The 109,417-nt window shown below is 41.3% G+C and overlaps 2 protein-coding genes across 2 annotated transcripts; one reads left to right on the top strand and one right to left on the bottom strand.

Annotated features, from left to right (window-relative positions):
* Positions 1–1,015: 1,015 nt before the first annotated feature.
* Positions 1,016–40,749, bottom strand: hadhb (hydroxyacyl-CoA dehydrogenase trifunctional multienzyme complex subunit beta). Its single transcript, XM_078541443.1, has 16 exons — positions 40,608–40,749; positions 38,128–38,211; positions 31,649–31,690; positions 31,421–31,517; positions 30,160–30,204; positions 29,956–30,055; positions 23,917–24,004; positions 23,446–23,633; positions 19,199–19,379; positions 12,187–12,308; positions 11,212–11,291; positions 11,043–11,090; positions 10,840–10,927; positions 9,105–9,179; positions 2,322–2,486; positions 1,016–1,406 (listed from the first exon to the last, which is right to left on the bottom strand). The coding sequence occupies exons 2-16, from the start codon at positions 38,192–38,194 to the stop codon at positions 1,368–1,370; spliced, it is 1,425 nt and encodes a 474-aa protein (XP_078397569.1). The 5' UTR covers positions 38,195–38,211; positions 40,608–40,749; the 3' UTR covers positions 1,016–1,367.
* A 238-nt stretch (positions 40,750–40,987) lies between these two features.
* Positions 40,988–100,255, top strand: LOC144680468 (trifunctional enzyme subunit alpha, mitochondrial-like). Its single transcript, XM_078541442.1, has 20 exons — positions 40,988–41,098; positions 54,619–54,660; positions 56,342–56,412; positions 61,237–61,370; positions 69,360–69,498; positions 71,828–71,947; positions 73,850–73,952; positions 74,581–74,703; positions 79,414–79,532; positions 79,630–79,686; positions 80,391–80,500; positions 82,263–82,397; positions 82,718–82,889; positions 83,799–83,885; positions 85,911–86,051; positions 90,063–90,131; positions 91,672–91,867; positions 95,680–95,794; positions 97,886–98,031; positions 99,946–100,255. Exons 1-20 carry the CDS (start codon positions 41,029–41,031, stop codon positions 100,089–100,091), a joined length of 2,295 nt encoding a protein of 764 aa, XP_078397568.1. The 5' UTR covers positions 40,988–41,028; the 3' UTR covers positions 100,092–100,255.
* The last annotated feature ends 9,162 nt before the right edge of the window (positions 100,256–109,417 follow it).

Here is a 109,417-nt window from a genome sequence, read left to right on the forward strand (position 1 = left end):
TCCTTCCATTCCCTCAACCCTATCTTTCCAATCTCCTCCCACCTTACAACCCTCAGATATATCTATGCTCCACAATTCTGACCCTTTGAGCATCCTGGATTTTACCTAACATTGTGGGTGTGCCTCAACTGCCAAGGCCCTAAAGCTCTGGCATTCTCTCCTTAAACCCCTCTGCTTTTCTCATTAAGGTGCTCTTTACACCTACCTCTTTGTCCAAACTTTCGTGTATCTGTCCTAACATTTGATCTGGCTTGGTATCAAATTGTTTGATATTAGTCCTGCAAAGTGCCTTGGGATGTTTGACTATGCTAAAGGCACTATATTAATTATTTTACAACAAAAACAACTTGTATTAACTATCATTTCACAACTCATGGTGAAAGGGTAGTGTACTAATTTAGTGTACCATCCAACTCCTCTGACCTGGTGTTTCCAAAGAATGTTCCATCAAAGATTTAACTTTGTAACTCATATTCCAGGTTTTTAAAAAGGTAGATAATAATCCCAATGACTTTTTAAATAAAAAAAAAAGTCTTACTGAAGCATACAGATCCCTGCAGCTGAAACTGAAGTATTTCTGTGCATTTCTCAAGAGTTATTATAGATACAGGGTGGTGCAGTGGGTTAGATAGGTATTATCCCTTACAACTGTAGGGCTGAAGTTCAAACCAAGCCTAGGATCATATGATAAAGAGGCCTCTATGCGCTGGCTGTAAGGTCACATGCACAATGGGTTTGGGAGTCTTAATCCAATGCTTATTCAACCTGTTAACAAAGCACAAAATTGCCACTAATTTAACACTAACCTGTCAAACTCATGCAAGAGATTTTTCATGATGCTTAGGAGTAGAAAATCTTATGGTGTAGTAGGTGTTTTGTTTAAATGGAAGCAAAGACCCATTTGTGTGGCGGTCACAAGATATTTAAAAGTCAGGAATATAATTCTATTTCCTTCCTAGCATTTGGATACCAATTTAAGGTGTTCGTATTTTAAAAGAGAGGTAAGTCCACACACTTAATAAATTCACTGTTTATTAAAGAACAAGGCACACAAATACTGTTACTTTACCTCTATTCATCTGCATATCCAACTTATTCTTAGTTCTTATAAACTAAGAATAGGAACTCATTCTGGGCTTTCAGTCAGAATCAAACTTCTAAGATACAGAAACAAAATCATTTACTAAAAGACCTCCAGAATTCCTGATTTTAGTGACAGATCCAATGGTTTAAATTTTTATTGACAAACGTGGGTGGTATTTTCAAAACTTATCTGCTCAGGCCAGCAGAATATTTTGGCTTTTCTTCATTTAATTCTCCACTGCATTGGAATGGCATTGATTGAATTCTAAAATCCAAAACATCTTTCACTGCTGGGGGTAGGTTTCAACGATCATTCCGTGACCCTGAGAAGAGAAGATGCAAGTTATCAAGAGTCGAGCGACTAATCCTTGAAAAGAATTAAGCTCGTGAAAGAAAAATAATACGCTCAAAATTTACTTCCGAACAAATCATTCTGAACATAGTTAATCATAACCCTGATGTGCTGGGCATTTGGATCATCCAGCAGGACAAGGGAAACAAATTGGTTTGTATCTGAAGGATGAAGGAAAATGTTCTGTACTCAAATCCATTTTTTTTTCTGCTTAGCAAAAGCAACCAACAGTTTCAAGTAATGAAATAGTTCAAGTTATACGCTAAGTTGAACAGCTACCAAGAAAAAGCAATAATTACAACTTAGACGAGATACCTAAATGCTGTATTCTGCAGCATGCAGCAATGCCTAATGGTTTAAACTCATGTATGTAGACAAGACGACAGTAATTATTTGTGGGTTAAAATAAATCATTTCTGCAGGCACAGATATACTACCATTGTCAGGATATGGGTGGGGGTGGTATGAACTCAAAAACATCAGAAAAAAAACTGAGATTAATATTTAGGACCAATATCTTTCCTTGTACAAGTAAAATAATGGTATTTGTAAAAGATATCATATGTTAATAGAAAGCTACAAAATTCAATTGCAATTCACAGAAAATCAGATACAACTTAATATTTCAGCTGAACACAAAGACAATGTAGTTTTTTTTAAAAATTCATTTTCAGCCAGCTTTACGAGATAATGAATTTTGCAATAGTGAAGCGTTTTAAGGTGACGTTGTAGAAATGATTTTGTCAGCTTTTGCTGTGTTGGAATTTGGACCACTCAAAACAACATTAACAGGTTACTTCCAATTGTGAAATACTTACTAACTTTAAATATCTATTAACTGCAATATTAAAGTTGAAATATACATGAGCAAAAATAAAAGCCAAACCTGTCCTCCAGCAGCACAAGCTGCAACCAGTGCATACTGTCCACCTCCCTTGATCAGTCTATGAGCAGCTGTTGTCACAAGGCGGCAACCGGTGGCACCAAAAGGATGTCCCAAGGATAATGAGCCACCCCAGCAGTTAAACTTATCCATTTTAGGAACACCGACCTAGTAAAATTACAGAAATTACAGAATAAATTGGAAGCTGCAAAAAAGGGTAATTCATTGCTTGTGTTTAGATTAGGCTTCCCATATTGTACTTTTCAGTTGTGCTGAAGATTTCAAGACATCTTAAAAGGACTAAAGCTACTGATTTTGGCTGCATTTTTGTTTATAATTCACTTTCACCGCCTCCTGATCATCCAATCACAGTATTGATCACCTGTTTCGATGGTATGGACCAATATTTAAGTATCCAGAGATACTTAATTGCAATTGAAGTGAATGAAATGTGGGATGGTGACGGCATTCTAGGAGTAATCATATTGAATTCAACATCCAAAAGCAGTTTGGTTTATAAACTGAATGAAAATATCGATCAAACTAACATATTACGGTAAGTCCTCACTTAAGTTGTGGCTGGGTTTCTGAAATAGCGACTTTAGGTGAAACGGCTTTAAGTGAATCATAGCTCCCATAGGAATCAATGTTAAAGCCAGAGTTAGGGTCCTTCAGACATTTCTTGCCCAGAAAAAGCAATGTACAAGTTGAAATGCTGTACCATACATGTGCAGCACTGCAATCCTAGCTGGAATAACTTGCAAAATAAAACACTGCTGAATATTAAAGAAATACAACACAGTATACAATAAAAATATGCTCACCATACAGATACCTGTGTTGTACTTTTAGATTGACCAGGCAGAAGTTGTTTGGTGCAGTTATCAGCTGAAGTCCCAGTACCTGCACTGATCAATGTCTGCCACTAGATGGAGCCCAGGACCTCAGTGAGAGTTTAGTATGGGTGTAGGAGTGGAGCGATCAACCTGGAGAAGAACAGGTGCCCCCTGGGGCTAAGGCAAGGACAGAGGACCGGAGCTGAGACCCATGAGCAGGAGTGAGGGGGGAGTCCCAGGCCCGGGAGTCGGAGAGGAGGCCTGGGAACGGGGGCATGAAGGTCGGAGGCGAGGACGGGAGCACGAGCAACAGTGGGTGGGGGAAGGGGGCGGGGGAGAAAGGGGCACTGAGGGTAACAGCAGAAGCACTGGGAGAAAAGCTGAGAGAGCAGGCAGGCCACAGAGGAGGAAATCTGAGGCAAACGGCGTTAAAGTGGAGCTGGCAACGTTAAATGGATTTACTGATACTGCTTTATTTGCGACGTTAAAGCGAAACAATGTTAAATGACGCAACGTTAAGCAAGAACTTACTGTAGAGCCATAAACAAACATCTTATATTTAGACCACTACTTATTGAAGATCTCAGTTGAACAAAATGCTTTTAAGTATTTTGAACTAAATATCTCACCAAAGCGATATCTCAATGTGATCACTCGCCTTCGGGAAGAGCAGAGAGGCAGACCTGCACAGAGCGGGGAGAGAACAAATACAGCCCGGGGCGCGCAGCCTACATCACTCACCTTGGGGAAGAGCAGTCGGAGAGACGGACCTGCGGGAGATACACGGAGTGGGGAGAGAGTAAATACAGCCCAGGGAGCGCAGCCTACATCACTCAGCTTGGGGAAGAGCAGTCGGAGAGACAGACCTGTCAGCTGCTCAGAACCGGCCCGCGCTGAGTTCGAAAGGAGGGTGAAAAAAACAAATTGTGACATCACAGGAAAGAAGCAATTTGATTGGTTGGAGAAGAAGCTAGCTGTTTGGTGAGTATCTAGTAAGTGTTTACGGTTTATTCTATTCCTAAGGTCTAAAATAAAGTAGGAACTGTACTTTTGGCGAGGTTTACTAAATAGGGCCAAGTAAGATAAGGTTAATAGAAGTAAAGCAAAGTGAAATAAGTAAACATAAAATAAGTAAATTGAAGCCATGGCAAGACAGCTCGGTCGTGTGGAATGCGTGGCCTGTAATATGTGGGAAGTTGTGGACGCTCCCGATGTGTAGTGGGTGCAAAATTCCTCAACTGCATTCAAGAGAGCTTTTTTAGCTAGCAAGCCCAACAAGAGGGAATTCTAGATTTAGTCTTAGGAAATGAAGCTGGGCAAGTGGGCGAAGTAGCAGTGGGGAACCATTTTGGAGACAGTGACCATAATACAGTTAGATTTAGCATCATTATGGAAAAGGACAAAGATAGAACAGGAGTGAACATTCTAAACTGGGAGAAGACAAATTTTACGAAGCTCAGAGGTGAACTGGTAAAAATGCACTGGATACAGCTACTGGAAGGGAAAACAGTGTCAAATCAGTGGGGTACCTTCAAAAGCAAGATTCTCCAGAAGCATACAGGCCAAGATAAAGCAGAAAAAGAGAGCTTATGACAGTCACAAAAGACTTAATGCTGTACAAAGCCTAGAAGAGTACAGAAAGTACAGGGGTGAAGTAAAAGTGGAAATTCGGAAAGCAAAGAGAGGATACGAAAAAATATTGGCAGATAAAAATCAAAGAAAACTCAAAGATGTTTTACCAGTACATTAAGAGCAAGAGAATAACTAAGGAAAGGGTAGGGCCCATAAGGGATGCACATGGTAACTTGTGCGTTGATGCTGAAGATGTAGGCAGGGTTCTCAATGGGTACTTTGTCTCCATCTTCACTAAGGAGAGGGATGATGCAAGCATTCTAGTTAATGAGGAGTGTGAAAGATTAGATACAATAAGCATAGTGAGAGAGGTTGTACTGGAGCAACTGGCATCCTTGAAGGTGGTAAGTCACCAGGGCCAGATGGATTGTGACCCAGGTTGTTAAAGGAAGCCAGGAAGTAAATAGCAGATGCTCTGAGGATCATCTTCCAATCCTCACCAGATACAGGATAGGTACCAGAGGATTGGAGGTCTGCAAATGTTGTAACATTATTTAAAAAGGGTGCAAGGGATAGGCCAGGAAATTATAGACCAGTTAGTCTGACTATTATTGGAATCAATTCTGAGAGACAGGATAAACTGTCACTTAGGAAGGCACAGATTGATCAGGGATAGTCAGCATGGTTGTGTTAGGGGAAGATTGTGTCTTACTAACTTAATAGAATTTTTTGAGGAAGTAACAAGGAGGATTGATGAGGGTAGCGCAGTGGATGTTGTCTACATGGATTTTAGTAAGGCAGTTGACAAGGTCCCACATGGCAGACTCATTGGAAAAATGAGATCCCATAGGATACAGGGGAAGGTGGCAAGTTGGACCCAAAATTGGCTCAGGGACAGGAAAGGGGAATGGTCGATAGGTGTTTTTGCAAATGGAAAACGATTTCCAGTGGTGTTCCACAGGGCTGAGTGTTGGGGACCTTGCTGTGTGTTGTATATATTTGTTTAGACATAAATGTGGGAGGTATGATTGGGAAATTTGCAGATGACACAAAAATAGGCCGTGTAATTGTTAGTGAAGAGGATAGCTGTTATCACCAGAATGACATCAATGGTTTGGTTGAGTGGACAGAAAAGTGGCAAATGGGATTCAATCCGGAGAGATGTGAGGTAATGCGTTTGGGGAGGGCAAACAAAGCCAGGGAATACACAATAAACGGGACGATATTGAGAGAGCTTGAGGAAGTGAGAGACCTTGAAGTGCATGTCCACAGGTCCCTGAAGATGGCAGGACAGGTGGACAAGGTGGTAAAAGAAAGTATATGGAATGCCTTCCATCATTGGATAAGGTATTGAATACAAAAGCAGGGATGTAATGATGGCACTGTATAAAACGCTGGTTAGGCCAGAGCTGGAATTTTGAGTACAGTTCTGGTCACCACATTACAGGAAGGACATAATTAATTGCACTGGAGAGAGTACAGAGAAGATTTATAAGAATGCTACCAGGGCTTGAATGTTGCAGCTATGAGGAGAGATTGGATAGGCTAGGGCTGTTTTCCTTAGAACAGAGGAGGTTGAGGGGTGACCTAATTGAGGTGTACATAATTATGTGGGGCCTAGATAGGTAGACAGTAACGTTTTGTTTCCCCGAGCTAAAGGGTCAATTACCAGGGGGCAGTGATTTAAGGCGATTGGTAGAAGTATTAGAGGAGACATGAGGAAAAACTTTTTCACGTGTCTGGAATTCACAGCCTAAATTGGTGGTTGAGGCTGAAATGCTCAACTCATTTAAAAGGTACTTGGATCTGCATCTGAAGCGCTGTAACCTGCAAGGCTATGGACCAGATGCTGGAAAGTGGGATTAAAATGAGCAGCTAGTTTGTTTTTCTGGCTGGAACAGACATGATGGGCTGATTGGCCTCTTTCTGCGCCGTGGATATTCTATGGTGCCCAATATTATTCCGCTGATATCTCCTTAGCTCAATGGCAGTACTCTTACCTATTAGTCAGAAGCTTGTGCGTTCAAATCCCACTCCAGGGTCTTGAGCACAATTGACACTCCTGTGTAGTATGGAGGGAGTACTGCGCTGTCAGGTGATGTGACATTAAAATGAGACTCCATAGATGAACGTAAAAGATCCCACTGTACCATTCAAAGAATAGCAGTGGAATATTCCCAAACGACAAGGGCAAAAGTTATCCTTTAACCGACATCACTAAAGCAGACTGATCATTATCTCGCTGCTGTTTGTGGGACCTTGCTGTTTGCAATTTACCTGCAATTGTTTCCTACATTTCACAAAAGAATTTCATTGTAAAGTATTTTGGGATGTTCCGAAAGGTGCTATATAAATACAAAGTTCTATCTTTTAAGATTTCTGTTGTAGGAACATTGGCCAGGATTTTGCCCTAGTCAGGCGGGAGCAGTCAGGAAGCCGACCGCAATCAAGGCCGGACCGCCATTTCACGCCGATTAAGGTCCACCCAGTGTGAAACGCGTGCTGCAGCGCTCAGCGCTGTGTGTTTGTGGGGGGGGGGGGTGCGAGAGCGTGAACTTCCGCGCACGCGCGCGCAAGAAAAGCTCCCCGAGGCACTGAGATACCTCAGGGAGATGAAGATTTTAAGAAATAAGAGTAAAAAATTTCAAATTGTTAAAAAAAACATGTTCCTCATAAGCAGGAACATGTTATTAACGAAATGTTTAAATTTTAATTTAATTTTTAAATAGCTGTTGGAAACCACATCCCGCCCATGGATGAGGTTTCCTAAAAATAAATCCAAAGGCTGCTTGGCCTTTTTGCTTGCCCGCCGACTGTAAGTGAAAAATTTGTTTCGATTATGACTTTAGTGGCCTTAACAGGCCTTTTAATTGTCAGTGGGCACACTGCCGACTCCTGCACACTGACCGAAATATCGCGCGAGTCTGTGGTGACATCAGGACGCTCGACCTCATCGCACATCAGTTTACGCTGGTTTGGGTCAGACACCCATCTGCCCGATGAGTGTAATATTCTGGCCATTGTGATCGTTTGCTTAAGTTTATATATATGTTTCTATTAAAAGGTAAACTGTAAGAATTTTCTATGACTGTTGTAGAGTTGCAAAATTGTAGAGCTCAAATGATAGGGTTGTAGAGTTGAGTATTGTTAACTACACGATAGCCACTTTGTCACTATAGACGAATCACATCCTACTAATCAATTCCACAAGGATACACAAGTCAGAGATCTATTCAACATTAAAATTGCTGGGCGGGTTGTAATATTTCATTTCAAAACACATGTAATATGTCGGGAAATATGAAATGCATGTCAGGCTCCGTCTATAGGAAAATCCATTATAGAAGTGCCCACATGTAACTCCAGCACAATTATGTCAACAGGTGCTGTGGTGATGGGTTTTTAAAATGTTAAAAGTTAAAAGCTCACTGCTTGCAAAACCTATACTGGCAACGTTTTTTCAACCCCAGGAGTCAGCATGCAGGTCTATTACAAAGTCACTGGATAGCATCACAGGAACTTGTCTATCATTTTCACTGGCATCAATGGGAGGACAAATGGTAACAACTGTATGTTTGAATAAAACTTGAATTCTGATGTTTGCTTTTAAATTCACAGCCCCTACAAAAGCAGATTTTCCTGCATCCTAAGTCATTGATAATCACCCAAAAGTCACTCAAGGGAAAGAGTGAAGGGGCTATCAACCAAACCGATACTCGTCTGGCTGAAGAAAAAGAGTAGCTAACCAGAACATCCTCTTTCTCAAAGGTGGCTGCTTCCCCCAATACTATACAATGTAGTTCCTCTGTTTTTGCTCCCACACCTTCATCCCTTCCCATTCCTCTAACCCTACTTGATACGAATGCTGTATGTGGTCTTGCCAACCATGTGTGCAACAGGAGAATAGGTCAGTTCAAAAATATATAATTTCTCTGATTTCTCCACTTTTATTCCTAAATTTGATCACTTTATATTTTGAGCTCCTTTTATTAAAATGTTTGTAGCTTTCATTCTCTGCACACCCCATAGGACAGATCCCATCCCATGCGACCTGCTCTTTGCAACTTGAGTTTCCTTGACAATATTAGAGTTCACTCAGCCAGCTCTTCTGTCGATCTCGCTTGAGAATAGCAGTGGAGTTGAAGGGGAGAGATTAATTAAACAAGTGGATTTAAGAAGCAAGTTAGAAGAAATGGATTCGAGAAAAAAAAAAAGTGAATCAAAAGGACAAAAAGGCAAAATAAAAGCATGTTCCAAATTCATTCTTTGTCATTCTAGCAGTTCCTTCCCAAAATCTGGAATGCAAATTAAGATTTGAATTCCAGACTGGGCTAGTGTTTGTGTAAATAAATAAAAGGTAAGCTCAACTTAAACGTACCCTTGACTTTCTGCCCATATAAGTCTTTGCAAACCAGTCAGAGTCCATAGCTTTCATATTAGAGAGGATCTGTGCCTGTTTAAAACAAAGTAAAATTTAAATTAATTACATTACATATAAGGCTATAAATAATAACCAGTACAGACACCACCTTGGTACAGCACTGAATATTCATGAGTATAATGTGATGACTTACTCAACTTCATCTCAAAGGTAAAATGTAGGCCAAACCATGTTTCTATTTTACAAAGTCTTCTCCAACAGGTTTCTGCTCGTGTCAGCATCACACACTAATATAAGTATTCTGCCAACATTTATATGGGTAGCGCTAGTTAAACCAGGCGTGACCTGCTAAGATGGTAGTCCTGATAATGAAAACTTTTAAATGCAAATAATCTAAAGATGGGTCTTGAAGATTTCAAGTGATGGAGCTGTGACTATTTCCTTTGGCAGTTTGTTCCATTGTGGGATTGTCCTTGGGAAGAAAGATTTTTGATATTGGAAACAAATGGTCTTTGTAGTTTGTGTGGATGACTACCTCATGTTTTGTCATTGCCAGAAGGCACCAGGTACTTGTTTTTGTCAATTCCCATCAATCCATTCCATATTTTGTAGAACATGGTCAGTCTATTTTTTCCCCTCCTTTGCTGTAGCGATTCTCATTCCAAATCTTTGATTAAGAACGGGACACTGTATTTCCCATACTGATTCGTGCAGCATGTCTTTAGATCACTTCAATCTTATTTGTATCTCTTGCCATATAAGAATCCCACACATGACTTGCACACTCCAGGATTGGACGAACAAATGTTTGGTAAGTCACAACTGTGATATTTTTGTTGCAATACCAAAGATTCCTCCTCAAAAATCCAAGAACCCTGTTCGCTTTGGACGTTATCGGCTGAATGTGGAGCCCCCCTTGAAGATTGTTTTCAAGATGAACCCCCAGATATGATTGTGTATCTACGTGAGTATTCAGTTACAGAACTTAAAACTGTTGGTGAATCCTTTTGTTGGTGATACATATGACAAAGCATTTTTTGGCATTGAATGCCATCTCCCACTGGTTTTGCCATTCTTGCAATTCCAGAAGATCATCTTGCAGTGAATTGATACGCTCGAGTTTTTCCTGATGCTTAAAACACGCAGTCTTCTGCAAATAGTCACATCCTTTTTTTAAAAAAAAACTTGTTTATATATGTCAAGAAGAGTAAAGTTCCCACAGTCCTGCCCAACAATACCGTGGGAGTACCTACACCACACGGATTGCAGTGGTTCAAGAAGGTGGCTCACCACCACCTTCTCAAGGGCAACATATCCTGGCCTTGCAAGTGGTGCCCTTATCCTGTGAGCAAATAAAAAGAAATGCTGCTACCAGGCTGAGAGAGCTGTGAGAAAAAACCCTGTTTCATTTATGGATAGTCTATGCCTAATCATTCAATTTTTTTTTTCAAATGCAATTTTATGTGGGATATAAAGGTCAGTAGAGAAGTCAGCCTTTGAACTAAAGATGGATAGCAATTCATCTCACCCTATTAATCAAAGTCAATGCATTTTCATTCTACTTATTTGTTTGAAACACCCAAAATTGTTGATAAGCTGCCTGGTTACTGGGTTTTCAACAGAAAGCAAAATAGGTTTGGTCACAATTTTCTCCACTATCTATAGCTGTAATCAGTTCGCATTTCTTCACACAGTTCTCTTGTTTCTTTACATGTTTAATGAATGAACTTACTGCAAAAGCTTCATGGAATTCAAAGACATCAATGTCTTCAAGAGCTAATCCAGCTTTTTCCAAAACCTTGGGGGTGGCATATGTTGGCCTAGGATTAAAATAAATTTATTCATTTACTGTTGAGAAATTAAATCTTTCTTACAGGAAGAAAACAGCTGGAAAATTGAGTTTAATAGTCAGCGAGTATTAATAAAAGAACTTACCCTAGGAGCAACTGGTCTTTAGGGTCCTGGGAGACATATACAAAGTCCCTGAAATAAACCAAAATATTAATATTTTAATATATATTATAATATAAAAGACCTTACTGTGACAAATTTATACTTGTTTATTCTATTCCTCTCCTCTAGAAAAAAAAGATAGCTTTCTTACCTCAGATATGCAAGTGGTTTGTAGCCCATAGCCAGTGCTTTATCTTCAGACATTAGCAACACTGCTGATGCACCATCAGTCTGAAATTAAGACCAGGGAAATGTTATCCTCAAGGATGCATCTGAATTTTGGAATTTCAAAAAGTTCTATAAATTTTCAAATGCAATGGGCTGAATCTTTCGAGGAGCAACAAAGGCTGTCAGATTGCCACAGATTGGTGGGGAAAAGAGTGGGAGGGTAGCGTGGCAGGCAGGTAGGGTAGTGAGGTCAGGTCAAGGCGTTGGGTTGTGAGGTCGGATTAAGTTGGGTCGAGGAGAGGGTGCGAGGTGTTCCAAGTCGGGTCAGGGTGGGGGAGTGGAGTCATTACCATCGAGATGGAGACACCATGTCTGCAAAGACCCATCATGGGCAATGACCTCAGGAGAATTGTCCCCATTAGCAAGGCATCAACGCCATCACCTAGGATATTCAACACAGGGTTCCCAGGCTTATCAAGCTACAGTGGGAATATGCTTTAAACCCAATCACTTGAACAATCAAACCCTGGCTGAGAGAGGGGGGATTCCCAAACATGAACTGACTAAGTTACAAGAAGGAATACACTAACGACAATCATGTTTGAATCGCTGAGAGACAGTCATGTCTTAGGCCCACCCATTGTGTGCTTCTATTTTCTCTATAGTAAGAGGACAAGCAGCTGAGACACTGACAAGAGAAGACCCAAGTAAGGTATCTCCTTCCCCCCTCTCTCTCCAACCTAGCTTTTGAACCCTGCTTGCTGATCATGACCACCTAGGGATGCCCCTGCTGCAGCAAGACACTTTTTGCAAGATAAACAATAATAATCAACATGCGCCTGCGATGACAAGCAAGAAAGAATCCAATAAACTGCTTTAAAATCGCTTTCCTCTCTCTAGTCATTGTCATAATATTTCTTCAGTAATTCACGATTATTGTCTTGATGTAAGTCATTACCAGAAATGAAGCATTGGCAGCAGTAATGGTTCCATGTGGTTTGATGAATGCTGGCTTCAATTTACCCATCTGTTCAACTGATGATGGTCTAATTCCATTGTCTTTGGTGACTGTATGACGACCTGATTTAAAACAAAATGCATAAATAAATAATTCAAATCCATTTCAAATTACATAGCCATATAAGTCCACTCCCCCCCACCCCCAAGCAAGCAATAATTTGTTTGATGTGAATTACAATCCTTTTACTTGCTCCAATATAGTCTTAACACACGAAAGGATTTATAACAGCTGGCAAAGTTTTGTACAAACAGTTAGACCAGATTGCTGGGGTTAGACAACCCAATGGTAAGCAAGAAACTGACAAATTTAACAGTTCTTACTTATATCCCCTGAAAGCAACACTAATAAGAAAACCATTTTGATGCATTGGCTTACTTTGGCTGCTGACAACTCCACTATCTTGTTTCACAAATTCAGGAGTGCGAGACAGAAATGCATGGTAGCTTTAATGATATAATTAAGAAGTTTGACCTGTACATTTATCTTGATTGCTTGAAATATTGTCCTTTGAAGTCAGATTTTGTAGGCCCATCTCCAAAATGGACAGTGGATGGAGAACAGATAAGTACAATATACTTAAAAATAAACAAATAATCACTAGAGGAATGCTGCTTGAATTAAGTTTGATCGCTATCAACTGAGTTCCTAAAGAGCTAATTCCAGAGCACACATATTGCCCCAATGTGTAATTAATTGTAATTTGACTCAAAGGCAGCAAGGATGGAAAATGTGACACTAGTTCAGTAAGGCTCCTCTGCTGAGGTGGGCGCTAAGGTAAGTTGGGTGAGCATGGAGAAGCCTTTATCTTTACCCTCAATTGATTTGTATGAACAAATAATGTAGATGAAAAATTTAACCAAAATATCTAGTGCCCAGTGTTCATGGGTTATCTAGGTGCAAACTATTACCCAGGACACGAGCAAGCAAAGAATTCCTGTCCAACAATCTTGTGTGTCCTGGGCTGATGCATGACAGATTTGGCCAGATCAAGCAGCAAGCTACCACCGAGGGTCCTTCTTGTAAACCATTCAATGGTCTTGTTAAGAAGTCCGATTCGAGGGTCTACAACTGGAGATCAAACTAATGCCCCTGGATTTCCAGACAGCGTCCCATCTAAGGATATAACAGGCTTGTTGTTGCTTCGCTTTCACAATCAGATGTCAGGGGTTAAATTGGATAACTTCAGAAAATGGGCGCAGGGATCACGATGCACGATTAACCCAAACGCACTGTAGGCACGATGCCAAATTTATGCTGTCTGTTCATTTCCATGATTGCCATGTGCAGCCAACACTCCCCATGCTGCTCAGTGGCTGCACCATCAGCAAGGTGCCCAATATTGTTAGTGTCCCGCATGAATAAAAGTTAGCTTTTAAAGGGGAGGTGTATTGTGGTTGCTGGTGTTCCGTTTATTCAAAATGTTGTGCTGTGAAAAGATTAATAATGTCAACAACAGTAGAGAGCATGCCCCAAGGTTTTCTGACATTGTACTGGAGGTCTTGCTAGAAGAGAAGGAGATATGTCCCATATCCACAAGGGATCCACAGGTCCTCCACACACTTGTTCAGAAGGCAGGGGCAAGAAATAGCTGTGGAGGTCAATGCCAAGGAGCTGGATTCGGTGCAGCAAGTAGTTTAATGATCTCACACAAGTTACCGGAGTTACTTAGTGCATGCTCAGTTCATAGCACCCTCGCCTTTGAATCAGAGGGTTGTGGGTTCATGTCCCACTCCCGGAAACCAAGAACTGTGATTGTACTCGAAAGAGTTGCAATCTGTGACTGTTGATAACTCGAAAGAGTTTCAGCCAGATGCCATGTCCCACTAATTGCATCATTAGCCCATAACACTTCCCAATTCACTACATCCCCTTCACTCATCTACCAACAATCTCCATCAATCAGGACTTGTACTGAACATTCATATACTTTATCTCACATCACATGTAGCTCTGTTGCAAAGCTCGTACCAACCTGCTGTTGGGGGAGGGGAGGGGTCTTTAAACTAATTTGGCAGGGGGATGGGATACAGAGTGGTGGTAGAGTAAGGAGCGATGCACAGCCAAATATAAAGAGAAACTAAGTCAATCTGGAAGGCAGAGCAAATATAGACCTGTTAAGGCACAAGGGAATAATATGAGGCCGGATTGCATCTATTTTAACGCAAGGAGTCTTACAAGTGAGACAATGGATTGAGGGCCTTGATTAACACATGAGTATATGATATTGTTGCTATCACAGAGACATGGTTGAGGGAAGGGCAGCACTGGCAGCTCAATATTCCGGGGTATAGAATCTTCAGCATGACGGGGATGGGGGAGGGGACGCATAAAAGAGGAGGTGGAATTGCACTATTGATCAAGGAGTTAATTACTGCAGTAAGGAGGGATGGTATCTTAGAAGGTTCCTCAAATGAGGCTATATGGGTAGAACTTAAAAACAAAAAAGGGGACAGTCACTTTGCTGGGAACGTACTATAGGTCTCCAAACGGTCAGCGGGAGATAGAGGAGTAAATATGTAGGCAAATCTCAGAGAAGTGTAAAAATAATAGGGTAAGAATGGTAGGGGATTTCAAATTCCCCAATATTAACTGGGATAGTCTTAATGTGAAAGGCTTAGAGGGGGCGGAATTCTTGAAGTGCATCCAGGAGAGCTTTTTGAGGCAGCACGGCAGAAAGTCCTACAAGAAAAGGGGTGGTATACTAGACCTAATCTCAGGGAATGTAGCTGGATAAGTGGTAGAAGCGTCAGTAGGGAAGCATTTTGGGAATAGTGACCATAACTCTAAGATTTAAGGTTGTTATGGAAAAAGACAAAGATGGAGCAGAAATAAAGGTCCTAAATTGGGGGATGGCCGATTTCAATATGATAAAACAGGATCCGGCCAAAGTGGACTGGGAGCAGCTACTTGTAGGAAAATCTACATCAGACCAGTGGGAGTCATTCAAAAAGGAAATAGTGAGAATTCAGGGCCAACATGTTCCTGTAAAAATGAAGAGTAGGACCAACAAGTCCAGGGAACCCTGGGTGTCAAGGGATATAGAGGATTGGATAAGGAAAAAAAAAGGCTTATGGCAGATACAGAGGGCTGAAAACAGCAGAAGCCCTAGAGGAGTATGGAAAGTGTAGAGGGTAGTTAAAAAAGTAATCAGGAGAGCGAAGAGGGGGCATGAAAAAACACTGGTGGGCAAGGTAAAGGAAAATCCCGAGGCATTTTATAAATATATTAAGGGCAAGAGGATAACCAGGGAAAGAGTAGGGCCCATTAGGGACCAAAGTGGCAATCTGTGCCTGGAGCCGGAGGACATAGGTAAAGTTTTAAATTATTACTTTTCATCTGTGTTCACTATGGAGAAGGATGATGTAGGTGCAGAAATCAGGGAGAGGGACTGTGATATACTTGAACAAATTAGCATCGAAAGGGAGGAGGGATTAGCGGTTTTAGCGGACTTAAAAGTGGATAAAACCCCAGGCCCAGATGAGATGTATCCCAGGCTGCTATGTGAGACAAGGGAGGAGATTGCAGGGGCTCTGACATTAATTTTCAAATCCTCTGTGGCCACAGGAGAGGTGCCAGAGGACTGGAGGACAGCAAATGTGGTACGATTATTCAAGAAGGGTAGTAGGGATAAACCAGGTAATTACAGCCCAATGAATCTAACGTCAGTGGTAGGAAATTGTTGGAAAAAATTCAGAGGGACAGGATTAATCTCCACTTGGAGAGGCAGGGATTAATCAGGGATAGTCAGCATAGCTTTGTCAGGGGGAGATCATGTCTAACAAATTTGATTGAATTTTTTGAGGTGACTAGTTGTGTAGATGAGGAAAGTGCAGTTGGTGTTGGCTACATGGGCTTCAGTAAGGCTTTTGACAAAGTCCCGCATGGGAGAATGGTCAAAATGGGATCCAGGGCAATTTGGCAAATTGGATCCAAAATTGGCTTAGCGGCAGGTGCCAGGAGGTGATGGCTGAAGGTTGTTTTTGCGATTGGAAGACTGTGACGAGTGGTGTACCGCAGGGACCGGTGCTAGGACCCTTGCTGTTGTAGTGCACATTAATAATTTAGACGTGAATATAGGAGGTATGATCAGTAAGTTCACAGGTAACACAAAAATTGGTGGTGTCATAAATAGTGAGGAGGAAAGCCTGAGATTACAGGACGATATAGATGGACTGGTAAGATGGGCAGAGCAGTGGCAAATGGAATGTAATCCTGAAAAGTGTGAGATGATGCATTTTGGAAGGACTAACACAGCAAGGGGATACACAATGAACGGTAGGACCCTAGAGTTACAAAAGGACCTTGGTATACATGTACATAGATCCCTGAAGGCAGTAGCAGAGGTAGTTAAGGTGGTTAAGAAGGCATATGGGATACTTGCCTTTATTAGCCGAGGCATAGAATATAAGAGCAGGAAGATTATGTTGGAGCTGTATAAAACGCTAGTTAGGCCACAGCTGGAGAACTGTGTGCAGTTCTGGTTGCCACACTATAGGAAGGATGTGATTGCACCAGAGAGGGTGCAGAGGAGATTCATCAGGATGTTGCCTGGGCTGGAGCGTTTCAGCTATGAAGGGAGACTGGGTAGGCTAGGGTTGTTTTCCTTAGAGCAGAGAAGGCTGAGGGAGGACCTGATAGAGGTATACAAAATTATATGGAACATAGATAAGGGAGACAGGAAGAAACTTTTCCCCTGAGTGGAGGTGTCAATAACCAGGGGCATAGATTTAAGATAAGGGGCAGGAGGTTTAGAGAGGATTTGAGGAAAAGCTTTTTTCCCCCCAGAGGGTTGGTTGGAATCTGGAACACACTGCCTGAGGGGGTGGTAGGGGCAGGGACCTCACAATGTTTAAGTAATATACAGATGAGCACTTGAAACGCCATAGCATACAGGGCCACGGGCTAAGTGCTGGAAAATGGGATTAGAATGGATAGGTGCTTGATGGCCAGCACGGACACGATGGGCCAAAGGGCCTGTTTCTGTGCTGTATGATTCTAGATTCTATATCTCTCAGCTGGCACACACTTTTAGCTATTCAACCATGATAGCCATGTCACCCAAAGAAATTGCACAGCACTGAAACACTTACTTCTTTCTTGCAGGAGAAGATGTGCCTGATAGCAGGAATTAACAGGAGGGGTAGAGGCGAGCCTGCACATTTTAACCCCCATAGAGGAGATCGTGCTAGCCATTATGGGAACAGTAGCTCTGGCATCAAATCGGTGAAATATGACTTCGCAAGCTATGCATGTTATTGATAGTCATTAGATATGCACGCATAAACCCCTTCACAAATATGGTGTCTGCCGCTGTTACCGTTGGAAGTGTATATGTGTGTCACTGACACTTTACATATATTATGAGGCCTTGTAACACCCCTAAAAGGGTGCTATAGAGCCCAATTTCACCATCCAGGAGTTTTTCAGCATAATCTAGTCATTGACATACATTGAAAATGCCTGATAAGTAGGAAATCAGGAACGCCATTAAAAAATAATCTTATTTTAAGGAGGCTGAACTTGTGGGGAATAGATACAGCAAAATACCTTTTCTTAAAAGGGGCATGAGGGATCAAGGGCTGCTCTTTTGAAGCTTGTCGATCAGCAAAAGGTGAAATGGCGAAAGAATCTGTGGTGATTATTTACTTACTATTTTTTTTCTTAAATTAAAACTCTTACCAAGAAAGTGAATTAAGTGTAAGGATAACATTTGATAGCAGGTTATTCAAAACTGTTGTAAATCACTGGTAAAAATAAGTATATAATACAATGTGAAAAAGACACTAATTCATTAGACAGAGTTCAATCATGGATAATTTTATTGCTTAAGGCTTTTAAGTTACAAAAAAAGACTGAGTTTATTTTATTTTAATTTGAGGAAAAATAATGATAGATGGTGAAATGGAGAAATGTCAGTTGAAGAAAATAGTTGGCACGGGTTGAACATTCACGTTACAGGGAGTTATATGAGGAAAGGTCACTGACCTAAAGCGTTTTAACTGTTTCTATATCCACAGATGCTGCCTGGCCTGTTAAGCATCTCCAGCATTTTCTGCTTTAATTTTAGATACTCTAGGGTTTCACGATCAATTTTGGCATAAGGAAATTCATAGAACATTCATGCAAGTAAATAAGTGGTATAGAATTGAAATAGCAAAGGTTTTTGTCATTGGAATTTATATTGTCTCTTTCAAAATTGCATTATACGGCACTTAAGATATCTGCTTATATTCCTATGCACCAGAAAGCCAAAATAGTACAATACAACGAGTAATCTGAAAAATACACTTATCCAAAGCACTGTTTGAACATTGTACACATCGATCATTGTCAGCAGAATGCCTTTAAGAACAGGGGAATTTTCCTGGTATTGTGGTCAACATTAATCTGCAATCAAACCTGAAATATATTTTGCTTTTTATGGGACCCATTACAATTTGGCTGCTGCAATTTCCCACAGTACAACAGTGACTACACTTGAAAAGTACTTCACTGGTTGTAAAGATCTCTGGACTTGTGGAGGTCATGAACAGCACTATTTAATTCAAGTCTTCTTTCGTTCTGTGTGTTCCCCTATTTGCATTTTCAGCTATTTAAATTTAAGCATATATTGTTAGAGACACCTAATAAAACTGATTTCACGGATGGAGATAATTCAAGGGGATTCTCCCTTGGTTCTAATCCATCGTTTGCCACCCCTAGTTGGGCAGTGGTGACGGAAGTTCTTGAACCACAGCAATTCTTGTGGAGATAGCACTCCCAAAACAAAGAGGACTACTCTGAAGGCCAATCAAAATGTGAAAAGACATATTACACTCTTAAAAGTAAAGCTTTTTAAAACTATACACATAGAAGAAAACTAAAGGCAAATGCTTGCCGTTAACAGTATTTGACCAGAGTATGATTTCCAGTTCTATGGTTTGCAAAAGACTTCTGCAAATATAATTACCTGGCACCTTGAATGGGATGACATCTTTAAGTAGCTTCTCAGTCTCTGCTTTCTTAGCCAAAACATGGGAACGTAAAGCAAATTCATCTTGTTCTGCACGTGACACACCAAATGCTGCTGCGAGTCTATCCGCGGAGTGGCCCATAGTCTCACTGGTGGAAAACTCAGCTACAGCCGGGAGCTGGAGAAATGATTATATGACTAAGTTTAGTGTTATATTCTGACTGAAATACATTTACACTATTCTGTCAGTGCCTGCTGCACAAATTAGGATTTGACCTTTAAATAAATGTCAAATTTCCAAAGACAACTTGTAATCTTTACAGCAGCATTAAAAAAAATTCCATCCCTATCCCAAATGCAATAGTTTTTTTTATACCTCACCATCATAATTTTCACCTAATTTTAAAGGAAGGCAAATTGGAAGATGTAAACATTGAGGGTCAACATTCCACTTTTATAAAGAGGTTTAAAAACAGTGCAATGCTTCTGTAGTCAAGCAAATTTAAACAAATTCATATTTGTCTACATCACTGTTCATAATAGCTGCACATTTTACCATTGATGTAAAACACCTTTATACAGGTCTGAGAAACACCTTCTAGGCTTAGGGATTGTGCAATCTCACAACAGGATTATTTTGAGTTTTTCCAAAACAGGTATGGGATAACAGAAAAACAAAGTCAAGCTACACAAATACTTTGCATCCAGCACCTCCTTTGCATTACAACCCTTCTTAATGTAGAGGTGGTGCTGTTCAGATGCTGCAATGGAATCTGCTCTCTCTTTTGCACAACGGAATGGATTCTACGCTACTTAGAGCAATTAAGTAACGGTTGTACATGCACAGTGACATAAAAATTATGAATAGACTATACAGCCTCTTGGCCCTTTTCTGTCGTACCCTAAGTCCATGGTTGAATTTTTACACAAACTCCATTTTCCTGCCCTACTGCTGGGTTGCCTAAGTGCCTAATAATCCCATGATCTCAGTCATGAATACACTCAATGCCTAAGTATCTACAATTCTCTGGAGTAGAGAATTCTAAAGATCCACAACCCTCTTGAGTGAAAAAAAAAGTCTCCTCATCTAAGTCCTAAATAGCTGACTCCCTATCTTGAGATTACGCCCCCATGTTCTAGGTTCTCCAAGCCAGGGGAAACAGCATCTCAGCATTTAATTTAACCTGTTAAGCCTTCTCCGAATTTTATACGTTTCAATGAAATAAACTCACATTCTTCTAAACTTCAGAGAATAGAGGCCATTGAACAGCCTCTCATCCCAAAAATCAATCTAGTGAACCTTTATTGCAACCCCTCCCTAAAGCAAGTATATCTTTTCTTAGGTAAGGAGACAAAACTATACAAAGTATTCCAGATGTGGTCTCACCAAAATCCTACATGATTGCAGCAATATGTCCTTACTCTTGCATTGCATCTTAGTTGTGATAAAGGCTAACATCTTATTTGTTTTCCTAATGGCTTACTGTACCTGCATGCTAACTCTGTGTTTTGTGTACATGGACCCCAAATCGAAATATTTACCAGTCTTTCACCTTACAAAATAAAAAATTCTGCTTTTCCACTCTTTCTACCAAGTGGATAATTTCACACTTCCCCACATTATCTAACATCTGCCACCTTCTTACCAAAACACTTGAGCAGATTACATCCCTCTAAAGCCTCTCTGTCTTCCTCACAGCTTATTTTTGCACATAGCTGTGTATTGTCAACAAACTTTGATTGTAAATAGAGGGGCTGTAAATAGAGGAGCACTAAACCTTTCGGCATTTCACTAGCTACATCCTGTCACCCTGAAAATAGCATATTTATTCCATCCTTCTGTCTGCTAAACAATCCTCAATCCATGCAAATATATTCCTTCCAACTTCATGAGCTACAATTTTCTTTTCATAAAGCCATGTTGATTCTGCCTAATCATACTGTGACTTTCTAAATGCCCTGTTACTCCATCCTCAATAATAGATTCTACTTGAGATCAAGCTAACTGGTTTACAGTTCCTTGTTTTCTCTCTCCCTCCTTACTTGAACAGCACAATTACTTTTGCTACCTTTGTTACAATTGAGATTTAAGATTATGATGTTTTGGAACTGTATCTTTAACAATGCCTGTTCTGCATTCTGCCCAATAGCCCCTGTGTGGTTTGATTGTGAAAGATCAAAAGGCAGCTTAGATTGTTCTACTGAGTAGAAGGTGCAAGATATTTGCACTTGGAGACAATGGAAACAGTTTGCATTTACCATGATTAGATGCTGAGTCCCAGAAAAGTGTTATAAGTATCTGGTTGTAACAGTCATGCTGTAAACTGTCCATTTACTTTTAAGATGAAAGGGAGTTGGGGTCAAGAATAGCTAATTAGCATTTCCACCTGAATGCAAGGTCAATGTGTTTCACATTACCATGGGGAAGGCAGCCCAGGAAGCCATTTTTGAGATCAGGTTACAGGCTTCCCTACAAATCAAGGAATGTCACAGTGAGACAGCAGAGGTTCTGTATGGTCAGCAGAGAGAAAAGGCTGTTTGGCTTTGCAAGCTACCACAGCCAGGTGCGGGTGTGAGACAGTCTCTAGTTGAAGAGATGAACTCTGAAGCCTTCTACGGATTTCAGGAGATTTATTCTGGTATGTCCTGGGGAAGAATCATCGAGACAGGCATTATTATTATTATTATTAGCCTGGCATAGAATATAAGAGCAGGGAGGTTATGCTGGAACTATATAAAACGCTGGTTAGGCCACAGCTAGAGTATTACGTGCAGTTCTGGAATCCACATTATAGGAAGGATGTGATTGCACTAGAGAGAGTGCAGAGGAGATTTACCAGGATGTTGCCTGGGCTGGAGAATTTTAGTTATGAGGGGAGATTGGATCGACTGGGGTTATTTTCCCTGGAGCAGAGGAGATTGAGGGGGGACATGATTGAGGTGTATAAAATTATGAGGGACATAGATAGGGTAGACAGGAAGGAACTTTTCCCCTTGGTGGAGGGATCAATAACCAGTGGTCACAGATTTAAGGTAAGGGGCAGGTGGTTTAGAGGGGATGTGAGGCAGAATTTTTTCACCCAGAGGGTGGTGGGAGTCTGGAACTCACTGCCTGAAAGGGTGACAGAGGCAGAAACCTTCATAACATTTAAGAAGTATTTGAACGTGCACTTGCGATGCATGGCATACAAGGGTATGGGCCTAGTGCTGGAAAATGGGATTAGAATAGTTAGGTAATTGTTTGACCGCAGACTCGGTGGGCTGAAGGGCCTTTTTCTGTGCTGTAAAGCTCTATGACAGGCTTTAATGCTGGTGATGGATTTAAGAAACTCTCCGAAAACTAAGGAAAGCCCCTTGAAACGGTTACTCAAAGTTGCTACTCGGCAAAGTGGGGATACGGGAACCTGTTGGAAGATGGGAGCAACTGTGGACTTTTTGCTCCAAGGACTATAATTCTGTGGAGAATGCAATATATGATAAGTATAATGTTTCTCTCTGTAGTTTAAAGTATAATTTGCCTACAAAAAGAAAATAGTGTTCAGTCAATCATGCTTTTAGTCAATTGTTAGAGTGAAAGTTATAAAATGTGAAATCTTGTCATGTCATTCTTTCAGCCAGTAACTGGAAGTTAGGGTCTCTATTTACAAGTTAGTGGTCTCTACAGAGATCATAACACCGTACAATCTTACAATCCACTGATCTATTTTAGAGTCTAGAATTTTGGATGATCAAAACCAATGCTTCTGCTATCGCTGTAGCCACCTCCTTTAAAACCCTAGGATATGGGCCATCTGATCTAGAGTGTTTGTCAGCTTTTAGTCTCATTAAATGGTATTTTAAAAGCTACAAGCGACTTTCATTCTTGGTTAATTTCACTGTGAAAACTGCATCAATGGTCTGCATAGGCAACCACATAAAGTAACAAGTGTTACGATGAGTAGCAGCCATTTATATCTTCCAATAGCAGCACTAAAGTAGTGTTGGAAAACCACCTCCTGAAATCTGGTCTATCAACAGCTGCACTGTTTTTAATGCCACAGTTATCACAATCTCAGGTGCTGCTATTTATGGAAACTTGATTTCAGGTGTTTCTACATGAGAGAAATAACATTACCAGGTACAACTAGACATAAGCTTTGATATAAACTGAAACAAGCTCAAATGATTTATTTCAATATGGTAACATTTTGAAATCTACAACTGTTCTCTTTCCCACCTAATTTAAGAATGCGTTGTATTAATACCTCAGGAGCAAAATAGTCTGGGCGGATTTTTCCAAGGAGAGATAATCTCTGTCCCATTGTTTTAGCTCTAGTAAGTGATAGTAAAGTCTTCCTCATTTTTCTGCTGTGACGAATTGGAACGTCTGACATGAACTCCACACCACCAGCTATCACTGTTTCACACTGACCAGAGGCAATTAAGCCAACAGCTGCAATACAAATACAACATAAAGATTACTGGAGAAAGTTAAAACTGTTCACAGAAGTTCTATTTCCAAAAAATAAAATCTCAGAAAGCTGGCTCTGTTGTAATCCATACATACCTCAAACATTTTATTCAGGACAGTTGAGAAAACCAAATGATTTATACAAATAGGGTCCCTTCCAAAGAAGCATACAAACAACTTCCAAACTTGTTGAACTTATGACCGCCAGTTAACATTGGTCACCCTTCTAACACTACACTTGATATGCCAAATTCTTTGCACTTGCCTGTGGTCATCGCCTGATTTGAGGAAATGCAAGCCATGGTAACTGTGTGGGATGGAGTTTTATCAGAAAACCCTGCTCCAAGCGCAGCCTGTTAAAACAATAGCAGCAATGAGTAAATGATGGAACAGAAATAAAGCGGCATTTTGCGTCATGATATGAAATGTATCTATTTCAGAAGTCAAATGGATTTAGCTCAGTCCCTGTGACGTTCTTTTTGTGGAGTATTTTGTACTAACAGAGCTACAAAAATGATACATCATAAAGTCTGGGACAGTTAAAGATGTTCTTCAAAAATCTAGAGTTAAGCCACATTATTGGAATAATGCAGAGAAAACTTTGCACTTCCTCAGCAACGCTATATCTGACTTCTTAAATACCACTTAACTTGCAGTTGTGGTTATGTGCGGCCAGTTTTTTCAATGATAGTTAAATTTATTTTTTTTTGCAAGGCCCTGCATGCACAATATTTAAGCCAGAAGGGATATTGACTGTTGTCTTCTTTCTTCAAGTGAATAAAGTCCCAATTTTTCAAAAAGCAGTATTTTGCGGATGCTGGAAATCTGAAAATAAAACATGATGTTGGAAATACTCAGCAGGTTATGGCAGCATCTGTGAAGAGAAACGGAGTTAATGTTTCAGGTCAGTGACAGATGAGAGGTCAATTCTATTCCTCTCTACTGATGCTGCCTTAACTGCTGAGTATTTCCAGCATCTTCTGTTTTTATCCAAATTTTCCAAGCTTTTTTCATAACTATAATCTCTCATTTCTGGTGTAATTCTAGTGAATCTTAGCTGTAGCTTTGCCAAGAGTCTAATATCCTCCATTCCTGTAATAAACTGCCCTGAGCCAATTTCAACCTAACCAGTGCCTCAAAAATTCAATACTAATTCTTTATTTTTATATGCAATTAGCCTGTGCATAAATATTCAAAATTCCTTTCTTCGGCCTTTATAATATCTGAACATCCATATTTAAAGATTTAGGTATTTGCACCACTCAACCTTTCAGTTCTTCCATTTTGGTAGCAGTGATGGATTCTCCAGTCGCTTCGCCAGACGAACGTTCATCAAAAAGAGAGACTAGTTTACCGTCTAGGTTGATGTCATCCTATGTGTGACGTTAGGTCAAGTCTCAATTTGCATAACCGATTGCAAGTACTGCATATGAAGTCAAAGTTGGGACGGATGGACGGCGGCGTTGACTTTGTGCTGCACTCACTTGTCCTAATTGGCCTCCTCAAATGTCAAAATTGCTTGATGACAGAGACTTTTCCATTTGGGTCAGCCAAGGTTGTTTTGTTCCCCCCCACATGTTGGGATCCAGCTTGCAAGCTCTAAGATTGGCTTTCAGATTGTTTGTATTTCTAAGTTTGGCTGTCCTGTGGTGCGGGTTCCTGTGCTCAGCTGGCTGGTAGAGTACTACCTTTGGTATATGGCAATCTTCCATGTGAACCACATGAGCGACCCACGAAGCTGAGCTCTGATGAGCATGCTCTCAATGCCAGGTATGCAGCATTTTGCAAGGACCTCAGTTTTAGGGATTTTGTCCTGCCACCCGATGTTGCAAATAGATCTTAGAATACGAAGCTGGGGTGCATCTAGTTGCTTTGTGTGATGCCTGCAGGTTATCGAGGGTCTCGCAACCATAAAGAAGTGAGTGCCCGGTAGACTTTGATCTTTGTTCTGAGACAAACTCCGTGCTCTTTCCAAAGTCTGTGCGTGAGCCTACCAATCGCTGAGCTTGCTTTTGCCAGGTGATGGCTGATTTTGTTATCCAGCATAGTGTTATTAGAGAGGATACTCCAAAGATAGCAAAACGTCTGTACTGAACAGTGCATGTGTTGTTTATTGAGACTTTGGGGTCTTGGAGTATGTGGCCAGGGGTGGGTTAATACAAGATCTCTGTCTTCTTCAGACTTATTGTCAGGCCAAAATGTTCTGAGGCTAGGGCAATGCAATCAACAAGCAACTGAGTGTTCTCCAGGATATGTGCTAGGAGAGCGCAGTTGTCAGTGAACAAGACTATTAGCAGTATGGTTCTTTTTCCCACCCCCAAATTGTACCAATTCAGATGTTACTGCATTGAACTGCACCTGCTACGTATCTGTCCAAACTACTAACCAGTGTCTTCCTGCAGTCTATTGCATTCTCCCTTAGCTTTTTGCTCCCTCATTTGCTATCAGGACACTTTGCTCGCAATCGTCTTGCGCTTATATTCAAATTATTTGTACAACTAGAAATCAAACTAAGCAGCCAGGCAGACCATTAGCCACATCTCACCAGTCAAAAAGCATCAATTTATCATGATCCTTTTGTTTCTATCTCCCAGCCAATGATGCAACTACATTCTCTTTATGTTTTTATTTCCATAACAACTCTCTCAAGCAACCATATATCAAGTTCATTCTGAAAATCCATATATACATCAATTACATCTCCTTTTTACGATACATTTCTCAAAATATTAAATCAGTTGAGTACAACCTGTCCTTCACAAATTTGCTACCGTTCCTCCTTAGGCCTTTTTAAGTGTTCAAAACATCCATTTTATAGACTGGAGAGTAGCAATTATCCAAATCTGTACTGCTGGTGATTAAGCCTCAGAACACTTCAAAAATTTCAACACATGCTACGCACAACTTTCTGGCCATTATGTTAAACAATTGAAAAATATTGAAATTTTTGAAATGTGCTCTTCACAATGAGGCTACTGGCAGCACAAAAAGTGTTTCCTTCCAAGTCCACCATGGCAGCAGCTCACCACTACTTTCTCAAGGGCAATTAGGGATGGTCAATAAATGCTGGCCTTGTCAGTGGTGCCCACATCCATGAATGAGTTTAACAAAACTAAACAGGAAGGACTAATTAACCAATAGTTTCCTGGTCATCACAATGCACAAAAATGAAAAAAAAAATACTCCATTCGCTAACACTTCCTCATCTTCAGCAGTGATTTCAGCGAAGTTTTCTGAAGAAAGTCAGCGATTGAAAGCTACAAAGACAACCTGTTGAGGATGGCCAAGTGCTCAACTCACCCATAAATTGGGAGGAGAAGGTGGGCACTGATGCAATTTATATTTGTTGGCTACAACATTGCAATATTGCGACCTAAAGGTCATCAAACCATAGCTTCTTTCTGTGCTGTACTATTCTGTTTGGCAGAATCTGTGCCTGTGCCTGAAGGACATTCCAGTCAATCCCACTCCCCTCAGCTCATTCCCCAGATCCCTGCATATTTTTCTCCTTCAAGCATTTATCAAAATCCTTTTCGATAGCTACTACTGAATCTTCAGCCATCACGCTATCAGGCAGTGCGTTCTGAATCCTAAATAGTTGGTGTATTAAAATGCCTTTCCTCATGTTGTCTCTGGTACTTTTGCCAATCATCTTAAATCTATGCCCTCTTGCTACCGACTTTTCAAATGTTGGAAACCATTTCTGCTTATTTGTTCTATTTAAGCCCTTCATGATTTTAAACCCCTCTATCAAATCTCCTGTTAGCTTTCTCTCTTCTAAAGAGAATAACCCTAGCTTTGCTACAACTAAGTCCCATAACTCTGCAAGCAAAAAGAATATGTTCCAGCCTTGCGTTTTTTTAAATTACTTATTAGGGAGCCTCTTGGTCTCCATTGTTTTCGCCATGGCAATGCCTCAGCTAGAGTTGACTTGCCAACCAATCAGCACCTTTTTCTCCTGTAGTATAAATTGTTGTGATTGAATTTTGGCATTCTTGTGTCTGCTCTGACGAGTGCAAGACAAAAAGTTTCAGCAACGTATCTCTATTTCTGGCAATATTCAAATCTCTGCAACTATTCTAATGAATCTCACCTGTACCCTCTCCAAAGCCTTCAAATTCTTCCAAAAATGTATTGTCCAGAATTAGACACAATACTGCAGCTAGGGCCAAACTAGACTTTTATGCAAGCATTACTTCCTGACCTTTGTACTCTACGCATCCAATTATAAAATCTAGGATCCCATATATTAACTGCTTTGTTAATCTATCCTGTCACCTTGAAAGATTTGTTCACAAAGATCCTACCCCACCCCCCACACAAGTGTCTCTCTCTCCTTGCATCTCTTTAAAAATCATACCATTTAACTTGTATTGCCTCACCTCAATCTTCCTACCAAAATGTATCACCTCACATTTTTGTTGAATTTCATCTGGCAAGTGTCTGCCCATTCCATTAGCCCAGATCTTACTGCGTAAGGACACTGGCTGCTTCAGTACCTGAGGAGTTGTGAATGGTACTAAATATTGTGCAACCATCAGCAAACATTCCCATTTCTGACCTTATGATGGAGGAAGGATTCAAATTAGTCCTCCTTCAGATAAATATTTATATTCTAGGTTGCTCCTCATCCTTCATAATTAATCTAAACATAACAATGCTATGACCAGTATTTCTGATATGCTCCCAGACTATGACATTCTCCCCTTGATCCACTTCATTCCCCAGGACTAGATCCAGCAATAACTTCTTCATTGGCAGGAAGCATATGGAGATCAAGAAAATTCTCCTGAAATTCCTCCCTTTCTCTGCCTTTAACACAATCATTGCTTCATTCATTATTGGGGTAGTTAAAGTCTCCCATTACGACTAATCTATGGTTCTTGTATCTCTCGGTAACTTCTTCACAAATCTTCTCTCCCTCCCACTATATGGCAGCCTATAAAATACACTTAGCAGTTCCTTTGTTGGTTTTGAACTTCAATCAAATAGCATCTTAGATTCTTTGATCTCTGAAGGACACTCTCTTTCCAGCACTATAATATTTTCCTTAATGAAAACCGCTACTCCTCCTTCCCTATCTTACCCAAATGCCTTGCACCCAGGAATAATATGCATCCAATCCTCCTCTTTTTTTGAGCTAGCACTCAGTTTTTGCCACGTCATATTCCTATGTGGCTCAATGATCTTATTAACCATACATTGTGCATTTACAGATATGCCTAACATAGAAGTCTTTGTATTTTCTATGATCCCATCTAATTCTGTATTATTTATAATTCTTGTCTTTCCCAGTCCTTGCTTCTACTTTATAAATATTGCATTTTGGTGGCCTAAACCACCACTGAATTAGTTTAAATCCTTGTCTGCAAAGATATGGGTCCCAATTCTGTTCAGGTATAACCTGTCCATCTTAAACAGGTCTCTCCTGCCACTGTTTCCAATGTCCCAGGAATCTGAAGTCCTCCCTCCTGCACTATTACTGTAGCCATATATTAACTTGCCATTTTTCCAGTTTCTACTCTCATTAGTCTGTGGCACTGTGGACTAATCCAGAGATACCTACTTTTGAGGTTCTACATTTAAACTTATTTCTTAGCTCCTTAAACTCTGACTGCAAGACCTTAATTCTTTTCATCCCCATGTTAGTCCACGATTCCTGTCTCTTCCCTTTCCCCTGCAAAATGTTCTGCACACTCTCAGTAAAGTGAAACAGGCCTCCATTGTTAAAAAAGTATTTTTACCCATGTTAAATTCTGTAACTTGTATTCTTGTAATACTTAGACCAAAAAGAAAAGCATCCAGTTAGAGATATAACCATAGCCCACATCCCACAAATTTGAAAAACAAATTTATCACTACTCTTTGCTTTCTGTCTCAAAGTTTTCATTAAAAATCTAGGGGGTTAACTCCCAAAACTACAGAGTATTCTTTTCAATGAAAGCCATCAGCTTGCACTAAGGTCTGGTTTGTTTTGGCATACTTATTCATGACTTACGTACAACTTAAGTAGCAGTAATTGTTGGTATATGAAGTCAGGGTTCTCTGTTACGATCTGTGAACCATGCTGTCATTTAACTAGGTATTGGGCAGAAAGAGGCACATTTTGGATTTGTAGGATACATGGCGTCCACTTACAAGTGTGAATGCTGATATTAAACCAGAGAAAATTTCTAGTATAAAAGTTGTGACAGCAATCTTTTTACATTACTGAGCTGTTAACTGTCGCAAGACATGCAGAATCTTGAGAAAAGAAATAAAAACGAAAATAACAACCACCTTAAACTGTAGAATTCTCACATACCTCTCGAGCAACATTGCTTGTTTTGACCTCCTGAATAACAGTACCAAACACTATATGGTCAACATCTGCTTTTGGAATGCTGGTCCTTGTAAGTAGTCCCCTAAATAAATAAAAATGTTGTCAGTTTCCATAATAAGATTTCAGTATTCCAAAATGGAACACAATGTATATGGAAGAAGTCCAAACATTGATCATCCCACTTACTGTAGTGCTGCTCTGGCCAAATCATGCGGCATCAAATCTGCATATCTACAAGAGCACAGATTCAATATATTATCAACATGTAATTAGGCTTTTAAAAAGAGTTAGATAAAAATCCCATTCTGGTAATAAACAGAATCATACTTAGCACTGAACTATCTATGACTTGAAGATTCAACTTGCCTACTAGCCTGAAGCATTTTTTTTTAGCTCCAGTGAATTGAAAAGTATTATTTTCCTTCTATCAACACTTTCCATTCTTCCAGCACTCCCATTCTTCAATATTATTCTGCAAATCCAGTGTAAATATATTACTGGACTCAACTGTACAAGTACATGCAAACAACGGGCAATCAAGCCACAGCTGCAAATGGAATATACACCCGCATAAATGACTATTCTCAGGAGAAAAAAGGTAAGGAGCGCAAGGCAGAGAAGAAAATCTAAAGATAAATTCCAATACATTCAAAGTCATGACCTGATGGCCCCACAAACAAGCCTTTAGACACTCAGGGCCAGATTTCTGTCTTCGAGACAGGAATCAGGAGGAGTCGGGAATTTTCCCCAACTGCACAATCCCAACTCCATTTTGGCATTGCCCACCTGCTGCATTTTCATCCAGAGGTGGCAGTGCACAGGCTGGAGCCTGCTGCCTCCTGGGGCAGGCCTGAAGCAACAAGGGAGGCGGGCACATGCCAAGACAGATAGGTTCAAAGGTAACTGTAGTAACAGAAGCAGGACAGAGCCCTATGCTCAATCACTGTATTGAAAACATTAAAGCCATTCTAAAGCCTTAAATACATACTTAAAAACATATCATACTGATGGGCTGAATGGCCTCCTTCTGAGCCATAAATGACTCTATGCTACCTAAAAACCTTTTAAACTTACCAGTCACAAAGTTTCTGATTTCAGACTAGGGTTTCTCCATGGTTCACGGCTCCTCTGAGTTGCTGTGAGTCATGTATCTTGCAAAAGCCAGCCCAACTCCAAAAGGTTGTGGTGGTGGGGGGGTTCTGAAATGCTCACTCCAACAACGGAGCCGGCAAGATCGGGAGTACTTTGTGCGGGCTCGCTACCCGCACACTTATCCGACATTGGCAAAAATTGCTGGAGATGGGAATCGGGGCAGGGATCCTGAAACCGGGCCCTGCCCGCCGTTTTTAAGGCCCCCTTTGGTCTCCGTTTCGACACAGGCAGAGGCATGAAAATCCATCCCTAAGTGTGATGTGCAGATTCAAACCACACAACCCTTAATACATACGTGGTACCAGACATCAAGAATGGAATTCGGACACCTTCAACAAGGACAATATTTCTCAACCCTGGTTTTGCTAGAGTTTTCTTACTGGTTGATTGTGCTGTTGGACAGAATTTTAAGACAATGTAAACTTACATCACCAAAACATTTAACAGTCAAAGCCAAGCATCAAATTAACGAGTAAGTAAATGCATGCCAGCGATTAGAAAAATTGGTAAGAAAGCACTGTACCTTGAGGCTGAGTGTGAGATACTGAGCTCAACAAACGTGCATCTAGTTTCAAAAGAATGATATAGTCAGTAAAACTTGCAGCTTATTTGTCTCATTACTGATGTCAGAAGCAACTCATTTACACAGTGCCTTTAACATAATAAAACATCCCAAGACATTTCACAGGAGTATTATAATAAAGCAAAATTAGGCACCATGTCAGATAAGGTGACATTAGAGCAGATGGCAAAAGTTTGGTCAGAGGTAGGGGCCATGAAGCTATTCATGTATATATTATTGGAACATATTTTTCTTTTAGAATGGAGGTTCAGTCTGTAGGTGTGTCTTAATTGGATTAAAGCTTTGATGTGTCCTAGTTTTGATAAGTAAAGGGAGATAGCACATATTTGCATATTTTTGAATAGAGCATTCAAAAAGTGGGGTGAAAACCGACACCTATTTAGCAGACACCAAACCTATGTTTATATTACTAAAAAAATTGGTACTATGAAAGGGGTTTTATTGTTAGAAGAGGCTGGTGATACAATGAGAATTTACATTCAATAGGCGGTGGTAGGTATAACTTCAGCGGTTGTGTGTGTGAAGAGCAGAGTCAATGTAAGCCTACCACTGTGCCTGCAAGGAACCAAAGTGAAGGAACCTCATTTTGAAATTGTAAGGTGAAAAAGCTTTGCCTGGTGTCTGGTTAAGTCTATGGGGCTTCTGTTGCCTTAATGGAGATTAGTTTGGGAGTTTGCTAAAAGTTATGATGGTAGCAATTTGTAGCCATGTGTATATATATTTTAACCTGTTAAATTAAACATTTTATTAATGTAAAACTTTGAGAACTGGTGGTCTGATTCCTGAATTTAGAGTTGCATCTCAAACATAACACTTAAAAGCTATAGGCTATGACAGTTGTTTAAAGTTTCCCTCTGCGATTTTTAAATAACTCAGCTTTGCCAACTGCATCGGCCATAACAATAGGTTTTAAGGCAAGCTTCTTAAAGGGGAAAAGAAAGGTATGAAAGCTGGAAAGGATTGAGGAGGAAATTCTAGAGTTTAGGGATTAGGCAGCTGAATGTAAAAACATAAGAAATAGAAGCAGGAGTGGACCATACAGGAGTGTTCTCTATCATTTTTTCCATCCATGTGCAGAATGAATTTTTATTATGTGCGCTAATGTCAAGGTAATGGTGGATGTGCACCACCAGTAGAAACAAAAAAAAAACCCTATATATAATATATACTTTAAAAAAATTACCACAGGCATGGAAGAAGAAAGAATACCGCCCCCAGCCATTGACACAGTAACATGCTAGTCCACAAATTACCAGATTTGCTGAATTCAATTTTAAATTTACCATAGTGGCATTTGAACTCTCAGCCTCTAGGTTTTAAGTTCAGTACCATAAACACTACACTACCATGCATGAGATGGTCATTTGTTAGTTTTCATATTGTAGCTTGTATTTTAGTCATTTGACAGAAGAAAAGTTGAATTGGTAGTCATGGCTCAAGACATGACAAGGATCTTTTGTTTTAATTTGACAAGCTCAAAATAGAACAAGCTAAGGTGGCTTGCCTTTTGAAATAATAGAAATTCTCTGTGAATTTGGAGAGGGCTTGGCTCTAGTGAACTAGAAGGTGAAGGACAGGGAAAACACACTGTGTCCTTGTAAATTAAGTGAATATTGAAGGGGAAAACTACATCAGGAACTGGAGAAGAGAGCATTGTGCTGAAGAGAGAGTTGTGAAGAGAGAATGGAATTCCAAGAGTGAGAATGACCATTGAGGTAGTTTTGAGGGAAGTAGTGACATTTATTTCACCTACAAGTTTTTTTTAAGATTAAAAATCTATGAATTGCGAAGTGATAAACCAGTTCACTATTTTTAAAGTAAGCTGCCTTTCAGAGTACATAAGAATTGGGGAGAGGTAGTATTTGGAAGTAGGCACCATTTAAAATGTCTCGAGATAACCTAAAAAGAACCTTTGCATTATTATTTGGAGATCTGAGCGAGAAATCCAAAACTTTTCACAAACTCCTTAGAAAATCCTGTGTATTTTTAATGTGTCGAAGGCCTTTGGGATTAATCTTCCTTTTATAATTATACAAAACCAGCTGCAGTACAATGGTTAGATCAGTGGTATTAGCTGGCCCAAAAATCCTCTTACTAACTTTTAATAACTTACTAACTCCTTTGACTTATCTCCTTGCTCACCACTTTCCACCTCGCTGCATCTCTTGATCGCTGCTTTCCTCTCCAACCCTTCCACTTCCCGCCTCTCTCCCCGACCATGTCTGCCACTTTCCTCCCACTTGCCGGATCCCTCCCTGATCCTTCCACTTACCACCTTGCCCTCACAAACCATCGCTGTGATCGAGGCCTCAGCATTCGGCGTTGAGAGGGAGTGAAAGGGGCTGTGATTTGGAGGGTTGGGGAGGGAAGCAGTGAGCAAAAGAGTGGGCCACAGGAAAAGACAAGTGCTGACATAGCTTCAGGCTCCAGGAACTGACGAGAGTGAATCTTTGCTGTTAATTCCACCTGATTAATCATGCCAGGCTCATCTTTTGCCCATTACTTTCCTGTCGTGGAGCTCGTCTTTGCTCATGGACTAGCGTGGCAGTAAAACATCAGGATGTGCACAATTGCAATAATTAAGTTCATGGCATTTGATTGGCTGTTGCGTAGTCACCCAGGCGCACACCTTAGAGGGAACACCGCCATATTGTAAGTCAAGCCTGCTCAGCCATTCAATACGATCATGGCTGACCTTAGGCTCAATTCAATTTTCCCACTTACTCCAGATCCCTCGATTCCCTGAGACACCAAAAATTCTGAAAATCTCAGCCTTAAATATAATCAACATACAGCATCAAAAACCCTCTGCAGTTGAGAATTCCAAAGACACAACTCTTCGAACAAAGAAATTTCTCCTCATCTCAGTCCTAAATGATCATCCTGTTATCCTGAGATTGTGCAATGTTCTAGATTCCTCAGCCAGCAGAAAACAAACTTTCAGCATCTACCCTGTCAAACCCTTTCAGAACCTTGTATGTTTCAATGAGATTACCTCTCATTCTTCTAAGCTCCCGAGAGTGTAGATCCAATTTACTCAGCCTCGCATTTCGGAAACCCCTCTCATCCAGGGACCAATCTAGCGGAACTTCGTTGTCTCCAATGAAATAGCCTCCCTTAAATACGGAGACCAAAACTCCACACAGTTTTCCAGGTGTGGTCTCACCAAACCCCTGGACAATTGTACCAAGACTTCTTTATTCTTCATACTCCAATCCCCTTGCAACAAAGACCAACATGCCATTTGCCTTCCTAATTGCTTGCTGTACCTCCATGCTAACTCTTGTACAAGTACACTCTAGTGTCTCTGAATATCAATATTTACAACTTTCACGCCTTTTAAAAAATATTCTGGTTTACCTTTCTTACGACCAAAGTGAATAAGTTCATTCTTACCACATTATACTCCATCTGCTATCTTGCTGCCCTCCCATTTAACCTGTCTAACTAGCAGCACTCCAACTTGAAAAAAGCCCCATTTATCCCTACTCCTTGCTTCCTGTTAATCCATCCTCTGTCCATGCTAATATATTACAACTCCAAGAGCCCTTATCTTGCCGATTAACCTTCTCAAATGCCTTTTGGAAATCTAAGTATATCACATCCATTTTCCCTTTCGTAGATCCACATCGCCTTTATCTGATCATACGATCCTTTTCAGAGTGCATTGTTGGGGTTTCCGGCACTTTCCCAATGACTGATGTCAGGTTAACTGGCCTGTAGTTCCCTGTTTCTCACTCCCTCCTTTCTTGAAAGCAGTGTCACATTTGCCAACTTCCAATTTGCTGTTTCCAATTCCAATTCCAGAATCTAGGAAATTTTTGGAAAATCATAGCCAGCACATCCACTGTCCCTGCAACTATCTTTTTTGGAACCCTAGGACGTAGGCCATCAGTTCTTGAGAGTTTGTCAGATTTTAGTCCCTTAAGTTTCTCCGGTACTTTTACTCTACTGATATTTATTATCTTCATTTCCTCACTTTTTAGCTCCTAGGTTAACCTCTACTTCTGGCACATAACATGTCTCCTACTGTGAAGACAGGCAAAATATTTGTTCAAAATCTCTATTTCCTCATTCCCTATGATAATATCTCTGCTTCTCAGGGATCAACATTTACTTTAGCTACTCACTTCCTTTTTCTATATTTGTATTATAATCTACTTATAAATAAATTACTGGCTAGTTTACTCTCATATTCGATTCTTTCCCTTATCATCTTTTTGATGGCCCTTTGCTGGTTTCTAAAACATTCCCAATGCTCAGACTTACTAATATTCTTTGCAACATTATAAATCTCTTCTTGTTGTTAATACTTTCCTCAACTTTCTTAGCAAGCTACAGATGGATCTTTCTTGCCGAGTTCTTTTCCAATGGAATATATTTTATTGAACATTTTGAATTGTTTCTTTAAATGCTTCCCACTGTTTATTTACCGCCATACCTTTTAGTCTATGTACCCAAGCAACCTTAACCAGCTCTCCTCTCATACCTATGTTATTGGCTTTAAGTTTAAGATTATTGCTTGTGATTGAAGTATACTGTTTTCAAATTTAACATGGAATGATCACTATTTCCCAACTGATCGTTTATGATGAGATTACTAATTGACCCTGCCTCAATATACAATACTGGATCTAAAGTAGCTTTAACCTTAATTGGTTCCACAACGTATTGCTCGAAGAAAAAGCATTCTTCAAGCTGAAGGCAGGACCATCAATGGCAGAGCGATTAAAAGCAGCAATGCAGGAGCCAGAACTAGATGAGTGCAGGTAGCTCGTACAGTTGTGGGGAGGGAGTAGATTACAGTGAAAAGGAGGGGCGAGGTATATGGAGTTATTTGTAAACAAAGGTGAGAATTTAAAAATTGAGGCGTTGTTTAGCCAAGAGGCAGTGTAGGTCAGCGAGCACAGGGGTAATGGGTAAACAGAACTTGTTGCAAGTTAGGACATGTGCAGCGGGGAATGGGATAACCTCAAGTTTATGGAGGGTAGAATATGGGAGGCCACCAACATGTACATTGAAATAGTCAAAACCAGAGTTAATAAAGGTATGGATGAGGGTTTCAGCAGCAGAAGAGATGAGGCAGAGACAAAATCAGACAATGTTAAAGAGAGGGAAATAGGTGGTCTTAGTGTTGACATGGATATGTGGTTGAAAGCTCATCTTGGGATCAAAAATGACACCAGGCTGTGAACAGTTTGGTTTGGTCTCAGACTGTTACCAGGGAGAGGGATGAAATTGGTGGCTAGGGAATGGAGTTTGGAGCAGGGGCCAAAGATAATGGCTTCAGCCTTCCCAAATATCTAATTGCAGGATATCTCCAAATGTAAAAATAAAAAACCCATGGCATGAAACATTGTTGTAGTTTTAAATGAGTAAAGAAATTGGTAATTTCAAGAGGTACTTCAAGATACACACTTAATGCCCTTATAAATCTTTGTATTCTGATGATTTTCAACTCTCAGACTAAAAGAAGTAAATCTTAATTTCAGGGAAGTAGTAATAAGATTATCAAGTATTGTCACACAGCTTTGCAATGATTTCCCTAAACTTTACATAGTAGATGCGACAAGAAACAAACGTACATGAAAGATTTGTATGAAAATGTGAAAATACACAATATGTAATGGTAGTACATTACCCCATTTTATCCCAGACAGCACGATTACAATCAGCATGATCTGGGGGCAGGGGGAGAAACAACTGTTCCCACATCTTAATCATGTCACTCAGCCATTTACTTAGAGATCTACTAGATAAAAAAGGAATAATTTTCGTTCTTTATGCTCTTCCTCAAATAGCAAGGCACCTAACGCCTCCCCAAACAGCACAGCTAAGAATGGAAACTCGGCAGTGCGAGAGAAGGTGAACATGCATTCTCCCATTCGATGGTTTCTTACATTTGTGCTCCAGCAGGTGCCACCACTGACAATACCAGATATTAAAACAATAGAGGTTACTGAATGACGTGAAGTACTGGTACTGAAGATACAAAATCATCCCATGTAGGAAGGGTTTCTACAAACTGTGAAAATACTTGTAGAGATCCAATTGCAATATGTTGCATTGGTTTTAAATATAAGTGTATTCCCCCAAAATATATGAATTTTTGACTCTTCCCCCACCCCCCCATCCCATTTTTATCAAACTACCCTCAATTTGATCTGGGTAAGATGAGATTGTGGTTTATCGGCATTCTCACCAAATATGGGAGAGCAAATGCCTTTCAAAACCACTCATATCTTCCTCGCTCCACAGTATGTAATTTTGGAAGGAATTATGTCCACCTGGATGGGTCACAATGGTGGAACCTCAGTACCCCAAAAAAGCCAGCAGGGGATGGCATTTAAATCTCATAGTTCAAAAACTATTTTGTGGAAATAAAGAACATTCCAAAATAGTACTGTACACATACTTACTTAACTTTGCAGCCCACGACACACTGGTTGGGACATTTCTGAACGCGTGAACCAGCATGGAAGCCATGATTTAAAGGTTAATTTCTATTAAAAGAAAGCAAGTTTTAATCATGACAGATGCTCAACAACAATCTAAAGATGTCTATTTATTTTTTCCCACTAGGAGTAATTTGCACAAGCAAATTTCAGGACACATGATGTCTGGCTATGGAGACAGTGACTGGCATGATGACCAAGCAACACAGAAAGGGCAATGCCACAGTTTTAAAAACTCATGGTTTCATCTTCACTAGGAATGCTATAACCCAAAGATGCAATTAATATCTCAGTCCTGAGACTGACCCAAATGTTTTTAAATTACACTGCTATGATGTGTTCCCAACATACAACACAAAAGTCTAAAGAAAAGCTCCATGTGGACTTTATAGAGTTACTTAACCACCAACATGATCAGAATTGTTTTAGTGAAAGTGAACCAGTTTCTTGCAATCAAATTCTTACCTGGGTAGAAAACAAAAAAAAAATGATAAAACTGTCTCAGTAAAAACAAACATAGCAATGACAACGTCACAGCCTTGTAATGGACACCTCATGAGTGAAAACATTTATCACCATTCGTCATGACACAATCCTCTTATATAGGCAAAAATAAGCAACATCACACTCGCGTCACATGAAAACCAGGTAGAGAGAGACCAGACAGAGATGGGCTTTGAAGTTCTCACCTGCTCCTTAATGTGTACTGTGGCAACCAGGCAGAAACTTTACCATTTGCAAACAACGATAAAGCAGAAAACTTCCACCCGCAAAAAAATAAACTAATGACTAATAAATATAATAGACTACGCTGCCTGGGCTTAGAGGGCCAATGTACCAAGGGTCAAGGCTGCAAGGTACAGTTTGGACACCCTTGGGTGACATCACGATAAATTAACTTATGGAACAATGTAACTTACATGAACAGGTTTACCGCTATCCCAATTATTAGCGGGTTATTTGCAATAGGGGGAATGTTGCAATACGTAATCGATTAAAAAGCCTTGCTGAAAAGGTTTCCAAGCTGAGCGCAGCACTGTAATTTAACAGAGCACAGTGACTTCCTCTGTAAGTTCTGTCAAAAACAAGACTTCAACAGGGACAGGGCACGTAAACCTAACTCGGATTGACAGTGAGTCCATAACGTTGAGTCACTGCTGAAAGCAGCGGTGTAAACACTGCCGATCACAGGCACCAAGTGCGGCACAGCCAGAGACAGCAACCGGCGCAACAAACACTTCAAAACCTGCAGCGTCCACAGACCTGCCCTCCCTCCACTGACACACACACACCCCATCCAGGGACACAGGAGCGGGGGGAGCGGGGAAGCAGGGGGAGCAGGGGGGAGCGGGGCAGTAGGGGGGGGGCAGTAGGGGGGGAGCAGGGGGGGGAGCGGGGGGGAGCAGGGGGGGGGGGAGCGGGGGGGAGCAGGGGGGGGGGAGCGGGGGGGAGCAGGGGGGGGGGAGCGGGGGGGAGCAGGGGGGGGGAGCGGGGGGGAGCAGGGGGGGGGAGCGGGGGGGAGCAGGGGGGGGAGCAGGGGGGGGAGCGGGGGAGGGAGCGGGGGAGCAGGGTGGGGGAGCGGGGCAGCAGGGGGAGTGGGGGGAGTAGGGGGGAGTAGGGGGAGTAGGGGGGAGTGGGGGGGAGTGGGGGGAGTAGGGGGGAGTGGGGGGAGTAGGGGGGAGTGGGGGGAGTAGGGGGGAGTGGGGGGAGTAGGGGGGAGCGGGGCAGCAGGGGGAGTGGGGGGAGTAGGGGGGAGCGGGGCAGCAGGGGGAGTGGGGGGAGTAGGGGGGAGCGGGGCAGCAGGGGGAGTGGGGGGAGTAGGGGGAGTGGGGGGAGCGGGGGGGAGTAGGGGGGAGCGGGGGAGTGGGGGGAGTAGGGGGGAGCGGGGCAGCAGGGGGAGTGGGGGGAGTAGGGGGGAGCGGGGCAGCAGGGGGAGTGGGGGGAGTAGGGGGGAGCGGGGCAGCAGGGGGAGTGGGGGGAGTAGGGGGAGTGGGGGGAGCGGGGGGGAGTGGGGGGAGTGGGGGGAGTAGGGGGGAGTGGGGGGAGCGGGGGGGAGTAGGGGGAGTGGGGGGAGTAGGGGGGAGTGGGGGGAGTGGGGGGAGTAGGGGGGAGCGGGGCAGCAGGGGGAGTGGGGGGAGTAGGGGGGAGCGGGGCAGCAGGGGGAGCCGGCTCCCTCCCCCTCTCACTCACCGAGCGCCGTCGATCCCCAAGCTCCACTTCCCAACCGACAGCTTCGGCACTGTCGTCAGCCCGGGATGGCCCAGCTCTCTCTGCTCGCTCCGGAAGCTGGCCTCTCCCCGCCTCTCCCTCTCCCGGCCTCTCCCTCTCCCCGGCTCCGAGAAGCTTCCAGCCCCAGCGGAACCCGGAGGACCCCTCCCAGTCGAACCCAAATTGCGCCTTGACCGCAACCGCGCCACGTTTCACCCGCGCCGCACGACCACTACCTTCCACCCCCGCACCGGATGAATGTGTCGTGATATTCAGGAGCTATGCTGACGAGAAGCAGCTGTCCTGTGTTGCGGGCGGCAGGTATTTTTTTTTGTGCAGGCAGTGTCGAGGTTGCCCTCCCCAAGCCGCTGCTGAGCAAGACCCCGGCTGAGGGGGCGGGGCGAGTGGGGAGGAGGGGGCTGAGGGGGCGGGGCGGGAAGTGCGAGGGGCTGCGGGGGCGGGGCGAGGGGGTTGAGGGGACGGGGCGAGGGGTCTGAGGGGGCGGGGCGAGGGGGCTGAAACGGCTGAGAGGGCGGGGCGAGGGGTGTGAGGGGGTGAGGGGGCGGGGCTATGGGGTGAGGGGCGGGGCGACGGGGTGAGGGGGCGGGGAGACGGGGTGAGGGGGCGGGGCGGCTGTCCGTCCGGCCGGAGCTGCAGATGGAAATGGCGGCGCGGGTGACCGGGATCATGAAGCGGCTCTCGTTGCTCAGGCAGCTTCGCTACTCAGGTACATCCTAATAGAGAATGTCCCTTAGTGCAAGTGCAGAGTTCTCAATGGTGGGAGGTAAATGATTTATTCTGTCCTGATGGATCTCCAGCCCCCCCCCCCCCCCCCCCCCCCCACCTAACTACTCTCTTAATAACTGAGCCACTAAAATTTAGAGGCTTCTGGAAAACAAGGCCCTTTTACCGCTGGCAGTTAATATAATTTAACCTATAACGGTTGCACTATTTCCATGAATTCTTGGAATAAAAAAAATAAATAAATAGACATTTTACGGCACCTTTCTCCGTGGGTTGAGTCTCTAAAAGTGGAGACGTGCTCGGTGTGGATCAGACCGTCCTCCCGAAAGGAGAGGCTGAACGTTTCGTTTTATTTTATTTTATTTTCTTACAGGCCACGTCTGTGTGGAGCTAGCTTTACACCTTTGGAGGATACGTGCAATTTTCAGCACTACCTAAGTAACCAGCTTAGTTGTTAAGCTTGCCTCAGTTAGTAAACATTTAACATTTGAGTCACAGAGAGTTGTGGGTTCAAACACTGCCCTAAGAATGGAACAAATAATGCATGTCAAACAATGAATGAGATGTGAAAGAAAAGACTGGTCTGTCTTTTCTATAGTTCAGGTGGATGTTAAAAAATCCCATAGCCATATTTGAAAAAGAGCAGTGTTTTTTGCCTGTGGCCTCCCTCAACCAAGGTGACGGCAAACCAATTTAACCAGTCATTCATCTCTTTGAATTCTTACAACTTTGTATTTAATAGAATGCACAACAGTCAATAAAGAGAAAAACTCTCAGACTGCTTGTTGGAAGTAGTATTGACAAAGTTACTAAAATAAAGGTCAATCTTAATTCCTACTGTAAAGGCGGTGGCATTTTGCAGGAAGAAGGGCATTTGCTAGTAACCTCTTCCCTAAATGTTGATTATCTTCTGTAAATTTTGGATATATAAAGAAGCCTGAGCATTTTGGCAGCGAAATTTAAATTCAGCCCAAGAAAATTTAGTGATAGTTGGAGGGAAAGTTTGCAAATCATGCTTTTGAGAAATAAAAAGTGTGCTACTAAAATCTATCACGCTAAGCCTGCCCTTTTGGATTAACTGTAAACGCCTAGATTTTGCCATCAAGTATTTAGCATGATACCTCAGTAGACCTGTAGTACTTCTCATGGTAATTTAAAAAAAGAAGACGAATGGAGTTGGGAAATGCTAAGCATTGTTTTGATTTTAATTTTAAAAGCCCTAGGTCATAATCAAGCATGCAGCTCTTGTAATCAGATTTAATGCTGAGTGTAGAGAAAAACCTATTGATATATATTTGGTTACTTTTATTGTAGACTGTTGATTCAGAAAAGTTATGATAAAGTGTGCTTCAAAGTGGTTCGGGAAGGGGATAAAGACCTAAAATGTGTAAATAATTTACTCATAGTGAAGTCTTTGGAAATTTTCCTCGGTGATCAGCAGACTGAGTAAAATGTTGCAAAGACTTACAATAAAATTGTAAGACACAGACCGTAATATTTAGTGGAACTTGAATACTTGGTATATCAATGTTAAATGTCTTCAGAAACAAATGCAATTTGAAAAATGGCAGGAGTAGCCAACTGGCATCTGGTGAGCTCTATGCTATTCTTTTGCCGTTGGAGTGGAGTTCTTTGCACTTGCTGATGGATTATCATGATGTGTGGAGTGCACCATGATACTGAGTGCAGTGTTCCCTTTCAAATGTAATTGTTGTGCGTGGCCAGTTTTTTCATGTGATCCCTTTGAATATTACAGTAGCCATGCATGCACTGTGTTTATCACAGAACAAGGCCTGCATGGTACCTTCTAGGCTGCTGCGCAGCTGCATTCCTGCAAATCTTAGAGAAAACATTGATTAAGTGTTTCTGTTCTAGCCCAATTAAACAATGTGATTGAGACTTTTAAGGCCCATTCCAAGATCTCAGCACCTAATCTAGGCTGATACTTCAAGGCAGAATTGAGGAAATGGTGCATTGTTGGAGGAAATAAGAGTTATTAAATCGAGGAGGAATGTGAACAATCCTATGACTCTAATTGAAGGGGAGCAGGGAGTTCTCCTGGTTTTCTTACCAACATTAGTCTGCCCACCAATACAACCAAAGGTTGTTTATACATCTGCTATTTAGTATGTGTAAATTGACTATATGCCTAAACAACAGCAGTGATTATATTTTTAAAAACTTATATAGTGCCTTTAACATAATTAAGCATCTTTAGGCACTTCACAGAAGAATCATAAATATGACATCAAGCCACACAGGGTCATTGAATGGCAAAGCAGGTTTGATGGGCCAAATAACCTACTACTCCTACATCTTATGGACCTAAAGCTTGGTCAAGGATGTAGACTTTGTGTTTTAAAGAAGGAAATTGAGGTAGAGAGGGCATTCCGGAGCTTAGGGACTAGAAACTAAAGGCTTGACCACCAGTGGTGGAGCCAGAATTAGAGGAGCACAGATATCTCAGATGGATGTGGGGTTGGAGGAGATTACAGAGTTAGGAAGGGGTGAGGCCATAGAATGATTTGAAAACAAGTTGTGAATTTTAAAATTAAAATGATGCTTGACTGGGAGCCAGTGTAGGTTTTTTATTCATTCATGGGATGTGGACATCGCTAGCTAAGCCAGCATTTATTGCCCATCCCTAATTGCCCTTGAGAAGGTGGTGGTGAGCTGCCTTCATGAACTGCTGCAGGTCATGTGTTGTAGGAACACCCACAGTGCTGTTAGGAAGTGTTCCAGGATTTTAACCTAGCGACAGTGAAGGAACAGCAATATATTTCCAAGTCAGGATGATGAGTGACTTGGAGGGGACCTTCCAGGTGGTGGCGTTCCCACCTATCTGCTGTCCTTGTCCTTCTAGATGGTAGCGGTCGCAGGTTTGAAAGGTGCTGTTGAAGAAGCCTTGGTGAGTTCCTGCAGTGCATCTTGTAGATGGTGCACACTGCTGCCACTGTGTGTCGGTGATGGTGGGAGTGTATATTTGTGGATGCAGTGCCAATCAAATGGGCTGCTTTGTCCTGGATAGTGTGGAGCTTCTTGAGTGTTATGGGAGCTGCACTCATCCAGGCAAGTAGGGAGTATTCCATGACACTCCTGACTTGTGCTTTGTAGATGGTGGGCAGGCTTTGGGGAGTCAGTAGGTGGGTTACTCTCCACAGAATCCCCAGCCTCTGATCTGCTCTTGTAGCAACAATATTTGTAGCTATTCCAGTTCAATTCCTGATCAGTGGTAACCCCCCAGGATGTTGACTGTGGGAGATTTAGTGGTGGTAATGCCATTGAATATCAAGGGGCGAAGGTTAGATTCTCTCTTGCTGAAGATGGTCATTGTCTGGCACTTAGGTGGCAAATGCCATCTCACCATACATCACCCCAAGTGTGAATATTGTCCTGGTCTTACTGCATATGAACACAGACTGTTTCAGCATCTGAGGAGTCACGAATGGTGCTGAACATCCCCACTTCTGACCTTATGTTGGAGGGAAGGTCATTGATGAAACAGCTAAAGATGACTGGGCCAAGCACACTACCCTGAGGAACTCCTGTAGTGATGTTTTGGGACCGAGATGATTGACTGCCAACAACCACAACCGTCTTCCTTTGTGCTAGATATGACTCCAACCAGTGAAGAGGTTTCCCCCTAATTCCTATTGATATCAATTTTGATAGGGCTCCTTGATGCTACACTCGGTCAAATGGCGCTTTAATATCAAGGGCACTCACTCTCAGCTCACTTCTTGAGTTCAGCTCTTTTTTCCCATGTTTGGCCAAGGCTGTAATGAGGTCAGGAGCTCATGATCCTGGCGGAACCCAAACTGAGCATCAGTGAGCAGTGTATTGCTGAGTAAATGCTGTTGATAGAACTGTCAACACTATAACTTTGCTGATGATCGAGAGTAGACTGGGGTGGTAATTGGCTGGGTTGGATTTGTTCTGCTTTTTGTGGTCAGGATATACTTGGGCAATTTTCCACATTGCTGGGTAGATGCCAGTGTTGTAGCTGTACTGGAACTGGGATTCAGCTAGTTCTAGAGCACAAGTCTTCAATACTATTGCTGGAATGTTGTTAGGGCCCATAGCCTTTGCAGTGTCCAGCGCCTTCAGCCATTTCTTGATATCACATGGAGTGGATTGGATTGGCTGAAGACTGGCATCTGTGATGCTGGGGACAACAGGAGGAGGTTGACATGGATCATCCACTCGGCACTTCTGGCTGAAGAAAACTGCAAATGCTTCAGCCTTGTCTTTTGCACTGATGTGTTGGGTTTCCCCATCATTGAGGATGGGGATATTTGTGGACCCTACTCCAATAGTTAGTTGTTTAATTGTCCAACATCATTCATGATTGGATGTGGCAGAAATGCAGAGCTTAGAACTGATCTGTTGTGGGATTGCTTAGCTCTGTCTATGACATGCTGCTTCTGCTGTTTGGCATGCAAGTAGTTCTGTGTTGTAGCTTGACACCTCATTTTTAGGTATGCCTGGTGCTGCTCCTGGCATACCCTCCTGCACTCTTCATTGGCTGTGAAGTGCTTTGGGAATCCTGAGAACATGAAAGGCACTGTTCCTTTTTGCTATCTCCATTTCTTCCTTAACCATGTCTTTCACAATTGGAGCCAATGAAATTCTGTTGTCCTAATATGACTTGTTAGGTTCTTTTAGATGTGACCCAAAATCCATGCACATATGCAGCACTTATAACACTGAAATTCATCAAGATCTTCAAACAGTGAAATGGCATTTAGAGCACATCACCTAAAGTAGTCAAATGCAGCAGATATTGTGCAAAGTAACTTCTCACAAAATTTTGATCCAGATGTGTTTCTGTGGTTGGCAATGGAGAATGGTCTGTCTCCCCAGTTTGAACACTGGGTCAGTGTGGAGACAGCAGATATGTGGCCTGGAAGTGTATGAGAGGAACATTTTCTCACTTATTCTCTGGTGACAGGGGAAGAAAAGATTATATAGAATATGCAGCACTGACACAGGCCGTTCAGCCCAACTAGTTTGTACTGGCGTTTATACTCCAAGCGAGTCTCCTCCCTTTCTATCTACTACATCTCAGCCTTTCAGTATATCTTTCTGTATCTATTCCTTTTTCTCTTGTGTATTTATCCAGTTTCCTTTTGAAAGCATCTAGGCTAATAGCCTCATCTATTTTCTGTGGTGGCAAGTTTCACACCCAACCAACCTCTGAGTAAAAGAAATGTCTCCTTATCTCTCTCTCTAGATTTATCACCTGCCTGAAGATGCGTCATGATTCCCTAGGAATATGAAATTCCACACTCCCTTTTCTGGATTTGCAATCAATTAATCACTCATGGCTAGACTAAAGTTCCTTAATACTGTAATGCTTACTGATTTCTCTATTGGAAAATCTTGTCGGCCCTCTTGGCTGATTACACTATTAAAGCATTATCCTTTGAAAAGAAGGCTGTCGTCAGCAGAAAATTGTGCAGCAAATGATGACCCCTTTGACAGGTGCTCCTAATTGCTCGGGTAGCAGATGAATGAGAGCAGAGCCCAGTGCAGAAACGAGAAGAAACTGAGAACAAATAAAATGAGTGAAAAAGAGGAAAGAAGTATTTTAACAGTTCATAAACAAGTAAAGAACCAAGTTGGGGTGGCTTCTATTTGCCCTGATGTGTCAAAATTGTAAACACGTTTTTATAAAGAATAAAAGAATGTTTGTGCGGTTTGCGCAAGCTAGTTGCACATAAAAAAATTTTTGTCCAAAATCTCATCAAATCTTAAAAGATGCAAGATGTCAGAAAACAGAAAATTGCCATAAAAATGAAAGAAATTTTAGTCATATATGTACAAAAATACTAAAAATAAAACAACCAAAATATCTGTATTTGAAGTAAGTGCACAAAAGAGGATAAAAAAGAATTATTTTAATAAACTGCTAGAAAAACAAAGGGATGGAAGAGCAGATAATGCAAAAAAAAATTAGGAAAATGGACATGGTTGGGAAAGGTACAGTAACATATTGGTCGGCTTGAGCCCTATATCAAGATTTATGTTAATATACTAGATCTGGCCTCCAGTGTATTGGTAAAGGTACCTCCTCCTAGATAAGATATTTCATTGAGATCCTATCTGTTTTGACAGATCAGCCAGTTAAAGACCGCATGTAACTATTCATGGAGGAACAGAGTAGTGCTAGAACAGGAACTGCTCCACATTTCTCTCTCAACTGACATCTTCTAAAAACAGATCCACTGGAACATTCGCTCTGAACTTTTGTGAGAAGTTACTTTGCACAATATCTGCTGCATTTGACTACTTTAGGTACTGTGCTCCCAGTGCCATTTTACTGTTTGAGATCTTGATGAATTTCAGTCTTATAAGTGCTGCATAAGTACATGGATTTTGGGTCACATCTAAAAGAATTAAACAAGCTACATTAGGAAACAGAATTTTATAGCCTCCAATTGCGAAAGACAGCATCTCAAATGAATTTTTAATTCAATTGCTCCATATATGTATCTTGCATTGTCTAATACGTACCCTATAACTTTTTTCAAGTTTAATGTTTCAAAAGTTAAATGAGACACATTTTCTTTTGAATCTCGCAGCTAAAAAAATAATGCAAGGATACTCCAGTGAGTGTAGAACTGAGCCTTTTCCTGTGGGGGGGGAAAAAACAAGGCTAATATGAAGATATTAGCTAGATAACAATGAATGGTTATCCTCAATCACTTATTAATTAGTTTTAATAGACCACATTGCCTTGGTTCTGCATTTTGCCTCTGTGTCCTTTGGGAAGATGTATTTTTACTACAAATTTGGAATCAATGTGAAGCAGTTTTGGCTTTGTATCGATAGACTTTAATACTGAAGTGTAGTGAACTGACAGTATGTGATTTCCTCCTCTAAGGATTCTCATTCCTCTTGCTTTGAGATGAGTTTGGAGCCTGACTGCTTAACACTCATGCTATGGTTGCATGCTAAATGCAGCCATAAAAAGCACTTCTCACTTTGCAAGTTTTGTACTTTCTGTTGTTCTTGCTCAGTTCATCCTCCTGGCCATGAAAATATTTTGAACTTAAGTAAATGCTAACCAGCAGCAAATTTTAATCAAGCTGAGCAGCACCAGTATTTGTGGGAGTGGTAACTAAAAAAAGGACAGATGATCTAATCTGCAAATAAGCATTCATGTTGGAGGTAGGACAAAGGTCATCGCAGCTCCATTTTGCAGCATGAATATGAAACGTGTAAAGAATCTGTGCCAAAGTTCAATGCTTAAGTAATAGGCAGGATCTAGCAGACTTGGATGATTCAGGGGGTCAACAAGTTTAGCATTCCCATTGTGTATGAAGGCTATTTCATATAATTGGACCATCACCAAAGCTTAGAATGAAATAAATAATTGCAAGGTTAAATTCTATAATTGAACAGAATAAATGTGGTCCATTTCAAAAAATGCAATAGCTGAATCATATTTGTGTGGTTAAAAAAATAAGTAAAGCTTTCTCCTATAGATAGGACTGCAACATAGATCCTTGCTATTCACTTCTGAGTGAAAATTACTATCATTAAACGAGAAAGGCAAGATTGCCACAGGATATCTGATGTTTGTGTTGTGTGCTGTTTTCACGTTTCCTATCTTCCAAGTCACTCTCTTTTCCCTCAGTATACATGGCCTTCAGGCAAAGAGATCAAAAGTTAGTTTAACCTTTATCTTGCTTAGTGTTGGTCCAAGATACTGTTCTTGCACAATTAATGTGATTGATGCAATTTGTTTTGGTAACTGAACATAACATGGTTATTTAGTAAGATCATTAAATGGGAGAAAGGTCATTCAACAGAAAAAAATTGAATCACGGCCATATCTTTTACTTCTCAAATAATATGACATGCCACACATTTACGAAAGTAACTTTTTGTTTCAATGACTGATATGACAAGCTTCCTTTTAAAAATTAGCACCGTTGGAACAGTTCTGTGTAGGAGCAAAGGAACTAAATTCAGAAATACAATACACCAGATACTGGAAATCTGAAATAAAAACAGGTAATGCTGGAAATACTCAGGTCAGACAGCACCCATGGAGGTAGAAACAGTTTTTGAAACGTTATGGAAAAGGACAAGGAGCAATCTGCAATTAAAATAATTACTTGTGAGAGGGGCAGTTTCAGTGGAGTGAGAACGGATCTGGCCTAGGTAAATTGAAATCAACGATTGGCAATCGTCGGGTCACCTTTTAAAAAGGAGCTAGATCGGGCACAGTCAAAGTACATGCCCATGCTGGGGAAAGGTAGGACAAATAAAGCTAGAGCTCCCTGGGTGATGAAAGAGGTAAGAAAATAAAGTGAAGCAGAAAAAGGGTACATATGACACAGGTCAAATTGATAATACCAGTGAGAGTTAGGCTGAATATAGTAAGGTCAGTGAGGAAGTGAATACATTATTAAGAGCACCTAAGAGTGTAAAATAAAAGCAAAATACTGTAGTTGCTGGAAATCTGAAGTAAAAACAGAAGATGCTGGAAATACTCAGGTCAGGCAGTATTCGTGGAGAGAAAGAGCTAACGTATCAGGTTGATGACCTTTTTATCAGAACTAAACTGTAATGTTAAAATTGATTATAAGAAGAGTATGGCAGCCAGCGTAAATAGGAATCCAAAAGTCATAAAAAGATGGTAAAAGGAGGAGTAGGACTGATTCAGGATCAAAATGGGGATTTACACATGGAGGCAGAGGGCATGGCTCAGGTACTAAATGAGTACTTTACATCTGTCTTTACCAAGGAAGAAGATGCTGTTCTTGCACGACTGATGTGATTGATTCAGTTTGTTTTGGTAACTGAACATAATATGGTTATTTGGTAAGATTATTAAATGGGAGAAAGGTCATTCAACGGAAAAAAATTGAATTATGGCCATATCCTTTTACTTTCTTCTCAAATAATGTGACATGCCTCAGATTTAGGAAAGTAACTTTTTGTTTCAATAACTGATATAACAAGCTTAGTGAAGAAACCATAGTGAAGGAGGAGGTGGTTGAGACACTGGATGGATTAAAAATTGAGAAGAGGAAGTATTACAGCTAGCCTGTGTACTTTGAAGTTAAGTCACGAGGACTGGATCAAATGTATCTGAGGATACTGAGGGAAGTAAGGGTGAAAGTTGCAGAGGTAATGGCCATAGTTTTCCAATCCTCCTTAGATACAGGGATAGTGCCAGAGTACTGGAGAATCGCACATGTTACACCCCTGTTCAAAAAAAGGTAAGGATAAGCCCAGCAACTACAGGCCAGTCAGTTTATCTCAATGGTGAGAAAGCTTTTAGAAATGATAATCTGGGACAAAATGAACAGTCACTTGGACAAACATGTTCAATTAAAGAGAGCCAGCATGGATTTGTGTAAGGGCAAATCACGTTTGACTAAGATAAAAGCAAAATACTGCAGATGCTGGATATCTGAAACAAAAGCAGAAAATGCCGGAAAAACTCAGCAGGTCTGACAGCATCTGTGGAGAGAGAAACAGAGTTAATGTTTTGAGTCCATATGACCCTTCTTCAGAGCTAAAGAGAAGTAGAAATGTGATGAAATTTATGCTGTTTTAGGGGGGGTGGAGCTGGTGAAAAGCTGGGTGGCAGGCAGCGATCGGTGGAGGCAAAGGAGAGATTGAGAAAGATGTCACGAACGAAAGGACAAAGAGAATGTTAATGGTAGTGTTAAGGGCTAAAAATGGTGCTGACAGTGGCATAAAGGTAAGAAAGCAGAATGTAATAATAGAACAAGGGTAAGCAGTCTGTGAAAGAACAGCATGGAACAAGTAACAGATGGCCCTTTTGGGGGTGGGATGGGGGGAGGGGGCAGTGATGGGGAAAAAAGTATAGAAAGTGGGATAAAAAAGGGGGATAACCAAGGGGGTGAAACAATGAATAAATGAATAAAAATGAAAATAAGTAGGTAAAAAATAAGAGATGTGAATCAGAATAACTGAAACATCACAAACTGCTTCCATCCAAACAAAAAACGAGGCAGAGTTTATGGCCTGAAATTGTTGAAATCAGTATAGGAAGACCCCCTTTTAATTTGTCCCGTTTTAAGTTGTTCAGCTTTAACGTTGGTCAGTTGATAGGGCTGGTTTACGCATTTGGCATCGGGAGTTCTGTCTTAACAGCAATTTGCACTGGGTCTGACATGATCATGTGACCTGATTGCCATTTTGGAGCAGTTTCTCCCACTCCCTGACCATGCTAGTCGCTGCTGCCTGTCCTGCTCGCCTGGTCACCTCTGCCAATTTAAGACCGCATTCAAAAATAGTTATCTTGCAATCAAGTCTGATGACGGGAAGTCATTTATCAATTAGCAAAAATCTTAATTTCTTGAATCAATTTTTTAGACAGTATACAAATATAGTTTCTGGTTACTAATAGATGGAGGTGTGAAATGGGGTGGGAGTTTAAGAGAATCATATGGGGTTTCCTTGTCCTTGCATTCTGTCCCACTAGTCTCAACATTCAATGGTTCATCCTCTGCCATTTCCTCCACCACCAACATGATGCTTTCAAACACATCTTCCCTTCCAGCATTGTATATAGACATCCTGGCCCACACCTCTATCAAGCCCAACACTCCTCTTCCCTTCCCATGATTCTTTCCCACGCAAATACAAGAGATGCAACACCTGCCCTTTAAACACCACCATCTCACTGTCTAGGGCCCCAACCACTCCTTGCAGTGAAACAGCAATTTGCTTGTACTTTTTCAGTTTAGTATACTGATTCGCTGTTCATGATGTGATTCCCACTTCTATAAGCTGTTTTACTGGGGAGACCAAATGCAAATAGGGTGACCATTTTTCAGAATGCCTCCATTCATTCCACAACCGAGAACCTGACTTCCCTACCACCTGTCATTTTCATTCTCTATCCCACATGGACCTCGGGTTCCTAAATTGTTCTGATGAAACTCAACATAATCTCGAGACAGCACCACATCTTTGGATTAGGCACTTCACTGCCTTCCAAACTCAATACATTAAGTCCTCGATTAACGTTGTAGTTGAGTTCCTGAAAAGTGCAACTTCAGGCAAATCAGATATTCCCATTCCAACCAATATAAAAGCTGTAGTTACGTTCTGTAGGATCTTTCTCGTTAGAAAAAACAATTAAAACATTATATCCTGTAACTTGAAAAACTTTGCATTGCTAACACTGCAGGGTTCAATCCCCACTTCAACTGAGGTAGACTTGGGGCCTGCCTCCTCGCCCTGCCCTATGGTAAAATCAAGGCATAAGCTGTGATTTGGTGACCCTCGAATAATTGAGGATGCTTCTTAGAGGAGAAGAAGAAGCAATTCTCTTGCAGTGCTCATGATGAGTTCAAGTTATTGCAGGGAGACAGTTAACATGTTCACAAAAGATTTGTGAAGACCTTTTTAAATCAATTCAATTCAATAGTGTATTCGACTTTGCACATCTAAGACCCCAATGCCTTTATTCCAATTATCAATGAAGATTGTAAAAAGCAGCCTAATATACACTCCCTTCAGAACTCCACAAGTAACTGGTCCCCATGCAGAACCACCGCTATAAATATCAAACTGTCCTTATGAGAATGCGCCAGTAAATCTAATAACTTGCTCAATAACTTTACCTGGTTGGTAACATATTATCTTTTCCAGAAACCACGTTGAGATTTGCTTAAAACACTTTCTCTATCCATGTAATCATGTCTAATGATGCTTGCCTATAACCGAAGCTAATGAATCTAAAATGTCCCAATTCTGACTTGATGCCCTTTTTAAATATCGGCATCATGTGGGCCTCCTGTCAGTCCCTGGAAACAATCCAAAAGATCCCAGTGAACTCATGTTAAGTACATGAGCATGAAGCTCCAATTTCTATGAGCACCTTTTGAATACTGTTAGGAGCAAAAGTCTGATCTTTTTTTAGAAAGTTGTGAAGTTAATAATTTTATTTCTAAGTGATGATTAACCTTTCTTCACACACACACACTTCAATTTCATTTTGTAAATTTGGAGTTAATACATACTGAAATTTGTAGTGTAAACTGCTATTTTGCTTGACCTCAGCAGGGGTTGGAGAAGGTGGGGTAATGCCTATTAAAGGACTTGGAGGATTTGAGTCAGAGTGGGGAAGATTTCTCTTTTAATTGCCACTGTACAGGTACAGTGTCTCAAAACTGGCAACTTCGGGCCTAAAACCACGCCAGATTTTGAATCTTGGCAGATTTTGGGTTGGGTGGTTTGGGCCAAACCGGGTCTGGAGGGGTCAAGGGTCACTTGGAGTGCAGGAATATACCAGCGCGCAAGCAGTGAAGTGGATAACTAGTCTGGTGCCATACAGTGCCAATGCAGTGCTTAGCTGAATTGTCCAGGTGTTTTTATTTTAGTCAATTGAAGTTGATGTATGTCACATTCTAAAAATATCCAGTTTTTGGATGGCAGTGTTTGAGACATTGTACCTGTCTGATATTTTAAATTAGCCAGCAATGGGTTATCTCTGATTAGCATAAATCTGAAGAGTGAGCAGAAATGCATTTGATGGGTGAAATAGATGTTTTTGCATAGACTTCAGTCAAATCTTTCACAGTATCTTGTGTTGATCACTTCATAGGGTACTATGTTAATAAAACAGCACCATTATTAGCTGGGTTTACGAAAAGTGAATTGTTCAGAATCAGAAGACAAGATTGAAACCCTGCGAGGTGTGCTGTTGTTGAAGCTGCCCAAGTTGGAGTGACTTTTGGAGAGAATTCAAAGGTGAAGCTTGGAAACCTTCATTAGAGAGATGGTGTTTCAGTGAGATTTATTGACGTAGTATTACTGATGTCTAGGTGGGTTGTTGAGAAATCTATAGAATCTATTTTGGTTGTATTTGGAATTTGTTATGCAGTGTGCACTGTGTTCCGCCACAGTTCACCTGTTAATTCAAACATACCTCATGTTAACCCTAAATGTTAGAGTGTAAGATAGATATTGTAAATCTTTCTAATTTTGTATAGTAAAGTTTAATTTATCCGTGGAAAACCCCATGGAATCTTGTGGCTTTATTCACTTAGTAAGTGTCTTAAATCTCCAACTTTGTCTACTTTAAATAAAACATTATTGGCCCTTAACTGGATCGTACCAACAATTTGGGAGCTTGGCCAAGGATCATAACAACATGTAAAGAAAATAAGATTGTGAGGTAATAAGAAATAGGAGCAGGAGTTGGCCGTTCGGCCCCTCGACCCTGCTCCACAGTTCAATAAGATCATGGCTGCTCAGATTGTGGTCGTCTGCACTTTCCTGCCAACCCCCCCATAACCCTGGACTCACTTATAAACCTGGACTCCTAAAACATTGAATCAAGGTAGTGCCTGTTTAAAAAATTTCTTCTGGCTTGTTTAGAGTTAACTTTTTTGTTTTTTTTTTAAATACTCTGTTTGGTTTAAAAGAAACTTGATTTTTGCCTTCCTCAGAAGTTGACTAATCTTTAATATATCATGTCTAACTGCTGTGTCCTTTGTATTACAGGTTATACCTGTCGCCATTTCACAGTTTCTTCAATTATGATGGGTAAGTATTCTCAACAAGAGGATCAGAAGCAAGCAGTTTTCCAATGTTCATAGTGGGCAGACTTGGGCCTAATTTTACATGTTAAAATATTGTATGCTACAAACAAAGTCACTCCACATCAGTTTTTCAAATGATATGCAGCAGACTTTCAGGTCTGTGTTTCAATGTAAAATGGTAATGTGAGAGTGGGTGAAAAATATGCTGTGCTAAAATCTGCAAAACCGGGATTGTACTGTTCTGATAATTCCGAATAACATGTTGAGTAAGTCTGATTATATTGGGCTGAGCAGAACTTATTAGTTGTGATAAGTAAGTGTATTGATATAATGCAGTACACAGAATTAACATTAGATAATTAGTATTTTACTATGGACCTTTTAGACTTTTTTTCTTCCTTACACTTGCTCTAAGCTTCTTCTCACAAATGAGCTTAGCTTCTCATTACATGGTGTACATTTTGCATTACATAGCCCAGAGTCAGAAATTACCAGTTTTAACACTAACATGCTACAATGAAATTTTGGCAGTAGTTTCATCACACTTCCTGTCCACTCACAGACTGTTAGACTAATGATTTGCAGAAGCAGAATGATTATACTATGTAACAGAATAATTTTTAAAAAATGACATGCTTTTATATAATGCCTTTCACAACCACGGGACTTTCCAGTGTCCTTTACTGCCAATGAAATACTGACTGAGAAACGGTCAACAAGCAGTCAACCGTTTTGTCCTTCCCAAGCTTCAGGCTTTCTCAAAGTAAAAATTAAGTCCAGCAAAACTTTCCCCCAGATTTATTCTTTCAATAGAATGAAACAGTTTGTTAGTGTGAAACAGGAATCTTGTCCTTATATAAATATAACACAATCTTATTATAGATGCTCCACTTAAAAGGTGATACATAACAATGTAGCTTGTGGTGTATGCATCCTCCACCACATTTTATATACCCAACAAGTGTTTTATAATGATAATGGATATTATATTTTAATTTGTGACACCTGAATTAATTTGCATAAATTCAGAGGCAATTTCTTGGAATGCTAATGAGAATTTTAACTTGCACAGCCAGAATGCTTGGATTCCAGACGTATTACACCTGTAGCTCTCAATATATAGAGCAATCTAATACTCAATCCCAACAAAATTGAAGGACAACATGATTGTAATAAATTTTTAATCCAAAGAATAGCGTAGACCTACATTGAGACTATGGGCACCTTTCTGTTTGGAAACTCAGGAAGGCATCCATTTTGAACATATACTAAAATAGAAATAACAGGAACAAATCTGGTTGAAAATTTTGGTCCATAATTTGTATGAGCCCCCACCTGGTAAAAAATCCCTTTTCATCTTACTGCAATTGACATGGTTCCAATTTTCATGCAATTTGTTAAAAAATATCTGCCTCTGCAATTCTTTATTTATTGAGTACTACCACAGTCTATGGTAAATTCCCTGCACGTTATGCAGCAGCATCCTTTCTTCAGGAAAATGTTTGCATTCCACCATATCTGGGCACCCTCACTACACTGTGCCCCCCACCACCCCTGCCACCCAACCACCACCCCCAAACGTGGCACTGTTCTTCAATATCCTAAGAGTACTACAAAGTACAAAATTCATTCTTTTTTTTAAAAAAAGTTCCTGCATTTTGTAAACTTTATCCTCTTTCTTGCAGAGAGGACCTTTGTCAACTGTGAAACTAAAGGTGATGTTGCCGTTGTGCGATTTAATGCACCAGATTCTAAGGTAATAACTAATTTGGGTCTTTAATTCCTTTTATTTGCTGCTAATATAGAATGAGTATAATCGTTAATTTACCTGCTACTACAAAGAATCAAGAAAAGCTGGATTTCATTTAACCAATAACTTATTGCTGAAGTACAGAAGATATTTTTCGTGTTCTTCGGTAGTCATTCTGCTGCTTATTTATTCTGATTGAAAAGGCAATTCCCCAAATTTCATGGAAATTTCAGTTGATGTGAGAGTTGCTGCCCTTGATACCAATGCAGCATTTGATCGAATGATCCATTAAGGAGCCCTGACAAAATTGAAATCAATGGGAATTGGAGGCTGAGGGGATGGGCTCTCCACTGGTACCATACAATAACAAAAAGATTTTTGTGTTTGTTGGAGGCGAGTCATCTCAGTCCCAGGAGTTTCTTAGGATAGTGTCCTAGGCTCGGCCATCTTCAGTTACTTCATTAGGGATCTTCCCTCCAATGTGAGGTCAGAAATGGGGATATTCATTGATTATTGCATAGTGTTCAGTACCATTTGTAACTCCACAGATAGTGAAGCAGTCCATGCTTGCATGTAGCAGGACCGGGACAGCATTCAGGCTAGGGCTGATAACTGGCAAGTAACATTCACACCACACAAGTGCCAGGCAATGACCATCTCCAACAAAAGAGAACCTAATCATCTTTCCTAGGCATGCAACAACATTACCATGCTAAATCCCCCCACCATCAACATCCTGGGAGTACCATTGACCCGAAACTGAATTAGGCCAACCATATGAATAACGTGGCTACAGGAGCAAGTCAGAGGCTGAGAATCCTGCGGCAAGTAGCTTACCTCCTGACTCCCCAAAGCCTGTCCACCATCTACAAGGCACAAGTCAGGAGTTTGATGGAATTCTCTCCACTTGCCTGGATGAGTGTAGCTTCAACAATGCTCAGGAAACTCGACACCATCCAGGACAAAGCGGCCTGCTTGATTGGTACCCCTTCCACTACCTTCAATATCCACTCCCTCCACTAGCGGCACACTGGCAGCAATTTGTACCGTCTACAAGATGTACTGCATCAAGTCATCAAGGCTCCTTTGACAGCAGGTTCCAAACGTGTCATTTCTACTACCTAGAAGGATAAGGGAAACAGAAATATGGGAACATCACCACCTGAAAGTTTCTCTCCAAGTAACGTACCATTCTGACTTGGAAATATATCAGCGTTCAGGCTGAGTGAGTGGGCAAATACATGGCAGGTGAGTGTAATGTGGATAAGTATGAAGCTATCCACTTCGGTTGGAAAAACAGAATGGCAGAGTATTATTTAAATGGTGATAGATTGAAAAACATTGATGTACAAAGGGACCTGGGTATCCTTGTACACCAGTCACTGAAAGCAAGCATGCAGCAAGCAGTTAAGAAGGCAAATGGTATGTTGGCCTTCATTGCAAGAGGACTTGAGTACAGGAGCAAGGATGTCTTACTCCAGCTGTACAGCATCTTGTTGAGACCACACCTGGAGTATTGTGTGCAGTTTTGGTCTCTTTTTCTAAGGAAAGATATACTTGCCATAGAGGGAGTGCAGCGAAGGTTCACCATACAAATTCCTGGGACGGCAGGATTATCATATGAGGAGAGATTGGGCTGACTAGACCTCTACTCACTGGAGGGCATCTCACTGAAAGATATAAAGTTTTGACAGGGCTGGCCAGACTGGATGCAGGGATGATGTTTCCTCTGGCTAGGGTGTTCTAGAACAAGGGGTCACAGTCTCAGGATATGGGATAGACCATTTAGGACTGAGATGAGAAATTTCTTCACTCAAAGAGTGGTGACCCAATGGAATTCTCTACCACAGAAGGCTTTTGAGGCCAAGTCACTGAAGATATTTAAGAAGGAAATAGATTTCTGGACTCTGAAAGTCATCAAGGGGTATGGGGAGAGAGCAGGAGTACGGTGTTGAGATAGAGGATCAGCCATGATCATATTGAATGGTGGGGCAGGCTCGAAGGGCGGAATGACCTCCTACTCCTATTTTCCATGTACCGTCTTGGTCGCTGGCTCAAAATCCTGGTACTCCCTCCATAGTTGTGGGTATACCTACTGCACAAGGACTGCAGTGGTTCAAGAAGACAGCTCACCACCACCTTCTCAAGGACAATTAGGCTGGATAATAGATACTGGCCTTGTCAGTGTTGCCCACGTCCTATAAAATAATTTTTAAAAATCAGCTAGGGTTTTATAAAGGCAAGTTTTCTTTCTCGTATGCTCCTACTTCAAGCCTTCCTCCAGTAGAGGCTTGAGTGCCTTTACTGTTAAATACGCACATGGATCTATCACGGAAGTCAATTAAATGTACTAATTTTGAAGGAGAACAATCAGTTTGGCTTTTCATTTCCAGGCCAAGTTTTAAATCCAGCGTAGACTGAAGTGATGAAAGTTCTTCCATATGGATGTATGGAATCCTAAGTGAAATACATTTTTCTATTCTCTGTACAATTCCCAATTTGCGCGGCTTAATTTCAGTACTAACTGGCAATATTAATCATAAAGTCAATAGGCATGCTGGTAGGAAATACTGGAGCAATAATGTATAGTCTACTGATGTGAAGCTGAGTAGAGGTAGCTTTGTTCTCTCTCTAATTGTGTTCGCAGTTATTGTTAATGCAAGATCTGGGCCACTATATTTTTGCAGTCTAGGATTCTGCCGTAGAGATTAAAATGAAACCGAAAAAGCAGGCTTCCACTGAATGGTGTCTTCATAATACAGTGGAGAACCAAGCTGAAAACGAAAGTACAGGAAAACTGAAAAAGGAAATAACAGAGGCAAGGAGAGTGTATGATATTAGATTAGTGGGTAACCTAAAATGGAATCCAAAAGTCCTTTAACATATAAATAATATATTGGGACCAGAAAGAAGATCTTTTTATGGAGGCAGGGAGAAGAACTGAGGTACTAAATGAGCACTTTGCATCTGTCTTTACTTAAAAAAAAAAAGGAGGCTACTAGCATCAGAGTAAAGGAGATAGAGAATTTAGGTAGGATTAAAATAGATAAAGAGGAGATACTTAAAAGGTCAGCAGTTCTCAAAATAGAAAAGTCACCCAGTCCGAACGGGGTGCATCTTAAGTTGCTAAGGGATGTAAGGGTGAAAACTGCAGTAGTTCTGATCACAATCTTCCAATTATCCTTGGACTTTGGATTGGTCCAGGGGACTGAAGCATTGTAAATGTTACACCTCTGTTTAAGAAAGGGGCGAGGGATAAGCCTAACATTGGTGAGTTGGAAAATTTTATGGGACCATGAGAGAATCAACATTCGTGCTGGCTTTCATTTGTTAAAGGCAAATCCTGTCAAAGGTAGATGAGGGTAGTGCGGTTGACATACTTTCAAAAGTCATTTGATAAAGTTTGACATAATAGACTTGCAAAATTGAAGCCCATGGAATTAAAGGGCCAGTGGCTGCGTGGGTGCAAAATTGGCTAAGAGGCCGAAAGTACTGGTGAACAGTTATTTCTCGAACTCGGAGGAAGTAGTGTTGGGACCGCTGCTGGTTTTGATCTATATTAATGAGCTGGACTTGGGTATACAAACCTTGATTTCAATTGCCGATGACGCAAGACACAAATATAGTAAACAGTGAGGAGGGTAGTAACAGATGTCAGAAGGAACAGACTGCTAAAATGGGCAGACTCTGGGTAAATTAAAGATAAGTGATTCATTTCTGTAAAAAGAATAAGGAGAGGCAATATAAACTAAAGGTGGTGCAGGGTCTTTGGGGTAATTGTACGCACATCCCAGATGACAGGACAAGTTGAGGAGACTTTAAAAAGCTGTATGGAATTCTTGCCTTTATAAGTAGACGTATAGCGTACAAAAGCAAGGAAGTTATGCTAAATGTTTGTAAAACATTGATTATGACCCAACTGGAATATTGTATCCAATTCTGGGCAGCACAATTTAGAAAGGATGTCAAGGCCTTAGAGAGGGTGTTGAGGAGATTTGGGAGAATGGTACCAGGAATGAGGGACTTCTGTTACCTGGGGAAATAGAGATTTTTTTGTTTTAGAGCAGAAGGAGGTTACGGGCAAATTTGCAGAGGTGCTCAAATCACCCCTATACTCAACTCGCCTACATTGGTTTTGAGTCCCTAATAATCAAATCCCTTCACGAACACACTCCTCCCCATCTCTAAGTTTCTGCTGCCCTGAAACTTTGCAATCCTTCAAGTTTGGCCTCTTATTCACCTGCTGCCGCTCACTTCATTGGTCACCATTCCTCGGCCTTTTCAGGCTCAAGCTCTGGAATTGCTTCTCGAGAGCTCGCCACCTCCCTCTGCTTTAAGACCCTAAGTAAAACTCAGCACTTATAACAAAGCTTTTGGCTATCTCTTCAAATAAGTCCTTGGGCTTGGTGTTAATTTTTGTGATTTATTCCCCTCTGAACCACCTTGGGAAGTTTTGCTACATTAAAGACACTGTATAAATGCAAGTTGTTAATGTATATCTCTTTCTAACAAGTTTTATCAAGACAAATTTTCACATTCTTAAAATTATTTTCAAAAATGCTGGTTAAAAACCTGGTGTAACAGTTCCACATTGTGTGACTCCTATATTTAAGCCTAAGGGACAAATCTGCTGATTACATACACCTTGACTCTTGGGAATGTGTTAGCGGCAAAGGAACAACTGATGTTGTTTACCTGTGATAGATGTTTATGGAGATATCTCTGATTCCTTCACTGCCTTGAATGAGGACTGGTGAAGTGCATATTGGAAACTAAGGATTGAGATCTTCAGAAAAATAATGTAACTCAGTTTCCTTTTGATCCTGATAGGTGAACACTCTATCTAAAAATCTGCAGTCAGAGTTTATTGAAGTGATGAATGAAGTTTGGGCAAATGATGCTGTTCAAAGTGCTGTCCTTATCTCATCGAAACCAGGCTGCTTCATTGCTGGTGCTGACATCAAGTAGGTTACATTTTTAAATATAGTTGCAGAGATCAGTTTCTGTATAAGATGTGCTTTATGATAATTTGTATATGCTTCTCTCATTTTAAAGAGGGTGCAGGAGCAGAGAGGGGTTCATCATCACAAAACTTTGAAGATTACAGGACAATTTAATAAACTTGTTTCTTGTTATGGTGTTATAAGTAGGGGGCATAGAGTGCAAAAGCAGATGTTTGTTATGCTAAACTTTTTATTAATCATTCGTTACAAAATTAATAGTGACATGAACAATTGCGGGTTGATTAAAGAAACCCAGCATGGATTTCTTAAGGAAAAATTGTTTTTAACTAATTTGCTGGAATCTTTTGAAGAGGTAACAGAGAGGGTTGTTGAAGGTAATGCAGTTGATATGGTGTACATGGACTTCCAAAAGGAGTTTGACACAGTGCCACACAACAGACTTGTGAGCAAAATTACAGCTCATGGAATAAAACTATATCAGTAACAGTAGCAACATCGATATGGAAGGAAAAAACAGAAATGCTGGAAAAACTCAGCGGGTCTGACAGCATCAGTGGAGAGAAAAACAGAATTAATGTTTTGGGTCCGTATGACTCTTCTTCAGAGCTAAAGAGAAGTAAAAATGTGATGACATTTATACTGTTTAAGTGGGGTGGAGCAGGTGAAGCTGGATAGAAGACCAGTGATATGTGGGGGCAAAACAGATTGACAAAGATGTCATGAACAAAAGGACAAAGGGGGTGTTAATGGTTCTGGGAGGGAGAGGTAAGGGCTAAAGGAGGTGCTGATAGTGGCAGTAAGGTAAGACAGCAGAATAGATAATAGCAGGACAAGGGTAAGCACTCTGAAAAGAACAACATGAACAAGTGACAGAAGGCCTTGGTGGGGTGGGGGGGTACGGTGGTGGGGAAAAGAGATCAAAAATAGGATAAAGGATGGGGATAAAACAATGAATAAATGAATAAAAATGAAAATAAGTGGATAAAAAAAAAATAAAAATGAATATTGAAAAAAGGGGGTGAGGATAGAGGAGAGAGTTCATGGTCTGAAGTTGTTGAATTCAATGTTAAGTCCGGAAGGCTGTAAAGTGCCTAATCGGAAGGTGAGGTGCTGTTCCTCCATTTTGCGTTGGGCTTCACTGGAACATTGCAACAGGGCAAAGATGGGCATGAGAGCAGGATGGTGTGTTGAAATGGCAAGTGACAGGAAGGTCTGGGTCATGCTTGTGGACAGACTGAAGGTGTTCCGCAAAGCGGTCACCCTGTCTGCGTTTGGTCTCTCCAATGTAGAGGAGACCGCATTGGAAGCAGCGAATGCAGTAGACCAAATTGAAGGAGGTGCAAGTGAAACGCTGCTTCACCTGAAAGGAGTGTGTGGGCCCTTGGATGGTGAGGAGGGAGGAGGTAAAGGGGCAGATGTTGCACCTTCTCCGATTGCATGGGAAGGTGCTGTTGGAGGGGCATGAGGTGTTGGGGGTGATGGAGAAGTGGACCATGGTGTCCCAGAGGGAACGGTTCCTACGGACTGCCAATGGGGGGGGTGGGGGGTGAGGGGAAGGTGTGTTTGGTGGTGGCATCATGCTGGAGTTGGCAGAAATGGTGGAGGATGATCCTTTGAATGCAGAGGCAGGTTGGGTGAAAGGAGAAGACAAGGGGGACCCCATCATGGTTCTGGGAGGGTGAGGAAGATGTGAGGGCAGAGGCGCAGGAGATGGGTCGGACACCGTTGAGGGCACTGTTAGCCATAGTGGGTGGGAAACCTCAGTTAAGGAAGAAGGAAGACATGTCAAAAACGCCGTTTTGGAAAGTGGCATCATCAGAACAGATGTGACGGAGGCAAAGGCACTGAGAGAATGGGATGGAGTCCTTACTGGAAACAGGGTGTGAGGAGCTGTAGCCGAGGTAACTGTGGGAGTTGGTGGGCTTGTAATGGACTGTGGACAGTCTATCACCAGAAATTGTGACAGAGGTCAAGGAAGGGAAGTGTCGGAGATGGACCATGTGAAGGTGATGGAGGGGTGGAAATTGGAAGCAAAATTGATACATTCTTCCAAGTCCAGAATAGATTTTTAAAAATTGGTAAAAGAAGCAAAAGATACATAAGGAAAAAAAAAATTCATGAGGCAAGTGATTAAGGTGTGGAATGCACTGCCTGAGTATGTGGTGGAGACTGCTTCAATTGAAGCATTCAAAAAGGAATTAAACTCTGAAAAGGAAGACTGCAGTATTACGGGGAGAAGGTGAGAGATTGGCACTGTTTTTTTATTCTGAGTATCGCTGGCCAGGCAGCATTTATTGCCCATCCCTAATTGCTCTTTTGAAGATGGTGCTGAGTTGCCGCCTTGAACCACTGCAGTCCATGTGGTGTAGATACACCCACAGTGCTGTTAGAAAGGGAGTTCCAGGATTTTGACTCATCGACGGTGAAGGAATGGTGATAACAGTTCCAAGTCAGGATGGTGTGTGGCTTGGAGGGGAACTTGCAGGTGGTGGTGTTCCAAAGCATCTGCTGGCCTTATCCTTCTAGGTGGTCCAGATCGTGGGTTTGGAAGATGCTGTTGAAGGAGCTTTGGCGAGTTGCTGCAGTGCATCTTGTAGATGGCACACACTGCTGCCACTATGCATCCATGGAGGAAGGTTTGAATGTTGAAGGTGGTGAATAGGGTGCCAAGCAAACAGGCTGTTTTGTCTTGGATGGTGTCATGCTTCTTGAGTGTTGTTGGAGTTGCACTCATCCAGTTAAGTGGAGAGTTTTCTATCACACTCCTGACTTGTGCCTTGTAGATGATGGACAGGCTTTGGGGGGTTAGGAGTTGAGCTACTTGTCACAGAATTCCCAGCCTCTGAACTGCTCTTGTAGCCACAGTTTTTATATGGTCAGTCCAGTTCAGTTCAGGTCAATGGTAACTCAGGATGTTGATAATGGGGAATTCAGCTATGGTAATGCCATTGAATGTCAAGGGGAGATGGTTAGCTTCTATCTTGTTGGAGATGGCCATTGTCCGGCACTTGTGTGGCGTGAATGTTACTTGACACTTATCAGCCCAAGCCTGAATGTTGTCCAGATTTCGCTGCATATGGGCACAGACTGCTTCACTATCTGAGGAGTCACAATTGGTGCTGAACATCATGCAACCATCAGCGAACATCCACATTTCTGACCTTATGATTAAGTGACGGTCATTTGGGCATGAGACACTACCATGAGGAACCCCTGCAAGAATGCCTTGGGACTGAGATGATTGACTTCCAACAGCCACAGCCATCTTCCTTTGTGCTAGATATGACTCCAATCAGTGGAGAGTTTTCCCCTTGATTCCCATTGACTCCAATTTTACTAGGGCTCCTTGATGTGATACTCGGTGAAATGCTGCCTTGATGTCAAGGGCAGTCACTCTCGCCTCACCTCTGGCAGTTGCAGACACGATGGGCCGAATGGCCGCCTCCTGTGATGTAATGATTCTGTGATTCTTTTAGACCTCAGCCGGAATATTCTGTCCAATTCTGGGCACCCTACATCAAGAAGGATATATAAGTTTTAGTGCAGGTGCAGAGGAACTTTACTTAAACAGTACCAGTGATGACGTACTTCAATTATGTGCAGAGACTAGAAAAGTTGGTATTGTTCTCTTCAGGGCATAGCAGGTTATGAGAAGATTTAATAAAACTGTTCAAAATTATGGAAGGTTTTGATGGGGAGAAATTGTTTCCACTAGCAGAGAGATCGATAACTACAGGACACAAAATTTTCGATAATTAGGAAAAGAACCAAGTTGAGCAGTTTAATTATGCAGCAAGTTATAACCTGGAATGCACTGCTTGAAGTGGCTGTAGAAGCAGATTCACTTGCAACTTGAAAAGGAATTCGATATATACTTAAAATATTTGTAGAGGTGTGGGTGAGCAGACATGAGAATAAGTGGATAGCTCTTTCGAAGAGGTGGTACAGGCAAAACGGGCCAAATGGCCACCTTGTGCTGTAGAATTCTACCTTCTCCATGTCATTTTAAGCACCGTGGTATACAATTTTTTAACCTTTTCTCCTGTTGATAGTGTTTTGCTGTTTTTAATCTATTGACAGTTTCCACCTTTCCTGGCATGCTTAACCAGTAACAATCTTCAAGGGGAACCGTAGCTTTACTTATTGCACAATTTTCAGAATTAAATTTTGGAGAAAAATCCAGAAGATTTGGATAGATTATCAGGGTGGTGACATGAATCTGGATTAAATAGCTGTTTACATATTTGGAGACTACCTAGTTTCTTCTTTGATCAAAGTAAGAAAATTGTAATTTTGTAAATGCCTATTATGCTATCGTCCCCCTTTTCCAATGAGAACCAGCCCAACTTATTTAACATCATTTCCTTATATATCCATATGTAAGGAATTTTTCTGTGTATATACCTTGAAGTATTTTTCTGTGTATGAATGTAGGTTATTGCTGATGACTCATTCTTGAGATCTGGCATCACCTTGGTTGCCCAGATAAGCCAGTATATTACAATATTGCACTTGCTTCAAGGATAATAGAATTTTTATGGCATAGTGACCAGTTTTAGATGCAATCCTCAAAATAGAGTACAACATTAATGTGCTTTCTTAGTTACATTTTATCTCTTGGTTCCTTGTATGCCTCTTTCATTGCAGTTATTGAGAAGGTTGATTTGTTTCAGCTGTTGTTAGTTTGTCTCCGTTGAACATGCTTTTTTTGTTTTTGAAGTTGGAGGGTGTACCCACTGTGACCACAGTCACCTTTAGCTATTTCATTGTAGCAGTATATCCAGCAGCTTGTGATCTGTTCTGGACCTTGCGCTGTTGTGTAAATTCATCTAAAAGGAGAAGTCAGATGTTACTACTACAATTCAAAAAGCAATATGTCTGGATGGTGTATAGACGGATATCAAAGATGCCTATTTTCATCTTTTTTTCCTAAGAAATTGAGAGTTTGAAACATGAGTAGACCATTCAGTGCTGTTAGGGAGGGAGTTTCCAGGATTTTGACCTAGCGACAGTGAAGGAATGGATGAATATAGTTCCAAGTCAGGACGGTGTGTGACATGGAGGGGAATTTGCAGGTGTGGTGGTGTTCTCATGCACTTGCTGCCCATGTTCTTCTAGGTGGTAGAAGTCAAGGGTTTGCAAGGCGCTGTTGAAGGAACCTTGGCAAATTGCTGCGGTGCATCTAGAAGATACTGTGCACTGCTGCCATACAGTGCTTGTGGTGAAGGGAGTGAATGTTTAAGGTGGTGGATGGGGTGCCAATCAAGTGGGCTGCTCAGTCTTAGATGGTGTCGAGCTTCTTGAGTGATGTTGGAGCTGCACTCATTCAGGCAAGTGGAGGGTATTCCACCACACTCCAGACTTGTGCCTTGTAGAAAGTGGGCAACCTTTGGGGAGTCAAGAGGTGAATTCCCAGCCTTCTACCTTAAGTGGCTGGTCCACTTAAGTTTCTAGTTAATGTTGACCCCAGGGTTGATCATAGGGAAATCAGCAATGGCAATGCCATTGAATATCATGGGGAGATGGTTAGGTTCTCTTGTTGGAGATTGTCATTGCCTAGCACCTGTGTAGTGCAAATGTTACTTGCCCCTTATCAGCCCAAGTCTCAATGTTGCCCAATTCAGTGAGGTAAACAAAGCTACTATTACCGTGTCTAAATGGTAAAATGAAGCACACGATTCTTGTTTGGCTGGTCAATACAAGACCATCCTTGAAAATCAATGCAAGATCATCCTTGGGAATGTATAGGTACAATAATTACACATCCAGCTAACCATCAATGGTTTTTGTAATAATTTATCAAACCAGCTTAAATTTGGAGCAGTTTCTATATTATTGAAATTCTTGGAGCTCTTGAGCCAGTATGTACTCAGAGACTGAGAGTATAATTGGTGGAGTATGTTGTGTTGTATTCTTAAAACATACTCCATTTTGTTTCGTATAAGATGTATAACTGGAATGTATAGAGGTACTTTTTTGTGCAAAGGGCAGTAAGCTGGACAGCAATAGGTTACAAAATTACTGTGATTGAAATAGAAGTGTTGCACTACATGATTTAAACCCAGTGATGTTGGATTTAATTTTGCTATTCCACTGAGGTAAATTAGTTATCTTGGAAAATACATGTAGTATCTATATGCCTCGATCCAGATGTGAACAAAATAATTTAAATGGACAAAAAGTGGTGAGAAAATTGCTCTTGATGTGATTTCAATATGCCACCAAGGAGCCCTAGCAAAATTGGAGTCACTGCAAAAACCTCCAGGAAAATGGTTGTGGCTGTTTAAAGGACAATCATTGTACCCTTAGGATGTCACTGCCACAGTTTATCAGGGCAGTATCAGCGACCAAATCTTTTTCAGCTAACTCATCAATAATTTTCCTTCTGTCATAAGGTCAAGAATTGGTAGCAATTCTAGTGTATACAAGCATAACTGCTCTAATAATCAAGCAGGCTGTGCCAGTTAGTGGCAATATCTAGATGAATAGGTAACATTGATGCCACATAAAGACCAGTCTATTGCCACTTTCAACAATAAAAAAGGTAACTATTTCTCCCAACCTGAACAGCACCATCTCCACTGTCAGCATCCTGGGGGTGACCATTGCCCAGAACCTTAACTGAACTAATCATATCTACACTGCAGCTGCAAAAGCAGAGCAGAGATTCCATATTCTTTTATGGAATGGCTCACCTCTGGACCCCTCAATGCCTCTCACCATCAACAAGTCAAGAATGTACCGCATTAACAACATTCAAACTCAACACCATACAGGAATAATTGGCAATCTAGTTGTGCGAGGCCCCTTGGGGATGAGCGACTATAATATGATAGAATTCTTCATCAAGATGGAGAGTGACGTAGTTGACTCTGAGACTAGGGTCCTGAATCTTAATAAAGGAAACTACGATGGTATGAGGCGCGAGTTGGCTATGATGGATTGGGAAACGTTACTTAAAGGGATGATGGTGGATAGACAATGGCAAACGTTTAAAGAGCGCATGGGTGAACTGCAACAATTGTTTATTCCTGTCTGGCGCAAAAGTCAAACAGGAAAGGTGGTCAAACCATGGCTTACAAGGGAAATTAGAGATAGTATTAGACCCAAGGAAGAGGCATACAAATTGGTCAGAAAAATACAACAGACCTGAGGATTGGGAGCAGTTTAGAATTCAACAAAGGAGGACCAAGAGATTGATTAAGAAGGGGAAAATAGAGTACGAGAGTAAGCTTGCGGGAAACATAAAAACTGACTGTAAAAGTTTCTGTAGGTATGTGAAGAGAAAAAGATTGGTGAAGACAAATGTAAGTCCCTTACAGTCAGAAACAGGGGTAGACCATTTAGGACTGAGATGAGGAGAAATTCCTTCACCCAGAGAGTGGTGAGCCTGTGGAATTCGCTACCACAGAAAGTAGTTGAGGCCAAAACATTGCATATTTTCAAGAAGGAGTTAGATATAGCTCTTGGGACGAAAGGGATCAAAGGGTATGGGGAGGAAGCGGGAGCAGGCTATTGAGTTGGATGATCAGCCATGATCGAAGGCTCGAAGGGCCGAATGGCCTACTCCTGCTCCTAATTTCTATGTTTTTAGGACAGAGTAGTGTCCTTCATCAGCATCTTTGCCACTGTAGTTTTTAATTTATCTCTTCACTACTATTTATCCCTCCATTACCAATATAAAGTGGCTACAATGTGTACTGCAACAATTCAAGTTTACTTTGACAGTATCTCCCACACCCAAGATCAGTATTACTGAGAGGGACAAATGGCAAAGTCATTACGTCCCATTTTTCTTCTAAGTCATACATTATTCTCACTGCACCTGAGTCAAAGTTCTGGAATTCCCTAACATCACTGGACATCATCAGCCCAAGGACTACAATGGCTGCAGCATTGCCACATGCTGAGAACACCAAAAGAATTTTTGGAAGAGGTGCTATGCCAGCTTTAAAAATAGCCATGTATGAACTCTATTTTTATTTTCAGTATGATAGAGGAATGTAAATCTGTTGAAGAAGTGACACGACTATCTCAGGAGGGGCAGAAATTGTTTGAGAAGATTGAAAAATCCACCAAACCTATTGTAGCTGCTATCAATGGTTCCTGCCTTGGAGGTGGCCTTGAGGTATGGGATGTGTTTCAACTTGCATGTGTAACCTATCCAATTGAAGAGAAATGTTTGTCTTACCTGATATTTTAGGCTGTGTGCACTACATACCTGCCCTTGCCCCATATTCTTTAATAAATTTGGCTAACAAAAATTTATCAATCTCTGATTTAAACTTAATGGATGCAGTTTTTTGATGAGGTAACAGAAGCTAATGCACTGTATGTTGGCTTCCAAAAGACATTTGATGAAGTGCTACATAATAATCTTCTCAGCAAAATTGAGGTCCATGGACAAAAGGAACAGTGGCAGCACGGATGCGAAGTTGGCTGAGTGACAGGAGACAGAGTACTAGCAGTAACTGTTTTTTGGACTGGAGGAAGGTGTGAAGTGAGGTTCCCATGGGCCAGAATATGTGCACAAATTATTGGAAGAGGCAGTAGGCTGAGAAAGTGATTTAAAAAAGCATACGTGATCCTGGGCTTTATAAGTCAAAACAAAAGCAAGTTATGATGAACCTTTTATGACGCACTAGTTCAGCCTTAACTGGAGTATTGTGTCCAATTCTGGACACTGCATTTTAGGAAGGATGTAAAGGCTTTAGAGAGGGTACAAAAAAGATTGTCGTGAATGGTTCTAGACACAAGTGACTTCAGTTGTTAGGATAAATTGGCGAAGCTGGACTCTTCTTAGACAAGAAAAGCTTGAGAGGAGATTTCATAGAGGTGTCCAAAATCATGAGGGATCTAGTCAGAATAGATAAAGAAAAGTAGTTCTCTTTGGCCGAGGGGTCAAGAACCAGAAGACATTGATTTAAGATGAATGGCAAAAGAACCAAGGGTGACATGAGAAAACATTTTTTTACACAGGGATTAGTTAAGACCTGGAATGCACTGCTTGTGAGGGTGGTGGAAACAGATACAAGTGTAACTTTTCAAAAGGGAATTTGATGAGCACCTGAAAAAAAAAATGCAGGTTTACAGGGAATAAGCAGGGGAGTGGGAGTAGCTGAATTGCTCTTGAAGAGAGCTAGCAGAGACTTAACAGGTTGAATGGCCTCTTGTGCTGTAACCATTCTATGATTCTATGGCAATTTATCTAGCATTAGTTGCCATTTATGGAAAAGAGTTCTGAACTTCTACCCTTTTCTTTGTAGAAGTATTTCCTAGCTTTAGTTCTGAAAGATCTGGCAATAAATTTTAAACTATGCCCCTAATCCGTGCTGAAAAAGGAAGAAACTATCTACTCTACCTGTCCCCTTTGATATCTTGAAAAGTTCGATGAAATCACCCCATAACCATCTAAATTGCTTGTACAATCCCTCCTCGTAATTTAGCCCTTAGAATCCATAATTTGGTAAATATTCAAAACTGTCAGTCTCACTGTAAGCCACATGAATAGATTGTATATTAGAAATATGGGAGAGAATTTTCACATCAGTGTGCAGGGGCAGGCCCCGACGTCACCGTGCGTCATTCCGATCATTCACTTGGTGGGTGGCGCCAGAGGTGGCTACGTGCCCGCCAAACTGTCAAAGGCCTGTTAAGGCCATTAAACAGACCAATTAAACTAATTCTCAACGCTGCCCGTCCAACCTTAAGGTTGGCGGGGGGGCAGACGAAGAGCCCAAGCGGCCTTTGCGTTTTGCATGAAACCTCATTCACGGGCGGGGTGAGGTTTCGTGAAGGTTTTATTAAATTAATATTTTTCACACAGTTCATAAACATGTCCCAGCTCATGTGACACTGTCACATGAGGGGACATGTCTAAACAATTTTATTTTTTCTTTATTTGAAACTTTCATTTTGATCTTAATTTCCCTGAGGCAGCTCCATGCCATGCACGCAAAGGAGCGCAAGCCCCAACTCTCCCTCCTCCCCCCACCCGCACAGGTTGCGTTGAGCGCTACCAGACGCGCATCATGCTGGGCGGGCCTTAATTGCCCGTTCCCAACCGCCCGCCCGACAAGGAGAAAATTCTCCCCATGAATATCAAACTTTGCATTGGTGGAACGCAACTTATGGCAGAATACAAGAAGCTTTAATCTGTATTCAACATGGAAAGCTTGACGTTAGCAATCATTCTGGAAGTGTGGGAAAAAACAAATTAGTTTTGGATTTTCATCCCATTACTCTCTAAGCTAACCTGTTGAAGATGAGCGCTCAGATTCTCTATTATATCATTGACAGAATTGTGATTCCTTCAGCTGTATAATTGAATCGGTGGACAACTTTCACTGCAGGATAAAGTTCGTAATTTAATCAAATTACATTGTGTAATTTAATTAAAATAGTGTAATTGTTTTTGTACTCTGTTACAGAAGCTAACATATTGCCTGTGTTTGTAGGTCGCCCTTGCCTGCCATTACAGGATAGCAACAAAGGACAAAAAGACAGTACTGGGCACTCCAGAAGTCATGCTTGGTTTACTGCCAGGAGCTGGCGGCACTCAGAGGCTGCCAACGATGGTGATTAATTTTTAATATGTAAATTCAATTGCAATAGAAACTGCATTGAGAAATGCTGTTTTTAATTGTCAAACTTGCATCAAAATTCATGCCAGAACACCCAAGTATAACAAATATGACTTTGAGAAAAATACTAATGCAGGTAATATTTTCCAAAATGTTTTTTTATATATATATGTAACGCACGGGCACACACACACACACACAACATATATATAAAAAACAAAAGTTGATTTTGGCGACTGTCTAATTATAAACTCTTAAAACATTGGCCACAGCACATACGTGCATATCAAAAGTTAGGAAAGAGATAGCTGAGGCATATGTTTTACACAGCTCATGTTCCTCCTAAATAAAAATACTTGGAAAAACTCAGCAGGTCTGACAGCATCTGCGGAGAGGAACACAGTTAACGTTTCGAGTCCGTATGACTCTTCAACAGAAGAGTCATACGGACTCGAAAAGTTAACTGTATTCCTCTCCGCAGATGCTGTCAGACCTGCTGAGTTTTTCCAGGTATTTTTACTTTTGTTTTTGTTTTTGATTTCCAGCATCCGCAGTTTTTTGCTTTTATCATGTTCCTCCTATATTTAAATTGAGAGTTCACCGTGCTCATTCTATAGATCGGTTAACCTGTCAGCAGTGGGAAAGTTAATGGAATCTTTTCTCAAAGTCGTAATTGAAAAAATTCTAGAAAACAAAAAGAAACAGATGGCACTGATTTCAAAAGGAATTCTCATGCTTGGCCAAACTTGTTGAATTCTTTGACGAAGTTACAAAGGATAGATAAGAGTAACGCAGCAAACGTAATATATTTGGATTTTTGAAAGGTCTTCGATAATGCACTGCATTGTAATTGAGATCAAGCATGTGGGGTTGGGGGAGAAAGTAGCGGAATGGATAGCAAACTTGATTGGGTACAAAATGTGGGAAGTGGTTTTCCCACAGGGATTGATGCTGGAAACACTGTTCACAATTTACATGATTGATTTAGCCTTAAGAATCAGAAGCACAACTTCAGCAGCAAATTGGGAGGTGTACTTAATACAAAGGAAGAATATGACAAAATACAGGAAGATGTTAAGTTTGCAGAATGGGTGCCCAATTAACAGGTAAATTTCAGTATAGATAGGTGTGAGATGGGGCATTTTGTTAGCAAGAATAAGGAGGCCACATATTGCAGGACAGTGGCGTAGAGAAGCAAAAGGATCTAGGTGTACAAATACACAAATCACTTAAGTAATGATGCAGATTAATAAGGCCATGGGGGAAAAAAGAACAAACCAAGCACTAGGGTTTGTTTCTAGAAGTATCGAATTGAAAACAGAAACATTTATGTTAAACTTGTTTCAAACCTTGGTTAGACCACATTTTGAGTGCATAGTTCTGATTATAAAAAGAATAGATGTCGGAGAAGGTGCAAAAAATATTTGCATGGATGATACCAGAACTGCAAGGATAGACTTATCAGGAAAGGTTGAACGGGCTGGAGTTATTTTCTCTAGAAAAGTGAAGGTTGAGGGTTACCTGAGAGCTCTTTATGTTACTGAAAGGGTGGAGAAAATGTTTCAACTTCTGTGAAGTTAAAACTGAGATCATAATGTAAAACAGTCTCTAATAAATCCAGTAGGTGGTTTTTTTAGCCTACGAGTGTGGAACTCACTACACGAGGAACAGTTGTAACACATAGCATGGATGCACTTGAGGAAAAGCTAGAAAAAACACATGAAAGTGAAAGGAATAGGAAGGGTATCTGATAGGGTTAGATGACATAGGGTGGGAGAAGGCTTGTGCGGAACATAAACACTGGCATAGACCGTTTAGGCTGAATGACCCATCCCTGTGCTATACGCTTGGTGTAACTCAATGTCCTAATTTTTTCTTGAACTGGTTTATTATCAGGTTGGTCTTCCTAATGCTTTTGATATGATGTTGACTGGGAAAAACATTCGTGCAGATAAAGCCAAGAAGATGGGTTTGGTTGACCATCTAGTTTCTCCCCTTGGTAAGCTTCTATTCAAAAATATCCAAGCATCGGGTATTCCGATTTAGCAAGAGCAAATATATTAACTTGCTCATTAATTATTTTGCTTGCCAGAACCAAGTTTGACTATATACAAAAGTAAACAAAACACTTGAATATTGTAAGTATTATCACTATAAACATGATGCAAACGTTTATTGACCTTATCTTCTCAATTTTGTACAATAATTTCACATTGCTTTATTCATTGTGATTACATATTACATAATAGTGTTTGAAAAGATCGTTGAAATGCTTTTGTCTAAAAATAACTTTTTTAAAAATCAAATGTGGTCGCACTGTTGTTAATGAGAAAACCAAACCAACTTAAAATTGACTGAGTTAACAATTGAGTTTGAAAAAGCTTGGTGATTTTTTAAAAACAAATATCATTGAATCCAAAATATTGCCCTTGTGAGCATTTCATGTTTTCAGGACCTCTTCTATGAAATTAGAGGGATCTTTAATCAAGTCCCAAAAAGTTGAAGGAGCACTATTAAAATGTTTTGGCAATAAGAATGCCTATGTTCTAGAGTTAATTTAATTTGTGAATATAGTGAATAATTTCCTGAAATAGATTGATATGCATTATTTTGTAAATTTTGCATAGGACCTGGCCTCAAGACTCCGGAAGAGAGAACAATTGAATACTTGGAAGAAGTGGCAATTGATTGTGCCAGAGGAATAACAAATAAACAGATTTCCCTTAAAAGGAATAAAAATCTTATTGACAGTAAGTACTTGCAACTGAAAAGCAATAATGCTTGTTGTGTGCCTAATAGCTTTTCATTTATGCGGACTTCTAACTATTCTCCAATGCTATGTTTAACAAGCTCCTATAGACTTTTTCTGGCTTGTAAGATGGGGTGCTTCACTTTAATTTGCAATGTTTGTGGTCAAGCATCCAAGATTACAGTGTCAAGACACTGTAGGCCAGATTTTAACCAATTCAAAACCCCCACCCACTACTTGCACAACATTAAAATCGGGTCCTGCCTGCTCATTGAACTTGCTCATGAAAGCTAGTTCTTCTCCAAAACTAATACATAACACACAGCAAACTCTATTGGAATAAAATAAATTCTTTGAGGCTTTATTCCTGTTTGTTTACCAGCTTCCCTGAAGGCTGACCTAGTGGTTCTTTCCAATAAGTAGCTGAGCTATAAAGAGTAGAAAGGTTTAAGGTTTAATTATTCTAGTGAGTTTACAAAATTGCAGTTAGTTTGATGGTAGGGGACTACAAATTGTCTCAGAGTCACAGTTAGAAATGATATGGAATTAGACAGAGTCCTTGTTCATGAATAATAGTGACTCTTGTTAGAATTGGTTGCATGTGAATATAGACTCATAAACGTTTACAGCACAGAAGGAGGCCATTCAGCCCATGGTGTCTGCACCGTCAACAAAGATCTGACTACACTAATTCCATTTTCCAGCACTTGGCCCATAGCCCTGGAGGCTATGGCAACACAAGTGAATATCTAAATACTTCTTAAGTGTTAGAAGAGTTTCTGACTCAACCACCCTTTCAGGCAGTGAGCTCCAGACTCCCACCATCCTCTGGGTGAAAAAAATTCTCCTCATTTCCACTTTTGGTCTTATACCTGCTTAACTTAAATCAATGCCCCCTGGCTTTGGACCCCTCTACTAATGGAATCCACCCTATCTATGTCCCTCATAATCTTATACACTTCTATCGGGTCCCCTCTCAACTTTCGCTGGTCGAAAGAAAAACAATTCCCAATCATGTACAATCTTTCCTCATAGATCAGACCCTCCGGCCCTTGCAACATCCTGGTAAATCTCCTATGCACCCTCTCCAGTGCAATCACATCCTTCCTATAATGTGGTGACCAGAAACACGCAGTACTCCAGTTGTGGTCTAACCAGTGTTTTATACAGTTCCAATATAATCCCCCTGCCCTTGGGCAGAATTTTTCCGTCAGCGAGCTGGGGGCGGGGCCCGCTCGCCGATGGGAAAATGACGCGGGATGACGTTGGGAGGAACCGCAGTCGTCATCCCGCCCCATGTAAATACTCAGGAAGGCAGGCGGACAGCACGATCAGCTGTCTGCCTGCCAACCTGTCAATGGCCAATTGAGGTCATTGACAGGATCATTAAGCCAATTAAAGGCCCTGCCCGTCCAACCTTAAGGCTGGTGTGCAGGCCAGGCGCCCCAGAGAGCTTCTGAGAAAACATGAAACCTCATCCACTGGCGGCATGAGGTTTCATGTCTGTTTTTAAAAAGTTTAATTAAGTTTTTGTGATATTTATTAATATGTCCCATCTCGCGTGACATTGTCACATGAGGGGGACATGTTAATAATTTTTTTTTAATTCTATTTTTGAAGTTTGAAACGCTGTCAGTGATCTCCCTGATGCAGCGCTTAGTCTCAGGGAGATGTGCGCTCTTTTGTGCGCATGCGTGAAAGAGCGCACTCTGACAGTTGGGGAATCCCCACCACCCCCCCGCACAGGAAGTGCATAGCGTTTCCCGTCAGGTGGCCTGCCAATTAAGGCCCGCCCACTTAAAATGGCGGTGGGGCCCGTTTTGGCGGCGGCGATCGGCTGCCCGCCCGCTGTCGAGCCGATGGGGCCCGCGCACCCATCAAGGGCAAAATTCTGCCCCTTGTATTCTATGCCTCGACTGATAAAGGCTAGTATCCCATATGCCTCCTTAACCACCTTATCTACCTGCCCTGCTACCCTCAGGGATCTGTGGATATGAACACCAAGGTCCCTCTGATCTTGAGTACTTTCCAAGCCCTGCCATTCATAGTGTAACCCCTTGCCTTATTAGCCCTCCCCAAGCGCAATACCTCACACTTTACCAGGTTGAATTCCATTTGCCACTGCTCTGCCCACCTGACAAGTCCATCGATACCCTCCTTCAGTTTACAGCTATCCTCCTCGCTATTTACCACCCTATCAATTCTTGTGTCACCAATTTCATTCCATGATAAAGCCTTTATTTAGGTTTCAAGTTTCCTAGCACCATTTTAACTGCTCCTAAGTTAAGCAGTGGCATGCTCATTGGTGTTAGCATGTGTAGAAACTCCGGAGAAATTCATCGATAGAACTCGGGTGATATATTTTAAATTGCCTGACAGCTTTTCTAAAACTTTTTTCATTCAAATTAGTGAATCTTCATTTTTAGCAGAAAGAATAGCTTTTAAATAGTTTGTATTCAATAGTTGTCATTTTGCCACACTTAACCAATTCCATTATATCCATCCCCATCCAATTCTTGCTATCCCATCCCTCTTGGAAACAATCACTTCAGCAAGGGTAACTTTGTTGTGGGGCTCCCCTGACCTCTCTGTTTTTATTCTCCGTGAACACCAATCACCACCTCCACCACCAACCGTTGGCAGTCGTACATTCATCGTGCACTCCAGTGCTCCGTGTACCTCTGCATGCGCCAGGCACCATCCATCAACATGAGTCCCCTTAAACTTACCAATCAAAAAACCAAGTATTATTATTGTCGATTCAAATCCTAGTTTCATACCTAAAGGTCTCTCCAAAACTTTGCACCACATGACCTTTTACAGTCTCCTTCAGACCTATGCCCTAGTCCAGTGCTTCCCAATGTTTTCCCATTGAGATCCCCACTTTGCTGCCAGAGGCGGTCACACCCCACAGATTAGGTAATTCAAATTTGGTCTGTGATTAGGGACAGGAGGGTGTGACTGCAGGTGAAGCAGGTATGGGGACTCGGGGTGTAGCGTTCAAGGTGCCTTGGCCCCTGCAATTGTCCAACAATTATGAGGTTTTTGCAAGCTGTGTGAACGAGAGCAGGGACTGCGGGAGGGTGAGCGAACTGACCATGACACCATGGTACAGGGAGCCATTCAGGTGGGGGGAGGAAATAGGAACATAGTAGTGGTAGGGAACAGTATAATTATGGGGATAGATATTGTTCTCTGCAGCAGTGAGCGTGAGTCCCGAAGGCTGCCCGGTGCCAGGGTTAAGGACATCTCAGAGCTGGAGAGGAGCTTGGAGTGGAAGGGGAGGGATCCACTTGTTGCCATCCACGTTGGTACCAGTGACATTGATAGGACTAGAAAAGAGGTTCTGCTGAAAGAATTTGAACAGTTAGGAGCTAAATTAAAAAGCGGAACCTCCAAGGTAATAATCTCGGGATTGCTAACTGAGCCACGGGCAAACTGGCATAGAGTAAATAAAGTCAAGGAGTTAAATGCACTAGTTAGACCACACTTAGAATACTGTGAACAGTTTTGGTCACCTTGTTTAAGGAAAGATATACTGGCATTGGAGGCAGTCCAGAGAAAGTTCACTAGGTTGAACCAGGATATGGAGGGATTTTCTTATGCAGCGAGGTTGATTAGGTTGTGCCTGTACTCATTGGAGTTTAGAAGAACGAGAGGCGAACTTATTGAAACATATAAGATTCTTAGGGGGCTTGACAGGGTAGATGCTGAGAGGTTGTTTCCCCTTGTGGGAGAGTCTAGGACCAGAGGGCATAATCTCATGAGTAAGGGGACACCCATTTAAGACAGAGATGAGGAGAAATTTCTTCTCACAGAGGGTAGTGAATCTGTGGAATTCTATACCACAGAGGTCTGTGGAGGCTGGGTCGTTAAGTATGTTCAAGGCTGAGATAGATTTTTAATCAGTAAGGAAATCAAGGGTTATGGGGAAAAGGCAGGAAAGTGGGGTTGAGGATTATCAGATCAACCAAGATCTCATTGAATGGCAGAGCAGACTCGATGGGCCGAATGGCCTGCTTCTGCTCCAATGTCTTATGGAGGTTTCAAAATTGCCGTGACCCCTCAGGCCTGAGAGAGCAGAGTAGGGGAGCGGATGGCAAAGTTTTTAATCTTTACATATTTTTAAAGATTTGCCTTTTTAGTGGGTTTCTTGCAGCAGGAATCAGGCCTCAAGCATCGGCCAGTTAGGACACGCCCATCATTTATTTTTAAAAAGCAAGTACTTAAATGGACCCCGCAACTGTTAACATTCAGTTGGAGCTCCACAGCAGTCATTGGTGCTGCAGAGCTCCTGACCCCACAATCTCGTCTCATGACCCCCAGTTTGAGAAGCCCTGTCTTGGCCTGTATCCTACAGTGTTTAAAGCTGGGCTCTTCTGCAATAATCTCACCCCACACCCCTTTGTAGACATTGTTTATGTGATGGCAGAGTTTTCAGCATCTAAGTCCAACCTCTTCAAACTCTCTCCCTAAATTTCGCCTTTACTTCTTTGCTTCCCCCTTTTAACATCCTCCTCAACCCATCTTTTCAGACATGCTTTTGGTTTATTCTTTAAATCCTACAATTGCTTGGTTTATTCTTTCTAAAGCACTTTGTGCTATATGTTTAAAGCACTGCACAAATGCAAATTACAGAATGTCATGAAACTTTGTATACCGAATAGCAAAAGGGATTTTTTTATTTTCTAAACTTTAATTATTATTGCAGGGGTGCAGTCATGGGCTTTGAAATTCCCTATAATCAGGGAACAAGTGTACAAAATGGTAGGCAAAAAGGTGATGGCACAGACCAAGGGACTCTATCCTGCCCCACTGAAGATCATTGAGGTAAGTTTAGAACCATATTTCTTGAGGTTAATTAAGCTTAGATAAGTAAAATGGTGTGAAATTCAAATTAGTGATTTAACATGTTACTTCATTTAAGGTTGTGAAAACTGGATTAGAGCAGGGATCAGATGCTGGTTACCTAATTGAATCACAGGTAAGGTAAATGTATTAAACATATAAAATCATGAGATTCTGGGAAAAGCTAATGAGATTAGAATCAAATTATGCCAAGAAAGTAGCTGTAAGATGCATTGAAAAGTGCTGTAAAAGTGTTATAAAAATTAAAGATTAGTTTAAAAAAGAATGCCAGGTCACTCAATGCCAAATATCTCTTTATCCTGACCAAAACTTGGGCCTTCAACTTCAGTCTCTAAGGTTTGACAAAAATTCTCCCTCTTATTGCATCTCTTCCCATTGCTCCATTGTCATTGCCACTCACATTTTACCTTGTAGCAATGTGTTAGATATTGCATCAATTCAGTAGTAGGTTTTTCAAGTGAATACAAGTTAAAGTTTTATTCCTCAATTGAAGTTTATGACTTAATTTAAGTGGTTTCATAGCATAACCATAATATTTAGTTTTAACTCAGTGACTGTAGCAGTTGTGCTACAAGGGAACTAAACATTATCAGGGGTGACATGCAGCTTACTTGTAACAAACCATTTTGGCTCATTTTGACCGTCTTAGTTGCAATATTACAGAAACTTGATACCTAACTTCAGAATCATATTTTATTCCCTCAACTAATTATGCCTTTTTCATATGTACTGTTGAAGTTGTTAACAATTTGCAACAGACCTTCTTGATAATACCATTAAGTTCTGGACCCTGGGAAATTTCTTTCATTTCTTGACTAGAAATTTGGAGAACTGGCGATGACAAATGAATCAAAAGCACTGATTGGACTTTATCATGGTCAAGTAGCATGCAAGAAGAACAAGTTTGGAAAACCACAGAAGGAAATTGAGTATGTACATTTCTTTAACAAAATGGATTTCTGGTGTTTTCTTTCTAAATCTGGCCATGAATGTTCAAAGGTTTCCTGTTCCTGTGTGATTTTTGTCATGCAATATCATTGTTAAAACACTAATATTGCTTTAACCTGAGACCTTGGTTTTTAATTTTAAAGATAATTGACTTCAGTTGATAGCTCAATTATGGTCTGAAAAATGCAGCTATTTGAAAAACCATTATCGGAGTGTTTTATTTGAAAATAAGATTGTTGGCTTGATCAGAGTAGTGCCAAATTACACTGCTCTGTATAGAAATGTTAGATCATGTCAGCTACCTGGTGTTCTGGTCAATTTCTATTTGTTTAACCAGGGGTAAACCTTGTAGTGAATAGTTTCTTTAATTACCTTTTATAACGTGTCTCTTCTGTAGGCAGCTCTTGAATTAGATTTTATGCAATGATACAATAATATACCCTCCATCTCTCCACCACCCGTGCACTCCCCGCTCCAGCTGTGACTTTGGTTTCAGTCTTGCCAGTATGGCTTATTTTCAGTCCTCTAGGGATTAAGGCCTGATTGCAGTTGTCCTGATTTATCTGAGAAATATATTTCTGTTTTCAAAATTTTCACAAAGAACCAAACAAAAACCTCATTGGCTGATATTGGTTTTAAATGGAGGATACCACTCTTTCTGTCTTCCATTTACGCAACTATCAGTGGCCAATGCTTGCAAACATCGTAATTCGTGTGTTTGGTCATAGTTGGTACGTTGCCTGCAAAGATAAGGGAAAGTGGAGGGTGAACAGTTTAAGTGATGGGGATTAATTTTTTAATTCACTGTGTGGTGTGTGCCTCTTGAGGCTAGGTGCTATTTCCATAGTTGCTCTATATTCGTGTCACATACTGAATTGTCCAAATTTTTGATAACTCACCATTCTCAGAGCTCCTTATTTGGCATGTAATGCACCTTCTTGGAAGCTTCTTAAAATTCAGTCTGTTTTTTACTTCCTATATATACTTAGTTCCTCTGCATCATTAACAATTAGTGACCATGATTAATCATGGATTGTTAATTTTGAATTCAGAGCAGTAGTGATAGGGTTTTGTTTATCCTATATGATCCAACGGCATTGAGCTACACCTTTGATCTCTGAAGTGCCATCCAAATTTAAACAAAGGCCCAGATTTTGCAACAGGCGAGCTTAAACAGCTGTTCAGCACTCTTTATACTTAGCCATAGGCTTTTAAACTGGAAAGCCAATTCAAGACAAAATCTTCTATAGGGAACCTTGAACCTATGTGAAGATGGTAAGCAACGGTATCTGCTTAACCAGTCAGATTGGAAAATCATTACTGAGCCATGCAGCATTTGAATTAAGAAGTGTCAGTTCGGGATATTTAATTCAATGTAAAATCATGTGCAGAAAGCAAAATAGAGAGGGAAAGAAAGATGGGACCCAGAGAGAGAAAAAAAGAGACAAAGAAAAAGTAAAAATAAATTATTCCAACAATAATTAAAACCTGAAGAAATGATACTGCACATTTTTGCCCTGTCAGAGATGTTGTCTCACAGTAATTAAAACTTAAAATGGCGTTAAAATTTACCTACACTGGAATCCTAACTTTTTCTGACAAGTTTAGTGTGTACCTACCATAGAAGTACTACAACCACCATGTGTTTTCCAAGCCGCTAAGATAGATAAATAACAGATTCTTTTTATTTATAATTTCAATATCATGTGTTATTTATGTATTACAATTTACTATTTTCTTCAGGAAAATTGCCATTTTGGGTGCTGGTCTAATGGGAGCTGGTGTTGCACAGGTCACAATAGACAAAGGTATTCTAGCTGTCTTAAAAGACACTACATTGGAAGGCCTTGAAAGAGGTCAACAACAAGTCTATAAAGGGTAGGTAACCTATTGAGTGAGACATTTATTTGGTGATTTTACTGAATGTCTTTTGAATTCCGATATTGGAATGTTAGATGATTATTGTTCAATCTTGGTGCTTATGTAATCTAGAAAAACTGTTTTCTGTTATTCTATAATGTTGTAACATTGATTTGTTAAATTATATGGAATGACAATATTTTTTAGATTATTTTGAATAATGCAAGCGTTCATTCATTTATTGGTGCAGAAATGCTTAATGTAGCATGTTTTCTATCATTGTGAGCGTTGATAGGTTAAAACTGTACTATAATAATGTCTCTTTGGAATCCTAACAGACTGAATGATAAGGTAAAGAGAAAGAATTTAACATCATTTGAGCGTGATAGAATCCAGTCAAACCTGATTGGTCAGTTAGACTACAAAGGATTTGAAAAGGCAGACATGGTAATTGAAGCAGTTTTTGAAGATATGAAAATCAAACACGCTGTTCTGAAGGAAGTCGAAGCTGTAAGTTTTTTTTTTAATCAAAGTATATTAAATCAAATCTTGTGTATTGCTCAATAATTATGTATTGTAGTTGAGGAAGAGTTTTCTCGATTTGGAGTCTGACATTTGAAGTTTTGACCTATTAGGCTAACGTTTAAATCTCCCTGCTTAACGAAAACCTGGCAGAATGGGAGTTAAAACTTGTTTTGCTGCTTGGAGACACCTCTGAAGCTGCTTTAACACTGGACAGTTGAACTGTCCCTCTGACCTGGGTCGATGCTACATAAGTTAATGAAACTTGGGGATCTATGTGCAGAAAACACCCTGAGGGAATTTTAACTCCATTGTGTCTGTTGTGTATGCTCCAACCAATAAAACCTGCCATAGCAGAAGCAGGATTCCCCCCCTCCCCCCACCCCCACAATGGAATAAGTAGAAAATTTATTGCCATGGCACCAGAAGGAATAGGAATGCTTCTCCATGCTACTGAAGGCAAATATAGTCCTCTGTTGACCCCACCCCCCCCCTTTCCTTCACACCTGCAAAACACACTGTAACCCCATCTTGTGATTTACTTGAGTGCCTCAATGCCATTTGATCTTTGCTGGACAGCAGCCAGCCAGTTGCTTCGTTATACCTTTTAAGATCGGCTGAGTTTCCCATGCCAACTTAGTTTAGGATCTCTCCCCTGCTTTCTACCTGGTAGTTGGCAAGTAGAAATTTACAAAGAGTAGCAGAACCTGTTTTCCACTGCCCTCTATGATGTATCTTCCTCATCTGTAGAACACTGACCTGCTCTGTAAAGGTGCCTAATACTTTCAATATGCTTGCCTATAAACTTATACTTTTCTTTTTGGATACAAGTATTGTAGATTATTGATGGCTAAGTTTTTTTTAAAATTCAGTACTGTAATTTTTATTCCCTCACAGGTTGTAGCTCCTCATTGTATATTTGCTAGCAACACATCAGCTCTTCCAATTTCTAAAATTGCTGCTGTCAGTAAGAGACCAGAGAAGGTAAGTTGTGAATACTTGGCTGGTACTTTCTCCAAATATTCGTGAACAGACTTAAAGTTAAATGGATCTGAGCCAGATAGTGAAGTACGAAGCAAGACACAGATCTTTTCCTTGTTAGTGAGTTTATTCACAGGTTGCAGCATTACAGATCTCTGCCTCAAAACCGCCACCCCATTGTCCAAGCTGACACTCTTTAGTCCAAAAATAGACAAATTAACAAAGTGACAACACCTTAAGGGGGCACTGTAACAAAAGGCAAATCTTTAAATAGATGTTTCCTTTAAAGTGTTGTTTCTGGGGCTGATGATGCACTCCAGCACAAGTCACTTTATATGTGCCCTCAGTCCTTAATCAAAAAATGCCCATCACCTGTATATCTTTAACAACATAACCAGCCAACCATCAACCAAGGCATCAAAAGTTCAAGACAACAACAAAATGCAAAGTATAACCCCAAATTTGGAAATTATGAATTCCTTCTTCACAGGAATTGGAATTTAGAAACCTTTAAATTAGCAATGTAATAAATTATCCCATTAAACATTTGAAATCCAGTGGAGTAGTTTTTGAGCAACTATATTTGTCAAATTTTTTAAACTGAGTGCTGTATATTTTAGAAAGTTAAAATTGCAAAAATAATGTTGTAAATTGAAGGCATTTGAAAATGAAAACATGCTAAATTGCAATGCAGCTATATCCATTTTGAGGTAGCGACTTAAAGTACACACCTTACTCCAGAACTGGCCTCACTATAGATCTGTTCCATCAGAGTAAGTTGTTCTCTTTTGTAGTCCAGTGCCCTCTGATGCATTTAAGTACCTAACATAATTATCTCTCACTGACCTTCAGAGGTTTCCAAGAGTATGATCCATGATAACTCCCAAATCTTTCCATTTTTAGCCTCTGTCAGTGAAGTTTTTCATGTTAAGATTTACTGTTGCCTGTTGTAAAAGTTGGGGATTAATTGGCTAGACAGCTAGCATGTGGATCAAATTAGCACCAGTGGCGCAGGGTTCGATCCCCATCCCAGCTGAGGTAGACTTTGGGGGCCTGCCTCCTCACCCTACCTGTAGTAAAAATCACTGCACTTTGCTGTGGTTCGCCTTCAGACCGAGAACTCAAGAAGATGAAAGTTACAACACAGCACATTCTACCAGCGAGTCCATATAGGCATTTATTATCCATGCAAGCAAATAGTTTATTTGTCCATCCAGTTCCCATATTCCTTCAATCTCTTTTCCTTAGCCCAACTATCCAATCTAATTTAGAATGTTGACATAGTTTCAGTCTCCACCAATAACACTAGAAACGAATTCTACAGCTTCAACCCTGTGAAGAAATTTCTCCCATTCTCTAATTTAAATCTCTAGCATTTAATCTAGTATCTATGGCTTCTTCTTGTTGTTTCAACTAATAGAAACAGTTGCTTAATTGGCTGGATAGTAAAAATGAGCATTTAGAATAGCACTGGTAAGGAGGAGTCAGCATTGTTTTATTAATAAATGATGACAAAGCTATTCATGTTAGGCAACTTGGAATTTCAATGTCCATGGAATAATTGTTATATTTCCTCAATGGTTTACGAACTGACTTTGAACTTTGTTGAACACCTTTTCAAAATCCAAGCAAACTACCAATACTAGAATAGGCCACCTATGGCATTAACTACCTCACCAAAGAATTCTGGTAGCAATTTGAAACATTATTCAGTGTTAAAACCATGCTGATTACTCTCAATGATACCAGTGCTGTTCAAAATGTTCATTTTTGCTATCCAACAGAATGTTCTCAAACATTTCTACTTAATGGATACTAAGCTAACTGATCTGTAATGATCAGACTTGTGTTGTCATATTTTTGAATGTTGGAATTACATTTGCCAAATAACTGATACTTCTCCAATATTTATAGATCTCTGGAAAAATATCAATTGATGGAATATTTACTATATTTTGAGGTTAATGTGTCCTTCAGGATTACTGCTTAAAGCCCATTATGATTTTCCCTTTATACTCTGATGTCTAGGTAATTGGAATGCACTATTTCTCACCTGTGGACAAGATGCAGTTGTTGGAAATCATCACCACAGATAAAACCTCCAAAGAGACAACTGCGGCTGCTGTAGCAGTTGGCCTTAAGCAAGGAAAAGTCATCATTGTAGTAAAGGTAATTTACTTGTAACCTTTTTGTATTTCATTTGACCTGCACTTAACTTCTATGGCCTTAAACTATAGCTTATTCTCAAACGTGTATAAAATTATTCTATATGTGAATAAATCTGTCAAGCTGGACTTTTTCTTTAAAGCACAAATTAGCCCCATGAGGCTCTTTTTTTAAAGTTATGATACTGATTTTGAAAATAAGACAACCTCTCACTGTCTTGTTTCCTCCCCGACCTGTTATAATGGGTGGAGAGCACATTTTATAAATTTGCTTTTCACCCATGGATATAATTTTTCTTATTATAGTCCTTTTCTGCTCAGCCACCACACTATTGCATTTTGTACCCGTATTCATGGGCCTCCTGTCATCACTCCTCAGTTTAATGGGTGGGTAGTGTTTAAATCTTTAGTAAGTTCAGTTTATAATAGTTGAGCAATGACTATGCTAGCATTATGTATTCTGCACATAGCTAACAGACAGTTGTTACATGGGGATGGGAGGGGGAGAAGCAGGATTTATAACATTAGGCACAAAATTATATATTCTACCTTGCTTACTCCCATGGCGAGAGTTTCACCTTTTTTCCGTAATTGGTCTTTTGCTTATGCCATGCAAGTGTCTTGTGAATTAGCTAACTGCTGGTAACAAAGATCTAAAACCTTTCAACTTCAGTTTCCATTGACATGATCCTTGCTGCAGGGTTAAAGTAATTTAGTTTTAGATCTAATGTGAATCTGGCAAGATAACGACTGAAACTTGGATTAAAGGGTTTCCACTCAATATATTTTATGTAGAATATGTTGCAGGATTGTATTATTAGTCATTGTTTAAGTGCACATTTGTAGATTTGCAAAGCAATATGGCATTTTTACATCTTGTGCCTTGCAATATTGAACTGTTTTCTGTCGCATACATTTATAGTGATATTGAGCATAACTTTTGAGAAGTGCTATAATGGAGCTGATTGCTTTTATTTTTTTACTAGTGCTTTGGATTGGAATGACAAAATATTTTGTAACTAGAAGTGTAGTACTGAATAATTTTTACTGCAAAGTAATCCAAAATCCTAATGGAGAGGAGAAGATCCCATTAATTATTAATCTGTAGTGAAGTTTGATGTATCAATCTACTTTAATTGAACTTTATCAATTCAGACATATCTAAAATCACAATCACAGCTGTGGCTCTGTTCAACATATGGTTGACAAGCAAATGAGTATAATATTGTCACAAGAATTTGGAAGTTAGCACATTTGGAGAATTGTTTCAAAATAATCTGGGCGTCAATTTGTAGCTTTGGTTACTTAAAGGTGAAAAATATGATCCCTTCAACTTTGTAAAAGCCGTGTAATACTTTAGACCAAAAGAACAATATTGATCCATAATGCGTACACGTGAATCGAATGGCATTTGTGATTAGTTAGATTTGCCCTTGTAGGGTTTTATAATTTTTGGGGAGCAAGTTGCTGAAACTGTAAGCTAATAATGATGCAGTGAAGGAAATAGGACATCTGGAGCTTGATTGAAGGACTGTGAAATGAACAATACAAGGACTGGGAAGGAAGTGTAAATCAGAATGGATGAATTGAATGCCAAGTCAGGTATAGAAATAGAGAATGAAAGAAAGATTGAATTAAGAGAAAGAGGGGGGAAAAGAAACAAAGGAACATTTTTTTTAAATTACATTTTTTTTAAAATATCCAACAGGTAAAAGTTGAAGGAATGAGACTAAATACTTGTAGCAGTTAACTTTCAGTGCCAGAGTGGTTTGTTGGCAATAATTAGCACATCATTGAAAGAATTTCTTATAGCTAAACCAGACTCAATTAAATATGTGCAAAAAACCTTAAATGGCTCCAAAACAGCATCACTTGAGACCAACTCTAACTTTCTAGAGCAAACCTAGTTCATATGTACTGCGCAAATACAGCAACTTGACGCCATTCATTCCATTAAAGTTGAACCAGACAGCGCGATACCATTTTTGTGAAACAAATGATGGAGCAGTCCATCATGGACAGAAACTTTTGAATTTGTGTTTTAATGGCACATCTGCCTTTGCCAGAAGTTGCTGTTGCATTTTCACATAAATGAAGGAGAGCGCTGTTACATTTGCTGATATATTAACAACAAATTATGGGCCATTATATTCATTAAGTAAACTGAAAGCATTTTGTGAACTTAAAGCAGTACGTGGATAATAGTTGCGCTTTACTATATGTAAGTGGACAAAAAGTTAGGTTCCTTGTGTGTTTCTGTTGTAATGTTAAAGGCCTTGTATGATATCTGTTTACACCACACAATGAACTGCATTTGCAGTCAGCAGTGTGTCAACATGAACACCAGACCTTTGATCTGCCACTAGATGTAGTGGGTGTGTAGCCACCTTTGGCACAGTTATAGTTTGCAGTCTGGGATGGAGGACACTGTTGTCTTTGCATTCCTATTCAGTTCAGTAGTGCTTCATTCCTTTGTCTATCTTCAGCTTGCATTTTTGTCCCCTAGATGACATGCCCATTCTCTATCAAAAATGGTAGCTTGTGTCTGACTGTGCTCAGGCTTCATTGATCATCCATGTGTTGAAGGTGCAAATGTTGATTAGATTGGGTTATCAAACTTTTTTTAAAAAAGATTGCAATTCACCTAACCATGAATGCTATTATTATGAATACTGTTTGCTTCGTGCTGACAGCATTTTGGAGCCAGCCATGCCTGCATCAATAAAGATTCAAAATGTAGGATCACATGATTTTGTCTATTAATTTTTTTTTCAAATTTGATTGCTTTGCTCTATTTAAATTGAGAGAAATATGGATTAATGCAGGTTTAACAGTTGCTTAAATATCACTGATCAGTTGATAGATTGAGATTTTATTTGGACCCTTAGGTTGGGAGTTGACAAAGTTAAAAATCTTAAGTATTTTAGATGTAATCTATCATAATCAAAATAAATTAATCATTGTACGTGTTACCCTTTTAGAAACTTTCTGCTAATCTCACTAGACAAACCAAAATGAGGGTGAAGGAAAAGCACAGTTTTATATGATTTGCATCTAATCGTGTAGCATACTGTGGATTTTTTTATTTATTCATGGGATGTGGGCATCACCCATCCCCAATTGCTCTTGAACCACCTCCCTGATATGCTGCAGTCTGTGATGAAAGTACTCCCGCAGTGCGAATAGGTAAGAAGTTCTAGGATTTTGACCTTAAGTGTAGCCACCTTGGTCAGAACTCTCTTGGATCTAATGTTCTTTAAGCCTGGAGTCTTGTATCCTGCCCTTCTGTCTCTCTCACTCTCTCCTGAAAATTGACTCTGCTGAAAAGAGATGCTCCTTGCTCTGCCATATACTTCTAAAAATAAAAGCTAAAAACCCTGCTTAAGACTATAACCACACGCACAATCTACTCACCCTTATAATAACATCTTCTTGACCTTACTATTCTATTGTTTATCTCCCAGGCACCTTAGTCACTTGGTCATTCACTGGAAGCCAGGTGCTTTACCAGCAATCAGCTCCTAGAGAAACCAAGTTCTTAAAGGGACCATCACAATGACTGAAGTAAAAAGACAAACTAAATTTCATGTAATGCCTTCTTATCTCTTCCATGAGAACAAAATGATCTTTATACACAAAGACTTAATTTGAAATGCAATTTCTGTTATGTAGGCCAACTTAGTAACCTTTACTGGACACAAAAAGCACTCAATACAGCAATAAAGAAAAATGATAAATCACTTTTTTTTTGGTAATGGTGGTTGAGGGAACCGTTAGCTGAGACATGAGGAAAATCTTTTACTCCACTTAGCATTGTGCAGTTGGATCTTTAAAAAACAAAATGCAGTGCCAATCTCACCCGACAGGTAAACCTGAGTTTAAAGACTCTTCTGAAGAATACGTTCCGGTTAGACGCCTGTCGGAAGAATTTATTTCAAGTATTTGCTTTTGTGTGTGGACGCGAGCCTTTTGATTATAAAATGTTGGATTAAAAAGATGACTTTATTTTCTTTAGGATGGCCCTGGTTTTTATACCACAAGATGCCTTGCACCTACATTGGCAGAAGCACTCAGAATCTTGCAGGTTTGTTGCGATTGTTTTGGGTTGAATTAAAAATGCTGCTTTCCGTGAACCTTTTCCTAACATTTTATTGAAAAATAGTATGTAAGTTTAGCTTTTTATAAACATACATACATAATGAGAAGTTTTTAAAACAATTACTAACAAAATGCAGCATTGTCTTAAAAGTGTGAAGTGTTTCTGTTGTAGTCCTTGTAAATTCACACTGCAGAAGAAAATTATTTCCATTCAATCATGATAACTTACTAAGGACAATAGTATGAATTAATTATTATAAAAATTCTAATGGCTATAATTTGCCAAAGTAGGAATTGTACCAGAGGGACATTTTGTATTTGATCAGAAATGAAATGAAACCAACATAAAAATTGTTCATCATTGAGCATTTAACTATGTTGAGTGCCCACCAGTAAATCCCTTAGCATGGCCTTAGCAGCCATGATTTATTTCTTCTATTCTATTGCCCTCACTCTGACTGTGTAGGTTTAGAAAACTCATCCAGCATTCCAGAGTTTGTCCTAACACATGTTCTTGATCATTCTTCAGTGATCCCTATTGTCAGAATATGTCTGGTATTCAAGCTTGTCTGTGCTGTGTCCCAATAATAAGCTTACAGATGCTGCCATCTGTACAATGACCATCAAAACAAGATTCATTAGAGCAACTGGCACTGACTCACATGCTAGCATGATTCACCTGCCCCCCAGGAAAGTAGGGATGGGAATTTGAGAAGAATTATTTGCTCTCATTGAGCTGAGTGTGATATTTTACATTGATTTATTAAATTTCTCAAGCTTATTATAATTATTCATGGAGTATTAAGCATAATGGGAAATGTATGCAAAGCCTAAATTGACGTCCTGCTGCAAAAGCAGTCTCAGATTTAGAATACACATCCAAAGCAGCTTACCCTTAAAGCAAATTTATTTTGTAGTTACCAGTTTTTACCCAAATTCATATTTTTTAAGACTAGTAGTGTGTAATACTGAAGTAAAAGTTTATGAATTTAATGTCCAATTCATTGACTTTCTTTCCACACCGAAATGTTTTCATGTCTTTTAAACTGAGACTTGTAGCTGCAAGTGAATAACTGTGTTTGGATGTCAGAGTAACTTCTAATGCTCTAAACACAGTAGCTTAATTTTATGTATGGTAGTATCATGTATTGGCCCATAGATGTCCAGTGCACAATGCTTTAATATTAAAGCAATGGCATTTTGTGGGACAAAGAAATCAAGGTTCTACCTGAGTATTCGTTTTTGACATTTTTTCTCGAGGGCTCTTTTTAGCTAGGTTCGCTGTGTTACTCTTACCATAGCCTATATATTTTGAACTAAAGTAGGAGGGCCTAATTTCTTACCTCATTAAAATTTCCTAGCTATACTTTTCATAATAGAATAAAGCAGATATTGTATGAACTAAATTGACATTTCCTCTAAATAATCTTTTGAGGAGTGGTAATTTTTAGGATGAAGTTTGTGAGGGCAATGGGCTTTTGATTATTGCAACTTGAAACTAAGATGCCAGTAACTTGCATTCCCAGGAACATGCCGATCCAAAGAAACTAGATGAAGTTACAACTGGCTTTGGGTTTCCTGTGGGCACTGCCACGCTGATTGATGAAGTTGGTATTGATGTCGCAGCGCATGTCGCAGAAGATTTGGGAAAAGCTTTTGGCGCTCGAATGGCTGGTGGGAATGCTGAACTATTAAAGGAGATGGTTTCAAAGGGATTTTTAGGTAAGCAAAATTAGCTGTGATATAACAAATCTATAGACACGATATGGAGATAATTCTTACTGATATTAATGAATAGGACGTTTGCTTCCACAGGTGCTGTGATATCTGTTATTACCTAGCTCTGTTGCAATATACGATCAGGTTCTAGAATTGAAATTCAGTTCTTTGGTTATGTTTTACAGGAATAAATTCGGCCCAGTATTTATCAGCTGATTTCTTTTTTTAGCTGGTCCTTTGTTTCAAGTTTTCTTCAATGTTGCTTTTATAGCTGAGTCAACATTGCTGTCCCTATTTTAGAGAACAGTCTGTTTTATGTATTAAATTCCTCGGGCAAAACATGTCCGTTTGTGTTGTTGCAATCACCCAGCCTCTGACATCTAAATTGATTGATACCATCAGGTAAATATTAGTTAAAAGCAAAAAACTGCGGATGCTGGAAATCCAAAACAAAAACAAAAGTACCTGGAAAAACTCAGCAGGTCTGACAGCACCTGCGGAGAGGAACACAGTTAACGTTTCGAGTCCATATGACTCTTCAACAGAACTAAGGAAAAATAGAAAAGAGGTGAAATATAAGCTGGTTTAAGGAGGGGGTGGGACAAGTAGAGCTGGATAGAGGGCCAGTGATAGGTGGAGATAACCAAAAGATGTCATAGACAAAAGGACAAAGAGGTGTTGAAGTTGGTGATATTATCTAAGGCATGTGATAATAAAGGTACAGATAGCCCTAGTGGGGGTGGGGTGGGGGGAAGGGATCGAAATAGGCTAAAAGGCAAAGATAAAACAATGGATGGAAATACATTTAAAAATAATGGAAATAGGTGGGAAAAGAAAAATCTATATAAATTATTGGAAAAAAGGGGGATCGGAAAGGGGGTGGGGATGGAGGAGAGATCTAAAATTGTTGAACTCAGTATTCAGTCCGGAAGGCTGTTAAGTGCCTAGTCGGAAGATGAGGTGCTGTTCCTCCAGTTTGCGTTGAGTTTCACTGGAACAATGCAGCAAGCCAAGGACGGACATGTGGGCAAGAGAGCAGGGTGGAATGTTGAAATGGCAAGCGACAGGGAGGTCTGGGTCATGCTTGCGGACAGACTGAAGGTGTTCCGCAAAGCGGTAACCCAGTCTACGTCTGGTCTCTCCAATGTAGAGGAAACTGCATTGGGAGCAGCGAATGCAGTAGACTAAATTGAGGGAAGTGCAAGTGAAATGCTGCTTCATTTGAAAGGAGTGTTTGGGCCCTTGGACGGTGAGGAGAGGGGAAGTAAAGGGGCAGGTGTTGCACCTTCTGCGGTTGCATGGGAAGGTGCCGTGGGAGGGGGTTGAGGTGTAGGGGGTGATGGAGGAATGGACCAGGGTGTCCCAGAGGGAACGATCCCTGCGGAATACTGCCAGGGGAGGTGAAAGGAAGATGTGTTTGGTGGTGGCATCATGCTGGAGTTGGCGGAAATGGCGGAGGATGATCCTTTGAATGCGGAGGCTGGTGAGGTGATAAGTGAGGACAAGGGGGACCCTATCACGGTTCTGGGAGGGAGAGGAAGGTGTGAGGGCGGATGCGCAGGAGATGGGCCGGACACGGTTGAGGGCCCTGTCAACTACCGTGGGTGGAAAACCTCGGTTAAGGAATAAGGAAGACATGTCAGAGGAACTGTTTTTGAAAGTGGCATCATCAGAACAGATGTGACGGAGGTGAAGAAACTGAGAGAATGGGATGGAGTCCTTACAGGAAGCAGGGTGTGAGGAGCTGTAGTCGAGGTAGCTGTGGGAGTTGGTAGGCTTGTAATGAATATAGGTGGACAGTCTATCACCAGAAATTGAGACAGAGAGGTCAAGGAAAGGAAGGGAAGGGAAGTGTCAGAGATGGACCATATGAAAATGATGGAGGGGTGGAAATTGGAAGCAAAATTAATAAATTTTTCCAGGTCCAGACGAGAGCATGAAGCAGCAGCGAAGCAATCATTGATGTACTGGAGAAAGAGTTGTGGGAGGGGGCCGGAGTAGGACTGGAACAAGGAATGTTCCACATACCCCATAAAGAGACAGGCATAACTGGGGCCCATGCAGGTACCCATAGCCACACCTTTTATTTGGAGGAAGTGAGAGGAGTTTAAAGAGAAATTGTTCAGTGAGAGAACAAGTTCAGCCAGACGGAGGAGAGTAGTGGTGGATGGGGATTGTTCGAGGAAGAAGCGGAGAGCCATCAGACCATCCTGGTGGGGGATGGAGGTGTAGAGGGATTGGACGTCCATGGTGAAGAGGAGGCAGTTGGGGCCAGGGAACTGGAAATTGTTGATATGATGTAGGGTGTCAGAGGAATCACAGATGTAGGTGGGAAGGGACTGGACAAGGGGAGAGAGAATGGAGTCAAGATAGCAAGAAATGAGTTCCGTGGGGCAGGAACAGGCTGACACGATCGGTCTGCTGGGACAGTCCTGTTTGTGGATTTTTTGTAGGAGGTAGAAGTGGGCCGTCCGAGGTTTGGAGACTATGAGGTTGGAAGCTGCAGAAGGAAGATCTCCAGAGGAGATAAGGTCAGTAACAGTCCTGGAAACAATGGCTTGATGTTCAGTGGTGAGGTCATGATCCAGAGGGAGGCAGGAGGAAGTGTCTGCGAGTTGACGCTCAGCCTCCGCGAGGTAGAGGTCAGTGCACCAGACAACAACAGCACCACCCTTGTCAGCGGGTTTGATGACAATGTCAGGGTTGGACCTGAGAGAACGGAGTGCGGCAAGTTCAGAGAGAGACAGGTTAGAGTGGGTGAGAGGAGCAGAGAAATTGAGACGACTGATGTCACACTGACAGTTCTCAATGAAAAGATCAAGAGAAGGTAAGAATCCAGAGGGAGGGGTCCAGGTGGAGGGAGAATATTGGAGGCGGGTAAAAGGATCCGTTGAACGGGGAGAGGACTCCTGCCCAAAGAAGTGAGTGCGGAGTTGAAGGCGGCGGAAGAAGAGTTCAGCATCGTGCCAAGCCCGAAATTCATTGAGATGAGGGCGCAAGGGTATGAAACTAAGTCCTTTGCTGAGCACTGAACGTTCAGCATCGGAGAGGGGAAGGTCAGGGGGTATGGTGAATATTAGTCTTGCACATTTTGCCCCTTATCTGATTTAGCACAATTCTATGCAACAGTCCTTAATTTGTCTTGTGTTCAGTTTATCCTAATGCTCTGCTTGATTGTCCAAGAAAATTTGTTGCAATGTGATAAAGAAAGTGTAATGTTGGTCAGTCCTCCATCTTTATATGGGTTGGGTTGGGTCTCTATAGTTGAGTACCTTTCTCTGTGAAGCATTTCATGGACCCAGAGCCTTCTGATCAAAACCTTGCTTCTCTCGTTCCCCCTAGGTTCTTCCAGTGACATTCTACGGTCTTTGACCCCTTGTTCTCCATTATTCCAAAAGTGGAAACAATCTTTCACATTTTGCCCACACTCAAATCTCCAGGTTTCACTCAAGCCTTTACTGACTGTTGATTTCGCAGCATCATTTCAACCATATTCCTGCTAACCACGCAACTGCTAATCCCAGCTTTGCAGGAAATTCTGGGCACCACCACCTCACCGCTCCCCAGTATCCCCCTCCAACCCTGACCCACATTCCTTGGTGGACTTGTTCTCTTTTTTTAAAGAGTAGATTGTGAGGCGATTATGAAGGGGTTGATGAAGTTGGTTCTGGGAAATTATTGACAAGTATAAAAGACTTGTGAAATTTGTCTTTGAAACAGTTAAGTGTTACTGTAGCAAGTGTATGTTATAGGTCTCTGATTCATATGTACCAGAATAAAGTAATCAAATTCCATTTTAATTCTTTCAATTTCAGGCCGTAAGACAGGAAAAGGTTGCTACCTTTACCAGGCAGGTGCGAAAGGTAAAACTTTGAATCCAGGTGCTAAGGAAATCCTAGGCCGCTTTAAACTGCCTGCTAACCTTGAGGTGTAAGTAAAATGTAAAATATTTTGCAAACCCTTCAAATGCAGCACTCCATTCCGTTGTTCATGATAACTTGGACCAACAAGTGGCTGACGAATAGTCCATTAACTTCTCTTTGAAGCTTGCATTTATACAGCACTTTCATGTCCTCTGAATGCCCCAAAAAGCTTTTACAGCCAATGAATTACTTTTGAAGTGTCATCATTATTTATAACTGGATCAGTGGAATGGCCTGTTCTATCACACATTAGGAGATCAAGGTTTAAAGAAAAAAAGAAGTGGCTTGCATTTAAATAGCGACTTTCATAACCAAAGGATTTCCCAAAACACTACAGCCAGTGAAGTATTTGGTAAATTGTAGTCATTGTCACTACACTTTGTCAATGTGTACCCTCTAAGCTGCATGATTGCGCATCAGGGTAGCAATCTGTAATGTACCACAGAGAACAAATAGACTGTGCACAAGCCACATTCCCTCTTAAAATGCACGTGTACACAACCACGCAACGATCTTGTAGACTGTGCACTGCAACAAGCAGAAATTAGAGGTCAGATTGGTCACTGTTATAATGTGCAGTTAGGCTCTGTACTTCCAATTCTTGCCCCTTGTGCCTCTTCTACAACCTTAATTTTAATCTCTTCACAACTTGAAACCTTCAACCGCCCAGGTCCTAAACTCTAGAACTCCGAACCTAAAGCTTTCTGCTTCTCTACCTTGTTCTCCTTTAAGATGCTCCTCTAAAACCTACCTCCTTGACCAAGCTTTTGGACATCTGTTCTAATAAACCCTGACTTACTGTCAATTTTTGGACGCTAATGCTCCTGTGAAGTACCTGGGATATTTTACAATGTTATAATGCTATATAAATGCAAATTGCTACTTTGGACCACATTGCAATGCATCTAGCTTAAGTTCAGCTGATTTCTTATTGAATGTAAATTTTTTAATAAGTTTGTTTAAATGCAAATACCCATAAATGTTCACTGGTTTAATGTTCTGTGGATGTTTAAGCAGTTTGTAACCTGGGTAAACATACATGTAGCATACTGTTTTCCTATTTTAATGCGTATGGTACAAATGGAGCAGTCTCGTGCACTGGCCCAGATCTTCCAAACAGCAGCAATGATTATCAGATTGCAGCTGCAATCGAAAATTCCCCCGACTTGACACTGCTCCGCTTTTCTTCCAGGGTCTTCCAAGCCCGGCTTTCCCAGAAATGTGCAGTGCAGCATCCCTCAGGAAATTCCGTTACAGCAAAGTAGACTCGGGGGAAGACAAGACGTGTCCCCTTTTTCATGACACTAGTTGCCGTATGGTAACTTCAAATGTTTAGCCTGAATATTAGTGCATGGGTGGGGGTGTTGAGGTGGGTAAGTGGGTAGGGTTAGGTGGGTGGTGGAGTAAGCGGGTAGGGGGAGGAGGTGGGTGAGTGGGTATTTGCCAGGTGATCAAGTTGGGTCAGGAGGGGGAGTCAGATGGTTGGCAGCAGAAGTGTAGATGGGTCAGGAGGTGTAGTTTGGTGGTCGGGGATGTAGTTGGGTCAGATCGGTGGAGGGTTAGTATGAGTGATCAGGGGCTCAGTTATGTAGTTACCCAGATGTTAGACTAGGTTTTAATCTACTAAAATTTCCTAGGTAACTATCCAGGTAAGTACCGCAGAACTGTCCAAACTCGCTGAATCTAACTCCAAGTCAAAAACATTCATGGAGGGTTCCAGGGAGCAGGGGAATTACCCATCAGAATTGATACTTCCTGGACAATTCCCACATAGGTCCACACATTAGGACCTCCACAGTGTCCTGACATGCATCTTCAGTCATACAACTGGTCTTCAACGATCTGGAAACTGAAAGATTTGGCCCAATGTTTCTATATGTTCAGGCACTGATGTTTTATACTGTGTGCATGCACGTGTGCTTATGGAGAACAGAGAATAGTGGGGACATAGAAATGAAGTCTGCTCTGATATTGTGAAAAAAATTATCCAGAATTTTCAGCGTGTAAACTTTGGACCAACCATTTGAAGTACTGTATTTTTCCCTCTTACTATCTTGTTGCAGTTGAGAATTTACTGACTCATTTTCTCCCTTTCCAGTTCATCAGATGAAGATATTCAGTTGCGACTGGTGTCAAGATTTGTGAACGAGGCAGTATTGTGCCTTCAAGAGGGAATATTAAGTGACCCAGTTGAAGGAGATATTGGTGCTGTTTTTGGCCTAGGGTTCCCACCATGCCTTGGAGGTAAAGCATTTGTTAAATTTGAAAGGACCCACTACTCTGTTTTAAGCATTTAAGATTCAAGATTTTATTTTCCCAGAACTGTGAAAACTTATAGTTTTTTTTAAAAAAAAGGTCTGCTAAATATGGCCCATTTGATGCAAAGTGAATTGTAAGTTCACCTTATTTTGTTAGAAAATTCTATGGAATTTTAACTGAGGGATTACTTTTTCAAAGCAAAGTTTAAAATTGCTGGATACCATTTGTACAAAATTGAGCACTTTTTTACCTTTGGTGCTTTTTTTCTCTTCAAATTCCAGTAATTTTATTACTTTTCTGTTAGAAGTAACTATTTTCCTTGATTGACATAATTTGTTTGAGGTAGAGTTGTTAGTGAAGTAACAAATACAAGAGACAAAATGTTCCCATTTGTAATGTCTTTCTCACAAAATCTAATAGTTGAACAAATGGAAAAGATTTGTCTAGGACATCATTCTAGCAAAGCAGACAGTCCAGTGGCAATGTCAAATTACATCAAGTTAAATGGAGTTAGGGGGCACGAAGGGAGTGCGGGAAGCGGAAAACAGAATGGGTAAACAGGAAAATCTGAAAAATTGAAACTTAATTGGGCAGAGTCCACTCACTTTTCTGAATATGCATGAGCAGCTTGTGTAGTGTGGCCATGTTTCCCATCCATTCTGTGTAGGAAATGCTGGTAACACTAGTGAAAACTTCCAACACATATTTAAAAGATTATTCATTGTCCTTTTTTAAGAAAGCATCCCTACAATAATACTGGCGAGTGAAGCGATACATACCATTGGTTTCTGTTCCCTAGCAACATTTGTATAAGTATGGAATGGGAGAGAACAGATTGGGTGTGGCAGTGGAGATCCTGTGGTTGAATAAGTTGCTGACAATATCTAGACTGAAGTAAATCTGAGTTACTTGAGTGAGGCACTGACTAAACCTGGCACCCGTTGAACTCTACGATTCAGAAGAGTGAAAATTGAATTTAGTTGTGGGGAGAAGAGGAAAATAATGTTTTTTGATTTGCTTTGGGAGGAGTGGAAGTATACTCTACACGTTCCTTTTTCTATTTCAGTTCTCTGCCCAAAGGCAGGTCCGACCCACAGCACTGTGACCTCCACCACAGGTGGAGCAAGGAGGCAGGTCCCGAATCCTCCCAGTCAGAACTGGGAATCAAACCTATGCTTTTGGCACCAGTCTGATCCACACCAGCTGCCCAGCCAACTGAGTCAACCAGCCCCCAAGGAGTCCGCATTGCTGTGGCAACATACACTTTATATGCATGCTGTAGTCCTGAGCTATGAATGGTGATGGTAGAGGTTCCAGTTTTCTTTACATCACATGGGTGACCAGGAATCTCTCCTCTTATCACCTGCCATTGGTGTATGTTGGAAGGATTTACAAGTTGATAATCAACCTGTTTAGCCACATTATGAACATACCTTCCTTAGCCATCAAGTTGTGGAGTGAGACTTGAACCTGGAGCTTTTGGCCCACAGGACTTTTGACCCACTGTGCCACAAGACCACCACCTACACAATTAACCACAATTTCAATTAGTGAATATGCTCCCTCCCAAAGCAATTTTTTTTTTAATTGGGTGCAAGTACTGCTGGGACTGTGTATTTAACTGGTCATAGAGTTTATATTTAGCTGGATGAGAAATTTTGAATATACAGTTTGATTTATCGTAGCTGTTCTGACCCAGTGATGCATTTGAATGAATCATGTAAAAAAGATGGTCAACGCCCCCAATTGTGTGAAATAAGTCTCGCTGATAAGAGACAATATTATCACTATAGTAGCCAAATATTTGCAATATATAAAACAGGAATCAGTTTTGCAGTATTATATACAGTAATTCATTCAGAATCAAATTAATTTTTAATGGGGTTTCATCCACTTTAGGACCATTCAAATTTTTGGATGCCTATGGAGCAAACAAACTGGTTGATAAGATGAAAAAATATGAAAGTGTTTATGGCATTGAGTTCACACCTTGCCAGATGTTGCTGGACTACGCTAAGGACACGAGCAAGAAATTCCATCACTAAGATGAAGCTTGTACCTATCTACATAACAGGATTCATCCAATAAAAATGTACATAATTGCAGAAAGTGACCATTTTCAAAAGGTTGCAATCACGTTTCTTGGATACACGGGGAAGTTTTATCTGAACTGTTGATTTCTTTAACATTAAATGATATACAGTCTGAATATACCTGTTTTTAACATTCAATATTTTAGTCAATCAGCTTTGATTAGTACCTTCAAAATCGCAACTTATTCAGCAGCACTCCTTCATAACGTACAATTTCAATGCTGTTCAGTTTTGCTCTTAATATACTTGAAGATTTGTTTCCAGCAATTTTTTGTGAAGCCTGGTAAGTTCATATCAAATTTGTCTACTCCTCGAGGGTAGCAATAAGGCCATTCCAATGCAATGTTATAAATATTTTTTAAAAATTGATTATAATACTCTGTCCCTTATTAAATAATACAAGGAAGGCTTGGTGCTTATCATGTTTTGACAAAGGTTGTGGGTTGGAAATCTGGCAAGTGAGCCAAATACCATTGAATTTAAAATCTGAACATTTGTTTCAAATGCAGCAATTTTATGACTTCATTAGAAAGGAACAGTTCTTGCATTTCCAAAGCCGTTGTCCATGTTGAGGTAATACGTATATGATCTAGTATTATTTAACTCTCCTGATAAGCTAAAGGCACTCCAAATGCTAGTTGGCAAATATAAAACTATTTAATTGTTTTTTATTGCTGCCTTGTAATTAAATATCAGCTGTAAAGTTTTTTTTTATGATTGGGCTAATGGGAAACTTCCCACACAGTTAAGTTGGTAAAATCATTGTTTAGTCATATGAACAAGGATTGATCCAATCATAAACTTGGTTGCTACCATTTAGCCTCTGATGGGGAAAAAGGGAAAATAGCATTAGCAAATGTTCCCACTCCTGTTTGAAGTACACCGACCTTTGTTAAAACTGTACATCTCATGGGATGCCCCTATGTCTGAATAGTCAGCTGACATGTGTAAGCGTAGAAGACTGAAGAAAGGTGATTTATAGGGTGGTCTGTAGTTTGGGATGTCCACATATCACCAATTCCCTCAACTGAAACTTGCACAGTAAGATAAAACTCGACTTGTAACAGTCTGATTTTTTTTTTAAAAAAGGTTAATTCCTGTCTCTAGGTCAGGTAGTCTGATCACATTGCACTTAAATCTTCTGAAGAATCATTTACCTCAGAATGTAGCCTTGGTAAAATTCCTAAACAGCCAAAATACATGTCGAAAAATACATAAGTAGCACAGTGAATCACTCTATGAAATGGATCATTTTATTGTATTTCTTCTGTCCTGCATTTAAGGGGAGGGATTATTAGTTTTATTAACTAAATACCTTGAAATAACTGTTGCAGCCTTGGAATCAAGTGTTGACAAATTTACACTCTGTAAAATGTCCATTGCTTCTGGAGTCTCAAGGATCTAACTGTCCTCCTTTATGTGCTGTCCTTTAGCAACATGTCCTTTAGGCATGGCTTCAGCTTCCCCACACATGCTGACAACACCCAGCTCTACTTCTCCACCGCATCTTTGACTCCTCCACTGCTCCTACTCATTGTAATATCCAGTTGTGGATGAACCATAACTTCCTCTAGTTAGACATAAGGCTGATTGTAGCCTCCATCTTTTGTTCCCTAACCACTGATTCAATCCCACTTCCCAATCGTTGTTTTAAACTGAATGAGACTTTTTCTAACTTTGGCATCCTATTCAACTCAGAACTTTAAGCTACCACGTTTAATATCTCTTCCTTTGGCTCAGTGTCAATTTGTATCTCCCTGTAAAACATAAGAACTTAGGGGCAGGAGGAGGCCAGTCTGCCCTTCAAGTCTGTTCTGCCATTCGATAAAATCATGGCTGATCTGGTTGTGGCCTTAACTCCACCTTCCTGTCTTCCCCCTATAATGCTTCACTCCCTTGTCTGTGAAAGATATATCTAACTCGGCCTTAAATGAATTCAATGATCCCGCGTCCACTGCTTTCTGGGCTAGAGAATTCCACAGACTAATGACTCAAGGAGAAGAAAATTCTCGTCTCCATTTTAAAATGAAGACCTCTTGTTCTTAAACGGTGCCCCCTAGTTCTAGTCTCCTCCACAAGAGGAAACACCCTTTACGGTATCCACCCTATCCTATCCCCTCAGGGATCTTTTATGTTTCAATAAGATCACCTTTCATTCTTCCAAACGCCAGTGGGTATAGGCCTAACCTGAAAAGAGTAAGAGGAAATGTAATAAAGTCTAAATTAGATTTAATGTGTTTGTGTTGACGTGCGGATTGTGGTAAATAAGGTTGGTGAGCTGCAGGTGCAGGTAGCCACGTGAAAATATGATCTTCTGGTGATAAATGAAAGCTGGCTTAAAAAGGGCAGTACTGAGTCTTAAATATTCCTGGATGCAAGGTGATCAGGAAAGAGAGGAGAGGTGGCAGCATTGATTGAGGAGAATATTTTAGTGCTGGAGAGAATGAGCATCCTAGAGGGTCAAACACAGAAACTATTTGGTTAGAGCTAAGAAACAATAGAGATATCATTACATCACTGGGTGTATATCACAGACCATTAACTAGTGGGGAAGGTAGAAAGGAACAAATCTGCAAGGAAATTAGAGTGAGGTGCAAGAATTATAGGTTAGTTATAGGGTATTTTAGTTATCCTAATCTATAGACTGGGATAGTAATAGTATGGAGGGGCAAGAGTTTCTAGAATGTGTTCAGGAGAATTTTCTATGTCACTATATTTTCAGTCCGAAAGGAAGGAGGCATTGCTGGATTGGTTCTGTGAATGTGGTGGGTCAAGTGAATAAAACGTCAGCGGGGGCACAGTGATCATAGTGTCATAAGGTTTAGGTTGGCTATGGAGATAGATACCAAGCTAGATAGGTTCTTGATTGGTAAGGGAATCAAAGGTTACGAGGAGAAGGCGGGAGAATGGGGTAGAGAAACTTATCAGCCATGATTGAATGGCGGAGCAGACTCGATGGGCCGAATGGCCTAATTTCTGCTCCAATGTCTTATGGTCTTATGGACAAGGAGCAATCCAGAGTAAAAATAATAAATTGGGGGAGGGTCAACTTGAAAGGGGTGAGAACAGATCTGGTAAATGGAATGGAAGTTTGGCAGACAAAACTAATGGAATTAAGGCTGCTTTTAAAGAGGAGATGGCTTGGGTACAGTCATGGTACATTCCCATGAGAGAGAAAGGTAAGGCAAACAAGTCCGTTTCCCTGGCTGATGAAAGAGATAGAGAGTAAGATGATGCCGAAAAAGGGTACATAGGACAGATGTCAAGTGAATAATACAATTGAGAACCAGGCTGAATACAGAAGATTGAGGAGAAGTGAAAAAGCAACTGAGAGAAACAAAGTGAGAATGTGAGAAGAGATTGGCAGATAAGATGAATGGAAAGTATTTTATAGAGGTATATAAATGGTTGGTAAAGGAGGAGTGAGACCAATTAGGTACCTAAAGGGGGGTTTACAAATAGAGGATGTTAAGTCACCAAGACCAGATGAGATGTGTCCAAGGATACTGAGGGAAGCACTGGCCATAATCTTCCAATCCTGCACAGATACAGGGATGATAAGAGTGAACAGGACAATTACATATGTTGTAGCCAATTGCTCAAAAAAGGGTGCAAGGATAAGTTCAGTTTAACCTTGGTGGTAGGAAAGCTGTTAAAAATAATAATTGGAGACAAAATTAAGAGTCATTTGGACAAATATGGGTTATGAGGATCATGCAGTTGACGTGGCGTACAATGACTTCCAAACCACAAAGTCAGAGCCCATGGAATAAAAGGGATGGTAGCAACATAGTTACAAAATTGGTTGAGTGACAGGAAAGAGAATGTAGTGCGAAACAGTCATTTTTCAGACTGGAGGAAGGAATATTGGGGACGGATGCTTTTCTTGATTTATATATTAAGGCCCTAAGCTTCTAGAGGGCCCAACCTCAAAATTTACAGGTGACACAAAACTTGGAACTATTGTGCACTGAGAGGAAAATAGTCTTAAACTCCAAGAGCAGAATTTTCTCCTTGGCATGCGGGGGGGGGGGCGGGCGTAAAATGACGCGCAGTGACATCGAGCGTGCATCCTGACGTCACCGCGCGCCATTGCGATATTTTGGTGGGCAAGCACGCCATTGATTAACGGGCCATTTCAGGTCCTTGAGCCACTAATCAACGGCGATTTTTCAGGGGCCCGTGCAATTTCAGATCATCGCATGGGTGCAACGGGCAGACGGGTAGGCCATATTTTTATGAACCTCATCCACGGACGGGATAAGAGGGGTGAGTGGGGTCGCGAGTGGTCTTTGGTAGACATTTAACTCCTTGTCTGTGAGAGCAGGAAAACTTCAAATCTCCTCACAGCTGCTTGGACAGGAGTAACCGGCTTCAGGTCAGGACTCTGGAATAAACATCATTCTTGGGGCCTTGCTGGTTTCAGGAAGCCTTCCCGTACCCTGGGAATGGGAGTTGTGCTCTCCACTGGAGGCACCTCCTCTGAGGGGGATGTGAGGGCCAGAAGGGGGAGGAGGCCAGGAGTCCATATTCAGCCTCCAGGGGAGCCACCTTTGGGAGAACAGACGCAGGCACAAGGGGCGCAGGGCCAATGGGAAGTGCAGGGCGGAAGGGGCCGCAGAAGATGCCACTGTCCTGCTGCCAGGGTTTACAGGCGGTGATGCAGCTACCTCAATATGTCTGAGGTGCAATGCCAAAGGAGGCTCTGTCTCTCAAGGGAGACAGTGACCTCCATCTGTCAGATGATAGGCCCTGAGATCTGCGCCAACTGTGTGGGTGGGCACCCCATGCCAGTGGTGTTGAAGGCCACAGCTGCCCTCAACTTCTAAGCCTCCAGCTCTTTCCAGGGGTCGGTGGGTGAGCTATGCGGAATCTCCCAGTCAGCTGTCCACACTTGTGTCAATCAGGTGACACATGCTCTCTTCAGGCATGCGTTAGACTTTCTTTCACTACGGCTGGGATGAGGCCAGCCAGACAGAGTGAGCCAGAGGCTTTGCAGCGATTGCTGGCTTCCCCCGTGTCCAGGGTACAATAGACTGTACACATGTGACCATCAAGGTGCCAGCGGGTGAGCCGGGTGCCTTCGTCAACAGAGAGGGATTTCACTCTTTGAACGTGCAGATAGTGTGTGATCACAGGATGCAGATTCTACACGTCTGTGCTAGGTACCCACGCAGCTCCCATAACGCCTACATCCTCAGACACTCCCAGGTGCCAGGGCTCTTCAGTGCTCCAGCCCGGCTGGATGGATGGCTGCTGGGTGACAAGGTCTATCCCCTCAAAAGGTGGCTCATGACGCCTCTCTGCCATCTAAGTGCAGAGGCTGAGCAGCGGTACAATAGAAGCCATGACTCCACAAGGGCTGTGGTGGAGAGAACCATTGGTCTTCTCAAGATGCACTCCCGCTGCCTGGACCATTCAGGGGATGCACTCCAGTACCCCCCAGATCGTGTGTCGCTAATGGTGGTTACATGCTGCGCTCTCCACAATCTGGTGCTGTAAAAGGGGAACACAGTGGAAGAAGATGATGTAGACATAGATGCTCCAGCTGCACGTGATGAGTCCAGTAGTGAGACCAAGGATGAGCACGTGCAGGAGAACACAGGGGATAGATGCTGACCCAGGCAACCTCCAGGGAGGCAGGGACATCTGGGAGTTTTTAATCCAACAAACCTTCAGCTAGCCCCCCACAGATCAACCTTCAACACACGCCAGGCTGCAGGTTCCAAACTCTATACCTGAGAGCAATATCTGCCTGGTTAGGAACATTAACTATGTACCTTGTTAATAAAGCTCAATGACAAACAAGTCACTCATAACATCATGGGTTCCTGTCCACCTGCAGAAGTAAGGGATCACCCTGAGCCTTGTTCACGAATGAAGCATTTAATGAATTCACAAAATAAAACAGAAAAGAAACTTAATTCAAAGGTGTTGAGCATCACACCAAATTATAATCAACTAATAGTGGGGCAACATAAAACCACCAGTGAGAAGCCGGTGGTGTGCCTAAGATGCCTTAAGTTTACGTTTTCAGGTGCTACATCTGGATGCTCTCCCCTCGCTGGTGCTGGCATCTGAGACAGCCTGCTCACTGTGCCGTCCTGTTGGCTTCAATGACCTTGGCAGGCGTCCTCTGGCCCGTGGATCCTTTGATGGCCCCAACTGGGAGGAAGAGGCCAGTGGCACAGCTGGCACCTCCCCAGTCGCTACAGCCTCATCGGATTCCTCGGTCACTGGCAGAGGGGCGGAGGAGCTGCTACCCTCATCCGGAGCACCCTGAGAGGAGCTCGCAGCGACGACAGGCAGCTGCTGCGCCAATGTGAGGTTGCTTCGGACCTCCCTGCTCACGATTGATGGATGAGCACCAGCTGGGATACTTGGTGCACAATCCATCTCCCACACTGGCACTGACCAGCTGAGGTCAATGCTGCTGTGAGGGCTTGCTGGTCCGAGCGCATCCCCAGGAAGCCCTGATTGTTCTTCTGGAGGAGCCTCTCCATGAGAGTCGCCACTCTCTCCATGGAGGAAGCATTGTGCTCGGCCATGAGGGTCAATACATTGCTGATACTCCACATGGACTCCTCCAGCACGGAGACCATGCAATGCATAGCCTCATGTATCTCTGCCTGGTCCTCCTGCTGACTTCCAGCATCTGCTGCCTCAGGGACGACTCCAGAGACACATCATCAGCCATCAACTGAGCATATGCCTGGTCCCCAAGAGTCCTCTGACTGCCAGTGCCATGGGCACCCTCTCTCTCTCCACCTGCACCTCAAGCGAGTGTGAAGCGTCCTCACTGCTGTGCCCCGGGACACTAGCCAATGTTCTAATCCCCACCAAGGTACTAGTATCTGCGCTGGTGCCTGCCAGGCAGAGATGGTGTGACGCGGGTGCTTGTAATTCTTCTGGGCCCTCAGGTGTCAGAGGCCTCCTCTGCCTCCTCGTCCCGGGCCTGCTCTGGTGATGCTGAGACGAAGAACATTTGATTAGTTCAAGCTGAGACAATGTCAATGTGCATGCCTGGCCCCCAGATCAGTATGCACTCATCCTCCCATAATCAATGGGAAACCCATGTTGGAAGCTTAAATCACTAAACATTCAACAGTCAGTGGAATGGTTGCAGGGACACACATGGTGACCTCAGTGCAAGGCACTCTTACCTCCCCCGGCACCCCAGCCTCACCGCCACCGGTGGACCTGGGCGCATGGCGCCTCTCCAGCTCCATCGCCTCCTCGTATCTGGCTATAATCGCCAGCTGAACCCGGCCTCCACCAGTCCGCATCCGCTCTGCGTTATTGTGTGTGGTCTTCTCCTGAAAAGGAGAGAGGAGGGTTGATTAGTCCACCCTGTACCTGGATTGCCATTGCAGCCCTGCCACCCCCACCTGAGTGAAACATTGCAGGACTCCAGTGAATCATGATCCTGGAGCTGTCGCACATTCACACCAAGAAGCCAGAGCTGACCCCCCTTGCCCACATGCTGCCTCCATCACATTTGCCACCACACGGTCTAACCTTGCAAAGCAAGGGCACACAAGCGCATGGAACGCCAAGGGCAGCAGATGGATGGGTGCCCCGCCAGCTGGAATCTCCCCTCCCAGCATGTCAGCAGCCTGACTATGACATATTTTGGAGTTCCAGGACTGCGCCTAGGTGCAGATCCTTGAAGTGGCCCCCAAACAGTACTCTGGGTGTCAGTCTAACACATGCTGTGGGTGCAGAACCCATCTCAGCACAACCCTCTCAGGGTGAACTAGGCATAGGCAATAAATGATGGCCCACCCAGTGAATGCCGTGAATGATTCAATGCTGTAACTACATTGAGTTGGGGGAAGGTGGGAAGCCTAACTGCTGTGTTAAGTGACCCATGCCAACATGGTACTCACCCTTCCTGAGCACAAGAGGTCGCACCACATCGTGTGAACTCATGATCTCTGCCACCTCCTCCCAGGCACCTTTGGTCATGGGGAGAGGCCTCCTCCTCCCGTCCCTGGGAACGAGGATCTCACGCCGTGCTGCCACCTCCTCGAGGAGGGCAGCAAGGCACGTCCAAAAAGTGAGGGGCACAGTGCCTTGCTGACCTGCCCTGCTGCCTGGCCTGCTCACCAGCAGCACTCTGGAGAGCCCTTCTGCTGGCCATGGTTCACAGCCTTTGCAAGGCTGTAGGAGTGGTCTTTAAACAGTCCGCCGGGTCGCCCTTGGACGTGGCAGCCATTGCAGTCCCGCCACCGCCCGCCCACTCCCGCTGTCCTCGGGAGCCGTGTTTCACGCTGGGTGGGCCTTAATTGTGCCCGCCCGCATAAAATGGCGGCGCGGGCGGCAATAAGTTCCGCACCTGCTCCTGACCGACCCACCCGATGGGAGAAAATTCTCCCCCAAGACAGGCTGGTGGAATGAGCGGAAAAGTGTATTTAGTGCAGAGAAAAATGAAGCGATTCATTTTTGTAGGAAGAACATGGAGACACAGTATAAAATAAAGGCCTAAAGGAGTTGTAGGAGCAGAGGGGCCATGACTGGGGAGTTGGGCAGTTGAGATTTGTGCACAAATCATTGAAGGTAGTCGGCCAGGTTGAGAAAATAAAGCATAGAGGATGCTGAGCTTTGAGTACAAAAGCAAGGTTGTTATTATAAACCTGAATAAAACACTAGTTCAGCCTCAAATGGAGTATTGTGTCCACTTCAGGGCACCACACTATAGGCACAATATGAAGGCATTAGAGAGGATGAAGAAAAGATTCACAAGAATGATTCCCAGGGATGAAGAATTTTATTTACATGGATAGTTTGGAAAAGCTAGGACTACTCTTCTTGGAGAAAAGATTTAAGAGGAGATTTGATAGAGTTGCTCAAACTTAAGAGGAACTAGGGAGAAATGGTTTATGTTGTCAGATGGATCAAGAACCAGAGGATACTGATTTAAGATAGTTGGTAAAAGAAGCAATGGTGACATGAGGAAAAACTTTTTTTATGCAGCAAGTGGCCAGGATCTGGAATGCAATTCCTGAGAGTGTGGAGAGACATTGTAGATTGGACCTTCAAAAAAGAGCTGGTTAATTTTCTGAATAGGAAAGAAATTGCAGGGTTACAGGGAAAAGGCAGAGAAGAGTATGACTGAGAGTTGCTGTTGCAGGGAGCTGGCACAGACTGAATGACCTCCAGTGCTGTAACCATTCTATGAATCTATGAAAAATATATAAGTGCTACAAAGCCATTAAGCTATCTCCGAGCCATTCCCTTGATATCCTCCAGTCTAGTTATTTGTTGAGCTGGCTTCT

This window comes from Cetorhinus maximus, chromosome 5, assembly GCF_964194155.1.
Source record: "Cetorhinus maximus chromosome 5, sCetMax3.hap1.1, whole genome shotgun sequence".
Classification (NCBI taxonomy): domain Eukaryota; kingdom Metazoa; phylum Chordata; class Chondrichthyes; order Lamniformes; family Cetorhinidae; genus Cetorhinus; species Cetorhinus maximus.

Bases quoted from the DNA above. Each gene is read 5' to 3' on its own strand.
- hadhb (XM_078541443.1), bottom strand. From the start codon at position 38,194: ATGGCTTCCATGCTGGTTCACGCGTTCAGAAATGTCCCAACCAGTGTG. The intron at 19,380-23,445 runs GTATTAATACAA...TCATTTCTCCAG, and splicing joins CAGACTATTTTGCTCCTGAG to CTCCCGGCTGTAGCTGAGTT. The intron at 12,309-19,198 runs GTAATTATATTT...GTTTTAAATCAG, and splicing joins CATCCCATTCAAGGTGCCAG to GTCGTCATACAGTCACCAAA.
- LOC144680468 (XM_078541442.1), top strand. From the start codon at position 41,029: ATGGAAATGGCGGCGCGGGTGACCGGGATCATGAAGCGGCTCTCGTTG. The intron at 61,371-69,359 runs GTAGGTTACATT...TTTTATTTTCAG, and splicing joins ATTGCTGGTGCTGACATCAA to TATGATAGAGGAATGTAAAT. The intron at 71,948-73,849 runs GTGATTAATTTT...GTTTATTATCAG, and splicing joins CTCAGAGGCTGCCAACGATG to GTTGGTCTTCCTAATGCTTT.